We start from the raw sequence: 121,896 nt of genomic DNA on the forward strand, positions 1-121,896 counted from the left end.
AAATAAAATACGAAAAATAAAAGGTCCGAGAAAGAAAGTGTTAGAGTGCTTGCCTAGCATTTCAAGAGGCTTTACATCCAATCCCAGTACTACAAAGGGGAGAAGGGCTGAAGAGAGGGGGCTGAGCGGCGAAGAGTTTTTACTGTTCGTTCAGGGCACTGGAGATCAGACTCCAGCATCCTGTAGGGCAGCTCACAACTTCCTGTAACTCCAGCTCCAGAGGATCGGATACCCTCTTCTGGCCTCCACTGCCACCTGGGCACACGTAGTCACACTCACATGTATACATAAATACAAACAAAACTGCATCTTTTTTTTTAATTTTAGATAAGGAAGTAAGGGAAGGAGGTAGCATGAGATGTGGGAGGAAGGGAAATTAAGCTACAGGGAGGGAGGAGAAACTGTTCATATATCACACCAGGTGGTGTGAGAAGCCACCTGGGACAGCCTGTGCCTGCACACCCGGGGCCACCGTGATTCTGCTTATGAGCCTGTCCCTTTCCACAGGGTGGGGAAGGCGTCTTTCTATTTCTTTATTGTGAAGGTCTACCCTGCTCTACCCTGCTCCTATCCTGGTGCCTGACGTATACTGGTTGATGGAGGTTTGCTGAATGAAGGAGACAACTTCCATAGTATTGAAGACAATTCTCTCCCACAATCCTCTGGGTCAGCAGCACCTCCGTCTTCCTGGTGACCACGCCCACCCCCTCTGCAGAGGACCCCCTCCTACACCTTGCCCGGACTGCTGTAGAGCTCCCTAACTTGGCTCCCGGGCAGAATATTTACATCATAGATCCGTCTGTCACACCTGCTCCGCTATTCAAATGTCCTTGAGAACAGAGGCCACATCCTGTCTGGATTGCTTGCTGTTGTTTAAATTGCATGAGCAAGGACATGGCTTTTCCTTTTATTGGTGTACGTTCATTGAGCACGGTGCTGGGAGCACGGTGTTGCGGTTGTATAGGAGCTTTCTTTCCAGCGTGGCGTGTACTCAGACCATCTCACCCCTCCTGTTCCCTTCTCTTGTTGTCTCTTCCCTCTCTGTCTTGCTTGTCTACCTTCCCCTAGTCTCCTTCCTGATTTCCTGTCATATATATGTGTGGATGTCTATATATTTATAAACAGATGTATAGATACAGTTTTACACATCTGTAAAGAATTCTGGGGCTCACAAACGAGAAAAATATAGTATTTGTGTAAATCTGGATTATTTCATTTAATGTGATGATCTCCAGCTCCTTTACTTTCTTTTATTTTCTTTCTTTTTTCTTTTTTGTTGTTTTTTTTTTTTTCACACAAGGTTTCCCTGTGTAACCCTGGCTGTCCACTCATTCTGTAGACCAGGCTGGCCTCAAATTCATATATATATGCACCTCTGACTCCCAAGTGCTTGGATTAAAGGTGTGTGCCACCACTGCATGGCTCATTTCATTCTTTTTTTTTTAATGCTTATTTTTATTTATGTGTTTGTGTACCACATGCATGCAGTTGCCCATGGAGGCCACAAGAGGGCACCAGGTCCCCTGGAGTTGGAGTCACAGGTGATTGCTGGGAACCAAAGTTTCTCTCTTCAAGAGCATAGAGCACTGAGCCATCTTTCCAGCCTTATCAATGCATTCTCATTCTCTGTAGACGAATAAAATTCCATTGTGCAAATAATGGTTATATCGTTTGTTACTTGACAGGGTCTAGAATCACCTAGAAAACAAATCTCTGACTGTGCCCATGAGGGAATTGCTGGATGAGGCTAATCAGAGTGGGGACCCACCCTACCCGTGGGCTGAGAATAAACAGGAGAAAGGTGGATGAGCAGGAGTCGAGCACCATGTGAAAAGCCAGGTGTAGTGGAGCCCATTTACAACCCCATCACTGGGAAGGGAGGCAGGAAGATCTCCAGAGTTCACTGGGCAGCCAGCCCAGCTGAGCCAGTGAGCTCCAGGCTCAGGGAGAGAGCTTGGCTCACAAAATAAGGTGGTGAGAGATAGAGACACCCATCTTTTACTTTCAGCATCCACATGCACATATGTGAGCACACAGGAATACATATGTATGCAAACCACACACACAGCAAGCATGCACGCGCACACATACACACTCACACGCACGCACGGTAGAAAGTCAACTGAGAACCAGCTTTCTTCTTTCTCAACTTCCTACCTGGGATCGGAATCACGCAACGCCTTTTTCTATTCTCGCTATGCCTTTTCCTACCAGAATGAGCTGAAATCAGCCATTTGTCGAGGATTCGAACACCGCGATGAGAAAAGTCACTAACACAGCGCGTGTGTGCCCTGTCTTCTTCACTCACTCGGGCGTTCCTCGTCTGTTGTTCCGCTCCCAGGCTTATTTATGACTTGGACACCGCATTGTGATAAACATGTGCCCCGCGCTACCGTCTCGCCAGCAAGAACGACGCAGGGCACTTAGGATACTTCTGCAGAAAAGCTTTAATGCCCCTTGGGAGAGCGAGCATCAGCCAACATGGCGGAGACCCAGAATGAGGGGAACCCAGCCCTTATAAAGGAAACAGTCCTCGCTTCTGACGTGTCACTCTTGGATTGGTCCACTGCCCATTATCCCAGATGATGCCTCGGGAGTAGGCAGGGACGCAGCGGTAGAGAGTTAACAAGCACGTGCGCTGGGATTAAAGGCGTGTGCTACATCACCTTGAACTCACAGAGATCTGCCTGTCTCTGCTTCCCAGGCATTGGGACCAAAGGCGTGTACTACCACGCCTTGAGGTCACAGAGGTCAATCTGCCTCTGTCTCCCAGGCATTGGGACTAAAGGCGTGTACCACCACACCTTGGGATCACAGAGGTCAATCTCTACCTTTGTTCCTAGAAGCAATGGAGAATGTGGTCCAGCCCTCCACAAACATGGATATTCGGGGGTCTCCAAAGTGAGCGGTCTTAGGATCCGTCGGGTACACACTCAGGAGCAGGATAGCTGGGTAGTTCTGGTTTCAGAATTTTTAAAATGTTATTTATTTATCGTGTGTGGTGTGTGTGCGGTGTGTGTGGTGTGTGTGTGTGTGTGTGTGTGGTGTGCGGTGTGTGTGTGTTGGTCAGAGGACAATCTGCGGGAGTTGGTTCTTTGGACCATGCAAATCCCAAGGATCCAACCTGGGTCATTAGGCTTCCTGGTTACCTCAGTTTGACACAAGCTGGAGTCACCTGGGAGGTGGGAGCCTCCGCTGAGGAATTGCCTCCCTCGTCAGACTGGCCCGTGGGCGTGCCTATGGTCCAGTGCCTCCGTAGGCAATCGATGCGGGAGGGCCAAAGCCCACTGTGGGCCTGGGCTGTGTGAGAACGAGCTGTAAGCTGTTCCTCCTCCATTTCTGTCTCAGTTTTTCCTAGAGAGGCTCCTGACTCCCCTCTGATTGGATGCGACCCAGGACCGGAACCCTTTCCTTTCCGAGCTGCTTTTAGTCCGACCGTCTTACCACAGCAACACAATGAAACCAAGACGCCCCTTCATCCACTGAGCCACCTCGGCAGCCCGATTTTTAATTTGCTTTCGATAGTGTCTGGACCAACTTACCTTTCTGGTTTTTTTATCCATAGCGCCATTCTCACGGCGGGTTCTCCGTCATAGGGTCATGTGATAATACGCCCAGTGTGTCAGCCTAACTCATGAAGGGCCCTAGGAGAAAGCAAGGCCTATGGCAATAAATTCATTGGTTTCAGTGTCTTTTATGTACTTGGTTTTTATATGTGCTTTCCGTGCTTAGTTGTGTATTTGTGTGTGTCTATGAACGCGGTGTAAGGTGTACGCATGTGTGAATCGGGTGTCTTTCTCCATGGCTCTCCACCTTATGTTTGAGACAAGGTCTGTCATTGACCCCGAAGCCCAATTAGCTAGACTGACTGGATGGCCCGAGCTCCAGGAATTCTGTTTTAACCTCCCCAGTCCCGGAACTGCTTGTATGTAACCACCACACCTGACTTTCCACATGGGTGACAGGAATGTGAACTCAGGTCCTTCGGCCTGCGCAGCACTTTACCAACTGAGCTGTCTTCCCCAGTCCCTCCGTGTCTTGTTTTATAGGACAACAGCCCTATTCTTGGCGGTTTTCGGCCCCTTGTAGCCACTGCAGGACCCCGCACGTCCTGCCCCTTCGATTAACGGTGCTAAGTGGCTCCGTGAGCCTGCAAGGAGCATTATACCAGCCAATATAGAATTTCAAAACCTGCTTGATGTGCAGCAGCCTTACAAATCATCTTGCTACCAGCCTGAAGCCACTGACGGCAGTGAAAAAAAAAATCCAGAGCACAATGTGGCATTCACATGTGGGCTGCCTTGGAGGCCCCGGAGGCTGTGGGCGGGGTCCTGGGTAAACACAGGCTGCACTGAAGAGCCATTGTGGACACTGGGGTTTTCAAGTTGCTCCGGGGTCTGAAGCCGATTCGCAGCTGGACGCAAGTCATTGCCAGAACCGCTCCCTACCTCCCAACCCTCAACTTACCTTCCCTGCCTCTTTTAAAAATTAGCTAAAAGAAACTATCCCGGGAGAAGCCGGTTAGCCGCAGAATGCCAACGGCAGGAAACTTGTTTACCACGGGGTTAGCGCCTAATCTGCAGCGAAGAAATGAGTCCCCAGTGAGAGATGCTGAAGCCGGGACCCCAAAGGAAGCCCCCCTACATTCGGAAGGAAGGCAGTTTAGCCAAGGAGAGAGACCCTGGTGCACTCAGGAGTGTTGTCTCTGGCTGCTTCTGCTGGCATCTCAGGGACCCTGGGAAGCCCCCAGTCTCCCAGGAAGCCCCAGCAGGCTCCATATGGCACCCCTGCTGCTTTCCTCCTTTCTCCTTGAAATGCAGATGGTCCAGAGAGGGACAGTTCTGGTAAAATAGCATATTTAAAGCTTGCGGTTAATTCCGGCTCTTGCGATTCCATCAGCAGAAGCCTTGGCGCCTCATTTTACATTTCCGAACCTCAGTTGCTTTTCTCTAGAACGCACAATATTGTCACCTATATACGGTTTTTTTTTTTTTTTTTTTTTTTTTTTTTGGTCTAAAAGCAGGATCTTGCAGCCTGGAGACGTGGCTCAGCTTTTGCAGAGGTCCAGAGCCCAGTTCCCACCTATAACTCTAGCTCCTCTGGCTCCCGTGGGCAGCTACACTCATGTGCACCCCTACCCCCACACATACACATAATTGAAAAATAAGAAGAGGATCCTAAAGATCACAAACTAACCAGGGAAACACATCCTTGATTTGAGAAACAATTGCCTTCTCCATTGCCTCTTCCGTTGTCCTCTGGGCCAGTCACAGCGACAGCCCTTCTAGGGACTGTCCATCCCTGATTGTCTTATTGCACCCATCGGTATACACGTGCTTGTCAGTCTGCATGCCCAAATCTTTGTTTCTAGGTATGGCTGCCATTGTATGGGACACAGCAAATCCTGCTCTAAAGCTCCTCTGAGATGGTGTGCTGATTCAGGCTTTATATCGTAGCTTTAGCAAAGGTATTTTGATGTGGGATTCCCCTCTGTATGCTGTGAATGTGTTTTATTACCATTGACTAATAAAGAAGCTGCTTTGGGCCCATGGCAGTGCAGAATAGAGCAAGGCGGGAATTCCAAGCATAGATAGGGGAGAAAAGGTGGAGTCAAAGAGACACCATGTAGCTGCCCAAAGAAACAGACAGATGACCCGGAACTCTACCGGCAAACCACAAGCCTCATGATAAAATACAAAATAATAGGAATGGGTTAATTTAAGATGTAAGAGTTAGTTCACAAGAAGTCTGAGCTAATAGACCACACAGTGTTGTAATTAATACAGTTTCTGTGTGATTATTTCTGGTCTGGGCAGCCAGGAAACGAACAAGCAGTAGCTATCTACAGAATGGTGCCCAACATGGGGCCACATAAGACCTAATAAAAACAAAAACAAAACAAAAACAAAGAAACAAAAGCTTTTTAAAAAGAGAACTTCTAGGCTTCTTTAGGGGAGGGCTTACTGGCCCATGCTAGTTGCTCTGGCTCTTTCAGGAGGAGGTCAACCCCTTAAATTGTGTCTGTGTGCAGACAAATTGCTTACCGGTGACATAGACCCGCTGTGACCCTGGGAGCTGGGGTGGTATGCATGGCTCTTAGAAGAACTCAACACCTGCAGTCATTGGAACAGGCAAAGACCCTTCATCAGGAAGAGGTCTAAGGCTTCTCTCAGCTGTCCAAGGTCAAGAAATGCAAGGGAATCAGGAAGAGGGGCAAGGCCAGCCAGAGCCATGTTTGCCATGCTCAGACTGGCTAGAGTCCCTTCACTGAGGGTACCTCAACACTTTCTCTCTCTCTCATACACACACACACACTCACAATAATAATAATAATAATAATAATAATAATTTTTGAATAAAAAAGAATTGTGCAAGTTTTCTAGGCCATTGTTGTGTGGCAGATTTTCCTGGGGAGATGCAGCATATACCTCTATTTACCCCAGAAAGGGAACCATGACAGATCGAGGTTAGGATGACACCAATGTCCCATTTGGTGATTCACTGAGTTATTATAGGGGTCACTAATGGGAATAGGGGTGAAGGGTTTTTGTTCTTTCGTTTGTTTTTTTTGTTTATTTGTTTGTTTTTTACAAGGACAGGGATGACTCTAAAGTAGGTGCATCACCAAGAAGCCCACGCCAGCACAGTGGCGGATGACAACCTATGGCAGCCAATCCCGCGTTCTTTGCACAACTGCAGGCAGGTGGGCAGTCCAGAGGTCTGCTCTCTCCCCGCTACAGTTCCGCTGGTCAGAAGCTCCTTCCCAGGTTGCTTACTCCTTTATTATAGTGCTGGGCAGGGATCTTCCATATCTTACAAGTCTTGCCAGGGGGTGTGGGGCACATCCTTGATCCCAGCACTCAGAAGTCAGAGACAGGAGGATCTCTGAGCTCCAGGCCAGCCTGATCTACAGAGTAAGACCTGGGACAGCCAGGGCTACACAGAGGAATCCTATTTTTCTGTTTTGTTTTTGTTTTTTTTTTATTTTTGTTTTTGTTTTTCGAGGCTGGGTTTCTCTGTGTAGCCCTGGCTGTCCTTGAACTCACTTTGTAGACCAGGCTGGCCTTGAACTCAGAGATTCACCTGCCTCTGCCTCCTTCAGGAATTAAAGGTGTATAACACCACCACTTTAAACAAACAAGAGACCCCTTGAAAAACAACAACAACAACAACAAAAAGAATTCAAGTTTTTGTTCTCCCAGATTTGAGCTCTGTTTATTCCCAAGACTGATGAGCTTCCTTCTCCCTCCTGGAACTTTTTCAACTCGAAGGAAAAGGCCACACAACAGTGATGTGGAACTGACTCCAGCCGGTCAGGCCCTCAGGAAGCAAGAGAAATCATTTTTTGTTCTCCATTTACAGCAGGCAGTACAAAGCTGATAGGTCACCTTTACAGAGGGCTCCTCTAAAGGGGCTGATAGGGCATGCAAAAAAACCTGGAGACTGGGAAGGCCTCTGGCCGGAAACAAGTTGCCCGGCACTCATTCATGAATACATGCAATACACAGGTACTGGACGACGAGGAGTTGGCATGGGGCAAACTGGAGAAGACTATCTGGTTTGACGGCCCAACTCTGGGACCTAGTCGGCTGGAATCCAGAGGCGGCAGCAGAGCACTGGGTCATTCCACAGGCATAAGCTGCCGTGTACCCCACCAGGCGCCTGACCGGGCCCTGCCGAGGGTACCTCAGACTGCTCGGCTTGTCGTCTGTTACCCCACTCCCTGTTCACTACTACGCTGCCCGTGAAAAAGGCGGCCAGGCTGGTGTTTGTTTTTTGGAAGAGGTAGGAAGAGCTGAGGCAGAAGGACCCAAAGCCCAGTTTCATCTCGCTGTGTTCCAGCGCTCCATCTTTTCCTGTCTATTGACTTTTAGGAAGCCCTGCCAGACTCTGCCAGAGCAAAGGAGCAAATAAAAGGGTTGCGTTGTAGCTGCTTGGAGAGCTTTGCAATTTTATCTTCATTTGCACGAAAAAAAAAAAAACCCAAACAAACAAAAAAAGAACTAAACCAAACCAAACCAAAACATTTCAGGAGAATGTACAGCGGGTGCCTACAGGAGCAGAACGGAAAGGGTGAAAAGAACGACCCCTTTACCAGCAGAAAAGCTGCTCGTGCCAGTACATGGGAGGCCCCAGGACGGACTGCTTAGGTGGCGCTGAGGATCAGACACTGCCGGAAGTGGAGGGGCAGGCAGTAGGGCGTTTTCAGTGCTCTGTGGGGAAAGAGTATAAAGAGAGAAGCTAAACTAATTCCCAGAGGTGGGGAGACGGTTTAGTTAGCAAAGTGTTTGCTGGACAAGCATGAGGTCCTAAACTCAGTCCCAAGCATCCAAATAAAAACTCAGGCCTGGGGCCAGAGAGATGGCCCAGAAGGTGAGTGCACTGCCGTTCCAGAGGACATAAGTGTGGGTCCCAGCACCTATGTCAGGCGCTCACAGTCTCCTGTAACTCCAACTCCAGGAAATCTGACACCTCTGACCCCAACGACAACTGCAGTTACTTCACACACACACACACACACACACACACACACACACACACTAACTTTAAAGAAGCTGGGTCTAGTAGCATATACTTGTAAGCCCAGTGCTAGAGAAATTGAGACAGGTAGATTCTTGGGGCTCACTGACCAGCCAGGCCAGTGAGAAGTGACTTGGTAACTTCTAGGCCATTGAGAGACCTATCTCAAAATGTACCCAAGGAATGACATCCAAGGCTGACCTTTGGCCTTTACTCAAGGGCATCACATGAGCGCACACACACATGTAGACCTCCCCCCAATATGAACATGCATGCACATGAATAATTCCCATCTGGAAGCATATTGTAGAAACATAGGACCTAGGAAGTGGCTTAAGGCCAAGACAAGAGGATGACAAACTACAGGCTTGAAGGGATGATGTTTGAGACCCTGTCCCGAAAGATCAAATATCAAACAAAAACAAACAAAGACTAACATCAAGTACACGCACACAAAACAAACAAAACAAAAACAAAACCCTCCAAATATTAGAAGATGGCAAAAAGATGTTCTCTGCACTCAAGGTCTTCTGCTCTAATCCCAAAATGTCTTTTAGACACTTAGAACTCTGACTTTTTCAAATTCTCAATTATGTAAGTTACAATTAATTCATTTATCTTGTAAAAAAAAATTAAAATGTTATGAGAAAGCCCAAACACCAGAAGTCTGTATCATTATGAGCTGGTGTGCATAACCACTCGTTTGAGACCATTGACTTTTTAAACCTCAGAGGCCACCTCCAGTGACACACCTCCAACAAAGCCACGCCTCTGAATCCTTCCCAAGCAGCTCCATCAACTGGGGAACAAGTGTTGAAACATAGGAATCTATGGGGCCATTATTATTGAAACTACTGTGGTGAACACGGAGAGCAAGGAAGTAAACGTTAGTTCTGTTTATAATTTGCCATCTATATCATGGGCTACTTTAGAATAACTTATTGGTTCAGTAGCGAAGACGGTGATTCCTTGAGGCAGTGCAAGACTAGCCACCAAGTTCGCTCTCTGAAGCTCATGTGACAGTGGAAGGAGAGGATCAACTCCACAACGTTGTCCTCTTGTACCACGAATTCTAATTGATCTTAATAATAAAAACCAGAGTCAGATATTGGTGGGTGAAAACTGAGAGATCAGAGGAGGAATGCAGCCAGCCACTAGAGAGACCATTTATCTCCACTGATCCTTAGACTGAAGAGGAGATCCTGTCTCTATGAATACTCAGACTGCATGTTCAGGTTGAATCCTCAGACTGAATCATTAGACTACATCTGTCTCCACCAAAACCTCCGGCTACAACTGAGCTCCTGTCTCTTCCTGCCTTATATTCCTCTCTCGGCCCAGTCATATTCCTTTCTGTCTCCACCTCCTTAGTGCTGGGATTAAAGGCATGTGACTCCCAGGTACTGTACTGGGAGTAAAGGGGTGAGCCACCACCACCTGGCTCTGTTTCTCTTTTAAACTGAATCAATTTTGTGTAGCTCAGGGTGTTCTTGAACTCACAGAGATCTCCCGAGTGCTGGGGTTAAAGGTGTGTACCGCCGCTGCCTGACTCCTATGGCTAACTAGTGGCTAGCTCTGCACTCTGATCTTCAGGCCAGCACACAAAATACTATATCCTCTGACCTCCACATAAGCACTATGGCATGCATACCCACAGACACATCATTTGTGCACACACACACACACACACACGCACAGTTAATTAAAATAAAAAAGAAATAGAGACATTCTCCTCCCCAGTCGCCATCTTTTCCTGCTTCCACGGTTTTGAATGGAACCTGGAGCTTGGCCCAGTCAACCACGCCCTCTGCTCTCCCTCTCTGTGCCACCACGACTTGCCCACTGCAGCCACAACCACATCTGCCTCGGAGGTGTGTCAGACTACCACCAGGACCCGAATGCTGTCATCAACTTACAGATCATTCCGGATCTCTGTCCCCCGTATCTCTGTCTGTGTCTTACTACTTTAGCCGTGGTGATGTGGCTTTGAGGAGTCTGGCTTAGATACTTTCCTCAGCAACCTCCAGACAAGATGGGAAATGCCGAGAAGCTGAGGATGCTGCAGAAGGACGAAGTGGCTGAACCTGCCTGCAAGATAGCAAGAAACCAACTTCCCAGCTGGAGATGGCTCCCTGGGCGAGAGCACTGGCTGTTCTTCCAGAGGACCCAGGTTTTTCTAGCACCTACATGGTGGCTCACAACCATCTGTGACTCCAGTTCTGGGGGATCTGATGCTCTCTCTGGTCTCTGCAGGCACTCTCACACGTGTCACATGTGGCACACATGTGGACACACATGCACACACTCATACACATAAAATGCAATCATTTAAAAAAGAAATCTAGCACTTGATTAATATACAGCTTGGGCCAGGCACGTTGAAGCACACCTATAATCTTAGCTGAGGCAGAACCGTCATGAGTTCTCAGACAGCCTGTGCTCAGTAGCAAGATCCCGATTAAAAAACAAAACAAGATGAAAACAATTGCCAGTATACCCCAAAACAGCACTGATAAATTAGAGAAGTCTCTAACCTATGCCCAGTCCTCCAGTTACTAAAAGCCTTGATTCTGTGTATACTCTGAAAAAGAAATAATATTGACTAGAAATAATCTCACCAGGGTTGGCAAAATGGCTCTGCCCTTGCTGTCCATGCCTGATGACTTGAGAATGGGCCCTGGAAGCCACACAGGGAAAGATACAGGGTCTGTGTCTGTAATGTCAGCACTCCTGTGGAGAGATGGAAGCTGAAGACAGAATGTCCAGAATCTTTTGGGCTAGTGTGGTAGTTTGAATAAGAATGGCTCCCATAGTCTTATTTTTTTTTCCTGAATGCTTACTCATTGAGAAGTAGGACTATTTGAGAAGAATTAGGAGCTGTGACCTTGTTGGAGGAAGTGTGTCACTGGGGGAGGGCTTTGAGTTTTCAAAACCTCAAGTGAGGCCCAGTGACTCTCTCTTCCTGTTGCCTGCAGATCCAGATGTAGACCTCTCAGCTCCTTCTCCAGCACCATGTCTGCCTGCCTCCCACCATATTCCCCTCCATGATAATAATGGACTAAACCCAGCCCCAGTTAAATGCTTTCTCTCCTAAGGGTTGCCAGTTGCACTGAACATGGAGTCTCATCACAGCGATGGATCCCGGAGTATGAAGTGGGCCAGAGACACACAGAACATCAGAAAGAAGAGAGAGCCAACTTCAGCCAAGGAGGACGGAGAGAACTGCTTCCCACACGCTGTCCTCTGGCCTCCACCTGTGCCCGCGGCACTCACACCCCCCCCAATAAATAAATAAATGTTTAAAAACATACTACATATAGAATTTAGTATTTCCCATGAAACCTCTGTGAGAATGTTTCCTAGCACACAGAGAAGGCGCATAACAACTTCAATAAGACACAAAGATTGACAAAGGATAGAAAAGAAATTGACAATTGTTGAGGACTTTAACTATATAGAGGTGTGTTTCATTTTTTTATGCTGCATTTGTTTAATTATGTAAAGATGTGTTGTTTTAACTTGCCTGCTTAAGACACCTGATTGGCCTAATGAGAAGCTCAACAGCCAATAGGTAGGCAGTGATAGGCAGTGTTAGGCAGGGCTGGCGGGCAGAGAGAATAAGTAGGAAGAGAAATCTAGGCTCAGGAAAGAAGAGAGAAGGCAACGAGGGAGGAAGAGGGAGAGACCCTGGGGCCAACCAGCAAGCCATGGAAGAAGCAGGAAAAATAGGACATACAGAATGAAAGAAAAGTAAGAAGCCCGAGGCCGACGCAGATGAAGGGAAATAGATTATGTTAATTTATAAGAACAAGCAAGAAACAAGCCTAAGCTAAGGATGACCATTTGTAACTAATAAAAAGTCTCCGTGTCATGATTTGAGAGCTGGCTGTTGACCCAAAAGAAAAAGCCTGCTACAGACCATCTATAGTAATTTTACAAAACACCCTTTTCATGTGTCAGTAATAGTAAATTTATAAGATTGAACTTGCTGAGTGTCCTGAGCTCATAAATCAGTAACTGTAGTAAATACTATGTGTTTCACTGAGGCCCACATTTTTTTTTCAAGCAGGGTTTCTCTGTATAGTTTGGAGCCTGTCCTGGAACTAGCTCTATAGATCAGTCTGACCTCAAACTCACAGAGATCCTCCTGTTTCTACCTCCCGAGTGCTGGGATTAAAGGCATGTGTCACCACCAACTGGCCTAGGCCCACATTTTTTTAAGCACACAAAAATATCCCTTCAGATCAGGAAGGACCAGGATAAACATCCACAAAGGCCGCAGACTGTACAACCATCAGGGCCTTCAACCATGTATGCTAAGATGTAAATAGTGAGCCAGGCATAGTGGGAGGCTGAGGTGGAAGGCATTCCATGAGTTCAAGGCCAGCCTGGACTACACAGCCAGAGCCTGTCTAAGGCAGAGAAGGAAGCAGAGGCTGGTCACTGACCTTCAGCAGGTTTGAGGGGTCTTGGGAAATAAAGTGAGCTAGTGTGGCGGAGTTAATGAAGTTCTGTGCCAGAGGTCTGACTCTGGGAGGACCCCCCAAAATCAGGTAGATCCCTATACTCACCCCTGCAAAGCAAACAGAAAAGGTGATGTTGACATCTTCAGCACTATCCTTGGCAGGTTGCAAAAATCTTGTTCAAGATTCTATAGTCGAGGAAGCAAAAGCCATACATGGTTAGAGAGTGTTTATATCAGGGGTCAGTGGGTCTCATCTCGGGGTCAGATGTCCCTGTCTAAGGGATATCTCCACGCCCTTATGAGATGGTTAGCTACCAGACCTGTTGTTCCTGCAGCCTGAGATGACCGTGGGAATACAGACACAGTGGAGACAGGCACTGGCCCCGCTTTTATACTGTGTTAACGCTCCGGTCCCTGTCTAGTGACATCTGCAGCTCAGTCGGGTGAATTTTTTCCTTTAGCACAGCAGCCACCAAGTCTTTGTCACAGGGTGTGGAAACAGCAGTTGCAAACAGTTCGTGGGATGTACCCATCCCCCAACCTGTAGGGATGTACTGACGTTAAAGGTTAATACTGGCCGTCCATTTGAGAACGTCCATTTGAGAGTCACCTGGGAGTCAAGCCTCTGGGCATGTCTGTGAGGGGTTTCTGCATTAGGTCTCTAGAAGTGAGAAGTTGGTTGTTTTTACTCTTTGCTCTTTGGAGAGTCTACCACCCAGCTCCCAAATAAACACACATGCAGTCTTATGATTACTTATGAATGCCTGGCCTTGGCTTGGCTTGCTTCTAATCAGTGTTTTTTAAATTACCCCATCTGTCTTCTGCCTCTGGGCTTTTATTTTTCTGTGTTCTGTATACCTTTCTTTACTTCTTACTCTGTGGCTTGCTGTGTAGCGTGGCTGACCCCTGATGGCCTCCTTCTATTTATTCCCTCTGCCTGCCAGCCCCGCCTATCCTGTCTCCTGTCTAGCTATTGGCCATTCAGCTCTTTGTTAGATCAATCAGGTGTTTTAGGCAGGCAAAGTAACACAGCTTCCCAGAGTTAAACAAATGTAACATAAAAAATGCCACACACCTTTGCATCGTTAAACAAGTGTTCCACAGCATAAACAAATGTAACACATCTTAAAATAATTTTCCACAACAAAAGCCCATCCTAAATTGAAGTGATCTGTAAGCTGAGGTCCCTGCCTGAATAAAGAGAGAAAGCAAGGTGAGCACCGGCCTGCCCCACTGCTTCCTGACTGAGGATGCTGTGACACAATGTGACCAGCTACCTCATGTTTCTGCCACCATGCCTTCCTGTCATAATGAATGATAACCTTAAGCTTTGAGCTCAAAACAAAAACAAAACCAAAAAACCTTTCCTTCCCAAAGTTGCCTTCATTGGGGAATTTCATCACAGCCAGATGTGAGAAACTGACCATCGATCATTAGAAAAGTCTGCATATTTTCTTTTGTCCTCCATGCTAGAGAAACCATTGAATCCCTACCATCATGTAGATCATGGGAGCGAAGACACGAGGCACAATGTGTTAGTGTGATTGCGCTGCTGTGACAAAATGCCACAGCTGTGTCTATTTTTCTCTTTTTTTAAAATATTTATTTATTATGTATACAATATTCTGTCTGCGTGTCTGCCTGAAGGCCAGAAGAGGGCACCAGACCTCATTACAGATGGTTGTGAGCCACCATGTGGTTGCTGGGAATTGAACTCAGGACCTTAGGAAGAGCAGGCAATGCTCTTAACCTCTGAGCCATCTCTCCAGCCCCCACAGCTGTGTCTTTTGTAAGAAGTAGAAATTTGTATCTTATGGTTCTGGAAGTTCCAGTCCTGTTTGGGCTGAGTCACTCGTTCCCAGAATGGACTAATTCACGAGTCTCTGCATCAGCTGTTTCCCATTGCAAAATGAAGCCCCTTTAGGCCGTTGTCTTTTCATGCAGGTAAGCAGATTAAGTCTGAACATGAGTTTTGGACACAGTTGTTCAAACTATAGCACAAAGAAACAAATTTGGGTAAGGGTACTGGTAAGAAAATAAGTCTGAGAAAGTAGATTTTCAAGATACAGATAATATACATATTTATCTATATAATATATATATACATACTATATCTATATCTATAGTTGTATCTATAGTGGGTATATGTGCCTGTTTGTGTGGTAACATGTGAGTGTATTTGCACACAAGTGTGCGTACGTACATGCATGTGGAAGCAAGAGGACATCCTTAGGTGTTCCTTAGGCACTGCTCACCTTGTTTGCAAAACAGGGTCTCACATGGTGACTCACCAAGCAGCGAGCAAGCTCTGGAGACCTTTTGTCTGTTTTCACATCACTGGGATTACAGACACAGGCCACTATGACCGACTTTTGTCTCTCTTAAACATGTGTCCTAGGGATCAAACTCAGGTTTTCACGCTTGCACAGCAAGCGCTTGACTGCCCGAGACATCTTTCCAGCCCTTGAGGACGTGGTGTTTTTGTTGTTGTTTTGTCTTTTGAGACAGGGTTTCTCTTTGTAGCCCTAGCTGTTCCGGAACTATCTGTAGACAGGCTGACCTTGAACTCATAGAAACCCACCTGTCTGTGTTGGGATTAAAGGCGTGAATTACCAGGTCACATGTTTTTTTAAGGTAGACTTGAGAATGTTTGTTAATGGCTGGGAAGTGAGGTCAAAAAAAAAAAAAAAAAAAAAAAGGAAAAGACACCAAGGACAAGCACAATTGTTTCAGAACACTCAGGGGACAGTAGGAACGTCTGATGGGATTGGGAAGATGGGAAACCTTGGTTAGAGCTGAAAAGATGGTTTAAAAGCACTAGCTACTCTCCCAGAGGACCCAGGTTCAATTCCTGGCATCCATATGGCAGCTCACAACTGTCTGCAACTCCAGTTCCAGGGAATCTGACACCTTCATACCAAGTTAAATAAATATTATTTTAAAAAAGAACCTTAGGCCCTGTAAACCTTGGGACTCTGTCAGACATTCCAGGGGAGATGTCAGGTTCATTGTTAATTTTTGTTTTATCTATCTATTTATTTATTTTTGAGATGGGGGGGGTCTCATGAAGCCCACACTGGCTTCAGACTTACTCCACAGCAACAGGGATGACCTTGCACTTCTGACTCTTCCGTCTAGTGTGCATGAGTACCACAAAAAGCTTATGCAGCATTGTGAGTCGAAACCGGGTTTCCTGCATGTTGGGCAGGCACTCTACCAGCTGAGCCACAATCCCAGACCAAAGGTTTTCCCCATCAGGTTCATGGGCGGCATCGGGGGATATCTACACTTTATTCAACCACATTAAAGAGCTGGAGAGACGGCTCAGCCATTAAAGGCTAGGCTCACAATCAACCACATTAAAAACATCCTACAAATTGCTGTCTCATTTACTAACTTAGGAGCTATGCATATTAAGCATCATCAGTAATGGGGACCTGCAAAGATTACACACATTCATGTGTTTGTGTATTTGAGATGGGAGGTGCCTCTCTATATTGCTCAGTCTTCCTTTGAACTCTGGACTCAAGGGGATCCTTCTGCCCCAGTCTCCCAAGTATTTCTTACTCCACCCACCTTAGTCACTGCACACCAGTTTAAGGAGAGTTTTTTTTTTCTCTGAGACAGGGTTTCTCTGTTTAACAGCTTCTGGCTGTCCTAGAGCACACTCTGTAGACCAGGCTGGCCTCAAACTCATAGAGTTCTGCCTGCCTCTGCCTTCTGAGTGCTGGGATTAGAGGGGTGAACACCACTGCCTGGCAGGTAGTCATCTTTAATAGAAAAAAGTAGTTTATAGAACAAATGCATGCTTCACTATGTATTTGAATGGAAGCATGCAAGCCAACAGATTAGAATACCAGTTGAAGAGCCCAAGAGTAAGGGTATAAAAATGTAGATTCCAGAAATAAGAATGTAGAAATAAAGAAATGTAAACATGTAAGCCTAGGAGAAGGAGAGCAGGCTATCAGCAGCTTTCTCAGCAGCTTAAGGATTAACTATTAACACTGGGCTACTCTGCTTTACAGCCCATAGCTCTGTCTGCAAGACTGAAGCAGCCCTCTGCAAACTGAGGGTCAGCTTTTAGAAAACCCCCTGGCGACTCGTGATCAGCAACTGATGTGAGCTGAGCTAACTTTTAAATGACAGGATGTACCTGACTTTTTGGTTGTGCATTTTTCCATACCCTTCCCTGCTACACAAAATTAGCAGTCTCTGGGGAGTGTAGAACTTTGGTAAATACAATCAGAAAGTGCCAGAAAAAGACAATGGGCAAAATGCATACACTAGTTTAACTAAAAAAGACCCTGTTAATGGAAATTGTAAAAAAAAAAAAGCAATTTGTATCTGAGTTTTACCTTGAGCTTGTAAAAATTCTTTTGTTCATGCCTAATGCTTGCTTTTTGCTATAAAAGGGGACTTGGGAAACAGCCCATTGCCACAGCCTTAGAAGTCCATCCCTGGTTGTGGTCTCAGCTGATAAGCTTTTTGTGCCCCATAAAGATTTATTTTTTTTAAATTTTTTCCTGGAATAAAGTTTGCTTCTGGTCTAATAGACTTTGGTGGTCAGTCTTCCATCTTTGCCTCGTGGACCCAACACCAGTCATGACATTTTCAGTTATTGGGATTACTGTGGTCTTAGTCACTGGTCTTTTTGTTGTTGTTGCTGTTTTGTTTCGTTTGTTTGGGGAAACAAGGTTCCTCTGTGCAGCTTTATAACTTGTTCTGGCACTCACTTTGTAGACCAAGCTGGCCTCAAACTCACAGAGATCTGCCTGTCTCTGCCTCCCGAATGCTGGGATTAAAGTTTTGCTTGTACCTCAGACTGAGCTCGAACTCTCTGTGGCTGGGGATGACCTTGGATTTCTGGCCCTCCAGCCTCCACCTCCCTGGTGCTGGAAGAACAGGTGTACACCCCCAGGCTGGGTTTATGTGGTGTTGGGAGTGGAAGTCAGGGCTTCATGTACTCCAACTAAGTCGCATCCCCAGTTCCAACAGTTTGGGTTTTTTGTTGTAGTTTGGTTTTTTTATTTTCGATGAAGAGAATCCACAAAGGTATCTTGCTCTGGACAGTGCATGGCTGGGTCACCTGTCGGTTGGGAGGGCGTCAAGGTGATGCTGTGATGATGGGACCTATCAGGTGTGGAGCCCCAAGACACCCAGGCCCCGCCTCAAAGCTGCGTGGGCCAAAAGAAGTGGGCGGACCGACGGGCGCGCCTACAGATCACGTGGCGGATGCGGGCCAATGGCCGTCTCCGAGCCCACCTTGAGGCCGGGGCGGGGCGCCGGGCTGGCGTCACCAGGACAACGGGCGTCGCCGGCGCCGTGTGACTCCGGGCTGTGGGCGCGCTCGCGGCCATGGTGAGTCTGGGGCCCGCGCCTGCGGGGCAGCGGAGATGCTGGGCACCTAGGGGAGGGTGCGGAGAAGAGCCACAGCCTGCTGGGCGGGACAGGGCCTGGCCGGGCAGGGTCGGGTCGGGACGGGTGAGGCCGGGCAGGGCAGGGCAGGGCAGGGCAGGGCAGGGCAGGGCAGGGCAGGGCAGGGCAGGGCAGGCTCTTCGGACTGGTGCTGAAGATGGAAAGCCCAGGTTTCCCGGTCCTGGATGCCGGGTGCACCGGGACGTCGTGCTCTCTGATGCTCCGTGTCTGGATCACACACCCGGGACCTCTGCTCGGTTGGCCACCCGACGCCGTGACGCTGCTCGGCCCGAGCGTGCCCGGGAAGCCACCAGAGGGTGTGGTTGCATAGATGCCCACAGCCACACTCTTCAGTCTGCGTACTTGAGGCTGCTTTTATGCAATAATGTCAATACCGTACCACTCATTTATTTCAAGTTCAGCGTCCTGTCGGGGCTCCTAGCACGAGGGGATGATTTAACGGGTGGTGTTTGTAAAACTGGGGGGCATTGAACTGGACTTTTTTTTTTTTTTTCCCATTCTGAGTGCTGCACCTTCCTTGAGGGATTGAATGACTGTCATTAGTACGTTGTAAACACCTTAAGCCGTTAGTTTTGCTCGATAAACTTGGAAGGCCGTGGGCATGTTTCCTGGCCTCCATTAGCTTGTTTAAAGCCTTAATTGACTTGGCCTGCGTGCTGGTTCGAATGGGCAAGGTTCAGGTGTGGTTTCTTGAGAGGCCTCCAAAGATATAAAAGAAGTGGACTCCCTGGTTCGTGACGCACCCTGGGAATAGAATGTTTGAGGGTTAGCTAATAGAGACGTGCCTAATTTTAATAAACACATATCTAGGGGGCTGGTGAGGTGGCTCAGTGGGTAAAGGCACTTGTTGCCAATACTGACAACCCGCGTTCCGTACCCCTGACCCACGTGGTGGGAACAGAGAGTCCTCTATACAGGGCATGCCCTCCACATAAGTAATAAAATGTAAAAAAAAAGTTAAATGTTTACCATGAATAATTAGATGGATATTTGTTTGGCGTGTGTATATGTGTATGCACACCCAAATGTGTGTGTGTAGGTGCAGATGTGAAGTCCAGAGGTCAGTGATTGGGTGGATGTCTTCCTCCATCCCTGTCCACTTTACTTTTGACAGGGTCTCACTGACCTGGAGCTCTGGGGATCTTTTCTCTCCTACCCATGGGCTCCTCGTAGCTGAGGTGACAGACACCATACACAAGTGGGTGGACTGCAGAGCGTCCTCTGTCCCTCTGAGATGCTGTGGAGTGGGAAGTGAGGGGCTTTTCTTGTTTACTTCTTTCTGAGCTGTCTGGAGTGATTGGCATCTTGTTCCAGCCTTGGGGTAGGTGCCGAAGAACAGTGGGCAGGCCTCACACTCGGGGCTCTGCATTCTTCCCTGTGGCAAAGCTGAATGAGAAGGGATTAGCCGGCGCAGGCGCGTGGATGTGTCCACACTTCCGCCTCGGACAGCTCTGAGCTTTGTCCCGTCACCTCAGTTTGTGTTCAGGACTTGGCGTCTGCTCTCTGTGGCTCACAGACCGGATGATTTACACGACGACTTTTACTGCTCAGGGAGAAGCAGCAGTATTTTATAAAAGTTGGTTTCTTCTCTTTGCTCGCCATTCTTCACCGCCCTTTTTTTTTTTTTTTTTTTTTTAAATCTCTTTGGGCTCCTTCCTTCTCGCCTCCTTTTCCTCTTCTCCCTATTTTTCTTCTGTGGCTGCTGTGGAAGACTTCCGGTGGTGGTTTTTAACTTTAGCTGGTCTGGATCACACTGGATGTTGGAGTGTCTTCCCTTGGTGCCCGTTTTGTTGTTGTTTAATTCAGCTTATAAAATACATTCATTTTTTGAATTGTATGTCACATCAACATGTTTTTCCATTTTAATTCATTCTGCTGGCCGTTTCCTCGTATTCTACACCCCACTTTCTGTTTTTGTCTGTGAGCGGGCCTTTTAGAGGTTTAGGAAACGTGAATTTGGGGAAACTTTAAACTCAAATATTTAATAGTTTTTCCACTTTAAAGTTTCTTTTCTACCTTTTCTAACTTTTCTGGATATGCATGTGCAGGTGCATGTGTGTGGAGGTCAGAGGTCAACCTTGAGTGTTGTTCCTCAGGTGCCAGCTACCTTGTTTTTTATTATTTTATTTTTATTAGTCTAGACTGGCTGGCCAGTAAGCCCCAGAGATCACCTGTTTCCCCTGATGGGATTGAAGCACATGCCACAGGACAGCTGGGGTTTTTTGTTGTTGGTGGTTTATTGTGTGTTCTCGGGATCAAACCCAGGCCCTCATTCCTATGTGACAAGCACTTTATCAATTGTGTATGTATATGTGTGTGTGTGTGTATGCGTGTCTGTGTATAGATTTTTTTATAGCCCTAGCTATTCTAGAACTTACTATGTAGACTAGGCTTGCTTTGAATTTGTGGTGATTCTCCTGCCTCAGCCTCCTGGGTGCTGGGATTGCTGGCACCCATGCTCCTAACACAGCCTATGATAGAAAAATCTTAACTTCAAGGCCAGCTTGAATAATTTAGAGAGATCTTGTCTGTCTGAAAATGAAAGGGGCTCATTGGTAGAGCACTTGCCTGGCATACGCAAGACCTGCAATCCCCATAGCACGACTGAGACCCACAGTCCCCTGTGAGGGGAGGTGCAGACTGAGACCCACAGTCCACTGCGAGGGGAGGTGCAGATTAATTGGAACCCACAATCCACTGCGGGAGAAGATACTAATTGAGACAGAGACTCTTACACAATGAGACCTCTGTGCTCACTGACCATAAAAAAGTAGGTTGTCTGGATTCCTGCTCCTGATGTCGAGGTAGAGAATGATTTCAGTAACTCTCACACCTTTCTTCCATAGAGCCGAGTTCTAGGCCAATCACATTGAATTCCCACACCCCTCCACCGTCCCTGTGAGATTGACTTTACATACTTAGTAGAGCTACATTAAGTGCCTTGCCTAGTCCCACAGTAGTTGGTCAGTGGCCAAGTAAGGATTTAACATCACTCAGTTGTTCTCCAAAGCCTACGACCTAAACCTTCACACCAAGGCCTTCAAACTGAAGTAGGTGCCGCACTAAGATTAAGAATCTCAGAGGGGAGTTGGAGAGATGCCTCAGTGGTTGGGGCACTAACTGCTCCTCCAAAGGACCCAGGTTCTTTTCCTAGCACCCATGTGACTGCTGACAGGTGTCTGTAACTCTGGTCCTTGGGGGTCTGATGCCCTCTTCCAGTTTCTGCAGCCACCAGGCATGCATGTGGTACACACACATACATGCTGGCAAAACACCACGTATGCAGAATTGGGGGCTGGAGAGATGGCTCAGTGGTTAAAAGCATTGCCTGCTCTTCCAAAAGTCCTGAGTTCAATTCCTGGCAACCACATGGTGGCTCACAACCATCTGTAATGAGGTCTGGTGCCTTCTTCTGGCCTGCAGACATACACACAGACAGAATATTGTATACATAATAAATAAATAAATATTTTTTTAAAAAAACACCCACATATGCAGAATAAAAAAGGAAAAGAAAAAAAATTGTGAAGGACCTGGGTTTGGTTCCCAGGACCTACGTGGCAGCTCACAACTGCCTATTACTCCAGGTCCAGAGAATCTGTTGTTTTTTCTGGTCTCCTGGGGCGCTGCACACATGTGCCTGATGTTCATACAAATGTATGCACATACACATAACATAAATAAAAGTAAATCATAAAGAATTTCAGTGTTTAGGGACTGGAGAGATGGCTCAGTGGTTAGGAGCACTTGCCCTTGCAGAGGACCTGAGTTTGCTTCCCAGCACCCACATGGTGACCCACAGTCATCCTCTGACCTCTGCAGGCACCAGGCATGCATGTGGCGCACATACATACGTGCAGGGAAAGTGCTCAGATAAAATAAGTCTAAAGATGAAAAGAAGAATCTCAGTGTCTTATCATCTGAACAGCGGAAGGCTGACCTCCCCCTCTTTGCTCTCTCTGACAAACTGTCTATTAATATTGTCTGATGACAGCTTGTAGGATTAGTTCTGGTTTTGTTTACACGTCTTTGTGTACTCGGTTTGCTCCCGGCTCTACGATGGTGTGTTGATGGTCTGTCTTCTGTAGGATGTGTCCAGAGTGCACCGTCCCTCTCCTGTTCAGAAGACAGCATTCACAGCACAGCACCCTCCCCTCCCCCACACCCCCTTTCCTTCCACAGCCATTGTCCACCATGGAGGACTCCTTTTTAGGGCTTGACTTTCAGCAGTCGGTGTTTCTCAGCAGTCTGACCAGGTGTGAATCTGCAGTAATTGCCGCCCACTGCAAGAATGCGTCTCCGAAGCCGGCAGCAGTGCTGACCTGTAGCACAAACAAGCGTGTTTGGAAGGGAGTCTGATGGGTGCAATAGCTTCCATAGAACAGTTGTAGCGGGTCTCCACTAAGACCTGTGGTCGCCTCAGCTACATGCTACATGTTTGTTGTTTTGAAATTTATTTTGAATTTTGTGTCTGTGTATCTCTGTGTGGGTGTGTGGACGTGAGCCTGGATGCCTTAGAAAGCCAGAAGAGGGCCCTATGTCCCCTGGAACTGGAGTTAACAGGCAGTTGTAAGTTTTAAGGTTTGTTTTGTTTGTTGGGACCGGGGTCGTACTCTGTATAGCCAGGCTGACCTCAAATTCACAGAGGTCCACCAGTCTCTGCCTCCCAAGTGCTGAGATTAAAGGCATGTGCCATCACTGGGCTGTTTTCATGTATGTGTTTTGACAGTGTCTCATATATTGCAGGCTGGCCTTGAGCTTGCTGTGTAACTGAAAATAACCTTAATGTTCTGATGCCCACACCTTTACCTCCCAAATGCCAGGGTTGAGAGGCTGACCAGTTTACACCGGACTTTGGTGAAAACCAGGGCGCAGACAAGCGCTCTGTCAGCTGAGGTGCACCCCCTGTTTATTAGATGGGTTTTACTATGATGCCCAGGCTGGTCTCAGAATCATAATTTAAGTGAATCCTTCTGCCTCACCCTCCCAAGTAGCTGGGACTACAGGCATATAATATCACACCCGGCTTCTTTGCCAGTTCTTTCATTGGGCTGTTGCTTTATGTGTGAACGTGTCATGAGGTATGTACACATGAGTGTGAGCATGCACGTTTTTGTGCATGTAGAGCCCAGAGCAGGGTGTTGAGTGATTGTCACTCTCCGCCTTATTGTCTTGAGACCGGGTCTCACACTGAACCTGAAGCTCACCAGCCAGGCTAGCTGGACAGCGAGATCTTGGGGTCTGCCTGTCTCCAACACCACCCTCTCCAAAGCTGGGGTTACTGGCATGCTCATCCATGCTTGGTTTCTTACATGGGTGTTGGGGATTTGAACTAGGTCCTCATGCTTGCTGCCCAAGTGGTGCACCCACCGAGCCTCTCCCCAGCACTAGCTTGCCTTTTTATTGTTGAGAAGTCTCTGATGTGTCCTGGGATCCCCTTCATGGTGTTACAAATTTTTATGAGTATTCATTGGTTTCTGTCTCTCTCTCTCTGTCCCCCCACTCCACCCCTGCTCCCGCAGGGTCTCCCTATGTGGCCTGGAACTCCCAGGATAGGCGAGTGGGGCTTCAAATGTGTGTCAGTCTCCTGCCTCTGCCTCGGAAGCTCTGGTGCTACAGGAGGGGGCTCCACGGCGCACAGCTCCTTTTCCCTTTCTGAACGGTGCCCTTTGTATCAAGGGGGTATTCTCTCTCTCAATGATGTTCACCTCATCTACATTTATTTTGGTTGTCTGTGGTTTGGGTACCATAGTTGAAAACTGTCACAGAGCCCACAGCACAAGGGCTGCAGTTGCTGATCCTGTGTTTACGTCACACGCCTCCACTTGGAGTGAGTTCCGTGCGATGGAGGTGAAGTCCAGCCCCATGGTTCTCATGAGGACCCCATCGGCCTGGCACATTTCTTCAGAAGGCTTTTCCCCATTTAAGTCAGTGGCTCCTAGCTATAAGAGTTGGTGTATGGTGGGCGGTGGTAGTGCACGGCTTTAATCCCAACACTCGAGAGGCAGAGGCAGGTGGATCTCTGTGAGTTTGAGGCCAGCCTGGTCCACAAAAGCTGGTTCTGGGACAGGCTCCAAAGCTACAAGGGAATTCTGTCTAGAAAACCAAACCAAACCAAAAGCCAAAAATCCTGAAATCAAGTTTGTTTCTGGGCCTTCAGTCCTACTCACTTTGTCCTTAATCATGCCTCCTGGCCGCCCAGACCCAAAATAATCACACAAAAGCTGTATTAATTAAACCCCTTCTTGGTCTATTAGCTCAGGCTTCTTATTTACTAACTCTTAAATCTAAATTAACCCATTCCTATTATTTTGTACTTTACTACAAGGCTCATGGTTTACTGGTAAGGTTCCAGGGCAGGCATCTCACTCCTTCAGCAGCTACGTGGCGTTTCCTCAACTCCACCTTATTTTCTCCTCTATCTTTGCTTGGAATTCCCACCTTGCTCTATTCTGCGCTGCCACAGGCCCAAAGCAACTTCTTTATTCATTAACCAGTAAAAGCAGCACATATACAGAAGGACTTCCCACACCAGACTTCAGAATTTCAGTTACTGTAGCTTTGTAGTTAAAAACTTACATTTTTAGGACTGGAGAGATGACTCGCTGGTTAAGATTGCTTCTTTAGAGGACCTGAGTTCAGTTCCCAGCACCCATGCCCACTCACAACTCCTGTAACTCCAATTTCAAATGATCTGATGCCCTCTTCTGGCCTCTGTGCGTACTGCCCACACAATCACATACCATCGCAGTGAAGAGGCACCATGGGCACAACAACTCTTAAAAAGGAAAACATTGAATTGGGGCTGGTGGTTTAGAAGTTTAATCCATTGTCATTATGGTGGCAGGCATTCCAGACACGGTGCTGGAGAAGCAGGTGAGAGTTCTACGTCTGGATTGGCAGGCAACAGGAAAAGAGAGTAATACAGTGCCTGGCTTGGGCTTTTGAAGCTCCAAAGACCACCCTCAGTGACATGTTTCCTCCACAAGGCCACACCTCCAAATAGTGCCATTCCCTATAAGCCTGTGGGGACCATTTTCATCCAAACCACCACACACACAGATATGTAAGTTTGAATAAAGAGTTAAAAATCAAAAACATTAAAGTATTTTAGTTGCGTGTGTGTGTGTGTGTGTGTGTGTGTGTGTGTCTGGGCTCAAGCGATTGCTCCACGTCAAGCCCTGTAGCAGCTGAGATGTGTGTGCTCCTGTGCCTGACCTAGAGCAAATGTTGAGATCAGGAGGACTGAGCTCTCCAACTTTTCCAGGCCTGTGTTAGCTACTTTGGGTCCCTTGTATTTTCATGAGCTTGAGCTCCAGAACAAATGTTGGTAGGAGCTGCAGGCCTGCGCAGCAGTGTGGGGCTGCTGGCCTGTTGCTATCATGAGTGTGGAGTCTGTCAGTTCATTTCATAGAATCAGTTTCTCTCATCAATTCTGAAGTAATTTTATTTCCTTTCTCTTCCCTCCCCCACCTCATTTCTTCTTCTTGTTTGGATGTTCTGGGATAGGGCCTCGCTTTGTAGGCCAGGCTGATATCTTTTATGTCCCAGTCTTCCTGCCTCAGCCTCTAGAGGCGTGGCCACGACTCCCAGCACCCAATAAAGCAAAATTTCTTTTCTTTCTCCCTTTGTGTGTGTGCACACATACATATGGGTATGTGGTGTGATATATGTTATGGTAAAAGTAAAATGCTGCGGATCTCTGAGTGGCTGCAGCGGGCAGCTCAGGGTGGCTTGTCTCTTAAAGGGACGAGCAGACCATTGCAATACACCTCTCTCTCTCTCTCTCTCTCTCTCTCTCTCTCTCTCTCTCTGTGTGTGTGTGTGTGTGTATGCCTCTGTGTATTTATGTGTGTATGTATGTTGGTGTGTGTGATGTATGCCTGTGCACATGCAAGTAGAGGCCCGTGGAGGATGTCAGTAACCTCCTCATCACCCCTTGAGACAGGATTTTTCACTGAACTTGACGCTCACTGGTTCAGCAAGGCTGGCTAATGAGCTGAAATCCAGTATCAGCCAATGCTGGCGTTATAGCGCTCACAACCATGCCTGACTTTTTCATGTGGGTGCTGGGATTCAAACTCCAGCCTTCTGTTTGCATATCAAACCATCTGACCCATTGAGCCATCTCTCCAAACCCAGAATGCAATTTCAGCAATGGAACTCATATATATATTATATATTACATATATAATTTTTGAGTACTTTATTCATTTTAATGCCATTATAAATTTGATTCCTTTTAAAATTCATTTCCAAGTTGTCCATTTCTAATGTATAGAAATATATTTTCATGAAGCTGGAGAGATGGCTCAGCAGTTGAGAGCACCGGCTGCTCCTACAGAGAACTGGAGTTCAGTTCCCAGCGCCCACTTTGGGCAGACAGCTCACAGCTGCCTGTAGCTCCAGCTCCAGGAGATCCAATGCCCTCTTCTGGCCTCCTAGAGTGCTGCACTCAGATGCGCACACACATAACTAAAAAAAGTCTTTAAAAGTATATCATTTCTGCTTTTATAAATGTGTGACCTTATGAGCTCTTTGATGAGTTACGGTTTCTGGAATTGTCTCTACACAGTCCCATGTCATTTATGTCCTTCTGTTTCTCTTGCTGTGTTCTCCCCGGAGCCTCCAATACAATGCAGTACACGAATGGCTGTGTTGCCATTTTAAAAAGATTTATTTTATTCATTTTAATTATGTATATGTGTTTGTTGGGGTTTGGGCAGTAGATGCACTTGTGTGCTGGTGCCATGGAGGCCAGGGGTGTTTGGTCCTGTGAGCTGGATTACAGGTGTGGTGAGCCGCCTGACGTGGGTGCTGGGCACAGAACTCCAGTTGTGAAGGTTTTGTTTTTCTGTCGGACAGTAAGTAGTGCTGCTGTGACCCAATATAAAAACGTGATTTAGTTTTTTTCGTACATTAGCTGAAGAACTGTTGTACCGTTTCTCTCTGCTGCAGGTTTTCTCAAATAGTGATGATGGCCTTATCAACAAAAAGTTACCCAAGGAGCTGCTCTTAAGGTGAGTGCATGCGTGTTCGAGAGCTTGGGTTTGGCTCGGGCCTCCAGTTTCAAAATCGCTTCTGTCTTGGTGTAGTCCTGAGCCAGGGAGGGTCAGAGCCCGGCTGACGTTCTGGTGTTATTTTATGGCATGCTGTTCAGCTTGTTCCTAAGGTTTCCTTGGTCTACTCCAGAATGTATTAAGTTTGAAATCATTTTATAATGTGATACATACTGTAGCAGTCAGCAGGTGCCCATGTTGAATATAAATAGATAATTATAAATCAATTAAATCAACTCGGGGAAAGGTTATTGCTATAGTTATGGGCTCTTGGGGTCGTAGTGTTTTTGGCATTTTCTAAGAGATGAGAGATTCAGCAGTCACAAGAGATGTATGGTTACGATGTCCTAACCAAGCAGCCAGTGTGCTGTTTTCCCAGGTACTGAGGAACAAAGGGACATCTGTGTACCATGGTCATTTTAGAGTCTGCAGGTGACACTGTTGGCCACTAGGCCCTGCAATTTTTTTTTTGATTCTGCAGTTATCGAATGTTAGTTGTGGAAGCTGCCACATCTTAATTCTTTACAAACAATTGACTTATGTTCATGTGACAGTCTTTGAGTGGCATTTTCCAAACCGTTGCCAATATCCCACAAAACAGGAAGCAGGTGCTAATCTAAGGATGGCCGTTTCTTTGGTACATCTGTCTTGTCTGGAAGGCTGTTGTGCATGACTATAGCCTGGAGTGGGGCGCTGTTGACAGAAAGTTTGTGACGCTGTAGAAGATGCTTATGTCTTAGAGAGAGGTGGGGCACATGAGCCTACTCCCTGGCTATACTACTTGTTTTGTTTTATTTTGTTTGTTTGTTTGTTTTAAAGATTTATTTATTTATTTATTTATTATGTATACAGTATTCTCAGTACTCTGCCTGCATGTGTGCCTGCAGACCAGAAGAGGGCACCAGATCTCATTACAGATGGTTGTGAGCCACCATGTGGTTGCTGGAAATTGAACTCAGGACCTTTGGAAGAGCATGCAGTTTTCTTAACTGTTGAGCCATCTCTCCAGCCCCTTGTTTTTGTTTTTTTGAAACAGGGTTTCTCTGTAGCTTTGGAGCTGTCCTGGAACTCGCTCTGTAGACCAAGCTGGCCTCGAACTCACAGAGATCCGCCTGCCTCTGCCTCCTGAGTACTGGGTTAAAGGCATGCGTCACCACTGCCCAGTTTGAGACTAATTCTTTATTATAAGTTACGTTTATTTGGGATAGAAGCATGCACATGTATGATTTGGTGCACCTGTGGAGGTCAGAATCTCCTCCTATCACATGGGTCCAAGGATGGGACTCGGGTCGTCAGCCTTGGCAGGCGCCTTCACTCACCGAGCCATTGTGTCAACTTTCTCTTCTGGAGTAAATGCTGTTAGGCCGCATCTCTCCTGCCAGACCACGTTAAACTTTCTCTTGAGTCAGTGGGGGTGAGAACTTAGCTTCTTGTGTAGTAAACACATTTTATTGGCCCCGGAGTGTTGTCTCTGGGGGTTGTCTGACATTGATATCACAAGTGCTTACCACTTAGTTAATAAAAAATACTAACCAAGGCAGAACTGTATGGGAAGGGTTGTTTGTATTTTATCCCAATAAGAAGATATTTGGATAAGAGAATCATCTTTGGCATTTTGACCTTTTCCAACTCAAAACTGGTGATAGAGAAGGACTGGATAGCACAAACTGAGAAGGGCTTCAGAAAACGGAGGAGCCATTGGATCCAGGGCAGACTGTTGTCAGTGAGCAACTGCAGGGCCATGGTCCAGGCAGCGCCTCTAGCCTCAGCCCGAGGGCTCATGGAGCACAGGCTTCAGGCCGCTGTGTGAGCCCCAGCCAGCATTAGTCATTCAGCCCTGGGCTGTGATTAAACTCCACCCTCACAAGTGCTGCTGGTGTTTGTGACTCAGGGCCACTGGCTTCCTTTTCCCCTTGTGCTAGGGCTAACTTTTCTGCTCAGTCACGAAGTGGTTTCTATTTGCTGATACAAGGGAATGAAAGTCAGAGTAGGGGATTCTGCCACTCTGTGGCCATGTGGTTTCTGAACCCGGCTTAGAAGTTAGTTCTTTTGTTGTCTTTGGAACTGCCAGCCTGTGACACCCACGGCTGACCCAACTATGGGCCAAGTGTCACAGACATTCTGGAATTGTTTAGTTATTGCAGTGACAGTCTTGGTTGAGAGATGAAAAAATCTAGAAGAATAAGCATGTGGAAGACAGTGGGGAGTAGGGAGCCCAGAGCAGAAAGTGGTCTCCTGAGGAGCCTGAGACAGGTGCCAGGCGCAGGCCCAGCCGAGAGAAGACTGTAAGGACACAGGATTCCTCTCCCTTTGGTCTCCACGGTCTTTTGTTTTTTAAAGATTTGTTTATTTGTTTATTTATTTATTTTAAATCATATGTGTTTGTGCCTATGTGGGTGTGTGTCTGTGAGTGCAGTGCCTGCAGTGTCCAGAAGAGGGCGCTGGATCCATGGAGTCGGAGTTGTGGTTGTGATCAGCCTGGTGTGGGATGCCGAGAGCTGAGCTCCGGTCATCTGTGAGAGCAGTGCACCTCTTACTCACTGAGCCAGCTCTCTAGTTCAGTCTGCTGCCCATCCCCTGAATCCTTGAATGAAGAGTAACCCAGGAAGAATTGAGCTCTGGAAAAATATGATAAACTGGGTTCTGAACATTTCTTAAGCAAACATTTGGTACTCTCAACTCTGCTGATAAACCCGACTTCCTCTGTGCCCTTCATTTTTGTCAACATCCACTTAGCATTAGCTTGTCTCTGCCAATAAATAAATTAGGCCAGGCCTGGTGGTGTACCCATTTGATCCCAGCACTGGGGAGGAAGAGGCAGATGGATCTCTGTGAGTGCTAAGTCAGCTAGGGCTACACAATGAAACTTAGTTTTTTCTTTAAAAAAGGAAGCCGGAGAGTGGTGGCGCACACCTTTAATCCCAGCACTTGGGAGGCAGAGCCAGGCGGGTCTCTGTGAGTTCAGGGCCAACCTGGTCGGGCAAGTGAGTTCCACAACAGCCAAGACTGAGTCACAGAGAAACCCTGTTTAATGACCCAAAGGGGGGGACTGTGGCGGTGACGGGGGCTGGGGGGAAAGGGCTTGCTATGCAAGCATGGAGACCTGAGCTTGGACAAACATCTGGACACGGTGGTATACACCTGTAACCCAGTGCTGAGGAGCTGAGACAGGAAGACCCTGGGGCTTCACTGACTGGCCAGCCTTGCTAATATGGTGAACCTTAAGTTCAGCAAGAGACCCTGTCTCAAAAAACTAAACTAAAATAAAATAAAACAAAAACGAGGTCAAGAGGAGACTAAGGAAAGACCCCTCAATGTCAACCTCTGATCTCATGTGCCCACATGAGTGTACATGCACACACATGCACACATGCATACACAGGTGCACACATCATGCACACAGACAATAGCAATCCACGGTGTGTAAGTTGTGCACATGGAGGTTGTAGTCATTAGGTATAGCTTTCAAGTCGTGCACAAGGCTCATCTGTCAATCATTTTTTAAAATGAATTGCCACTTGAGAGCAAATGTCCAGCACATTTTCTTGAGAGTTCAGGTCTCCACACCCCTGCTCTTATTTTGGAACTAGTCAGAGCAATTGAAATTTTATTTTATTTTTAAAAATTTTTAAATTTATTTATTTATTTTGAGACAGGGCTTCTCTGTGTAGCTTTGGCTGTCCTAGAACTCACTCTGTAGACCAGGCTTCCCAGAACTCAGAGATCTGCCTGCCTCTGCCTTCCAAATGCTGGGATTAAAGGTGTGCGCCACCACCACCTGGCAGCGATTGAAGTTTTTAAATACTACTGTAAGAAGTTACTGGTCAAACTACCTCTAGACAACCGTAGAGTTTTACAGGTTTGCCAAGTGTTAAGCTATCTCTGCAGCACACTTTGCCACCTTGGCGCGTGGCTTTCCTCTCAGCTCTCCTTTCTCAGCAGAACTCTGCAGGACCCGGCTCCTTAGGCCACAAAGTCCCCATCTCCTGGGCCCTTATTTTCGTCTCAGTTCAGTGATGACTTTCTAGGCTTGCTCCTTTGACTTTGTGTTAGATCGTCCTATGATGGCGAAAGCGGCTGTACTAATCTTGTTGTATTCCTAGTCATCTTTAGTACATGGTAGGATCTTGCACTTGCTAGACAGGTGCCCTGACTAACTACTAAGCCATCATCATCTTTTTGTCTCTTAATTCCACTTCTTGGTTCTTGTTTGGAGATGCTGTGTGCACACATGTGCATGCGTGTGTAGGGCTCACTTTGTAGCCAGCCTAGTCTTGAACTCACAAGTTTCCTGCCTCTGACTCCTGAAAGTCAGGATCCACTAGAAAAAAAAAACCAGTGTTTTCCCCTCATCTAGTGATTTTTATTGATAATTTTCAGAATACTTATTATTATTTCACATATTTCTTCCATGCATTTTGTTATTAAGTTTATACAACTTGACTTTTCTTTTTTCTGATGTGGGATTCCTCTCTGTATGCTGTGAATATCATTGGTTAATAAAGAAGCTGTGTTGGGCCTGTTACAGGGCAGCATAGAGCTAGGCGAGGAAAATTAAACTGAATGCTGGGAGAAAGAAAGCAGAATAGGAGATGCCATGGAGCCGCCAGAGGAGAAAGATGCAAGCCCCAGCTAGAACCTTGCTGGTAGGCCATGAGCCTCATGGTAAAATATAAAATAATAGAAATGGGCTAATTTAAGAGATAAGGGTTAGCTAGAAATATGCGTGAGCTAATAGGCCAAGCAGTGCTGTAATTAATACAGTTTCTGTGTGGTTATTTTGAGTCTGGGCAGCTGGAAACAAACAAGCTGGCTCCTACAACAAATTGGCACTCCGACATGTACTAGCTACATCCACATAAAACCTAAAAGCTTAAAAAGTAATTTTAGACACAAAAGAACAGAGTTAAGCATAACTTTTTGGTAGCTAGCATTTTGCTGGTGGTGTGCCCAGCTCCTCTAAGAGAGGTCTTTCTGATTCAGCAGGAGCAGGAAAAAAAAAGAACTATGCTGTTTCAAAATGGCAGCACAAACCCCTCTGGCTCTTTCAGGAGACTGAGCACTTGAATGATGTTTGTGGGTCCGGGTGCTTGTATGCCCACTCGGGTCCAGGAGGAAAGCAGCTGAGACCATGCTCATGGCTCAGCGCTCCCCTCCTGGGCAGGCAGCAAAATCAGGTCTGCTAGGCATGCATAGGCAGGAGAGTGTGGCAGATTCCTGCCGCCATACACAGAGATATTTCCAGGACGTGCAGTGTGCTACATAGCAGATTTAGCTTTTACTCAGATAAAAAGGGGTTTATATGCTACACAGTGCTCCCCAGAGTTGAGGTGGCGAGGAAGGCTCCCACTGGGCAGTCTCAGAGGCAGTACACTTTTCCTCCATGTTGGACATGGCGGAGCCAACAGGCAGAGCCTTATTGGCCCTAGCCGTGCCTACTTTAAAAAAGGTGCTTCTAGTCAGAAAATAATTACAGATACACAATAAAGACAATAAAGACAGATTCAGATTTAAAAAAAAAAAAGACCTCTAAATGGATCACAGTGTTGGATAAATGTATGGAGGCTTGGGAGAGAGAAGAAAAAGAGTATAGAGAGTTATACAAAGAAGTAAATGGTTTTTAAAAAATAAAACAAAAGTCTTTAAGAGACAGAGTACAGACAGTCATAGATTAAAAGGAGTAAAGAAAAATAAGCCACGTAAAGATGGAATATATACAGAGAGTCTGTATTATGTATATTATTGTGTTTTCTTTGAATTTTTTGACTGCAGAAAGACATTTGATTCTGGGGACTGGGCAGGACAGAAACCTTTACCAATAAATGGTGCCAACATGGACAACTGAATCCACTTAAAACCTGAGAGAGTTTGGGAAGTAACTCTGGACACAAAAGAACAGAGTTAAGATGGCTTCTTGGTAGCAGCATTTTCTTGAATGGGCTCTGTTTACTAGAGGCAAATGTGTCTCATATTCCTGACTCAGCTTTAGCTGCAAAAACTTTGCAACTGTTTTAAGAGGACCCGCCAGCAAACACTTAAGTGGTGTTTATGAATAGCTGACAGCATGCTTCTTGGTGGCTGCATGGACTTTGAAACTCCATAGAGTTGTGGCAATAGACATGGCTCTGGCCAGCACCTCCGCCATGAGACTAGACTCTCAGAAAACAAAGGAATGGGGTGGATCCAGCTGTCAAAGCCACAGCTTTAATCCTAGTCATATAGCTTAGCAAATTAAAGACTCATGTGGTCAGAAAAAAGAGAGATACAGTTAAGATAGATTCAGATGATGAAAACCTTTAAATGGTTGATGGTGTATTTAAAAATATATGTAGGTTTGGGAAAGATAAGAAAAAGGATAAAGTGCTTAAAATAAAAAAAGAAAGAGAGTAGGTGGGTGTGGTGGCACACACCTTTAATCCCAGCACTTGGGAAACAGAGGCAGGAGAATCTTTGTGAGTTCAAGGACAACCTGGTCTACAAAGTGAATGCCAGGACAGCCAAAGATATAGAGAGAAACCTAGTCTCAAAAAACCAAAAATTAAAATTAAAAATAAATAGAGTTTAAAATAAAGCCATGTAAAGTTGAAAAATACATAGTTTGGATACTGTATGTTATTGTATTGTCTTTAAATTGTTTGATGGCTGAGGAAGAAGCAAAAACTGTTAAAAATATTTGATTATAAATGCTGCTGGACTAATCCAACAAATATATTTTGAAAATGCCTTGACTTCAAAATTTAAGTCAAAAGATATGTTACTTTGGAGAAGAGGTTTTGATTTTGTTTCCATAGGAAATGAGAGGCTGTGGTTTCATTCTGGGTTAAGAAAAATCAGGTTTGATCAAGGAAGATCCCCTGAGGAATCTCCAATAGGAATGGATGGCCATGTCTGAGTTCTACATCCAGAACAGTTTGAAGACTGCTGGCTGAAATGATCAAGCCTCACAGAATATTTCAGTCAGGACTTGACCAAAATTCTAAATTTTCTTTAGGTCCCCCGAAGATTATCAATGCCCCCAGTCAGCAGGAAGTAGCCTGGAAAACTATATCCCCATTCCCAAAAGATGGACCATGGATATTTTTCTTTGTTTAGAGTGTTGGCTACAAGTTGTATGGATAATGGTCTGGAGGAAAAAAAAACTAGACAAAGGAGGTTAGATTAAGAGTTCTTGTTTTGAAAACAAAAGGGGGAAGTGCTTTGGGACAATGGCCTTGTACCCTGTCACTTGTATTGTTTTAATAAAATGCTGATTCTCCAGTAACCAGACAGAAAGTAGAGGTGGGGCAACCAGAACAGGAGAATGCTGGGGAAAGGAAAAGCTCAGTCCGCTGTCGAAACCCAGACAGAGGAAGCAAAATGAGAACACCTCACTGATAAAAGGTACCGAGCCACGTGGCTGACACAGACAAGAATTATGGGTTAATTTAAGATATAAGAATAATTAATAAGAAGCCTGAGCTAGTAGGCCAACTAGTTTATGATTAATGTAGACCTCTGTGTGTTTCATTGGGACTGAAATGCTGCAGGACTTGGCAGGACAGAAACCTCTATCAACATCTTTTTTTTTTTTTCTTTTCTTTTGTCTTTTTTGTGTGTGGGGGGGCGTGTTTCAAGACAGGGTTTCTCTGTAGCTTTGAAGCTGGTCCTGGAACTAGCTCTTGTAGACCAGGCTGGTCTCGAACTCACAAAGATCTACCTGCCTCTGCTTCCCGAGTGCTGGGATTAAAGGTGTGTACCACCACCGCCAGGCTACAACCTGACTTTTTCTACACACCTTTCACTCATGCATTAAAGACTTTCTTAGGCCAGGGGAGATGGTTCAGTGGTTAAGAACTCAAACTGCTCTTGCGGGAGATTCTCAGCACTCCAATCATAACCACCTGTACCTCCAGCACCACCTTCTGGACTCCATAGGCAATGCATTCATGTACATTGACAATGTACAATGCATTCATACATAAGACACATATGCAAATGTGTGACTAAATAAAAATAAACTGTTTAAAAACAAAACTGTTTACTCTTGGCTCTCGCATAGCTTAGTAGCTCACACCTTTCCTGTCTCAGGGGGACTCTCTTTGTCACTGTGGGAGTGGTGTCATCCAGACTAGCCGAAGACGGCTTTCACAGATTTTCCACACTGTCACACTCTCTCTTGGTTTATGAGTTGGGATTTCAGCCATATCTGTCAGTGTGACACTTTACCCTCGGATTGTGTGCTCTTTCCTTCAACTGTTTCTACGTTTCCTCAGCTTCTGTGTTGTCCTTTTGTTTTTGATGCTTAGTCTCCAGAATATTCCTGAGGAAAGGTGTGGGAGAAACATTGTCCCAAGTCCCTGTATGTCCTTTTTCATTCTTACAATGATGAAATGCTGTGACCAAAATAGACTTGGGAAGTGAGTATAGGAACTCAGGCAGGGCAAGACCTGGGAGGCAAGGACCGAAGCTGAGACCATGGAGGGAGCTGCTTACTGGCTTGCACACTATGGCTTGCTCAGCCTGCTATCTCAGAGAACCCAGGACCGCCTTCACAGGGGTGCCGCTACCCACAGTGGGCTGGGTCCTCCTGTTAATCAAGAAAGTGCTTGCACACAGGACAGTCTGACAGAGGCCTTGTCTCAGCTGAGATCCCTCTTCCCCGGGTGACTCTAGCTCCTGTTAACTTGACAAAAGACCAGCCAGCATTGTCACCTTGTGTCATTTACATTGAAAAGCTAGCCCAGCGCATATTAAACTGGTTCACATTTCCTCTTCCTGGTTAATTTAGATATGTTACTCTCTCTGTTTTCTTGATATCGTCACGCTAAGGGATGAAAAACAGTCCTGGAGTTAAGGCCAACAATGACCCCAAACTTGAATCTCCACCGCTCTCTCTGTGTCTTTCTTCTGTCTGTAGTCTGGTTATTGGCCTGTCCTCAGCCTATCTCACGCATGTGCGCGTGTGTGAGTGTGTGTGTGTGTGTGTGTGTGTGTGTGAGAGAGAGAGAGAGAGAGAGAGAGACAGATGTCTTCCCATGCCATGTGTCCTTGTATGTGTGTATCACGTGTCTCGTGTGTGTGTGATCTGTCTTCCCAGGCCATGTGTCCCTGTAGTGTCCCAAAGGCCTTCACTCTTGTGTGTGCTGAGCAGCACAGGAAACATGGTGTGGGATAGGCATGAGTAGGGTACTTTACATCCTTCTCCCCTCTCTCCCCAAGATAGGTGTAGCCCTGGCTGCCCTGGAACTCACTCTGTAGACCAGGCTGGCCTCGAACTCAGAGATCCACCTACCTCTGCCTCCCGAGTGCTGGGATTAGAGGCTTGTGCCACCACCACCTGGCCTTTAACAGGGAAAGAAGTTACTCTCCTTACCTAAGCTGATGCAGAACAGCACTTGAAATGGCAAATGGATGTTATCTACCTATAATCACATGTTGCTTCCAACACTTGTGGGGTACTTGTTTTGTTTAAGATTGCGTTGAATCTGTTGGCTGTTTTCAGCAGATGATGCAGTGCACACATATGCATGTACATCCTTTATGGAAGAATACAGAGTTGAAGAGTAAAGCAGGCCAGGCAGTGGTAGCGCATGCCTTTAATTCCAGCACTTGGGAGGCAGAGGCAGGCAGATCTCTGTGAGCTTCAGCCCAACCTGGTCTACAGAGTGAGTTCTAGGACAGCCAGGCTGTTCGTTTCACAGAGAAATCCTGTCTCAACACCCCCCCCCCCAAAGATATTTTTTTATGTGTGCATGTATATGTCTGTGTGAGTGTGCACCAGAAGAGGCTGCCAGATCTCTTACAGCTGGAGTTACAAGTGTCTGTGAGCTGCCTGATGTGGGTGCTGGGACCTGAACTTGGGTCCTCTGGGAGAGCAGCCAGTTCTTTTAACCACTGAGCCATCTCTCCAGGTTCTATTTCTTTTGTATAAATGTGTGTTGGGTGGGGATGCACCACACTGTGCATGTGGTAGTCAGAGGCTGTCCTCCTTCCTTAGGTTAGTGCCGCTGTGATGACAACATGGCCAAGTGCAGCTTGGGGAGGAAAGGGTGGGTTTCACTCACAGGTCTACATCACAGTTCATCATCAAAAGCAGTAGTGCAGGAACCTGGAGGCAGGAGCCGATGCAGAGACCATGGAGGGTACTGCTTAACTGGCATGCTCATTGTGGTTTGCTCGGGCTCACTAGCCCAGGGATGGCACCACCCATGATGGGCTGGGCCTTCCCTCATCAATCACTAATTAAGGAAATGCTCTATATTGTTGCTTATAACCTAATCTTATAGAGACTTTTTTTCTTATTTACATATATGGTTATTTGATCTGCATATATGTCTGTGAATCACATGCACGCAGGGCATTAGATTCCCCTATGACTGGAGTTACAGATGGTTGTTAGCCATCATGTGGGTACTGGGAATTGAACCCAGGTCCCCTGGAAGAGCAGCGGTGCTCTTAAGCCCTGAGCTAACTCTCCCACCCCCTGGAGTCCTTTTCCTAAATAAGGTTCCTCCTCTTGGGCCTTGGTGGTTCTCACCTTTCATCCCAGCTCTCAGATGACTTTAGCTTGTGTCGAGCTGACAAACTGTCCAGCATAGAGGACAAGTGGCGGAAGCTGCTTCTTTCCGTCCACCATGGTTCTGGGGATGAAACTCGGGACTTTGAGCACGGCAGCTGAGCCACCCCAGAAGCCCACGGTGTCCTGAACAAACCTGTAACATGAGCCAGATTCCTGGAGCTAGTCCTAAGTAAGAGCAGGTCTCTGGGCAGCAGTGATAAAGGGGAGAGAGTGGATTCGTATTCCATATGTCTGAAGGAAGAGAAGCCTAGAACTGTCTTCCTGAGCTAAATTATTCCAAAATGAAGATGTAATAATGACAAGTTGTAATTCGTGTAGCCAATTGGCAATTCTTCAAAAACCAAAAACACAAAATAACCACAAAGTGGTAATTCCTGTCTTGGGCACACTGTAGCCCTGTGTGTCACCGTAGCCCGGGTGACCTGGCAGTGGGCGCTCGTCCTCCCTGCACTGGGTTTCCTGTGCACTCAGGTAAGGCTGGATCTCCAGATGAGCAGAGTGAATAGCAATAGCTAATAGTAAGGCAGCTAACAGTTCACTAATAGAAGTTACGTTAACTCATGTTCGTCCCAGCACTTCCAAGGCAGAGGCAGAGGCAGAGGCAGGTGGCTGTCTCCCAGCTTTATGGCCAGCTTAGTCTATGTAGTGTGACCTTGTCTCAAAAGAAAACAAAAAATTACACAAACTTAAAATTGCTTATTTCTGGATTATTTTTCATTTAATATTTTGAGATCACAGTTTGCCGTGCCAAAATTGATGCTGCAAAAAAGTCAAAGTACACAATCAAAACATTTAAAAATGCCAACAATTACATGTACATGAATAGTCACAGCAGAATTGTTCACAAGAGCCAAAATAAGGAACAGCAGATGCCCATCAACAGATGACTGAGCAAACAAATCGTGATATAAACACACAAAGAGGCATTCAGCCAGGAGAAGTACCTGTAAATGCCAGTGTGGGTGAGTGTGAACATGCCAGTGCGAGTGTGAATATGCTAGTGTGGGTGAGTGAACATGCCGGTGTAGGTGAGTGTGAATATAGGTGAGTGTGAACATGCCAGTATAGGTGAGTGTGAATATGCCAGTACGGGTGAGTGTGAACATGCTGATGTGAATGAGCGTGAGGAGCACACTAAGGAAAGAAGCCACGCCCCAAAGGTCTGATCAGTTTGTTTACTAGGGAAGCATCCTTGCAGCTGGTCACATTGGTGTCAGCCAGGGGCTCAGGGGCATGGCTGACTACCGTGTGTGCATTTCACTTGGGGGATGAACCTGCTTCCAAACTTGACTCCAGCACTGACTGTACTACCAGTAGCTGCTGGATTTTGCGGTTTAAAGTGGTTGATTTGATGTCTCGTGGTTTCACCTCGTCCACTTAAAGCATCTCTTGTGAGTGTCAGGGCTAATATTTCTGCAGGAAATGTTAAAGATGGACTTTACTGTATCTGCCCTCAGAGCACTAACCAGAAAATAAGAAATGGGACAAATCCTCTGCAAACATTGTTTAGTAGTCATAGTATTTTATTCTTATTTCGTTATTATTGCTTTGTTTTGAGGCAGGGTCTTAACTATGTAGCCCTGCCTGTCCTATGGAGACTAGCCTGGCCTCGAACTCACAGAGTTCATCCACTCTGCCTCTCCCAAGTTCTGGGATCAAAGGTGTGCACCACCATACTTAGCTCAGTATTGCTTTTAGGAGAAAGAAAGTGTTGCTAATGACTGCCCCGTGGAGGAATTAGTGGCAGCGTGGCTGGGTGCTGGGGAGAGGGTGAGCAGTAGGGCTGAAGGTGCTGCATGAGCTGCTACTGAACTTGTGGACTGCAGGGATGGGTAACACAAGGTAGAACAGGCCTGGAGCTTAGAAGCATCCTTAGATACTGGGGTAGTGGCTCACACCTGTAAGCCAGTACTCGGTAGCCTGAGACAGGAGAATTGCTGCAAGCTGTAGGCCAGCCTGAGCTAGAGTGAAAACCAGTCACAACACTTTTTTTTAAAAAGGAAGAAAGAAAGGGGTTTGTTTGTTGTTGTTGCTTTTCTGTTTCTGAATAGGAAGGCCATGAAGACTTTGCTTCTTTGAGGACCAAAAGACTAATTGCAGACAAATTCCTTCTTTGTTTGGAGGAAGTGAGCAGCGGTGGACATAGGAGGTCTGAGAACGGGTTGATTTTCATGAGGGCTGTGGAAAGTGACCAGGGAGGTATAGCAGCTCTGTACCTGGGTTCCGTGCCTAGCCTAGGCATAGATGTATCTGCTCAACGTGGTATTGTTATTTTTGACATGTATGTATTCTATCCATGTGTGTGTGTGTGTGTGTGCACATGCCCAGTACACATTTGGAGACCAGAGGACAACTTAAAGGGGTCAGTTCTCTCCTGCCTTGCAGGCTCCAAGAAGCAAACTGAGGTCTCCAGGCTCAGTGAGCGCCTTTCCCCCACACAGTCCCTGAGCCCTACTGCGTTTCATAAACTGAACTGAACCAGCTGTGTCTCAGAGGCCCAAATGTAAGATTCTTTGTCCTAAAATTTCTCCCCATTCATTCTCCTCAAACACTGAGGGGAGGGGCAGGAGCTGTTGGCAGTGCTTGGGCCTTTGGGTTCTTGCAATCATGCAATGCAGAGGAGTTTATAGGCTTACAGATGAGATGCAACTAACAGCCCTCTGTCTCACCTACAAGAGTTAAAAACCCCGGGTCGGGGCCAGCTGCTCGCAGGGGAGCTGAGTGGCTTTAGCTGCACTTGAGGACAGTGAGCACACATGCTAAACTGCCAGAGCAAAGGCCAGCGCTCTCTGGGAAACAAGACAGATAAAATGCAGCATCCTCCGCTGGACCTGCAGTGAGACAGACAACTCAGAAAACTGATGGGGAAGAGAAAACAAGTCAGCCAGACCTCTCGGTACGGAGGATCCAGGTTCAGTTCCCAGCACCCACGTTGTTGGGTCTGAGAGTCTCACAGATAATCGAGGATGAGGAACTTTATTCTATCACCATGGGGTACTAGAGAATCTAACAGAGCCACAGGCAGGTTGGGTTCTGACACCGTGACCCTGAACAGGGTCTGGACTGGTGATGTGCGCTTGCTCAGCAGGTGTCCCTGGGACCCGGGTTAAAGTTGGGAGGAGAGAACCAGCTCCACAGAGTTGCTCTCTGACCTCTTCAGGGATTCTGCAGCTCATCTCCCCCCATATATCCACACACCATACACACAGTGATACTTTTTAAAGATTAAAAACTAGCCAAAAAATTTAATAAAAGCCTGGCCTGATGAGGTGGCACAGCAGGAAAAATACTTGTGCAAGTCTGGTGACTTGAATTCAATGCCAGATGCAGAAAACCGACCCCTCCAAACTTGTCCTTTCACCTCCACGCTGTGCTGTGACTTGCTCCATCCAGTCTGCTCCCCGCCCCACACCATACAGACACAGATAATAAATTTATACAAAAATAAACCTTTTCAAGTATGTTCAGGCTGAGAAAGATTCATCACAAACACCTCCACCTCAGTGCTAAAGGAATTTCTTGTCATGAAGACATTCTTTACGTATCTAGGAGGAAACAGTGCAGGAGGTCCTTGCAGGTAAACAGCCAGTACGTGCCTTGAGACGCATTGACTGATGCTGTGTGTATGGACTTTTTCTCCCCCGGTTTCCTGCAGACTCAGTGTAATGCCGGTCAGCATGAGTCTAGAAGGCAGATGGAAACTCAGAGGGTGAGAAGAGCGAGGAATGCATGGCCTGATGAACAAGGGTCAGGAGTCTGCACAATGGAACTTCAAAACCTAGGGAGGCAGAGGCGGGCAGATCTCTGTGAGCTCGAGGCCAGCCTGGTCTACAGAGTGAGTTCCAGGACAGTCAGGACTGTTCCACAGTGAAACCCTGTCTCAACCTTCTCCCTCACCACCACTACCACCAAAACAACCTAGGGCAGAACTCTGTAGCTAACACGGATCTAAGATGTGGGACCGAGGGCCACAGCAGCTGTCATGTCTACAAGATCTGTGCTGGCTTCTGTGGCTGTGATCAAATGCTCTGACGGACGCTTCCCCCTTGGGGCGAAGGCTCTGTTCTGGTCCACAGACTGCTCTTCATCCACTGTGGACAAGGGGCAAGCTTAAGTTTGAGACACTGGTCACATGGCAGCCACAGTCACGCAGAGAGCAGTGAGTGCCACCTAGCTCCTATGCTTGTTCTTTCTGTCCAGGACTCGGTACCTGACAGTGGGCTTCTCATCTCAGTGAGGGTGTCCCCACAGGCACACCTAGGGGCCGTCTCCGGTGACCCTAGAGTCATGTGGATGACACTGGCAATCTCCACTTCTTCCCTTTGTATTCGTGTATAGTCTTGTACCCTAGGGTTGCTCTCATGGGGGAAAGCTGGGAGCCACTTTTTAGAAAGAGTCCTCAAGGGCTATGACTAGTCCCTGCTTCAGCTAGCTCTGTCTCTTCTTTGTTTTGGGGTTTTTTTGGGGGGGAGGGGGGATTGTTTTGTTCTTTTCGTTGTTGTTGGTTTTCAAGACAGGGTTTCTCTATGTAGCCCTGGTTGTCCTGGTACTTGTGTGTCACTACCACCCAGCTTCTTCTTTGTTTTTTACTTTAAAAAATTTATTTACTCTCATTCTGTGTGTGTGTGTGTGTGCGTGCATGCATGCGTGCGTGTGTGGAGGTGAGAGAGAGAGAGAGAGAGAGAGAGAGGGAGAGAGAGAGCACGCAGGTTGGAGCACATGTGTGAAGGTTAGAGGACAACTTGGGAGTCACCAAGCCTGGCGGCAGGCACCCTTGCCTGCTGTGCCCTCTCCATGGCCCCACTGTCTGTGTCTGTCACTAGTGCCCTAGGGTCTGTCTTTTACATCGATTTCGTTCATCAAACCATGAGTCAGGAATCGGCATAGGCTGTAGATAGGCAGCTGGAAATAGCACCATGCCTATTTGTGGAAATGAGATCGCGCTCAGTTTAAAGGCGTGTGTGGGGGCACGATGGAAATACTCCTGGATGCGCTTTTCCATTCAGAGTGATCAGCACAAGTTGTGTTCTGAGCCACTTGGCTCCTGTCTGTTCCAGTCCACAAAGGTCTTGTTTCGCTTAGCGAAACAAGATTTTCCTAAACACCAAAAGAAGACTTTTCCACACGGTGGCTAGTCAAGTCTCAAGAAAGAAATTGCTGTGTCAGACTTTCCCAGGCAGTCCACTGGACTACTTGGGTTCAGATTCCAGCTGCACCCTTTTCATCCCTGCGGCTTGGTCAAGTAACCTGTCTCTGAAGTGGACACGCCCATAGTCCTCTCCTCACCCTGTGGCTATGACAAGTGACTTCACCTGTAGCTTGTAGGTGGCACATGGTGCACAGCAGTCCTTGAGCCAGAAGTGTGTGTTGCCGTTACTGGGGGATGGTAGATTGTGCCATTGTCACATGGATTGTCCTTGAGGTCCAAGGGGACCCTAACTAGTTCCCTTTCATCTCTATCATACACTTTTGCATTGGACCCCAGCATGATGTGTGCATGGGTGGTTTGTGGGGCCACTTGTGGGCTACCAAGATGGCTATTGGGCAGGAGGACCTGTGGTGTGAACAAGATGAATTCCCTTAGAGGTTACATTGGTGTGCAGAGACCCTGGTGAAGGGTGTGGGTTTATATGTAAGCACACATGTCAGCCGCTAGCATATTCTGTACTGAGATCTGTTACGGTCAGTGCAGCCTTTGGTCTTCTGTCCCTTGTGTTCACGGAGCCTCTGTTGGAGAGCGATAGCTGCCATCCCCAGTCCCATGGTTGTGTGCAGCACTGTGGCACGCTAGGGCTCTGTCAATCACCCTTGAGCCCACAAAATTTTAAATCAACACTGGCTTTGACTTTGAAGACTTTTGGGGACCATTACTGATGTGCATTTGCCATCTTATCCTGTCCCCTTGCTCACACTTGCATATCGTCTCCTTTCTACCCGCACAGCATCGTGCCCGCCCTCAGCGCGTCTTCTCCTTTTTACCCACACTGCATTGTGCACGCCCTCAGCGCATCTTCTCCTTTTTACCCACACTGCATCGTGCCCGCCCTCAGCGCATCTTCTCTTTCTACCCGCACAGGATCGTGCCCGCCCTCAGCGCGCCTTCTCCTTTTTACTCACACAACATTGTGCCCGCCCTCGGTGCATCTCTCCTTTATACCTGCACAGCATCGTGTCCGCCCTCAGCGGGTCCCCCCTTCTCGCAGTGTCTCTCCCCAGCACTGCAGCGCACACAGTGCACCCACTCTGCTGCCATCAGCACCTCCGGTGTCAGAGGAACCCCCAGGCCCTGCCACACCCATGACCACCTTCCTCTAAAACCGTTATTGTTACCGGAAAGGAGGGGGGAGGGCGCTAGTCAAAGAATCCCATGCTAACTTCAAAAGATTCCAATTATATTTCTTTATTATAAGGGGCAAACTCACGGAACAGGAATTGTAGTAAGAAGGCCGCTTGTTCATTTCCCAGCTGCCCAGACTCCTGAAATAACCACACAGAAACTGTATTAATTAAATCACTGCTTGGTCAATTACTTAAGCGTATTGCTAGCTAACTCTTACATCTAGATTTAGCCAATCTCCATTATTTTATGTTTTACCATGAGATTCATGGCCTACAGGCAAGGTTTCAACATGTCTATCTCTGGCAGCAGCTCCATGACTTCTCTCAACTCCACCTCCTTTCTCCCAGCATTCAGTTTAGTTTTCCCCGCCTAGCTCTACTCTACTCCATCACAGGCCTAAGCCAGTTTCTTTATTAACCAATGGTATTCACGGCATACAGAGGGGAATCCCACATCAAGGAATGAGAAGTCCAACATCAGGTGTGTAATGCGAGAACCAGAAAGAGAGCGAGCCCTGGGCAGGCTGGTGGGTTTTCTCTAGGTACCCAAAAGGTCACACCCTAAGTGGTCCAGCCTCTCAAAGGTTATTGGCTGAAGGAGTTCCCCATCACTTCCCCATTTTGTCTGAATAAGAGAGTTTCAAACCCAATACAAAACTATATACACTAGGAACAGATATCAAGTATAAAATTAGGATTACAACCAGCATAAACAATATTAAGCAAGGAACATATGCTAAAAGTTTTAATAAACATTCTATGCTAAGGAGTCTAAGTGTTGCATTGGAAATGGCTTGACTAAATCATAAGAGGAAGATAACTACAACTATTCAATCTTCAGCCCCATTGAAGGCCTGAGAAGGGAGATAATATTACTTGAGTAGGCAGGAAGTATGACCAAGCAGCTCCAAAATGTGCAGTATATGACAGAGACAACTGGCTACCTGAGCAATCACCCAAATTCTCATTTGCAATGTTGAAGCAACCAATTTTGACTCAGGCCTAGAGTAACTGACACACCATTTTCAGAGGCAGGAAAAATTTCAGAACCATCTTACCCTGTCTTGGCAAGGTTTGGCAGTCCTTTTCCTTATCTCCTACTTATCCAGTCCGGACACCATGTACTTTGTTAGTGGTCAAGGCATGGGCAGTTCCAAAGGCCAATTGTGCCAAGAAGAAAACAAACCCTCAGTGGAGTGTCTTCAGTGTTCCACATTCTCTCTGGAATAGATTGGTGCTGTTAGGAGCAATTGTGTCTCACATCAACAGAACCCTAAGTTATTTAAATGCCATGTTCTACAGATCCTTGAAGTGGTTGAAGATTACCTGTCTATGCAGAATACAATCTTTATGTATCTAAAGAACCTAATTAATCTGACTATATGTATAACAAACATGAATGACTATTGACTTACAATACTAAATACCTGAATAACTTAAAGACTAAGACTTTATATCAGAATATTAAATAATCTGAGTCAGTAGAGCATGAGACTATTAATCTCAGGGTGGTGGGTTCAGGCCGTATGTTGGGCGTCAGATGTTACTGGAAAGGGGGGTGAGGGCGTGAGACAAAGAATCCCAAGCTAACTCCAAAAGATTCCAATTTTATTTCTTTGTTATAAGGAGCAAACTCATGAAACAGGAATGAGAAGTCCCACATCAGGTGTGTAAAGCAGGAACCAGAGAGAGAACAAGCTCTGGGCGGATTGGCAGTTTTTCTCTGGGTACCCAGAAGGTCACACCCTCACCTGGCCCAGCCTCTTAAAGGTTACTGGCTGAAGGAGGTTCCCCATCACGTTACAGACGTCCCAGGCTTCCATCTGTCTGTCCTTTTGCTCCTCCTCCCTGCCTTTCTCATTTCCTGTGGCTCCTGGGCTTTTGCCTGGGAAAAGGTGCTTAAAGATTGTGACCTCTTTGCCAGGTGAACAAAGGGGTTTTCTCATCAGACCTTTTGAACCGCATTATTTGAGCCTCCAGTATCTGAGCCAGGAGTTGGTGCTGCATGTTAGGAGCATTAGGAGGACGGGGAATTAGAGGACGGATTAAAGCAGAAGAGGAGCAGGCGGACAGTGAGTGGGAAATTAGTGTGTGCTGGTGTGTTACCAGCTGAGGGTGTGAGCCAAGGGCGCTTGAAAATTCCGTGTGTCCAGGTGATGCCTTAGATTTTATCTTCCAAAGTCTAACTGTCCTAAGATGCTGACACCATCTCATCTTTTTCTGTCTCTCTAGAATTTTCTCCTTCTTGGACATAGTAACTCTTTGTCGATGTGCACAGATTTCCAAGGTAGAGTATTGTCTGGCTGCTAGTGTCAATGAGAGGGATGAGCTTGGGTCAAACAACATTACAACTAAACGTTTGGGAAGACAAAACATTACCTGTTCTCAGTGGATGTGTCCTTCTCACCCCACCTCCTCTCTTACCTCCACTTCCCAGGCATGGAACATCTTAGCCCTGGACGGAAGCAACTGGCAGAGAATAGACCTTTTTAACTTCCAAACAGATGTAGAGGTAGGTTAGTTCACTTAAGTTATTTTGTTTGTATTTATTGTGTGTGTATGTGTGGACATGCGTTTGCTGAGGGTATAAGTGGAGGTCAGAGGACAACCTGCAGGAGTTGGCTCTCAGGCCTTCAGGCTTGGTAACAGGCACCTTTACCTACTCAGACATCACACTGGTCCCACTTGTGGTAATGGTTTTTGAGCAGGGTCCCTCCATATTCCAAGCATCTCCAGCGAGTGGGCAGAACACTTCTCTCTCACTATTCACTTTGGAGCCCCTCGTTCCTCCTGCTTTGGTGTGTGAGTACAGAGAATGCAAGGACCAAGGGATCCACCTGTCCTCTGGAAAGGGATGCCTTAGTCCCTGCAGATAGCACCCAGCAGTAATTCCTGATCACTCACACCATTCTGAGCATGCCTTGTGTGCTAATGTGTTGGTCCTCTCAATATCAGACTTCAGAGGGGCTGCAGAGACAACTTGGTGGTTAAGAGCACTTGCTGCTCCTGCAAAGGGTCTGGGTTTGATTCCCAGTACCACATGGTGGCTTACAACCACCTGTAACTCCAGTTCTAGGTGATCAGATGTCTCTTGTGACCGCTAAGGGCTCCCCCACCCACATTGTGCACATAAACTCACACAGATAAACACACAAATTGATTAAAAAAAATTAAAAAAAAACAAACTGAAGAAACTGAGGAACAAATAGGTTGAGTCTGAGTACTTGCCTAGGGAAGTGGGCTATGCACCTGCGGGTTGACAGAAAAGGCAGAATGAAGTGTTCAAGTGTCAGGAGCTTCCTTCCAGTGCCCCTCTTTCTGAGTGTATGTGCGTCTCTGAGGTGAGGAATTTCCACACCCTTGGAGACTGGACATGTGAGACCAGGAGATGGCTCAGTGGGTAAAGGCACTTGCTACCAAGCCTGACTATCTGAGATTAGTTCTGGGGCCCCACATAGTAGAAGGAGAAAACAAACTCTTGCAAATTGACCTCTGATCTTCACACATATGCCATGGTACTTTTACATGCATACATGCATAAATAAATAAAACTTTAAAAGAAAAAAGCAATTGGACATTCCGCATCAATATTTGTAGTTATGAAAAACGCTATCCACCCATAGCTGAGGAACTGTTGACGACCGGTAGCTGTTGAGAGAGGGAGGAGTCAGTTTTCTTTAAGGATGTAACCCCTGAGCCGGGCAGTGATGGCGCACACCTTTAATTCCAGTACTCAGGAGGCAGAGGCAGGTGGATCTCTGTGAGTTCAAGGCCAGCCTGGTCTACAGAGTGAGTTCCAGGACAGGCAGGACTACACAGAGAAACCCTGTCTCAAAAAGCAAAAAAACAAAACAAGAATATGGCCCCTGGTATCATGGGGAGGGAGCTTCCTAATCCTTGGACAGGCAGTGAGGCTGTCAGAATCCTGACTGTGCTGGTGGCAGACAGGTGAGGACCGACTCAGCATCGGGTGCGGCTCTAGCTGCATCTGGAAATCTTCATTTACAGCTTATTCTGTTATGAAATAAAGAGCATGAAAAAGTGACCATCTCCCACCTTTCTCCATTTAAGGGCCGAGTTGTGGAAAACATCTCCAAGAGGTGCGGTGGCTTCCTCAGGAAACTCAGCTTGCGGGGCTGCATCGGCGTTGGGGACTCCTCCTTGAAGTGAGTGACAGCCACCACAGCTGGTGGGTGACATCAGCAAAAGCAAAGCAGCCATTCTGTCCTTTTCTCCCACTGAGTCCTTTCTGTGGTAATTTGCATCATGGGAGCTATGGCTTTGGAGCCACTGCCACCCCACTGTCCTGAAGGGAACAGCCTGGCGACAAATGGCTTCAGCTGCCCAGTATGAGCTCACGCTCCTGGACACCAGTGGGGCAGTTACAGAACGTGTGTGGAAGTGCCAGGAGTGTCCACCAAATAGCTGGCAGCAGAGGGCCGTGCCCGGGCCCTGAGTATTTTCTCTCTCCTCCGCCCCTCTACCCTCTCCTCTAGTTTCCTCCGCCCCTCTACCCTCTCCTCTAGTTTCTTCCAAGACTTTACTCACACACAAAGTAACTCAGAAGTGCCTGTACTGTAAGGAGGAATTCTGCTTACTCGTGATGGGACAGGTTTATTATGTTACTTTCATTATGGTGATCAATAGCACCTGTGCACCTGCATGCATGTCCCCTTCCTCCTAGGTAGCCATGGTTCATTGGAGGAGAAACAGGTTTGTTTGGCTTACAGGTTATAGCCCATCATTGAGGGAAGCCAAGGTGAGAACTCTAGGCAAGAGCTTGAAGCAGAGACCATGGAGGAACACTGGTTACTGGCTTGCCCGGCTTCCTTTTTTTGAGTGTATCCCTGGCCCACCTGCTTAGGAACCATGTCACCTGTAGTTGACACATGAAGCTAACTACAACATCAGGCTCAGTAGCAAGTGGCCCCAGGCTTGGTAGCAAGCATTTTCACCTGCTGGATCATCTCTCCAGCCCATGAAGGACTTTTTTTTTTTTTTTTAAGACAAGGCCTCCTGATTATGTAGCTTTAGCTGCCCTGGAACTTGCTACCAGGATGGCCTTGAACTCACAGAGACCCACACCCTGCCTTCAGGAGGGTCTTTTAAATAGAATGTAGTAGAAAGTAGGGAAGGCTAAAGGAAGGGAGGGCCAATACAGGTTGTGTGGCTTGACCCCGGTCAACACCCATGAGCTACCACAGTGAACAATGCCATTTTGAAACAATCACTGTACACTGTAGATATACTGATACATTAAAGACTAGTTCAGGTTGGGTGTGGTGGTGTTTGCCTCTAACCCCAGCCCTCAGAAGCAGAGGCAGGCAGATCTCCTGAGTTCAAGACCAGCTTGAACTGTCCTTGGCTGTTCTGGAACTTGCTCTGTAGACCAGGTTGTCCTGGAGTTCACAGAAATCCTCCTGCCTCTGCCTCCTGAGTGCTGGGTTAAAGGTGTGCACCACCACGCCTGGTAGGAAACACTGTTGAGAGGTCAAGAATGTTTGGTGATTTGTCCTGAGTTTGAAACCAAACATCTTAATTGATTATTTAGATATCTGTGCGTCGGAGGGAGACGCTGGTCCTGTGTGTGGCTCTTGACGCTCAGCACAGTTGCCCTGGATTCAGTCATTCATCTGGCTGTAGCTACCATTTGTTCCCTTTTCCTGCGGAGCAGTAACATCCTATAGATGTGCAGGTGCTATCGAGGTGTCAGGCTAACCATCTCATACACTTGTCCTAAGGGGTTGGGGACAATGGCTCAGGACTTAAGAGCACTTGCTGCTCTTGCCGGGTTCCCAGCACTCATGTCCAGGAGCTCAGAACCTGCTGGCTATAACTCCTGCCTCGGGATCCAGCGCCCTCCTCTGGCCTCCTTGGGCACCTGCACTCACATGGTACACATGGACAAATACATATTCATAAAATAAAAGTAACCTCAAACAGTTGCATTTAATACAGTAACCTTGCTGAACTTCAGAGCTTAGCCAAGTGTTGGGTGTGTTTGGAACACGCTATGACCACAGAACTGAGCAGAAGCCTCCAATACACAGCCTGTCCCATAGCACAGATGTGAGTGTCTTATATACTTTTTCAAACATCTGCATCTAAACACAGCACAGCCTCTAGAATAGCCTCACTGTTCATTCTGGTTATCATGCGGCCAGCTGGGAGCTGTGCCTCCCACCCAGTGTCTGACTGCAGGGGTTAGTGAGCTCTACTCCCCACCCCAGTGTCTGACTGCAGGGGTTAGTGAGCTCTACCTCCCCCCACCCCCCACGTCTGACTGCAGGGGTTAGTGAGCTCTACTCCCCACCCCAATGTCTGACTGCAGGGGTTAGTGAGCTCTACCCCCCCCCCCACGTCTGACTGCAGGGGTTAGTGAGCTCTACCTCCCCCCACCCCCCACGTCTGACTGCCGGTGTTAGTGAGCTATGGTCATTGTGGCCTGAATGCCTGACAGGAGCGACTTAAAGGAAGTTTCTTTTAGCTCCCTGTTTCAGTTAGTCTGTGCTGTCCACCCCGCACACATTGACAGTATGTGGCAGACACTGCTTGGTGACCAGGAAGCAGAAAGCAAGGCATCAGTGAACCATGAGAGAGAGCTCCAGGAACCCACCCCAGTGACCTGCTTCCTCTGACTAGGTGCCTCTCCTCAAACTCCACAGCTTCCTCAGCTTTACCAGCAAGGGCCCGTGCTCCACACAGGAGCCTGTGGGAACAGGGCAGATTTAGGCCTTAGCAGTGCATAGCAGCAAGGGAGGAGCTGAAACTCACAGTGTGAGTTCTCCTAACTGCTTGTCATTGTCAGACAACCATTCAAAGTACCAAATCTAACCACTTGCCACCCAGGGACTCTGCTGCAGCGGGAAGTCCTGTGCAACGGGCAGTCCTGTGCAGCTGCTGTCAATCAGGGGCTCTGCTGCAGCGGGCAGTCCTGTGCGGCCACTGTCAGTCAGGGGATCTGCTGCAGCGGGCAGTCCTGTGCAGCTGCCGTCAGTCAGGACCTGCTGCAGCGGGCAGTCCTGTGCAGCAGGACTGTCCACTATCAGGGATCTACTGCTTGTGTTCATTTATGTTGATGGACAGCTGGTGGCGTTCCCGTTTGCGTGGGTGTTAATTTCTCCTGCAGTGGGTCCCATAAGCAATGCTTGCTGATGTTTGCATGCTTGCACGATGATCCATTTCAGTGTGCCCCAGCCTCCAGCTTAAACATTTAAGAAGCTTCCAATCTATTTTAGAAGCAGAATGTTCTATTTTAGGTTCCCATGGTGGTCTGTGACTCTCCAGGTCTTCCATGTTCCTGCCAAAGTTTCGTGTGGCATAATTTCGCTGTGGCCCTAGTAGTGCACAGTGGCATCTTGTGGTTCTGCATTTTCTGATGGTCCTGATGCCCCTAGGTGTCTTCTTATGCTCTGACTCACTGCCATAGATCTTGGGGAGATGTCTGTCTAGGTCATGTGCCCATGTTTTTTTCATAGGTTGTTTTCATTCATTTTTTGAGAGTCTTTTTTTTTCTTTTTTGTTTTTCGAGACAGTTTCTCTGTGTAAGTCTTGGCTTTCCTGGAACTTGTTCTGTAGACCAGGCTGTTCTTGAACTCACAGAGATCCCCCTGCCTCCGCCTCCCAAGTGCTGGGATTAAAGGCATGCACCACCATTGCCTGGCTATTTTGAGAGTTCTTATTACATTTTTGGGTTCCAGTGCTTGGCGCAATACCTTTGCAAATGCGCTCTCCCAGTCTCTTAGCTGCCTGTCTGAAGGGAAGTTTCTGTGCATATTTATTTTATTTAGTTTTTAAATTTTGTGTTTGTGTGTGTGGGGGCCTTCATGGATCAATGTGCATCACATGTGCACAGGTGTCTGCAGAGGCCAGGGGAGGGTGTGGGTTCCCCTGGAACTGGAGATATGGACAGGTGAGCGTCATGTGGGTGCTGGGAACCGAACTTGGATCCTTTGGAAAAACAATAAGTGCTGCCGACTCACTGCGTGGCCTCCTTCCAGCCCCAAAGCAAAGTTCTTAATGAAAGACATTTTCCGGACTTTTTCCTTATGGAACATAAGAACTTATGCCTAACCCAAGGTCACAAACACCCTGTCCTGTGTTTTCCTTGTAAATGTCTTTAAAATTTTGTTCGTTTTTGTTTTCTGTGTATGTGCGAATGCCTTCATGAGTGTGCATCATGTGTGCCCGGTGCCCATGGAGGCCAGGAGAGGAACTGGAGTTATCGGCTGCCATGTGGGTGTGGGGACCGGAATGCAGGTCCTCTGCAGAAGCAGCCAGTGTTCCTGAATGCTGCACCCCTCTCTGGCTCCACTGCCCTCAGAAGTTTTGTGATTTAAACTCAGATCTATTTTGAATATTTGAGGGCAGTTGTTAGTGACTGAACCCAGGGTCCCACTCAGCCATGCCCCTGACCAGAGCTGGTTTTTCTATGTAACATGGGGTCATATTCGGGGTTGGGTTTTGCCTATAAACCTCTTACTATTCTAACAGTCTATGTCTTATTGTCAGTCACACTCTGTTTAGCAACGCTGTCACGCCTTGAAGTGAGACAGCTGCTCTCCCAGCCCTGCTCCTCTAGGATGCTGTGTTAGCTGCTCCGGTGGCCGCCTTCTCCTGGGCATCCTGGTGGGGTCTCAGGGCAGACTTGATACTACAGATCCATCTGACGAGAAGTGGCACCCTGAAAACACAGATCTGTCACATGCCTGTCACAGTGCCTGTGTATATACCTGTTCAGGTCTCAGCTGGCGCTGGGTGGTGTGAAAGCTGTATACATATTTTGTCAAACTTAGTTCTAAATATTCTTTTCTTCTAAATATTTTTTCAAAAATATTTACTTTAACTTACATTGGGCATGTTTATCTGTTGCCGAGTGGGGTATGTGTATCTGAGTGCAGTGTTCACGGAGGCCAGAAGAGGATATCAGATCCCCTGGAGTTGGAGTTATAGGTGCTGGGAACTGAACTCGGGTCCTTTCCAAGAGCAGTATGTACTCTTAACCACTGGGCCATCTCTCCAGCCCCTGCCTCTACATATTCGGAAGTGCTGTTGCAAGTCGTACACTTTATTCCAACCTCACTGTGCATTGCTAGAAATAGAGAAATGATTAATTTTTATACGTTGTTTTTCTTGCCCCCTGCAGTGCTGGAGATGGAACCTCATATATATGCACCATGTATGCAGTTTGCCACTGAGCTGCATCTCACACCAGCTCCTGTGTGTTTGTGTGTGAGCACATGTGTTACTGCAGATTGTCCCCAGAGCCTTGTGCACACCAGGCAAATCCTCTGCCATTGGTGCACGCCCTGCCCTGCGGACTCACTGATCTTTTTCCCGCCTACCGTATCTAATTTGTTGTTAATCCATCCACACATTTCATCACAGCCATGTTTAGCATGTCATCTTCTCAAATGCACAAAATCCTCTCATGTCTGCACGAAATGGCTCACACTGCATTCTGGGTAAAGCAGACAGTACTTCCAGTGCCCTTGCCTGCTGTCTTTGCTGACAGTTTTGAGTAGACTTGGATAGGACAGAGAAGTTCTCTGTTCCTTGCAGATTTAGTTTCCTCTGCTGTTGAAAACGCGCAGGGTTTTGCTGGGTGTTGGGCAGGCATCATGGGTTCCACCTCCTTGGGTATGGAGCAGTTCTCGTCCCCATCAGTGCTCTGTTGAGTTTAGGTCTGGGGTGCAGCTGCTCTATTTAACGATTCTTTGTTTCGGTCCTATCCTTTGTTGGCCTGGGGCACACAGTGTGCAGAATGGTAGATTGCTTGCATAGCCTGTGAGAGGCCCATGATCCCCAGCACCACACACACACAAAAAATCATTCGGTCCATTAATTAATTAATTCATTAAAGACGTGTTTGTTTGCACATATGTGTGTGCACCACATGTACATACACCATAGAGGCCACAAGAGGATCCTGGATTCCTTGTAACTGGAGTTATAGATGGTCTTGCACAGCCTTGTGGGTGTGGGGAACCAAACTCAGGTTCTCTGCAAGAGCAGTAAGAGCTCTTAACCACCGCCTCATCTCTTCAGCACCCCCCCCCCCCCGCCAGTAATTAATTAAAGTAAAAGACAGGTTGAGCCGAGTGGCATTTCAGTGAGGCTACTTCTGCATCCCTGAAGCTCGGCTTTTCTCACTACCCAATCCCAGAAACCGACATATTTTTAAGTTTTGCAGGTAGAAGTAGCTGCCGAACCCCACCAAGGGGCCTCGGCAATCTTCAGTCTCATCCTTCTAGCTAGTTCTCTCCCCAGCCTCACACGCAGACCGCAGGGTCACACATGGCAGCTGCTGGCATCTGTTCCACTTACACTGTTTGAGCATCATGGACCTTGGAGCTTATCCAGTTTGGTCCTCCACCCTATACATTGGCAGGACAGGGTGAGCTCCGTGGCCATGAAACAACTGGGGCTCCATTCTTCGAGACTCGCTGACGTCATATCCGAGGAAGACGCAGATTGCCTGAGAACATCCTGGCGAGTAGTGGCAGTGGTGTGGTTATCTGCCTCTGCCCTTCCTCTCACCTACAGTCGAGGTTCTTCATGCGTTGGGGTCCTTGTCAGTAAACTTGGGTCTTGAAACTAGTGATACTGACAGTGATCAGAATGCCCCCGGGGCACAGTACAGGAAGGATTTCACCCCTGCTCCAAACTGATGTTTTCAGTGCGCAGGCCTCCCATCTCAGTTGATCCCCAAGGGTGGTGGCGGGGGTGGCGCCAGGCTAGCAACAGGCACTGCCTGAGAGCCTCCTAGGTTCCTGAACCCAAGGAGTTGAGGCTCTCCGCCAAAGAGTCTGTGGCCTTTGCTGCTACAGGGAGGATTTGGAAAGTGCTGTTCTAAGTGGATGGTTGTGCTGCCCTCTAGTGGCCACTCTGCAGCTTGCAGCCACCCCGTAACCATGGGTCTCTGGCAGCAAATCTTTGCCTTAAAGCTTTTTGTGCTACTTTGAGTAAAAACCCCACACAACTTTCGCCCCCTATCCCCTTTTAGGACCTTTGCACAGAACTGCCGAAACATTGAACATTTAAACCTCAATGGCTGCACAAAAATCACTGACAGGTAAGGAATAAAGAAGGGTCTGGGGACAGAGTGGCCACGGGGAAACCGGGTGAGAAACAAGGTTGAAAATATCTTTAGTGTGCCTGCCTTTTTCCAGCACGTGTTACAGCCTTAGCAGATTCTGTTCCAAGCTGAAACACCTGGATCTCACGTCCTGTGTGTCTGTCACCAACAGCTCCTTAAAGGGAATCAGGTGAGAGTGCTTGGCATTTGGGGTCAAGAACACACAGTGTGGGCTGAGGAGGTAGTGCAGTCTGTAAGTTTCCATCTCCGGAATCCATGTAAACAGGACCCTAGCCCTGGGGAGGTGGAGACAGGAGGATCCCTGGGGCCCACTGTGATGAGGAGGGAGAGCATGCAGAAAAAAGGACCCAGGAACCATGAAAGAGCATAGAAAGCTAGGGACTGGGGAGGGGGCTCAGTGGTCAAGAGCACATAATTGCTCTTGCAGGGGAACCAAGTTCCCAGCACCCATGTTGGGCAGCTCACAGTTAACTTAACTCCAGGTCCCTAGGTATGGTGCCCTCTTCTGGCCCCTTGGGCAACTGAACTGCACTCATAGGCACATTCTCTCTCTCTCTCTCTCTCTCTCTCTCTCTCTCTCTCTCTCTCTCACACACACACACACACACACACACAATTTAAGATTAAAAAGAGGATTTAAATCTAATTGTTTTCTATTTTCAATTCTTTTTGTAGTGGATGAGTACATAAAATTGTAATTGATACAGAATGTGTGACATCTTAAGAGAAACTCCTTGGCTTTTAGTGCCCTTTCTAATTATAAAGTTCTCTGAGATGTATAGAGTTTGAGGCTGGTCAGTGTTTGATTCAAGTAATCTAGCTGTGTCCTGTTTGTGAGTTCATTACAATCAACTGATCTTTTACAAATTAGTAACAAAAGGTGGTGAGGAATTAAGGAAGACACCCAAAGTCCACTTCTGGCCACACACACAACATGCACCCACACATATGTGCACTTACACAGAGAAACCCAAAACCCAACACTAGCATGGCTAGCGTCTCAGTCCAAGATATTCCCAGGGACTCCACTGGGTGAGGAAGAGGCGGCTCAGCTGGGTCCTGGGCTCATCTCCCCTCCAGGCTGTCTGTGGTGTGCTGAGTTTGGCACTGTCTGCAGGAGGCTGCACAGGGCGCTGTTGTTCTTTGTTCTCTCAGCGATGGTTGCCGGAACCTGGAGTATCTGAACCTCTCCTGGTGCGACCAGATCACGAAGGAAGGCATCGAGGCGCTGGTGCGGGGGTGCCGGGGCCTGAAAGCCCTTCTTCTGAGGGGTTGCACTCAGGTACAAAGGCCCGCATCTGGTCAGCCTGTTCCTCTTGCTGTGGCAGTCATCTTGGTACCCGACATGTTCTCTCACCTGGGTTCCATCCCGCTTTCATTTCCTCCATCCACTCAGTTAGAGGACGAAGCTCTGAAACACATTCAGCACCACTGCCACGAGCTCGTCAGTCTCAACCTGCAGTCCTGCTCAGTAAGTATGGACCCGGGCGCCTGTGCGCAACCGCACTGCCCATCATGCCCGCGTCCCACTGCCTGCCGCACCGGTGCTCCCGCTGCACCTGTGCCCCCACTGCCCGCCACACCTGCGTGCAGCCCCATTGTCTGGCCGCACATGCCCAAAGTGGCTGGCAAATAACCCCATGCGCATACCCTGACTCCTCTCTCCATCTTCATTGGAGCTACGAGTCTTTGTAAGGTTAGAGAACAATAATAAGGCAGCATGGTCAGCACAAGTCATCAGTCAGTCTTGAGAGTTAGTTTCTACACCTGCATTCATATTTAGAAACATATTTATATGAATCTGTATATCGCACATACGTATCCCGCCGCATAGCCCAGACAAGCTTGAAACTCACAGTTCTCATGCCTTAGCATATTGCAAGCTGGAGTTAGAGGTGCGGGCCAGTTTGCCTGGCTGACTCTTTCAAAACAACAACAACAATCAGAAATGCTGTAACTAGCCCACTGTTGAACCTAAACAGCTTGTTAATATCTTAATGTCATCTCTTTTTTGGATGAATACCCCTATAATTCCTTGGCAAGAATAACAGCTGTGGGCTGCAGAGATAGTCCAGTGAATTAAGTGCTGACTTTGCAAGCACAAGGACCTGAGTTTGATCCCTAGAACTCACATGAAGAAGCTGAGCATGGCAGCATGTCCTTAAAACCCAGCACTGGGAAAGCAGAGGCAGTAGGATTCCTCCAGCTTGCTGAGCAGCCAACCTCCTTTTACTTGGTGAATTCCGAGCCAGTAACAGAGTATGTCTCAAAAAAAGGTGGCCCGCACCTGAAGAATGACACTTGAGATTGTGCGTGCATGCACATGCATACACATGCACTCATGCAGCAGTGCAGCAAACAGCGTGTGCAAGAGAAAGTCAGCAGTCTTCTCTAGGCATTAGCCTACAAGTCTCCCTCACTGCTGCTGTGTGGTCATGCGCAATCATGGGCTGCATGGCCCAAGGGGGACCTAGATTTTTGAGAAATGTAAGAGAAAGGCCTTGCATTCAGCTTTGAATAAATGAATCCCGGTCTTCAGAATGCCTGGTGGTGGAGGGAAAAGCAGATGATCTTCATTACAGATCTGCCTGGACTGTCCAAAGGAAGATCCTAGTTACACAGGATTAGCACTGGCCAGCGGCAAACCTAGAGTACAGGCACATGCTTATGCCTGTGTGAATTAGTCTATTTGAACACAAAGACTGTTCCTGGTATTTACAGACAAATGAAATAGAACTCCAAGGAATATATCAGTAACTAGTTTTCCTTTTCTCTAAAGTATTTGTTGAGGCATTATATACATGTAAACACCACACAATTTCTATGACGAATACACAGAGAATCCCTGTCTACACACCCAGCCACATACTAATGTGCCTTTTAACTAGGATGTCCCGAGTTCTTTGTTTTATCACGAGTTTATGAATTTCTTCCGAGAACAGTCTCTTTTGGTGGAATCTTAGCCTTCCAGTGTCTGTTGCTATTTTAAGCTGTGCAAAAGCCACTTTCAACCCGTTTTTGAGTACTGGGATTGAACTTAGGGGGAGAGAGCCTCTTGCATGCCAAGCAGGCACCTGCCAACTTGGTGATAGCTGGGACTTATTTACTCTTATTTTGGTTTTGGACAGTTTTGTTTGTTTGAGACAGGGTCTCACTATATAGTCTTGGCTAACCTGGAACTCACTCTGTAGACGAGGCTGACTCCAGACTCACAGAGATCCACAGTCTTTGCCTCCTAAGTGCTGGGATCAAAGGTGTGCACCGCTACACCTGGGTACTGTTTTGTTTTGTTTTTGGTTTTAGTTTCACTTATGTCGTTCAGGATATGCTAAAACTGGCAATCCTTCTGCCTCAGCCTTCTAAGTGACAGGACTATAGGCAAGTGCTGCCACACCAGCCTGCTTCTGTTTTGTTTGGGTGTCAGGGTGGAGTACGGTGGGCCGCAGTAGGCTCATTCTCCTGGCCCCAAGTCAGTGCGGGCCGCTGTCCTCTTCTCCCCAGCGCATCACTGATGAGGGCGTGGTGCAGATCTGCAGGGGCTGCCACCGGCTGCAGGCCTTGTGCCTCTCGGGTTGTAGTAATCTCACGGATGCATCTCTCACAGCCCTGGGCCTGAACTGCCCCAGACTGCAGTGAGTATGACCCACTTTTGCTTCTACGATTGTGAGGACTAGGCTGCAAGAGGGGAGAGGGGTGACGGAGCTAGGAGCTGTCGGGTGGACTGGAGGAAGACAGCGCCTGACCCCGTCGGGTGGTGTGAGCACGATGACTCTTCCTATGTTTCTTGATCTGGTTCATGCATTTGCCCGTGGTTTGACTCATTCCATTAGGCTCTGGCCCTCAGAGTGGTCTGGCGGCGAACAGACTTGTGGTGGGTCTCTAGGGCACCTGTCAGTGGATGGGCAAACCCGGGAAAGGTGGGTCTCTAGGGCACCTGTCACTGGATGGGCAAACTCAGGAAAGGTAGCTGCTTGCGTCTTTCTGAATATTTGGAGGAAGGGCTGGCTCCCAAGGCAGAGTGTTACTGTCCACCGCCCCAAGCACTAACCCTGCACATGCAGAAGCTTGTTGCCTCAAGAGTAGCTGCTCCCTGTAGGCCTGTGCCATCCTGATCTAACTCAACACATCCACCTGTGTGGACACTCACTCCACACTGACCTAACTCAACACAGCCACATGAGTGGACACTCACTTTCGGCAGAAACTGAGGCCCAGAGGAAAGTCAGTTTGTCCTGCACCTCATGATGAATAAGGAGAGAAGCTAAACCTGTAGATTTCTATCTCAAGACCAGCAGGTTTTTGTTTTGTTTTGATTTGCTTTTTGAGACAGAGTTGTTCAGTGTAACAGCCCTTGCTGTCCTGGAACTCTCTGTGGACCAGGCTGGCCTCAAACTCACAGATTCCACCTGCCTCTACCTCCCAAGAGCTGGGATTAAAGGTGTGGGCCATCACTGACCAGCAAAACCAGCAGTTTTGGTTTTTTGAGACAAGGTTTCTCTGTAGCTTTGGAACCTGTCCTGGAACTAGCTCTTGTAGACCAGGTTGGCTTCGAACTCACAGAGATCTGCCTGCCTCTGCCTCCCAAATGCTAGGTGGGATTAAAGGAGTGCACCACCACCACCACCCAGTTTTTTTTTTAATCCAGCAGTCTTAATCCAAACAACTATACAAGAAGTAGTGGGAAAGTTTTATTTAATCATTTATTTTCATATTCCAGTGAAACTGTTTCTTTTTTTTTCTTCTTGTGAGACAGTGTTTCTCTGTGCAGCCTTGGCTGTCCTGGAATTCACTCTGTAGACCAGACTGTTCTCAAACTCACAAAAATTCACCACTGTCTGCCTCCCAAGTGCTGGGATTAAAGGTGTGCACCACCGTCACCCAGCTCCTGTTTGTTCTTATGAGAATTAACTCATGTTTTCTTATTGCACAGTTTACATTTTCCTAGAGGGCAACTAGAAATTTCACTGTCTAGGGGCTGAAGATGTAACTTGGTGGGAGAGCGCTTGCCTGCATGCATGAGGGCCTTAGCTCAATCCCCAGCACCAAAGAATGAATAAGTGTCATGGATGTAAAGATGATTTTGTTTAGCAAAAGTCCGTTTTAATTGTGTTTTTAAAAACAGTGCTGGGCAGGCTCCTTGGTCACTGTCTATGTCTCTGATGAGACATTAGAACTCTGCTCTGGTCCACGTACCCTGGTGCTGCTATCTGTCCTGAGGCTGTGGTTGTGTGTCCCTGAAGGACATGGGGAGGAAGCTCAGTGTGCTGCATCATGCTGTGCTTCTGTTGTTAAGTAGGCTCTGCTTCTGCTCTCCCCTCCCCAGGATTTTGGAGGCTGCTCGATGCTCCCATTTGACTGATGCAGGCTTTACACTCCTAGCTCGGGTAAGGCACTGAGTTTGAAACAAAACTGCGATGTAACTCAACCTGCTAATTCAGAGTAGCTCAGGTAGTTTTGGGGAGCACAAACAAATCAAATTTTAACTTCAGAAGAGATGAACATGAGGTAGGATGGAGCCCTTTCGGTGGGTTGTGCACCTTTTTCAGCAGGCCAGGACACTAGGGAGATCCTGGCAGGCGTGTCCCACCTTCCGCATAGTGCTGTCAATTCCAAGGTTCATTTTATGAGCTGTGCGCTCAGACGGACACGCCTTTAATCCCAGTGAGTTCAATGCCAGCCTGGTCTACAAGAGCTACTTCTAGGACAGGCTCCAAAGCTACAGAGAAACTGTCTCGAGAAAAAACAAAAGAACTGTGCACTTTAGAAGAAATGCTGGCCAGCCAGAGCTCTCGCTGGGCAGGTGCAGCCCACAGGCTGCAGTTCAGACATGCCCTCAGAGCATTCTGCAGGGAGTTCAGGCCTCATTGTTGACACCTTGAACAGAACCTTCTCTCTGGTGGCAGGTGCCCTTTCTGTATGGACCCAGCTGGCGTCTGCACAGCTTTCCCTACCACGGCCGTGCTCCCCATCTTGTGTGCTGCCCGTGGTACCCGGTCTGTCTTCCTGTCCTCTCCTCCCATTTTCAGGCCCTCTGCAGTGTAGGAGGGTGACAGCCCTCTCTGGGTTGAGAGGATGGTGTGGCCCGCAGTAGCCACAGTCATTGTCTGAAGTGAGTTCAGACTCGGAGGGCGGCCACTCTGAATTGCTGGTTTGTGATGGCTATAAGTAGGGCTCACTCCTACAGGGCCAGTCCTCACGTGGCCCATGTAGCCGAGTGTTTTGTGGCCTCTTTCAGAACTGTCATGAGCTGGAGAAGATGGACCTTGAAGAATGTGTCCTGGTGAGTGTACTTCTGGCAGCCACTTGGGCTGCACTGTCACTGCTGAGGGCCTGGTGTAGTAGCAAGAACAGGCGCTGCCATTTCCTCAGCATGGTGGTGGGTATTGGGCCCCATTAGGCCATTTGTAATGGGACTTGTGTTTGGCTGCGCCAGAACTTCAGATAGACTTTAGCAGAGACATGCAAAAGAGCACCATCCATTTCCAAGCATAAGCAGAACTTCCTTTTATTTTACATAGTCTGTGAGAGGAAGGAACCTGTATGTCAGGTGATAGGGTAACTACAGAGAAGGGTGTCCTGGGTAACCCCTTGTCTGCCTGCTTTTGTGTCCCGACTTTAGGCTCCCTGAGGCACCAGAAGCAAACAACAGTGTGCCTCCCCAGGTGTTGACAGTTTAGTTTTCTTTTGTGTTCTCTGATCCCCATGTTTAAGAGAAGTCAGGATTATTAGGAGGCGTTAGGGCCTGGCATGGAAGCCACATTGACAGCCTGTTTCTCTCTAGATCACCGACAGCACCCTCATCCAGCTCTCCATCCACTGTCCCAAGCTGCAAGCCCTGGTGAGTGAGTTACTGGTGACAGCAATGACTTACGCATCCCTCTCATACGGGTCCCCTTCCTGTAGAGTACCGTCACTCTTGGTCTCAAAGAGCTCCTTGTTGGGCTAACCTGGGCTGTGAGGTATATGGATGTTACTGTTTCCACTGTAGGAAGTGAAGCTGATAGGGACCCACAGCCCCATCACTTCACTGAACCCCAAGTCCATCTTGTCAGGGAGAGCAAAGTTGGCATGTGAAATGTTACATGGACCAAAGATAGGGGCCATCCTCCTGATAGACTTGCCTTTTATATGTACTCAGCTGGAGCGGTAAAGAGGTCTGAGCATGTTTGGAAAGATCTAACAGCAGTCATCGTAGGGGCTCCTGGAAGAGCAGGGCCCAATGCCCTTCTTTGGAATGACTCCCAAAATCAGAGTTCTCCCCAGAGGGTTGAGCACCAAAAGCCCCTCTCAATGTGCCCTCCCCCATTTTTATATGTGCTGCTTCTAGAATCAGGGCATAGGAGCAGAGCTGAACTGTGACATCACCACGAGTCAGGTGGTCTGAGGCGTGCAGCTGTGATATTTAGCTCCTGGGAACCCCACATAGAAGACTTCAGGTGTGAGCCTAGGCTGACTGGCATGCAGAGACCATATTTCGAAGAAGAGAAGGGAGAAGAAAAAAGCTTACTCCAGAAACCAAAGTAAGAAGCGCCAAGGATAGCTAGCAGACAGTCAGGCCTGGGAGGCTCCTCTTCAGAACTGAGATTCTTAGAAGGAGCACCTGTAGGCTGCAGACTGTCCTGAGGGCTCCTCTGGCCGGAGATGGTTCTCACTGGAGAAGACAGGAAACTCAAGCAGCAGACTTTGCTCTGAAATTTGAATCTCTGCATAAGGGATGTGCGTGCCCCTGACTTCTTCAGAGCTTGTAGGTATCTCAGGATGTTAAGATTTACAAGATAAGGCTCTCCCATGGGCCCACAGTTTCTCTCCAGAAGCCCACACCACCTCTAGCACAGACCCCCCTACCACAGCCTAGCTTTCCTTATTGGATGAGAATGCACCCAAACCCATGGTTGTTTTGAGTCCACCTCAGCATCATATAAAATGCTTTATGGGATGTGCTCAGCTGTTGATACTGTGAATGGCGTGTGGTAGATAGCCTTGCACATCCAAATTCAAAGTGTTGATCCACGACAGCCAAGGTGAAACAACCCAAATGTTCGTCAACAGGTAAATGCAGTGTGCTGCATACACACATAATGTTCTGATGGGAGAAATCCTGGCACCTGCCTCAACATGGATGAGCTTTGAGGACATGATACTAACTGAAGTAGCCACTCTCCCAAAGACAGTGTTGTCTTTTGTAGGCATTGCCACTTCACTGAGATAGCCAGTCAGTCACATGGATAGAAGGCAGCTCGGCAGAGGGAAGGAGATATGCCCTGTAGTGAGAGCACCGAGAAAAGTTCCTGGAGCCCCACTGAGTAACAACCCAAACTATAGAATCACAGGCTCTCAGCTCAAGGGCAACAGAAAAGGTTACACACAACACAGAAGGGCAGGCTTCTAGACAAGTGCAGTCACTGAGGAACTCGAGGGAGTCAAAGGGGAGGTTAAGGGATGAAGATCAAAATGCAGCACATCAAGATGTGGGGGTACAGCCAAGACAGCACTGCAGACCCCACACCAGTGCCTGCACTTGAGAGAGGTCTCAACTCCATGAGCCAGAACAGAGTAAAATAAATAAGCCCAAATTAAAAGGACATAACATGGTAGAGATCAGTGAAGCTGAAACCAAAACCGCAGCAGTATCTTAGCCACATTGCAGCTTTGGAAATAAGCCCCCAGGCCATGCTACCATCACAGCTGTCCAGGCTGAGCATCCCTTATCCAAAAGGTTTGGGACAGAGGTGCTTGGGCTGTTTCATTACACACGTATCATATGCAATATACAAATGAAGTGCTTGGGATTAGTGCCAAAGTCTAAACACAAATTCATATCTGTCTTGTTCAACTGTGGCCTGCTTCACAAGGTCAGCTGTGGATTTCCTGTTTATGTGTTGATATTCCCTGTTTGTGGTACTGTGTCAAACATTTTTAGATTTTGGAGATTTTCCAATTTTCACAGTTATGGATTTGACAACATAGGTGAAATGGACAAATAAATCACTTGATGTAAAACAACCCCAATCTCTTAAGGAAATTCACTTATCTTTAAATTCTTCCAAACATTCACGTACAAATAGATTTGCTTAAAATTCTTCCTAACATTTAAAGAATTAACAGATTCTATACTGATGAGCTCTCTGAGAAGTGTAACATATTCTCAGTGACTCTGGGATCAAAAACCCGTGGGCAGACTTGGTGGAGAGGGTGTTTGCTGCCAAGCCTGATCCAAACGGTAGTAGGAAAGAGCCATCTCCCACAAGTTATTCAGACCTCCACTTCTGCCATGCATTGGCTTGCGTGGCCTGCACGCCCCATGCTCTAGCTCCTGTTTCTCTCCATCCAAGGACATCCTCTATTTCCTGCTAAACTCTAAGCCTGACATTCTCCTCCACCATCTGGGACCTTGCAGCACTCTGCCCTTTCCTACTCAGCCCCAGTACCTCAGACATTATCTCATAGTCTCTTCCCCAGGGTAAACACATCAGTCACTCACAGGCACGGTCCCCCACCCCCACGACCTTTTATGTTGGTGTGGATTTTCTACTTTCACAGTGGAGAAACTGTCCAGTCTGAAGTTACTAAGTAAACTTGGCTATGTAACCTTTATTATCACTCCCAAGAGGTTAATGCTTATGCAAGGGTCAAGGTCTCAGACGCCTACACTTTAATGTACGTGTTTGTCTGTGCTAGGGTGATTGCACGTGACTACAGGTGCTCACGGAAGCCAGTGGCACTGGATCCTCCTGTAGCCAGAGTCACAAGCAGTGGTGAGCCACCATCTGAGTTCTGAAAACCAAACTTTGGTCCTCTGGAAGAACAGTGTGTGCTTTTAACTACTGAGTCCCTGTACATTTTAAAGGAACAAGGGCACCAAAACGGCTCGCTTTACTGGTGAAGCCTCTACTCAGATGGTGAACTGGGCCATAAAATTGCTCAAGGGGGAAACTTTGAACTACCCCCCTGAAACATGTATTTCCTTATTTCTGGTTAAAGTTAGCTGCCTGGGCGCAAAAAAACCCAGGGCCTTGTCAGCTCCTCTCCAGACAAGGAAACGGTGTCACAGCCATTTTATGCAGGTCTTACAGAAAACCCCAAGCAAGTGTTTCCTGCAGTACTGGATGTCGATCTGATGAGGTTTTGTAGAATCCAGCCTTTCCATTTTCCATTCATTCACAAAGGGGGCCCTCCCCAACACATGGCACCCAATTCCCAGCATGTGCTTTTCAGAGGACAAATCACACCACAGCCAGCAGTTACTCAGGGGCACTTGAGGGACCGACTCCCCAGCTCTTACCTCTGAAGGAACATATTTCTTCCCTCCCCAGAGTTTGTCCCACTGTGAGCTCATCACAGATGAAGGGATCCTACACCTGAGCAGCAGCACATGTGGGCATGAGAGACTGCGGGTCCTGGAGCTGGACAACTGCCTCCTTGTCACGGATGCTGCACTGGAGCACCTGGAGAACTGCCGTGGCTTAGAGCGGCTGGAGCTGTACGACTGCCAGCAGGTCACTCGTGCAGGCATCAAGCGCATGCGGGTAGGTGCGAGTCCCTCCTTGGCTCTCCCTCAGCAACTGAGGAATACCCAGAAATCAACATCCAGGATGTTAAGAGAGCTCAGCAGGTAAAGGTGCTTGTTTCCTGTCTCCCTGAGTTCAAGAACATACAAAATAGACTAGAACCAATTCCCAAATGTTTTCTCACCACCACATACATAATGTGGCATGCACTTGCACTAGTGCATACAATGTACTTAAAAAAAAGTCAACATCCACTTGTCTAGTCTGTTGTGTTTATGCAAGCTGGTCTGATTCCATACACAGTACTACCTTAGGCTTCTTCAAACATCTACCCTTGGAGGTGTAGGTTCCATGTAGTCTGGTGACAGGCACTTTCACAAGCTTCCAAGGCAAGCAACTAAAGGTCACTGTTTTAAGTGTAGGGGCTGTTTACAAATAGGTAATCACTGTCACTGGACAAATGTTTCCATTTGTCTTTAGAAGGGATGAACAGGAGCAGTTCTAGCTTAGAGCATTCTACCTTCCTAATGTTAAGGTAGAGTCAATTTTAAATGGACTTCAAGTTTTCTAAGGTTATACAAGAATGCTAATGCCAGGGCAGACTATTCCCCCTTTTCCATCTCCTTCCAGGCTCAGCTTCCTCATGTCAAAGTCCATGCCTACTTTGCTCCAGTCACCCCTCCACCAGCAGTGGCAGGAAGTGGACATCGACTGTGCAGGTGCTGTGTCATACTCTGACAGCAGCTCCTTAGGCCAAGGGCCCCATCCTCCAGGTTAGACCAGTCTCCTGACTGCGCCACCATCACCCTATCTCGACTCTCCATTGGGAAACATTACAGAAAAGACTTCAGCACAGATTGCAGTAACTGGTGATTCCATTCACCTTAACCTTGTTGGGATGCAAGCAAATCAAAGCCTGTGTCAGTTACCATATGGCAAGAGTGGTGTGGTGCAGCCAAGACCACACAAGTAACCCGGAGCCCTTCAGCGGTGGATACCCACCTAGGCACACAGCCCTACCTGGCTTTGTCAGCATCCAACACATAGACCCTTCAGTGTTAGCACAACCAGAGCAAAGAGCCTGTGGTTTTCTACCTGGTCCTTAAGCCAGTGGCCTACTTTAATTCATAACGATTCCTACTGATTTGCAGAACTTCCATTTTGAAGACTAAATAGCACCTTTATCAATGTGACTGTACTGCAAACTCAGAATGGCTGGTAGTTTTGTATGTAGAAACGTGTGTGAAAGGCATGTTAATACATTTCCAGAGAACACCAAAGAATGAAGACTCTAAGCTGGGTGGGGCATGATCTTCACCCTTCTGTGTCAACCTGTCATATCCAATTATAGGAACTAAAACCTAAACAAAAGCAACCTACTCCGCAGTGCCCCACTGGAAATGATAAGCTCTGCCATGTGCTACAGTAGCAGCAATGCATTTCTGTTAAAGGAAAAAAGCCAATTATGTCCACACTTCTCAAAAAATTTGGGGGAACCTTGAAGAAACTCAGAATTAAGGCTTACGTTATCTATAATATAATCAAGTGAAAACAGTGAATGGGTGCATGAGAATGGATTTTTTTTCAAATTTACTCTGAATTTTTAGATATCATACCAGAACTACATTAAAGCTTCACACATGGAAAAACTCAAACGAGTAAAGTGTTGGCACCTTTTAAACTCCTAACAAGCCCTTCCAGTGCTCACTAGACTTGGTCAGAGCCTCTACTGCTGTGATGCTCAAGCTGGTAAATCTGAGCAAAGCAAGTCTCCAAACACAGGTGTTTTTGCATCACCTGAACTAGGGTAGGACACCCAGGCTTTTACTGTGGCTGCTGCCTGCTCTGTGCCGTTGACAGTTACCACCGCCTTCAATGTGACCTTAGGGGCTAATGGCAACTGAACCTTTCTAGCAACCACTCCCCAGCCAAAACTGCAAAACTGAGCTGTTTTTCTGTGTCTCTGTGGACAGTGTTACAGCATCTGTACACAGTGCCTCAGCTGCATTCTGAGTGGAAAGCAGATACACACATATACCCTGGAAATTCATCAGGAGAATCCTTGTAAGCATCAGCTTACTGTAAGTTCGACTACCTTGTTATGACATGTTGCAGTACTGCCAGGCTTGGACTATATATCACATCAGCTATTAACTGTATGGGGGGGGGGGGTGAAGTATGTACTAGACTTACTTCAGTGCTTCATGAACTCATTCTGTTAAATACCAGAGACAACCATACATTTTTCTGAGCTAGCCTATCATAGTGTTGGACTTGATTCACAACAACCATAACTTCACTCACAGACTAGAAGAACCTCTTGTCAGAGAGCCTGATTTGTCTTCTGTAAATAGAGAACAGTTCCTATAATTACCTGTCTTGAGTTGCATCACCTTTGTGGAAATCAGCAGAAAAGGAAAAAAGGGCAGGGACAGCCCACAGGGGTGAACCTCTTACAGTGAGGCCACTAAGGTGTGTGTAGGACACACCCAGGAAAGTCCTTCATTCCATGTGACCTGAGATGACAGTAGCACAACTTAAAGACTTTAAATGAGTGACACATTTACGAAAAAATCAGAAAACATTTATTACACTGAACTGTACATCCTATTAACCAAAGTAGCAAATTGCTGGTGCTGTGGGTTCTGTACAGTTTCACTGAGACAGACTAGCACTTTTTGCAGCTCAGCACAATTTCAAGTCTGAGGAGCCTGTAAGTACTTTTACCCCACTTCTAAAACCTGATAAGGAATTCAAAATAGCACACAGCATTAAAAGACATTTATTGTTCCATAAATCATGAGATCCAAAAAAGAAAGCTAACAGACAAGCAAAACTCTAGAAACAATCAGGAGATAAATTCACTTCTTTCCCAAATAAGTGACTGGTACAGAAAGCATGTGGTCACACAAAAGCAAAGGGAAGGACAGATAGGAACACTCCCCTCCTCAAGGGCCTGCAGAGCTATAGCACTGCCAAGCCCAAGATGAAAATATGGAGACCGAGTTTAGAGTTTGTGGCAAATAATTAACCCCCACTATGAATACAATGCAAGACGTTTAAAGCCTTTACCCACTGAAGTAGTCATTCCTACCCACCTGAACAAGGGTCAGACAGACATTCACAGCCAGCAACTGAGCAAATGGGCAGAGATACTACATAATTAAAACAGAAAAAGGTTTTTAAAAACTCGGACCTGCTAAAATGTTTGCTGATGAATTCTGGGGAGGAAGGGAAAAGCCGAAGAATCCCTTTGAGAGTGGTGTGCGAGCACATGTGATCCTATAAAGAGGCACACCTGTTACAGACACAGCAGCAAAGATGTAAAACACCTTAATAGCTCTGAACTAATCACCAGCATGTATATCCATGATTGTACTGAAACTCAGCATCTGAGGGGTGAAGTGGGGGTTATGGTACATTTTAGTGTCTTGTTATGACATCTAGTGTTTCCATGGGTACTTTCGTCTCATTCAAAACAAAGATCCCTTTAACACCAAGTCAGAGGCTACCAACAATAATACTTTGTTTCCCCTATTACATCATCTAGTTCTAATGTCTGGGGAAGGGCTTTAAATACATTTAAGAACAGAGCCAAGCACAAAACAAGTGAATTGTGCACCTGGAGTCCCAGCTACTCGGGAGGCTTAAGTGTGGGGGGAATGGAGAACAGGGGAGACGAGAGAAGGAAACCACATGAGTTTAAAAAGCAAGGAGGTTTCAAAAGGTGAAATCCAGAACTAAAATGCTAAAAATGGAAGCAAAAGCCAAACACCCCACGTCTTTGTGCCTATCAGGGCTTACACTGACCTCACACCAAGGTACTGCTGAAAGTTTTGCTCATCTTCTCTGCTTGGCTTTTCCCTGGTCTGGCATGATGTCCTCAGACGTATACCTTCAGACATGATGGATCGCTTCTGACAAGGTGCTCAGCCTCTTACCTGACCAATGTTGCTGTGTCAGCACTGCATAACTCCCCAAAGAGAGCACACCTATCTCCTCCCCAGGTCAGCATAAAGGTCAGGCAACAGAAGCCAAACTGGCATAGAAAGGTAAATGCCCACGGTTGAGTTTTTACATTCATTTTCAAACCGCATACAGTGTCAAAGCCAGCAGAGACTGCTTCTGGGAACTCTGTCCACTGGCCCCTGTGCCCACACCATGGGCCGGGAGCTAGTTGCACGTCGACTGATGTGCTCGCTCTCGTGAGGGTGCTGGGCTGTGGCAGTGACAATGAGGAGACTTGTCTCTCCTACAGCTCATTAGGAAGGTCATCTTGTGTTTTCAATATGAAACATTTCACAGTAAAATCCAATCCCAAGACTTCTTGGATTCAGTCTTCACACACTTTAAGCATGACTTTATTTGGTACTGAATAGAGTTCAGTCTGTATAAGGTATCACTTCAAAATTATGTGAATACCATCATTATTTTCAGCTGCCAAGAAAAGGAAAAAGTTAAAAAAAAAAAACACCCTAAACTTAGAAAAGAAACATTATTAAAGATGGAAATGTACAATCTGCTTCAGAGGTTACAGTTAATTGCTTTGCTCTAGTTCTGCTTCCTTAGACAACTCTATACCTATTCCCTGGAACACTGCTCTGGGACTCCAGCCCCTGCACCTCTTGCTGGCCCTAGAGGGAAGGGTTTGTAAGAACAGCACCAGGAATTCTTGTATGCTAGAGGTAAAATAGGCCACAGCACTGTGTGAGGGCAGAGCTGAGAAAGCCCTGCACAAAATGTGCAGGCAGCCTGAAGGTTCTGCTGTAGGCATCCATCTTTCTCTCCTGGAAAGCTGAACCCGCAGAGGCAGATACATAACAAGACTCTGCCTAATGGCCTCAGGAAATCGTGAGAGGCAGTGGAGGCATTCATAAAAACAGAAAGAAGGCTTTCATGGGTTCCAAGTCTCACAAATGGTAAACTAAGAACAGAGAAGTCCGTGAGGACTAATTCTGCAAACAACCACTGGTTTCACAAGCTACAAGTATATGATTAAGCATGGGTTTCTGGAATTTTGCAAGGTAAAAGTTATATGGTTTTAAAATTAAAGGTGTTTGTTTCTGCACATGACTAAGAAGTGAGCCAGTTCACTGCTGCCTTGGGTCTTGAGGTAGCTCGATGGCCAGCGGCACATGAGCAACATTTTGTAATTTCAACCCTTTGGGGCTGCTACTTTGCAGAGTGACTACCAGGAGAGGGGGACTTGAGAGGGACCAGAGAGGACTTGTCCTCTTCTGGGTGGGGGTCCTGTGCTGAGACTAGTATAACTGATCTTAGCCCATGTTCCGCCTTCATGAAGCCCTCCCCTCTCTAACTTTGTGGTTTTGAGCTCACTTGACCTGGCCTGGACCTCTTCCCACACTACTCCCTAATTAGCTCTGTACAGTCTGCCCAGCTCTTATTCACTACTGACATATGAAAATTTCTAAATTAGTACCTCAAGCCTAAGGAACCTCAGAATGGTACAATTAGCTGCCTGCTTGACATGCCAAGTTGTTCTGCATCAACCTTACTTACCATTACCTCAACTCTTTGATGAGGCAGCCACCTGTCCTGGCAGCCACAACTACTCCCCCATCAAACAGGGAGCCAAATGGGCCCTGTCCACATGTCCTGACACTCCTATCACCTCTTGCCTAGATCGACTGCCTACTCCAGTTTTGCCATCTTGTTATCTCCACAGTTGTAGTAGAAGAAAAACTCAATCCCATTATTCCTTTGTTTAAACCACTTCCCTGACTTCCCAACCCATCTGAAATAAGATCCAGTGACCAACGTCAGCAGCCATCACTGCATGCCAGGAGCTGCCTCTCTCCCTGACCCCACTCTGCTCTGCTCACCCTCACCCTACATGGCATCTGCATGGCCGCCTTCCAGCCCTCACAAACGCCAAGTGCATTCTTCTGCACAGTTTCATGCTGCCCTTGGGCTAGTCCTGTGGCCAGCTCATTTTTCAAATCACCTCAGAAAAGCCTTCTGTTAACAGCTTGATGATTCCCCTCCCCCATGTTCCCCACAACACCCAATACTGGTCAATTTCTGTGCCTGGGACCAATTCTGACTTTTCCCACTACCCTTGTTCCATCCAAGCACTAACACAGTCTTGGATACATCGTTCAGCAAATACTGGCAGAATGGCCAGTCATCTAGAAAACCTAAGTCTTTCTGTATTTGCTAGATAATTTCTATTAGAGACACTAAAAATACTGTTCATTCATATTCCAACCTCTTAAAATTAGCAAAAACATCAAAACATCTTTTTCAAGAATATTCATGCACAGCTAGGCAGTAGTGCCTATAATTGTAAGACTCGGGAGGCAGAGGAGGCCAGCCTGGTCGCCAGAGCTACACAGAGAAACGCTGACTGGAATAAACAAAAACAAACAAACAAACAAAAACAGAATATGCACACACAAGAGAGCTGCTATCAGGGGCACACTGCCCTTCATGATCACAACATGCTGAGGCACACACACATGAAAAGTACCTTTCACTGTGGAGAATAAAAAACAACTCTCGTCTTGAAAGTTCTGAACCATCTAGAAGGATAAAGCAGATGTGTAAGTGTATAAGACCCATCAGTCCTTAACTATAAATGGTTAAATTTTTGGTAAAAGTAGTACAGCATAATCCTTACATCTTTCTTACACAAATACAGGATCCAAATAATTCATGACAGTAGTATGAGATGGTAAAGGATTACACCTGTCACCGGTGAGCCACTGAGAAGCATGCTGTGCCAGGTCCTATGGATACTGACTTTCTCTATTATTACTGCTTGTCAGTGAGCATAGCTTGAGCAAGGGGCATGCTGTACTTGTGATATTACATGTTTTTAAAATACTGCTCTTCCAATAATGTCTAAAAGGAGAACATATTTAATGCCTTACCTCACAGGAAGGACCAAAGACTGCCACTAACCTTAGAGCCCCAGAAAATATCTAAGTTCTCTACTTAGATGCTTTTATTCCTGGTTACACATTTTGATCCCACATCTTTAAAAACGACTATCAGTACTTGCAAAAGAAGTCAGCAGCATTTCTTACAGCTCCAGCACTGTGTGAGCACCACTGGGAAAGGAAGAGTGATTACTGCCTGTTTGATTTACCTGGTCACTAACAAGAATGTGGATACCAGTAGGGCCCTGTCTGTAAACCTGGTTAATTTGGTGAAAAGGAATATTAAACACCGAGGCAAGTTTTCGAGCAACTTCTGAGGCAACCATTTCTTCCAAGTAGATTGCATGATAAACTGGAAAAAAAAAAAAAGAAAAATAGCACTTTTACAATAATGTTTGGTCTGATCTATACTTGATCCATAGAGGCCACCTTTTCAGAGTACCAAAGAAATAAAATTCAAACTTAGAAATGGGGACAAGGTAATGTTTCTTTGCCCTCTTAAGATCTCTACCCACTTATTTGAAGTAAAGAACACATTATTTATGATCATGTATAATAAATACTAATTTTGTATAAAATGATGTGATTTTATATTTTTCTGCAACAAAGTCTCATATAATTGAGGGTTTAAAAAAAAGAGCATCAGCTGGGCGTGGTGGTGCACCCCTTTAATACCAGGCAGGTGGATCTCTGAGTTCAAGGCCAGACTGGTCTACTGAGTGAATTCCAGATAGCCAGGGCTACACAGAGAACCCTTTCTGGGCGGGGGGGGGGGGGGATTAGGGATCAGGGTTATGAAACAATAGATTAGGGCAAAGGACAAAGGATGAAAAAAATATTTGCTCTGCTGTATAAATTACATCATAAGCAAGCTGGGTGTGTTTTTTTGTTTTAAATGTTTCTAATAATGCATAAAAAGAACTGTAAAAGGAATCTGAACCAGTAATTCTCCAAATGAGGTCTTAAGAGTAAAAATTATCTGTGTCATCTATTATAGACACACCAAATCAAAAGAAATGAAGACAATACCATATGAAAAGTAAGGATAAACAATGAAGTCTGGTTCTTCTTTAGGAAAAACCCCAGCCTCAGTTCAACATCTGCTGCTCCGTTATTTCTGTCCATACTTAAAGTCACAGCACTGTGAATCTGTGAGAGTGTCACCCAAGGGGATTGCTCAACCACTGACTCTAGCCAGACACAGATCTGCAATAGGGAAACTGAAAAGTCGTCTTCCCAAATAATAGCTAAGTGTATAAGAATGTTGACTAATTACACACTTGGAAGAGTTTTGAATTAAAACTCAAAACTGAAGGTAACTCTGAAGGACTACCATACCGAAGTCTGGAGACCAGTTGCTGCCCTCTGGCTCCTGTAATAAAGTGGAAGCAACTCTCTGTTTATGGGAACAGGGTCAAAGCTGTTATCCACGTGCTGTGATGGCAGAGGTCAGTGCAGAAACGCCCCTGTGGCTGACGGTTTCCTATCTGGTCTTAAGTTCACTAAATGTGAATGGTCAAGGATAAAAATTTTCCACCTATTCCTACCACACCCCCAACACTAATCACTGAGGACATGTAATACAATAATACTATATTCCTGGCAAAATTGGGAATCATGTATATGATGGAGTGATACAGAAGGCTCCTTTAAGAATTTGTATCCTCAAACTTAAAAGTCACAGCTCATGCCTGGGGCTAAATGACACGAATGGAAAGGCCCACAACTGTGATTTACAGCTCTTCCAATTACAGAAATCTAAGCCATGAAGTATTTTTTAGAGCTCCACCCACTGTCAGGGTAAGTAATTGCCTCTCTGATTTCCATGGTACATGATTCCCTAAAACAGTGTTTCAGAATGTGAGAATAGGGACATTACTACCACCATACAAGCAAGAGGAAGGTACAGTGATGCATATCTGTAACCCAAGTATTCTGGAGGATGAGACAAGGAAATGGCAGCTCTGAGATCAGCTTAGACTACTTGGTGAGACTTTGTCTAGCCTCTCTCCCTTTCCCAAAATGTTTACATTCAAAGGAGGGAGGGAAGAGATGGGAGAGGCCAGACTTTGTCATACTGTCCAGCTGAGCTACATCTGCAGAAAGAAGCCCTCTATTCACAAATTAAGCTATGCAGCAGTGCTAACACTGACTAAAGAGACAACACTCACTTTCCTGCCTTCATGGAACACAATGGATGCTCACCTCAGCTGGGTCTACACTGGGTGAAGACTGCTACATAGACTCACCTTTGCTCATGTGTGATGAGGCCCTCTCCTTCCATCTAGTCAGTGAAATGGGGGAAGAAAGAGAAACCTACTTGTTTCCCCAGCAAGCTGACAATGTTACATTCACTCAGGTCTCAACATGTTCGAGTCCTGGGTATCTCATGCATAAAGCCATATAAAAAGACTTACAGCATGCATCATTGAGAACTAAGAAATGTTCTAGTTTCCTTCTTTCCCCAGGACTAGGCCCTACAGCTGCTGCTGTCAACCCTGTAGCAGGAACTCCACAATCCTCCACCAGCTCATATCTGGCAACCTCAGGGAAGACAGGAGACCTGAAGTGCCCTCAATACTCACCGCAGGGTGTCCCACTGCCATTCTCGTCTCCACTGCCTGCAGCTTGTGGCTGCCCTTGCAGCACAGTGCTATTCGGCTGCTCCTGGCAGACATAGATGGTTAATCGGGGCCTAACCGACCTGTAATTAGAATATGCCATCAATGAGACTGAGAGCAAGTGGCCTCAGCACCTGTACAGTCAACAACTACAGGAATCTAAGATCTATTTTTTCCTTATGAGAACTTTACAATGTTATTTCATTATGCAAAATAATTTTCTAATAAAAATATAAAAACCACACACCTCACACCAACTACCACAGGTCCAGACTCTAAACCATTGAGATGGTCTGTCAGATGCTAGTAAATTTAAGTTTCAAGATTGATTAAGCAATTTGGAATCAGTAAGGCTCAAGTTTACTGAACTCTCAGCACAAGTCTGGAGACAGTAATAGCAGGCAGCAGGTCTCAAAGCCAGCACAGTCACAGTTCTAGCGTTCTAATTGACAGTTACAAGTTCACATTTAATAACTGCTTAACAATAATCATGACCTTGAAAACCATAGATTCTGTAGAGCTCACCTAAATTAGAAGTTTTGTTTTCTTGGCAACAAACCCAGTCGTCTTCAAGAAATCAGTCCTGCCCATGTGCATTGCTACCAGTCTTAGTCTACCTCTGCCCTCATCAGTGCCTGCCCTGAAGGTGTACACAAAACAGTCTTCTTGTGAGCACGATGCTGCCGATACTCGGTGGCGCACACAGGCACACGCCAACCTAGCGTGGAAACACATTCTGCCCACCAAATCCCCCACGCAGAGAAAGGTCCATTCTCATTTCTCACAGAAAAGTCTATAGTATTTTACCTTGACTTCAGGGAATTATAGAGCCGAATTCCATCGGCTGCACCACAAATCTGAACTAAATCCTCCTTTGTCAGCTTTAATAAGTCGGCACCTAGAAAACAGCAGAAATCCTCAGATAAGCCTGGGAAGGTTAGAACAGGTGCTTCATGGGGTTCTGTCTTCACATGGCTCTGTCCTTCTAGGCAGTAACGAGTGTCCTGAATTACACATACCCACGATAACACAGAAGCACTCATCTGTCTCTCAGAGAAACAATGTGCTATGGTAACAAGGAGCCAAAAAGGTTGTGTGTTCACAATACAAGACTCCCATACTGCCTTTCTTTCCTTGTTTCTGATCCAATCCCTATGTGTGAAACACACCCCCACCCCACTACCTTTCTCTTTTTTAAAAAACACAATGGAATTGCAGCATCTGGGGAACTTGGTCAAAGCCACCAGTGAGTGGGAAGCAAACAGAGAGAGACTGGGTTTCATTACACCACTCAAGTTAAGACACTCAGTTACAGTGTCATGCCCACAGCCAGTTCTAATAGAAAGCAAGCATAAGAGAGAATCATGCTGTTACTTAAGATCTCTTCCATAAGTACTTGGCCTTAAAAGCAACAAAAAGTTCCCATGTATGTAAGGGAGAGGTGGATACAGGACTGAACAAGCACTGGGCAACAGCTAAGATGGAGTGGTCATAGAAGTCCTTTGTGTACTCCATAATTTTATTATGTTAGGATATGTCCACAAAATCTGGTTTTTAACTCTTTTAGTATCAGTCATACTTCCAGAGTGAAGCTATGACTTCATATAATAAATATCTACTCCCATCTGTAGCAAGATAATGGGGTTTCATAGGCTCAAAAGGGTGAGCTTGACAGAATCCTAGTCTATAAAAAGAATCAAGACCAGAGAAGTCTAACTCATGATGTGACATTGTGGAGTCACTCTTAGGATGAACTACCAGAGACAGGTCTCTCATCTACTGGGGTCATTATACACAGCTCTGAAGCAGAGTTCCCTGTTGTGACAACTGTAACCAGGAAGAGAAAGGGGCAGATGGTGTCAGCTCTTTCTGACATGTGGCTGGCTGTAAGAGACCTCACTGTCCTCTCCATTCTCCAAGTGCTGTGCCTCAGGTGATATGCCAAAGAGAGCTCTGCATGAACCAAAGAAAGCCTTAGGTTAAGCAAAAACCAGAACGCCAAGCCATGTGATCACTGCACACAAGGATAAAGATCTTGTAACTCAACAGAACACACATGGATCTGCACAACATGCAGGGCTCCAGCTGTCAGAAGGTTTTCTATGGGCTGTGTTTTTTAATCCACTTGTCCTGTAAGGATTCATGAGATCCCTCTCCCCTCATCTTGAATTCTGTGATTTCCAGTTTTCCACACTTTATTTAATCACATAAATATGTGGATCACAGCTAGCAAATTACTTCCATGTGGTATTATAGACTCCAAAAGCTATGTGAGGAGAAACTACCCAATGCACAAACAATACAATAAGCAACATAATAGAAACCCCACTGTTTGTAAAACTAGGTTTTCCTTCAGCTGGGTATGTGTCTGTCCTCCTAAAACTGTTTCAGTAGCCCCCACACGCACATGAAAATGCTAACTGCCGCATCTCTGTGGCCCAGCATTTCTCAGAATGTTTATTCAGGACATATTAGCAATATACAATGGGGAGAGGTACAAGGGCCACACACATTTTGAAGACTGTCCCTGCCTCCTGCATGCTCTCCAAACAACCATACTACTCGGGGCAGTGCTGCTTTGACACCTGAAGTCCCACCAGAGCATTCCCTTAGTATTCTGTGCAGAAAAAGAGCAAGGTGTTCCTGACACCAATATGAGCAAAGCCACATAAATGAAATACTGCTCTATGTGGAAAGGCTAAAACCACAGGACACAGGGCAGCCTTATGGGACCTGAGATCATAGGTTAAGGCCAAGGAAGAAAAGGCCAAGGAAGAAAAGGCCAGATTCAAAAGGCCATATACTGTAGCGCTTCATTTGTTTAACATTCTCAGAATGATCAAATCATAGGCAGGACAGTTCAATGTGTGTGAGGAAAATGTGTCTGTGGATAGGGGGAAGAATGATCTTGCAAAGGGGCAGCAGGACAGAGAAAGCACCCGTCAGACAGACACCTCACACCTGTATCTTCTCTGCAATGGTGGCTGTAGAGATGTACACTCACAGAAAATAGGTCTATACACCCTTAACAGTGTTTTAACAGCCTTCAGAGTGTTGGCTTTTGGTTGCAATACAATAATTTTGTGAGACAATGAGTGACCGTGTGCTGGATCATCTCCAAACTGTCTTTACAGTTTATCATAAAGCAAATACTATCTCAAAGTAAGTTAGAATTGGGGCTGGAGAGATGGCTTACCAGTTAAGAGCACTTGCTGCTCTTGTAGAAAACCAGAGTTTGGGTTCTAGCACCCATGTTAGGGAACTCACAACCACTAATTCCAGCTTCAGGGGTTCTGTTCTGATACTCCTGACTTCTGTAGGCACCTACACTCACATGCATATACCCAGATATGGGTTCACACATACACACATAATTTTAAAGTAATAAAAATAAACAGGATGAAAATATCACCTAGAACTAAATACTCTTGCAAGGAGTGAACTGGAGCAATGTTCATTTCTTGTTTGGAAGGAATTTAATAGGGAGTCACAACTGAGGAAAACTGGGAGATAAATTCTTAGTTAATAAAAACACAAAAACATACAAATAAAATATTCTCATGCATGCACACACACACATATACATACATACAAACATACATACATACCTGAAAAATTAGAGAACAGTCTTGTATAGGAAGAAAACCTGTTTTTAAGCAGCCACTGCTGTGTTTCCTGGGTTGTAGCTGAAGGTTGAATTTGCTATTAATGAAGAAAAAAAAGTAAGCATAGGTAAAACCATTCAAGCTTAAAAACAAAACAAAAACCCAAGTCACTGGTAGGCCATGAAGAATGTTTAACAGAAAACCTCAAAAGGCCTCATAATCTGAAGTCAGAACACAGCTTATGACTGAGCACCCACACAGCTTGGCTAGAATGTTTAGAATGCAGGCCCTTAAGAGTATTTGACATTTTCAAGGAAAGATACTTACTTCCCCAGACGCCTGTGCAACTCCATCTCCTTGGTGATTTGGGGATGAAGAATTGCTGGAGAAAGGAAAAGGAACAGTTTTTAACTTCTTTTTTTTTAAAGTCAAGCAATGAAAGGTTATTGCATAGTAATTTGAAATAGGACAACACTGTGCAAAGAGCTGTGAAAATTTGCAATAAGAATGCAACACAGTAGGGTACAGAGATGGGACGAAGACAATGACAGCACCACCATGTGTGAGGTAGTCACTCAGTGAAAAGTGTCCCCTTGAGTCTATACAGATGCCAGGAAAATAGGGAAGATATGCACTTATTTAGGAAAATATGTGAAATTAAAAAGATAAATAGCTAAACATAACTATAAAACCCTCTAATAAAAATAGGCTATAAGAAAGTGACCCTAACTAAACATACAAATCTCCCTCTTTAATGTATCTATTTGGATGGAGGCACAGGAACTTTTCAATATCCACCCATTAGAAATGAGGAAATGAAACAAACATGTGCCACCATCCTTGTGAGTCTAAGGTATAAAGAGTCTAAGGCATAAAGAAAACTGCAGATAATTTCAGAGAACAGGCACCTTCCCATTCCTGAGCAGGGTTCCTCTCTCAGGACCAGCTTTCCACCACCTCGACCTTACATTATTCTCCATTCACCAGAACCTAAGCCACTTCCAACAGGAATTTGTCTGGCCATATAAATCTTAGCACCTAGGACCATGCTGGGAATACAGTGGGCTCTCAGGAAACATACAGACATCTAAAATATACAATTCAAAGCTCATCTCTAAGATCACAGCCATTTGCTAATACACCCAGACAGGTAACATAAGAGATTTCTTGTATGCTACACATTGACTCTCTGGTACCCCAGTCTATGATATTTTTTCTACTTGGATTTTTTGTTGTTTGTTTGGTTTGACAGACAAGGTTTCTTGGTATAGCCCTAGCTGTCCTGGAACTCACTCTGTAGAATAGGTTGGCCTTTAACTCAGAGATCTGCCTGTCTTTGCCTCCTGAGTGCATGAATTTTTCTACTTGTAGACAAAACCATTACATGAAAACAGGCTCCTGGCTAGTTATTCCATCTCCAAAGAGAGAAAACAGATTTTGTAGTATTTCCTACCAGACTCTGTCAACAAGACTAGACTATATAAAGAGAACTTTCCCCTGCCATCTAAAGCTTTTATAATTTTTCTGCATCATAAGAAACTTCCTAAAGGCAGGAAGTTCTGAACTACTGTCCTCCAGCAAGGCAGCAGAAGCTGAAGGCTGATAGCAGCCTCAGGCCTATGCAGCTCCCACTCTGAGCTCCCTGGACTATCAGCTGTGAAAGCCCTAATAGATAGCACATTCAACAAAATCCAGAGGTCTTGATGCGAAAGCCACCGTAGTGTCTTACGAAAACCAAAGATCCTTTCTTTAATCTTAAATACCTAACTGAAACTATAGTGCAAAACAAACAAACAACAAAGCCTATGTCGTGTGGTAAACTTTGTGCTTTGTCATCAATGCAATCTTAACATTTCCATATCAGCACTTCACATCAATTGCTCACCCTATGTCCATAACTGTGTACCCTGTTGGTGCTTTCTTACATCTCAACGACAGCTTCTTGGCTCTACCTTAAGAACTCTTCTTCCTCTTTGTTCAGATAGGGTCTTGTTATATATCCCCCAATCTGGCCTCAAACCCACAATCTTCCTGTTTCAGTCCCTGGAGAAAACACTACCCCCCTCCCCTTTCTGCAGTTACTGTGTTGTCAGAGTGCATGTGACACATGCACAAAGATGCACAAAGGTGAAGACTCATATGACCTAAGTACGGCTGCTTCCCATCACCTGACATAGACACACATAAATGAGGCCGCATGGATGGGGACTTGCAGGAGCAACGGTTAGGTGCAAGCACACGGCCACACAAACCAGATACCTGTCTGGGATACTGCACGTGCTCTGCTGTGAGGAGGTGAAAGTGGGCGCTGGGGAAGGGCTGTTATTCACATAGGCTGTGGGGGTGTCGGGCCACGGAGAACACTAAGGATAGAAACAGAAATGAGTTAACACTATGCTTCTTAAATATGTGGAAGAAGCACTTGTGTAATCTGGTCTCTAACTGACCCAATGCGAACTATAAACCACAAGATACCCGGTGCCTAGTAGACATGTATCAAATTCACCCTGTGCAGCAAAAGACATTTAGCTTGAAGATAACCTGAGTGATGATAGCAGCAAAATTTATCAAGACACTTTAAATTTGCTATATAAAAGCCCCCCCACACACACTTCTTCCTGCATCTTATGTCAGGTGCTCCAACAGACACATCTCAAGGTTTAAAAACAGCAGACAAGGGATTCACAAGCAACATCTGACATCACACAGTGACTTAGGTGTGGCTAGATCCTGTTTATTGCTCATATGCCTGCCCAGGAAGCAACCTCATCAGTACCTGCTTATTACCTTGAATATGAATAAGATTTATTGAACAGGCTAGCACACAAGCACACCAACTGTGCATGTATGCTGTCAGGGTGTGTGTGTGTTTTCTGAAAGGGATATGTTGGACTGAGTATCTCTCAACATTAGGAAATATTTTGACAAGAGACAGAGCAAGATACAGAAACACACTATTACAGTTAGCAAAACTAAATAAGCCAAGGTCCAAACCATGCTGAGCAGGCTACAATTGTCAAGTAGAAACCTTCCCTTCTGAGCTTCACAGATACCTACCTAACACCAGGTATTTCTTTCTACAACTCTTCTGTTGAGAATGTCGGTTTCAAAGGTTCCCCTTTATAATCAGCCGGCTCTCATTTGAGATAAAGAAAGGCATGACATCTGACCTCAGCACTGGGGTTTAAGACTCTTCAAAGCCAAGCAAACGACAGGAGAATAGCAACTCCTGAAATATGTGATTCTAATGACTAAGTTTTTCTCCAAGTGATGTGGCTTTGAATTCTTGCTTTAACTACTATGATCCCCTGGCAGATACTAAATCATCTACAAAGATCACTGTCTAGCTGTAGAGAATTCAAAAGGAATGTCAAATCTTGAATGATACCGACAAATGTTATCTAAACAAAATTTCTCATACCTATTTTAAAAAATCTAAGCTGGGCATGGTGGCACACACTTATAATCTTAGCACCTGGGGGGATGTTCCAGGCCGCCTAGTCTCAAAAAAAATCCAAAAAATTATGTCTATTTTTTCTCTCTACTTATTTGTTTAGTATGCAGTATTCTGCAGCCTAGAAAAGAGCACTAACTAGATCTCATTACAGATGCTTGTGAGCCACCATGTGGTTGCTGGGAATTGAACTCAGGACCTCTAGAAGAGCAACCAGTGCTCTTAACCACTGAGCCATTTCTCCAGCCCCCTCTATCTGTTCTCTTTATTCAAGATGCATTTACAAAGATTTTTTTTTTGTTTGTTTGTTTTGAGATAGGATTTCTCTGTGTAGCTTTAGAGTCTATCCTGGAACTCACTCTGTAGACCAGGCTGGCCTCAACTCACAGAAATCCACCTGCCTCTGCTTCCTGAGTGCTGGATTAAAGGCATGCGCTACCACTACCACCCAGCTGAAATTCTGTATTTATTAACTGTACTTCAAAATTTGTATAATTGACTGCCAGGTGGTAGCAGTGCATGCCTTTAATCCCAGCACTCGGGAGGCAGAGGCAGGCTGATCTGAGTTTGAGGCCTAAGAGAGTTCCAGAATAGCTAGGGCTATACAGAGAAACCTGTAGTAAAAAATCCAAAACAATCAATAAAAAAAGTATAACTTTTAATAAAGTGGCCCTAATGAGTTTTTAATTACAGTACATATGTATGTGTGTATGTATGTATGTATGTATGTATGTATGTATGTATGTATGTGTTATGTGTGTGTCTATGTGCATGCACATCTGCCATGCCATGTACATAGGTCAGAGGACATTTGGGAAAGTCTGTTCTCTCTTTCCACCACTTTAGTCTTGGAGATCAAACTTACTTTGCTGGGCCTGACACCATATACACCAATTTTTAATTTCCTACTTAAGCTTAATCTATAGTCATAAGAAATTTTAAAGATTAAATTCAAGTCAGGCATGGTAGCACATGTCTACAACCAGGCTCAGGAGGTGGTGGCAAGGAGATCAAGTTTAAGGCCAATATCAGCTACATGAGACCCTAACTCAAAAACAAAATTAACAATAACAAAACCTTTTCTTTCCCATTTATAAAAATCTGCTGTAGTCAGGAGTGGCTCCTGCTTGTATCCCAGAATTTAGGAGGCTGAATGAGGAAGATGGCCATGAGTTCAAGACTAGTAAGACTCAGAAACCCAGAAACTATAGTGTAAAGAGCTGGGGTTACTGGGTTGGAGCGATGGCTCAGCAGTTAAAAGAACTTGTTTTTCCAGGATTCAGATTTGGTTCTCAGCACCCACGGCGCAGCTTACAACCACCTGTAACTCCACTTCCAGAGGATCAGACACCCTCTTCTGACTTCCTGGGCACTGTACACATGTAATTCACAGACATTCATGCAGGCAAAATGCTCATACACATAAAATAAAAATAAATAAATCTTAGCCAGGTGGTGGTGGCACCCGCCTTTAATGTCTGTGAGTTCAAGGCCAGCCTGGTGTACAAGAGCTAGTTCTAGAACAATCACCAAAGCTACACAGAGAAACTCTGTCTCAAAAAACCTAAATAAATAAATAAATAATAAAAATAAATCTTTTAAAAATTGAAGTTATCATGAAAAGACTTCCAGGCAAAAGGGTATAATCACATTTCAGATAACATTTAAAAGGAACAGAATACAAAGGTGAGAGCAATAGATGAGAGGAGTAAAATTCAGTACTAAACAAAAGAAATTTGAAATGTCCGTGATACCTCGATTTTGTGGGCTACTTCCTCCAGACTAAAAATAGTTTTAATATTTTTTTGTTTTTTTTTTGTTTTTGGTTTTTCAAGAAAGGACTTTTCTGTGTAACCCTATCCTCAAATTAGCAAAGATAGATAAGTTTTAGTAGTTTTAGTTTAAGAATTATAAATTCAGATATTCATCATGCCATAAAATGCTTCCTTTGCAACTGTTCAAATTATAATGAAACTTTGGATGCCAGTTTGAAAACAATCAATGGAAAAAATCATCTTGCTCAAAGTTTTCTTAGCCAAGTGTTAAGAGCCCTAACATGAAGCCGAGAGCCTAAACTGAGGCCTCTCCAAGCAGAGCCCACCCATGTCTTAACAGCTGCCCAGCATGGGCATAGATAAAGAAAGAAAATAAATCCCCAGTATTCCTCACATCTGACCAACTATGAACCGCTCAAAAGAGAGTAAAGTCACTGCAGAGACTGTTCCAAGACCACCACCTTTCAAAGCAGAAAATAGCATGATTGGTCAACTCTAGCAGTGGCCTTACTACAGATTACATTTATTCTATATGAAAATACCTGTTGTTTAAAGAGTAGAGCCCTTTTGGTCTTACTGAGTATCACTTTCTCCTCAGTTCACACAGTGTGAAGTGCCCATGCCTGTAACAGCACACCTAACCAAGGGAGCATGGACTGTCATTTTACTCCATGCAAGAGATTCCTGTTAGACCACCTTTCTTCTAATAAAAATATTACAACCAAACATACATATCTACATAACTTTTACTATCAAAGCAACATCTCCCCAAATATACCTTGGGAATTACTGCCAGCTCTTTGAGAAAATAGAACTATCTCCAAACAAGTTGGTGTGGCACAGTGGAGACAGCACGCTTACTCACCGTACACTCATCTAGTTCACCTTTACAAATTTAGATGCTTTTACTAACCCAAGAGGAGTTTTTAATCTGGGGTTTTGTTTGCATTGTGGGACTGAAGAGCAAACTCAGGATCATATGTGAGCTGGGCAAGCACTGAACCACACTAATGGGTACCCACAGCCCATGGTGCTGTTAACAGCAAGCTGTAGTACAGTGCTGATGTTCCTGAAGGCCTTGCCAATGGTCTGGACCTGTGCAGTTCCAGTTTCAGTGTACTGCAAATGTAGTATTTTCCCGCTGAGATTAAAGACTGAGGACACACTGTCAGCTTCACACTGTAGCAGCCCAGGAATAAGCCAAACATCAACAAACACACAAGGGTTTGTTAGACATCATCTTCTGGGAACTGGCGGGGGGGGGGGGGGGGGGGGGAATTCAGTTTGGGACCCTGTCATTCAGCATTTTTTAGTATTTTATCAAGACTTCTGGATATACATCTTTATAACTCAAAGTTCAAAACTTGCAAGAAAGGTTGCTCCCAGCCCCTTTCCAGACATTTAAAGAGACACACGAAGTGCTGCAGCTGTGTTCTTGGTTAAGGGATTCATGATCTGGACCCTGCATTTTGAAAACAGGTTTCCAGACTATAGTCTAACCAACTCGAGAAGCATCATACCCAACCAAATACAGCCAGGGGGCAGGCCACAAACTTAAGAAGATGTGAAATCCCAGGCGTGAACTGCTGACGTTTTGCATATTTTAGACTTAAGAAGCAGTAAGAATTTACTACTGACTTCCTCAATTTTGGACTGGCTCTAGAATAAAGCAGATTTACCTATCAATCACACCAGAACCAACTTCTTTAAATTAGACAAATTGTCTATAAGGCAAGTGACTTAAGCTCCCAAGATCCCCTCAAAAAATGTACTAATATATAGGTTTTCAGAAGAATTACGAGTTAAAAAAACATAAAACTCGAGAGCAGACATTTGGGGAAGGGAGCATTTAGAGGCTCTGACTATCTCCGATTTAAACTAAAACAGCCCAGTTAAAGAAAATGCAAAGGATCAGGCGTGGTGGTTCACACCTGCAATCCTAGTACTCGGCAGGCTGAGGCAGAAGGACATGCCAACCTGAGCAGCATAGTGAGTTCTAGGCCATGCTGAGCTAGTGTCTAAAAAAAGAATAAAAAGATAAATGAATGAATAAATGAAAGAAAATGCAGCATGTGTTCCCAGTGCCCTGGGATTCAAGCATGCATAAAGAATCATTTCAACATTGCTTTAAAATGGCAATGATGTCCCTGTGATAGTCCTTGTGACACTGACCTTCAAAGTCCACAATTAATCATAGAGAATTATAAAAGTAAAAATCTATTTTTGGGACCCTAATAATACAAACAGTGCAATAATGAACAGAGTACTCAAAACAGTTATTTTAAGAAATTCTTTACCATTTCTACTCATATTTAATAAGGGTATATAAGCTGATTTAAATCTGAAATCAGAACAATCCTCTGTGGACTGTAGGACAGAGTTGTGTTATAAAGACTTGCTATATTTAACCTGACAAAGCTCAATCAAAACCTTCACTATTTGTTCCAGAGGGTTCTGGGGTTAAGTGCAGCAAGGTCACCACTGTGGTCTGAAGCGTTACATCACAATGCAGGTGCCAAGAGGAAACACTACACAAAGATGGTTACCAGTGCTGCCAAAGAGGCTTTTAAAGCACAGACAGACACACATTCTTATAGTGCATGCAGGGGATGTGACACAGAGTACTGCACATGCTAAAGTCAAGCTTGCTGCCATCATTTAACTATCTACAAAATCTTCTTATTAGGTATACACGTGAAAAAAAGCAAAATTTTTCTTAACTACATAAAAATGATTTAAAATTAGTCAAGTAATTTCAATTATCCTGAAGGAGTTGTGTGTGTGAAGGGAAAGAAGGGAGGGGGGAGGGGAAGGGAACAAGAGAACAAGTTGGAAAACATATCTCTGAGTGTCGTTCCCTCCAAAACCACCCAATATGGTCAACATCGTTTATGCTTTGTTTTAAAGTGTTAGATTTAGGAAATTTTCCTCGATGAGGAACAAACAGAAAGCAGAAAGTCTAAACAAAAGCAAATTAAATCAAGACATGGACATAAAAACAATTTCGGCTTTACTTTTCCATGAAGTTGGTCCTATATCTAACACTGCACAAGGGTTCTTGCACAATGAAAAGAGAAGCAGAAGTCCCTTACACTGCCTCGCTTTGCCAGAGAATCACCGTAGTCTGCTGGCAAAGTCCGCTTGCTGGACTTTTTCTGCTCATGTTCAACTGCATCTTCAATTATAGGCTCAAGCCTCATCTGGACAAACACCAAAGATTGGGGTCAATGTCTTTTCATTATACAAAGAAAGACCTAATACCCTGTTTCATGTCTTTGTGCTCAATTAAACAAATGTATGACTAACAGGATTCAAAGTTAAAGAAAATGCAAAACCCCAGCAGTGACAAAAATTGGACATTCTAGGCCCCCACTTAAATCTCTTGTCAATTGCAAGGTTTTAAGGTCTGAGACCTCATTGGGATTTCAGCATCTTCATTCAAGATCCCACCCAGGCAAATTAACTCATAAAATCCCCAAACTTAGGTAAGACATGTGCCCACAAAATCCTCAATCCACCACCCAGCCTTCCCAATCCTTATATTGCAACACTTCTGCAAGGTCCTGCTAACACGCAAACCTCCTTGTTTCCAAAGCCAAATGCTGAGCTGCATTACCTCTGTGAGGATGGTGGTGTCATAAGATGGCTGATACTTTTCTTTTTCATGAGCTGTTCTCTTTTCCATCTTTTCTCGGTCAGTTTTTTGTTTCCTATCTGCACCTTTAGGCTTGAAAACAAAGTAGATGACATCATTCATCTGGCTGTACACAACTTAACAAGGAAAACTGAGAATCCCTCCTGGTTTTCATTGCTTACCTTAAAGACTTTAATTTGGCAGCTAGCTGAGTGAAGATGATCTGTGTATTCTCCATTTTCATTCTGTTTAAAGGTGTCAACCTGGATCCTAAAAGGCACTCCCTTTTCACCTCCATGCTTACGTGGGGTGAATTCTGTGCTGATGCAGTGTACCTACAAAAAAAAGCCGAACTACATTCAAAAACTTTCCATTGAGGCTCGATTTTATTCCCTCATGGATGTACATTCAAGATCCCTTAAAATACGAAACAGTCAAATTTATCTCATGGATTTCCTGAGTTATTCTGAATACAAGCCTCTTTTCAGAACTCCTGCATCTCTGGACTCACTGACCTCTGACAACCCCCGTTTCAGTGCCTCTCCCCCCTCACGGTGAGGAAAGCACAGAAGCAACTCTCTCAGACCCAGGATCCTCCACCCCTGCCAGACAGCCAAGCTTGCTACTGTTTCTCCAAACACACCAAATGTGATGCTTTGCCAGGCAATTTGCAGTCCCTAAAGCCTCATTACTTATCCAATTTGTATCCATTTAAACTCTCCAGCTCAACCTTTCCAAGTTCTAGAAGATCTTGGGTCAAAATTCATTTTCACCACCCCCTGTCCCCCACACCACTTCAGAAAACAGCCTAAGGATACAACATGAAGTTAGCAAGCAGCAAGACCATGATCATTTCTGACTGTCACAAAGGCATGCCCTCTTCAAGTGATATACAATGTGAAAGCTCACCTCTAAATATGATTTGCACAGTCTGAGATAAGGCCAGGCCTTATCACTCTTATTTACTACAAAACTCATTATTCTATTGAACAAACACTAATAGCATGTGACAACATTCAACCTATATGAATCATGTCATCATCATGATGGGAATATTTCATAGACAACCCAAATACTGAATGCTAGTGATCCTTAGAGCTGATGCAAACACAGCTTATTTAAGCTGGCCAACAATTAAATGGCTATTCCCTCCTATATGATGACTACCTACACAGTAGTTAAAATTCCACCGCTTACAAACTTGCACACACTACATATTACAGTTATTTTGGGGCTTTAAATATGTAATCACATTATATCTTGGATACACAAAAAATGTTTATGAGTAAAATACAGTGGGGTTTGCCTTAAAATATGCCAACAGTGCCTGGTGTGGTGGTGCAGAGCTTTGATTCCCAGCACTCAGGAGACAGAGGCAGGTGAATCTCTGTGACATGATGGACACATGAAAAATCCACTATCATTATCGCTTCATTTGTGGAAGCTTTAAAGTTTGATTATGAACTTTAAATAATGTTTTAAATAATGTTATAAAAAATTTTAAACCTGAAACTTTTTTTCAATAGTATCCTTTTAAATGGCAGTTTTTGTTCTCTATTATTGTGAATACCAATAAAAAATAAAATTAAAGACAGGTGGTGGTGACAAACACCTTTAATTCCAGCACTTGGAAGGCAGAGTTCAAGAACAATCTGGTCTACAGAGTGAGTTCCAGGACAGCCAGAGCTACACAGAGAAACCCTGTCTTGAAAAACAAAACAAAAATTAAAAGTCCAAAGGTGTGGTGGTACACTGTATGTATATGGCGAGCTCCAGATCATCCAAAGCTACAAAGTGAGATCCTGTCTCCAAAATAAACAAAAAACAAAAAAGAAAATAATAATATTGCCAAGCCTGGTGGTGCACCTTTAATCTCAGAACTTGGCAGATCTCTGTGAATTGAAGGCCAGCCTGGGCTACATAGTGAGTTCCAGGACAGCTAGGGCAATGTAGGGAGACCCTGTCTCAAAAAGCAAAACAAAACAAAATATAACAAAAAAATTTATTACTATTATCCAATGTCTTTTGTCTATGACTAATTTAATAAACCCATTTTCACTCTATGTATTTTTTTAAAATAATGTATTTTTATTTTTTGTGCATTGGTGATTTGCCCACAGGTATGTCTATGTGAGGGTGTCAGATCTTAAAGAGTTACAGGCAGCTGCTTGCTGCCATGTGGGTGCTGGGAATTGAATTCGGGTCCTCTGGAAGTGGAAGTCCTACTGCTTGCTGAGCCATCTCTCCAGTCCCTTAACTGTTCATATTTTTGTTTTAAAAAGCATTACATTATAATTTACAAATAAGAAGTACTTTCATGAGACAAGAATTCAACCTTCTAAATGACTTGGGTAGTATGCTTCTAACAACATAAAAAGGCAAACCTGAATGAAGGCAGATGTGCGCTTTGCAGGGTCCCACAGAAATTCAACTGCATTTAACTGGCTTGGATTTGTCCTTGTGTCAATTATTCCCACAGACATTGGAATATCTGTATGTTCAAACACAAGTTACAAAAAAATGTATCCATTTTAAGTAATTAAAAGTCTTACAATCTGAGCCTGGTGTGGTAGCACACTCAAGTACATTCCCAGCTATTTGGGAGGCTGAGGTATGGGGGATGGCTTGAGCCTAGAGGTTCAAGCACAGCCTGGGCAGCATAATGAAACCCCATCTCAAAACAAAATAAAACAAAAAAAAAATCAAAACAAACAGAAACAAAAACAAACTTAAAACTTACTATATTATGTTCTATGGAAATAATTAATCCATGTTGAACTTCCCTTCAACGTTCTCCGTAGTCAACCTTGTCTTCAATATCAAATCCACCTAACAAAAATCACAGTTTCTCCTACCACGGCTTGTATTTCATTTCATTAAGAATATGATGGACGGTGCCAACTGAGGTTTAAGATAGCTTCAAAATCATACAGTTCCTGGTGGAGGTTACTGTAGCACCACAAAACTACTGCACTCTTCAAGCATAAAACAATTCTTAAGACACAGATCTACTAACACAAAAGCTGCATCCACACGATGAATTTTTACATGGTGCCAACATGTTAATGGATATAGCTACACAGCACCTTCATCTCCATGGTCTTTGACAGCCACCTGTACCTAAATCAAGAAGTCTGTCTCCTGGGCGGTTCCACTTCCAGCCTTCAAGCTGCTGATGCTCTGTATACTGTAGCCGTCTGTCATGGAACACCACCCTTATGATGCTCTGTGAAACAAGGGAGGAAAGTGAGCATTTCAACCACTCCAGCTAAAAGGCAGAGCATTTAAAAAACAAAAACAAACATCTTAACCAGTAATAGATGAACATTCAAAACTGGTTCTGCTTTAAATGCTTCTCTGTGTAGGTGGACATCATGACTCACACCTAAATGCCAGCACTTGGGAGGCTGAGGCAGGAGGACTACTCATCCTGGGTCACATAAACAGTTTCAAAGCCAACATAGGCTATATAGTGACATCTTTGTTCCAAAATAAGAGAAACTCTACCTTTCTACTCTTGGATTCCTGGTTTATGATACACCTACTTAGTTACCAGGAATTATAGCTAAATATTTTGTACAAAATTAAATCTCCCCCCCCCCCCGAAACAAGGCTTCTCTATGCAACAGCCCTGGCTGTCCTGGAACTCCCTTTGTAGACCAGGCTGGCCTTGAACTCATGGAGATTCAGCTGAACACTGGGATTAAAGGTGTGTGCCACCACTGCCTAGTTAAAAAAAAATTTCAATATTGTAATTCAAAAATCAATGTACAAGACCATGAAATTAGTTAGTAGGAATTAGATTTCTATGAGAAAATACCAGCTGCCCAAAAGAATCACAACAGATGAAAATATATCATAGATATAGATTGATAACCTCTGACACAACAGTAAAATGTATTAACACCAGCAGTAATGACTCATGCCTGCAATCCCAAAAGTTTAGAGGCTGAGGCAGGAGATTTTAAGATTGAGGCCAACTGGGCTACATAGGCAACTGTCTCAAAAACAATAATTGCTAAAAATTTCTCTTAAAAGACAAGCTGGTGAGGTGGCTTAGGGGACATGGGGCTTGCAGGTCACCTAAATCCTGGGAACCCACATAAAAGTGGGAAGAGAGAATTGACTCCATAAAATTTTCTTCTAATTTACACACACACACACACACACACACACACACACACACACACACACACACGAAATTAAATAAATAAAAAAAACTACAAAAATAATCATTCTAGCTGGGCCTAATGATTCATGCCAATAACTGTAACTACTTGGGAGGCTGGAGGGTTAGAATATGAGGCTAGCCTAGGCTCTAGAGTGAGTGCAAGGTCATCCTTTACAACTCAGTGAGTCCCTATCTCAAATTTTTTTTTAAATTTTTAATATTTATTTATTTATTATGTATATAATATTCTGTATATTTGTGGATTCTGCAGGCCAGAAGAGGGCACCAGACCCCATTACAGATGGTTGTGAGCCACCATGTGGTTGCCGGGAACCGAACTCAGGACCTTCGGAAGAGCAGGCAATGCTCTCAACCACTGAGCCATCTCCAGCCCCCCTATCTCAAATTTTAAACATATAAAAAAAGTAGAGCAAAGCCTGATAGCTCACACCCGTAGCCCAGCACTGCAATGTCACAGTATGTCTAAGGCTTGAGCTACATGACAAATGTCAAGCCACACAAGTCCACCAAAAAGTCAAAGGGTGGTCATGATGGGAGTGGCTTGGGGTAGAATATACAAAACACTGGAAGGGAACTAAATATTCTGAGTAAAAGGAGACTTTACCTATAGAATTAACACTAGATAAAGGGGCCAACTACCAAGTCAAGGTGGCACAGGCCTGGAATCCCACCATTTCAGATGCTGAGGCAGCAGGATCAGGAAATCTAAGTTGGTCTAGGCTGTGTTACTGAGTTCAAAGCCATCCTGGGCTATATAAGGAATCTTAGGTCAGACTAGGATCCATAGTTAGACCCCATCATTCATAAATAAAAAGCAAACATATAGCACATCAAATATGTTCAACTCAACTTCTACACCACCTCTGGCAATATACCATTTAAATCCCAGGTGCCTCCAAATTTAAGTTGTACAAAGATCACAGGGCCAATAAATCTTAAGAAATGTGATTTTTTTTTCAATAAATTCACAGGCATCCATGTTCTCTTTTGTTATTTTGTCCCATCGCAACCTGTCTCCCCTACCAGGAGTAAACCCAGGGCCACTGAGCTAAATCCCCAAACCCCCTCAGGATATAATTGGGTATATTCTAACATATTTAATAGAAAAAAACCAATCATACAAGTGGCTTATCAACTGAATGGTGAGCTAGAAGTAAATCTATTAAAATGAACTCTTTCTCAATCAATGTACTCAGTATTCATATAAACTAGTGTGATGTCAACAGGACAGACCCATCTGGTTGATTTTGGAAACAGTTCCTTCTTTTATGGACTGCCAGTGTTGCCTGTTTCTTCACTTGAGTCTGACATATTGTTTATGTTTTAATTTAGAAGTAAACACAAGCTAGATCAACAAATTAAATGATTAACCTTTCATACCAAATTAATCTGACAGGCATTTTAACTAGCTCTAGAAAATCATTTTAAACACATCTCACCTATCTAACTAGCTATTTTTTCAGTCAGGGAACTGCCTTAAAAAGCCAGTTTTCAGTGATAAATAGAAAGTATTTCAGAATTGACTTTTCTTGTGCTTTGATAGAAATTCAATTTGGTATTTGGTGTGGATGTCAAACTGCTATATTTTCCTCAGAACACCAGCAGTCTTGGTTGATGACCTAAGCAAACATGAATTAGTAAACTGTATGACCAAGCATATACACAAGGAACTCAAGGGTATGAAGACAAGAGGTACAGAACAGCGGTTCTCATAGCCCAGGGCTTGCTCTTGTGCAAGACCCAAGTTCCATTTCCAACACACACACATGCAGGCTCACAACCACCTGTAACTCCAGCTACCAGGGATCTTCTGGCCTTACAGGATTCTTGCACATGTGAACATGTGCATGCATGCGAGCACGCACACACACAAACAAGTTTAAAATAAAATCTTTGCCAAATAGAGGACAAAGGGGAAATAAGTGAAACAAGACTAGAAAGTTGTTGGTAACTATTTATGCTGACAAGAGACACACCATTTTTCACATAACAAGTCTATGTGAATTCACAGTACCTCCTTTCTAGTTCTGGGTGTGTTCAAAGTTTAAAAAGTTAAAAAGCCAGGCCTGACAGCACAAGCCAGCAACTCTGCTCTTAGGAACTCTGAGGCATGAGCACTGCAAGTGCAAGGTCTGTATGGTCTACACAGGGAGCTCAAGGAGGCTTATTCAAACTGTTACAAGATTAAACGTCCAATGGAGTTGCAAGGCTCACTGAGTACTTGCTAAGCATGCATGAGGCCCTAGGTTCAATTATCAATACCAAGAGGGAAAACAAAAGCCAAACAAAAAAGGTTTTTAACAGCTGGAGACATGGCTCATCGATTAAGAACACTGGCCATTCTTCCAGAGGACCCAGGTTCAACTCCCAGCACCCACATGGCAGCTTGCAACTGTCTGTAACTCCAGTTCCAGGGAATTCAACTCTGTCATACAGACATGCATGCAGGCAAAACATCAATGTACATAAATATAAAAATAAATTTTAAAAGTTTTTAAGATGTTCTAACAATTTTAGGGATTAGAGATATAGTTCATTTGGTAGTATTTCCTTAGTATGCATGAGCTGTGGATTCAATCCCCAGCACCTATACACAACCAGTACAGTGTTACTCACCAACCATCCCAGCACTCACAGTGGGGGCAGAAAGACCAGAAACTCAAGGCCATCCTCAGGCTACATGAGACCCTGTGACACAGGCATGCTTGCATGCAGGCACACATACAGATAAGCTTCCCTTTTGGAGCCAGTTTTAAAGGACTCAACACAAGACACATCAAATACACTGTCAATTTTATTATAGAATCTATAATAACCAATTTTCAACCTTTTTACTTGCATATTTTTGGTAAAAGCAGTATGCTAGTTATCAACTTTTGGTGCGGGAGAATTATCTGTATTCTGTCAATCATATTTTAATAAAACGCTGATTGGCCAGGCAGGCAGTATAGGCGGGAAAGCCAGACAGGAAGTAGGGGTGGAGCAAAGAGACTGGGAGTATTCTGGAAGCAGAAGCTCTCTCTCAGCCACTCCTGCACAGACCACCGAAGAGGCAACATGTAAGCTGTCACACTGAGAAAGGTACTGAGCCCATGTGGCTAAAATAGATAAGGATAATGGGGTAATATATGTTATAAGAGCTAATAAGTAGCCTGACCAAATGGGCCAATCAGTTTATAACCTTATGGAGTCCTGTGTGTGATTTCTCTTTGGGATTTGCCGGCTGTTGGGGTACCGGGCGGGATGGAAACCCCAACAAGCCGGCCCTCATGTTACATATGGCACCCAGACGTGGATAGGTGAGTCCACGGAAGGCCTGGGAGAGTTTGGGAAAGAGTAGAGTGGGGTATGTTTTCTTGGTGGCAGCAGTTTTTCGGTTCTGCTCTGCTTGCTAGAGGCGGGCAAGTGCTCTCATCTAGGAGAGGCTTCTTGACTCAGCCTTGGCTGCAAAACCTTGCAGCTCATTGGGAGGTCCTGCCACGGAACACTTGGATGCTGTTGGTGGAGAGCTGAGCGCATGCTTTTCGGTCGTAGCAGGAAAAAAGCTGTGCTGTTTTGAAGTGCCGGCTTTCTGGGCTGTCCTGCCAGGACAAACTCTGACTCTTGCAGGCAGGCAGTCCGACTGAGTGTGGTCTGTGAGCAGAATGATGCAGCTTGCTTGCTAGCAAGGACCTTGAAACACGACAAGTTGTGGCAGTGAACACAGCTGTGGCTGGTATCTCAGCTATGAGTCTGGAAAGCTAAGGAATGAGCTGGATCTAGCTGTCAAAGCCACGGCTTCCCATATTGCTTTGTAAATTAAAGGCTCATGTGGTCAGAAAAAGAGAGATAAACAGTAAAGAGAGATTCAAAGATGAAGAAAACCTCTAAATGGTTTACAGTGTGTATATGCAGGCTAAAAGTTAAAGTTCTTAAAGTTAAAAGGAAAGAAAGAGAGTAGTTGGGTGTGGTGGTACACACCTTTAATCCCAATGCCTGGGAGGCAGAGGCATATTGACCTCTGTGACTTCAAGGGGTAGAGGTAGATTGACCTCTGTGACCTCAAGGTGTGGTAGTACACGCCTTTAATCCCAATGCCTGGGAGGCAAAGACAGATCTCTGTGAGTTCAAGGTGTGGTAGCATACACCTTTAATCCCAGCACTGGGGAGGCAGAGACAGGAGGATCTCTGTGAGTTCAAAGACAGCCTGGTCTACAGAGTTATTCCAGGACAAAGATATACAGAGAACCTGTCTCAAAAAGTAAAAGTAAAAATAAAAGAAATAGAAGTTAAAATAAAGATGGAAAATACACAGAGAATCTTGATACCGTATGTTATTATGCTCTCTTTGAATTGTTTGAATGCTGAGGAAGGAGCAACAGCTGCTAAAAGACTTTTGTTTATAAATGCTGCTGAATTAATCCAATATAGATATTTTGAAAATACCTTGGCTTCAAAACTGAAGTCAAAAGGTATGTTACTTTGGAGAAGAGATTTTGTTTTTGTTTCCACAGAAAACGAGAGGCTTTGGATTTATTCTGAGTTAAGAAAAATCCAGTATGATCAAGGAAGGCCACCTGAGAAATCTCCGACAGGAACAGATGGCCCAGATGTCTGAGTTCTTCATCCAGAACAGGTTCAAGACTGCTGCCTGAGATGATCAAGACTCACAGGATACTCCAGTCAGGACTTGATGATAATTCTAAATTTTCTTTAGGTCCCCTTAAGACTATCAGCGCCCCCAACCAGCAGGAAGTAGCCTGAAATACTACGCCCACATTCCCAACAAATGGATTATGGGTATTTTCCTTTGTTTTAAAAAAAAAAAGAGGGAAATGGTGCGGGAGAATTATCTGTATTCTGTCAATCATATTTTAATAAAACGCTGATTGGCCAGGCAGGCAGTATAGGCGGGAAAGCCAGACAGGAAGTAGGGGTGGAGCAAAGAGACTGGGAGTATTCTGGAAGCAGAAGCTCTCTCTCAGCCACTCCTGCACAGACCACCGAAGAGGCAACATGTAAGCTGTCACACTGAGAAAGGTACTGAGCCCATGTGGCTAAAATAGATAAGGATAATAGATAAAGGATATAGCTCTATAAGTTATAAGAGCTAATAAGTAGCCTGACCAAATGGGCCAATCAGTTTATAACCTTATGGAGTCCTGTGTGTGATTTCTCTTTGGGATTTGCCGGCTGTTGGGGTACCGGGCGGGATGGAAACCCCAACAAGCCGGCCCTCATGTTATAAACTTTCACAGTGACAGGAAAATGCAGTCTTATCTCCCCTTTTAAAAATTATTACTGGTGCCGGACAGTGGTGGTGCACACCTCTAATTCCAGCACTTGGGAGGCAAAGGCAGGCAGATATCTGTAACTTTGAGGCCAGCCTATCTATAGAGTAAGCTCCAGGACAGTCAGGTCCATGCAGTGAAACCCTGTCTCAAACAAACAAACAAAACAACAATGAAAAAAAAATCAACAAAAAGCCAGGCAGTGGTGGCACATACCTTTAATCCCAGCACTGGGGAGGCAGAGACAGGTGGATCTCTGTGAGTTCGAGGCCAGTTTGGTCTACAAGGACTAGATTCAGGACAGGCACCAAAGCTACAGAGAAACTCTGTCTCGAAAAAAAAAAAAAATCAACAACAACAACAAAAAAATTTAACAAAAAAAATTATTACTGGGAGTATCAGCAAACATTTATCTAGCCTGTGTGAGATCCCAATTTGGTCCCCAACACTGCAACCAAACATCAGGGGAGCTGAACTCCACAGCCTCCTGCTGACAGTACAACTTGTACTTTTCCAAAAAGCATATTCCCAAAACGTACTGCCTCTAATGCTGTGGTATCTCTAACAAGCCCTGGTACACAGGCAGACAGGAGCTAGAAGGACTCACCCTATGTGGCCCATGTGTGACAGTGTGTGTATTCCTTATCTGAAGATCAGCTTCAAGGCTGACTAGATAAGAGCTATGTCTCTTATATGTAGGATGACTGACATCCTCATTTAGATATGTCAGTATGTAAACTGAAATTTCAAGTTATACTGAAGAAAAATTTAAAAAGTGAAACGAAAGGATCTTAAAAGTTTTAAATTAACATATCCAAATTAAAGGTTTGGCTGGTCAGATGGCTCAGCTGGTAAAAGTGCTTGCAGGACAAGCCTGATAACTTAGGTTCAATCCCCAGTACCCAAATCAAGTTGAAAGGGAAGAACAAAAGTTACCCTCCGGCCTCCACATATGGTACGTGCATACCTGTGCAGGAGCTGTCTCTCTCATAATAATAAATAAACAAAACTGAAAAGAGTTAGTTGTGGTAATGGGTTTTGCTATGCATAAGTAAACTAACTTTTCTACTGTTTTCTGGTTCCCAATAACTGTAATTTCCATGTTGCACACAAGTAAGCAAAATATAGCTTAAAAAGCCCAAACTTCTAAAATAGTAATTTTTCTAAAGAGATATTTAAAATTTTTTTATAAAGCTTGCATCAATGGCTCAACGGGGTTAAGGTGCAATTTCCAGATCCCCTGTGGTGGAAGCAGAGAACCAGCTCCCTCCATCCTCAGGGTGCTGTGGTGGTTGCACATGCACAAATAAACACATATTAAAAAACAAGCAAAAAACCTCTTGCATGACAACAGTCACTTTTATTCAATCACCACAGAATCCATTATAAATTAAAACAGTCTGTCCTTACCTTTACTAATTTTCCACTGATCTCAGGCATATCTCCCATTTTGCGATTATCCAGCATCCGAATTTCATAAGATTGGCCTAATTTAAAGGAATTATGTATCAAAAACAATCCATATAAAGAACATCACTCTATTCTACATAACTTAATGGTCCCTCAAGATATATAACTACATGACATTAATTAGTGTATCAGAAAAAGCATAAGTTAATCTTTCTTTTTTTCTTCCCTGAGAAATAACACCATTCTATCCCTCTAATCACACATGAGATTGTCAGTTCGTTTTCATTGGCCATCCCCTGGACAATTTTACTGCATATGTATCCAAGATTAACTTTCTGCTTTTCTGAAATATTAATTTATACCATAAAATTTATTTTATTTTATTTTTTTTCCGAGACAGGGTTTCTTTTTTTCTTTTTCAGTTTTCTGAAGACAGGGTTTCTCTGTAGCTTTGGTGCCTGTCCTGGAACTAGCTCTTGTAGCCCAGGCTGTCCTTGAACTCACAGAGATCTGACTGCCTCTGCCTCCCAAGTGCTAGAATTAAAGGCATGTGCCACCACTGCCTGACTAGAGACAGGGTTTCTATGTCTAGCCCTGGCTGTCCTGGAACTAGCTCTTGTAGCCCAGGCTGGCCTCAAACTCACAGAGATGCACCTGCCTCTGCCTCAAAAGTGCTGGGATTAAAGGTGTGTGTCACCACCACCAGGCATGAAATCCACTTTTTAAGCTGTAATTCATGGGGTTTCAAACATGTTCAGAGCTGCACAACTATCACTACTACCAATTTTAGAGCACTTAATTATCTTAAACAGAAGCCCAAACCCAGTGCAATCAATTCCTATGCTTCCCTGTCTATCCCCCTAAACCTCCAGACAATTACTAATCTACCTTCTATTTCTAGGGACTTGCATATTACAGATATTTCAAATAAGCAAAAACATAATATGTGGGGTTTTGGAGGTTGCCTTTTTTCAATTAATGTAATGTTTTTCCTTTCTATGGCCAGATAGTATTCTACTGCAAGAGCAGACCAAATTATTTCATCCGCTCATCAAGTGATGTATATTTTGTGTTGTTTTCCAATTTTAGGGTGACAATAAATGGTATTGTGAACATGGACAAAGTATTTTTTTTTTCAGGAGTGATCAAAACACTTTATTAACAAACAATTAAAAAGTGCAGCATGGGAAAATGGAATCTTCCTCTCTGGGGCATCAAGCACACACTCTGGGTTGGTGGGTGGGTAGCAGGGCCTTAAAAGCTGGCCATTGAAGATGAGTCTCAAAGGTAGCCATCAGACAAAAGTGATCCTTGTCCGAGAAGTATTGACTTGCCAGACATTTAGCTCCTCATATTCATCCAGAGCTGCCTGGAATTGGGCTGGTGTGAAACCACGTGATATGCAGCGCTGCTCAGCCTCAGAAAACCGGACACTTCGTCCCCCTGAGACCAATTCACGGACTGTGGCAAATATCACATCTGCTGGCCTCTGGGTCCTAGCTGTTTGTCCCTTTTCACCCAGAAGGGAGTCCTTTGACATTTCCATCAACCTTATGGCTTCATTTACATCTTCCTTTTCCACTATGTCCACCATCCGGAGGCGAGCCAGAGCAGTAGAAAGTCGGAGAATGGCCAGCAGGGTCCGGGCAGAAGTATAGGTGGCATCCTTACTGGCCCGGGCCTCTCGCCTCATCTCCACATATGCTGCTGTGATGTAGTCGGCCAGAGATTCAGGCACTGTGGGCTGCCTCTCATGGCACATGGCTATGTAGCGTCTCTAAAAATGTGTAGCCCAGGCTGGCCTCGAACTCGTGATCCTCCTGCCTCTGCCTCCTTCAGCAAATCCTACCAGCGTGCGCCACCACTACCGGCAACAAAGTATTTTTGTATGGACCAAAACTAATTTTAATCTGGGAGTCTCTCTGTGTTACTAAATCTAAGTCACATTTGCCTACTATGTCATTTGTATACACACACACACACACACACACACACAATTTCTACAGACTAATCTAGAGCACTTAGAAAATTAGGGATAAGCTGCTACAAAAAAATTAACCCTGAGGAGCTGGAGAGACAGATGGCTCGGTGTTTAAGAACACTTATTGTTTTACCAAAGTGTCTGAGTTTGGTTCCCTGTACCCATGTCAGTTGCTTACAACTTGTTGTTCTAGATCCAGGGGCAACAGCACTCACATCCACATTACCTACAAAGACACACATATACATGCACACAGAGTTAAATGTACCCAAATTAAAAAAAAAAAATACCACTTCTGGTTTGTTATTAATAACAATGATGGTATAATTTGGTATAAACTGCCAGCAGAATTGTAGATTTTAACTACCAACACCTTATCAATCCTGTGGGCCTATAGAAAAATATGCAAAGGAGACACTAGACCAGCAGTTCTGAATGTGTGGGTCATGACCTTCTCAGAGGTCGAATATTAGATATTCTGCATATCAGATATTTATGTTACAACTCATAATAGTAGCAAAATTAGTTATTATATAGCAATGAAACAATTTTATGGTTGTGGGTCACTGCAACATGAGAAATTTAAAGGGTCGTAGTATTAGGAAGGTTGAGAATCACTGCTCTGGATCAGAGAATTATCAACAAAAGGTTACCAATATAGTCAGATCACTTGAAAACTGGTGAGGAAAAAAACAGTTGTGCATAGTGAATTACTGAAATATTCCCTAATTTTTAGACTATTCCTTAAATTTGTCCATCATACTGAAAGACTAATAAAAGTATTTATGACAAGAAGTTTTAAATTTTCAAACTAAGACACAGATTGCAATATATTTAACAATGAGTCTTGATTTTGAAAACAGTAACAATTTTTTAAAAAAACATAGATGCAGTTTTGAAAAAAAATAAATCATTACACACATAAAATCACACTGAGCCTCACAAGAACTTAGGGAATAAAAGTTTTGTTTTAGTTATCTGATTACTCAAAAATGTTGAATAGGAGAGGGAGTGGGAACTTGGATTGGTATGTATAATGCAAAAAAGATAGTTTGTTTTCTTTTTTAAAAAAATAAATAAATTTTTTAAAAAGGGAAAAAATGTTGAATAAAAAGTCAACACTGGCAGGGTGAAGCAAGACTGAGAGCTTCAGGCCAGCCTGAGCTACATAATGAAACACTGACTTGAAAAAGTCAAGTGGGCAGGCCAGGTGGAGGTGGCACTAGCCTTTAATTCCAGCACTTGGAATGCAGAGGCAGGCGGATCTCTAAGTTTGAGGCCAGCCTGGTCTATAAAGTGAGTTCCAGGATAGCCAGGATTGTTACACAGAGAAACCCTATCTCAAAAATCAAACAAACAAACAATAACAACAACAAAAAGTCAAGTGGGCACAGAATGATTTCATACAAAGACTAAATAGTACAAGAGAGAGACTATTTTAACTTGTGTTACCCTCAAAGGGCTGCCTGCCCAATACTCAAGTACTCACAAAACCACCAACAAATGCCTGGCATTCCCCATGGTAAACACCAACAAATCAAAAGGACATGTGAATTTATAAAAAAAAAAAAAAGAGGGAGAGGGGGAGGGGGAGGGGGGAGGGGAGGGGAGGGGAGGGGAGGGGAGGGGAGGGGAGGGGAGGGGAGGAGAGGAGAGGAGAGGAGAGGAGAGGAGAGGAGAGGAGGAGAGGAGAGGAGAGGAGGGAGAGAAAAGGGGGTGGGGAATGCCAACTGAAGACCAAGAGAAGTCAGTCAGCACCCATGAGAGAAATAGAGTGCTGCCAGTCGCTCCATCATGTGTTCATAACCACTGAGCCATCTCTCCAGCCCCTACCTTCTGAATTTGCCTTCCACATTGTGGTATTTTTCTTCTTTTGGGGTTTAGTAACGCAAAAGAACTGCCATGGTTGAGAACTGCTACTCAGGCGTGGTGACGCACACCTTTAATCCCAGCACCAGGGAAGAAGAGGCAGGCTGATTTGAGTTCAAGGCCAGCCTGGTCTATAGAGCCAAGTTCCAGGATGGACAGCCAAGGCTACTCAGAGAAACCCTGTCTTGAAAAACAAAACAAAACAAAACAAAAAGCAACAACAACAACAAAAACCCGAAAGAAAACATAACTGCTAAGTGCTAGGAGTCCATCTCCTTACCTACCTATTGTTTTGAGTATTCAGACTCTAAACTGACCTTTCTCACATGGATTCCAAAGATGTGACAATGTCCATGTGATGTGGGGACTCCTTCAGGCAATAGCCTTTAAGGTACTAGCCCACTTTGGGGATGGTCTCATGTACTGTAAGTGCAGATAAAAAGCGTGAGCAGCCCTCTTTTCTGCTGGATTTGGTTCCAGTTCTCAGTGCACAAAGGACAGCAGATCGCTACCCTTACTGTGAGTTTATCCCCAAATAAATAAACCTTTGTTATATTCCATTCTGGGCTATTATGGATCTCTTTGGTACATACATGTGGCTGAGTTTAAGCATATAAACAAATTAATTTATTTTTCTTTAATGCGCACAAAGTGTTCTGTTTACTCGTTTGCTGGTGTTCAAAGAGCAGAAAGACTACAACAGGTCCCTGGAACTGGAATTATGAATGGTTGTAGCAAGTGTGTGGATATTGGGAAGTAAACTCAGGCCCTTCCTCTGCAAGAGTATCAAGTGTTTTTAAGGCTGGAAAGTCAAGCATGTGGGAGACAGGGTCAGGCAGATTTCTGTGAACTTTGGGCCAGCCTGATCTATACAGTGAGTTCTAGGTGAATCAGGACCACAAGTGAGACCCTATGTCAGAAAAAGAGCAGCAAATATTCTTAGCGGCAGGATTACCTATGTTCTATCCTCTTATTTCTACAGTCCTGACTTTTAGTAACCAAAATTAAACAAAAGGAAATACAGTTTGAAATAAAATGAAAGTAACTAAAAACATTTTTTCTAGAGTGTACAATATTTTAATATAATTTTAAGTCAATAAATGTGCTATTATTTCCTAGAGCCTAAAACCTATTTTCAAAGTAGCTAATATTGGTTAATTAGCATTCATAGCAGAATATTCTCCAAACAGAATTCAGCTCCAAATGAAGAGTATTTGAGTGGACAACCAAGGAGAAAGGTTCTTTTTGCTTGCAGAATGAGATGATCCTCCAGTGGCTACAAGGAACTAACCCAGAATGCAGCAAGGCAGATCAGGTCTCACGGATCCTCTTTCCAAAGACTAAGCTCCCTGGCAAAAGGTGATTGAGCCTAGTCAGACCCAGCTCAAAGGAGAACCGGTTACTCTAGGCTGGACTAGTATCTACTCCAAGGTCAAAATCAGGGACCTAACTCTTCTTATAGACAGCTACTCAGACATACCTGGCCAAACACAAAGTTGTAGTTTTTAAACTCTGTACTCCAATAGTTTGAAAACACACCCTCTCCCACCCAGCTAAGAATTCTTGTTCCAATTTCTGCTACCTAAGTTACCTAAAGTTTCCTCTTTCTTTTGTTTTCTTCTCATTACCCAATTGTGCAGGCCTAAGGAATAGCTCCAAAAGGCAGGTGAGCATGAGCCTAAGGGGAGCTACCAGTAAATAACCCATCACAGCATTAGCTCCTGAATACCTGCTAACTCTCCTCTGAATGCTATACTTCAACAGGTGGTAATGGGGAGCTCAGCAGTGGAACACCTGCCCTGCATGCATGAAGCCAGCATTTGATCCCCAGCAATGCAGAAATAGAAAGTCAGATAAACAGGAGTCAGGGAAAGTCCACTTATTTCCCCAAATATTTAAAGTTTAAAAAAAAAAATAGTGAACTGTGAGGGGCATGGTGGCACAGTTTTAATCCCAGCAACTGAGGCAGAGGCAAGCAGAGCTCTGTGAGTTCAATGCCAGCCAGGTCTACACAGTAAGTTCCAAGGAATATACAGTGAAACCCTGTCTCAAAAGAGAGGGGCACCTGTGGTCCCCAAGCTAGTAGCAGCTTCACCTCAATTTACCAGGAATACAAGTTCCTGGTAGTGTAGTAGCACACACCTCTAATCTCAGTACTTGGCGGCAGGTAGACTCTCTGAGTTCCAGGCCAGTCAGAGATCTTGTCTCAAAAGGGAAAAGAGGAGAGGAGGGAAGGGAAGACAAGGAGGGCATGAGAAAGAGAAAAGCAAAGTTCTTGGGTTCTGCCCCAAATGTGCCTCACTCTCAATCTCCCTGCAACTCTGAAACCATTCCCTTTTATGTAAGTCAAGTACTGGTCAGGACTCTTCCCGATGCATTCAGAACTTTCCCATGGAGCAAGGTCCTGTTCTAGGTGGGCACGGGCTGTAGAGTGTAGAACTTGTCTTACACCTACAGCTTTAGGCTGGATCTCAAGCACTCCAACAACAAACAAAGTACCTCTTACTAAAATAGTCAAGAAATAATCATGTTTTTCCTCAGTGCCTAAACAAATCTCAGGGTTCCATCCCAAACACCACAATCAACTAACAGAATAAAATAAGATTAAAATGAACATCCTTGCCTTCATGCTGTTCTTTTGAAAATTTCATGTCCCAACAAATTACTAAGTAAAATTATTTGAAAGTTAAATTTCCAATAACTGAACCCCAAGTAAGTATTAAAAGCAAAGTAAGTATTAAAAGCAAAGTAAGGAGACCATACATACAACAGATAGGAAGGATTAGTAAGATTAAGAGCCTCATGATTCTAAACTCCCTAACAAGGGAAGTTATAAGCTATTCTTCCACTCTTTTTTTTAAATTTGGAAACAGGGTCTTTGATCAGAGTGGCATCAAACTCGAGATCTGCCTACCTCTGCCTCCCAAGTGACACCAGGCCCAGTTCCCGTCTACATTTTGTGATATTAGTCATAAATATAAAGCCTAAAACCTATTGTTTAATGAGGTAAAGATTCCATTTGGTGGCCAGGCAGTGGTGGAGCACACCTTTAATCCCAGCACCTGGAAGGCAGGGGAAGGTGCCTCTCAGAGTTCAAGGCCAGCCTTGAACTGTAAAAAACAGAGAAACCCTGTAAAAAACAAAACAAAACAAAACAAAAAACAAAAATACTCAGGCGGATCTCTGTGAGAGGCCAGCCTGGTCTACAGAGTGAGTTCCATGACAGCCAGGGCTATTTATACAGAGAAACCCTGTCTCAAAAAACAAAAACAAAAAATTCCACTTAGTGGCAGAAAAAGAACCACGGTGTACATGAAAGGGCTGTTCCTGTATAACACTGTTGGCTCACAGAAAATGAGGCTAAGCTTTACAATTTCAGAACCTAATTTTTACTTATTAACAGTCCTGTAAGTTACAATACCAAAACAATTCTTTAAGATTTTTTTAAATTTTTACATGCTGTATGACAAACCATACTAACCTTGGTTCAAGTAAGTGAGAGTCTCGTCATGCAGTTTCACAGCTGGTGAAGTCGCAGCACACATCACATACTGAAAGGGGGGGTGCTTGGCCTCACCATCCAAGGAAAGGCTGGAATCTTCTTGCTTGAAAATGGGCAAGGCCAACACATCACTGAAAAACAAAACATTAAAACTGACCTTTCTTTGTGTTTCAGATATCATACATAAACATAATTCAGGGGCCATTACTATTCATTCAGTGTTCAAGATGGAACCCAAAGCTTTGCATAAACTAGGCAGTCAATGAATTATTTCATCTAAAATGTAAAATAAACTGGAGGGAGGTGGTGCATGCCTTTAATCCCAGCACTTGGGAGGAAGAGACGGAGATCTCTGTGAGTTCAAGGCCATTCTGGACAGCCAGGACTGTTACATAGAGAACTACACCTCGAAAAAACCAACCCCCCCCCAAAATAAAAGTAAGGTAAGAGCCAGGGTGTGGTGCATGCCTTGAAACCATACCACAATCCCAAAATGGAAAAAAGAACAAGAAATGTTTTGTAGAATAAAACCACTATTAATGCTAATCTGTTTTATCTAAAAGATATTATAAGTCTCCCATTTTTCTAATGAGAACACATGAAGAACACTCTAAGGAAACAGTTGAAGCTCAGTGGAGGATACTTGCCAACTGCACAAGGGCCCTAGGCTTAATTCCCAACACCACCACAAACAACAAAAATCATCTGGAATTTTTCTTTTAAAAATCTGTAAACTTGCCAGGTGTGGTGGTACAGGCCTTTACTTCCAGGATCCAGGAGGCAAAGGCAGGTGGGTCTCTGTGAGTTCAAGTCCAGTCTGGTTTATGTAACAAATTCCAGGCTTGCAAGAGTTACATAGTGAGACCCTCTCAAAATTAATAAAAAGAACAGTAAACTCTGGCTAGAAATATAGCTCAGATGGTAGAGCTTGGGCCACATGACACCCTGTCCTAATCAAATAAAAAAATTAAACCCCAGATTACCTTTATTTAAAAAGGAAAAAAGCAAATCCAGAGTTCCCAACTACCTGTTTTTAAAGCAGAAGTTAAGACTGCTGCCAAAAGACAGGTCCCACAGTATCATGGAACCACAAAGAAGCATTGAATAAAATGGTGCTTAGTCAAATGCAGCCAACAGGCCTGCTACAGTTGAGAACATAAAGCCTTTCGTCTAGTCCAAAACAATGACTTCAACAGCAAACTGGCTACTTTTCTCCCAGGAGTAACCTGCGTCCAGGGTCTTCTGGGACTGTTCACTTTGTGGGCACAGCTGGTTGGCTCTGTCTGTGTTTAGCAGCATCACTGAGTAGTGATAGTCATCTTTTAACAGTGTACGATTCGATTATTTTTGGTATATACTAATAAGAGTCATGCAACCATTACCAGTACCCAATTCCAGAACATTTTCCCCCTCAAAAAGAAATCTCCTATTGAGTTAGAGAGAAGGCTCAGAGGTTAAGAAAACTGACTATTCTTCCAGAAGTCCCAAGTTCAATTCCCAGCAACCACATGGTGGCTCACAATCATCTGTAAGAGATCTGGTGCCCTCTTCTGCTGTGCAGGCATATATGCAGACAGAATAATAAATAAAAGAATCTTTTAAAAAAAGAAATCTCTTATTATTGTAATCTCAGTTCTTAAAAGAGTCAATAGTTTGAGGCCAGTCTGAATTATACAGTGAGATTTTCTTTTCTTTTTCTGAGCCAGGGTTTCTCTGTGTAATCCTGGCTGTCCTAGAACTCCCTCTGTAGACCAGGGCTTGCCTCAAACTCACAAGAGATCCTGCCACCACCAACACCACCACCACTAGGCCAGTGAGATTTTCTTTAAAAAGGGGTGGGGGTGCTAGGACTGTAACTTGATTGGTGGAATGCTTGCCTACCATGCAAGAAGCCCTGGGATCCATTCCCAGAAACACACAAACATGGTGGCTCCTGCCTGTAATCCCAGAAATTCAAGGTCAGTCTTACCACAGAGCCAGTCTGAGGTCAGCCTGAACTACATGAGACCCTGTCTCAAATGAGGGGCAGAATAGATATAGATGCCCATATCTAATAACCGTGACTCACTGTACTGACTCCTACTCCCACTGGCCTTCATTCTGTCTCTACTAACTTGCTGATTCTAGGCAGTTATTGCAAATCGTGCCGTAAGTTACTGTCTCCCGGGAAGGGCCTGCTGCACTTAGCATCCTATTGGTCTAACTGTGGTTCAGCATGCACCACGACATCTCTTTTGTACAACTGTATTATATCGACACAACACATTCTGAGTCTGTTCTGATGACATGAGGCTGCTTCTCTGTCCCAGCAATGAATCATGCTGGGAACATGCTTGTGCTTCCGTGTAGATGACTCAGCTCTGAGTATGCACCTTAGCGAAGTCCAAGACCACATGGCCAAACAGCTTTCCTGAACAGCTATAACACACGCCCGCCATTAAAACAGGGAGGATTTGCTTTTAAGATTTACTTATTCTGCTGGGTGGTCATGGTGCACGCCTTTAATCCCAGCACTTGGGAGGCAGAAGCAGGTGGATCTTTGTGAGGCCAGTCTAGTCTATGAAGCAAATTCCAGGACAATCAGAGCTGTTACACAGAGAGAACCTGTCTCAAAAAAAAACCAAAAAAACAAAAAATATTTACTTATTTTATTTGTATTAGTGGTTTTTTTGCCCATATGTACATATGTATGTGCACGGCATGCATGTTTAATGCCCATGGAAGCCAGAAGAGGGCATCATATCCCCTGGAATTGGAGTTGAGAGTCAGCATGTGTACTATGGTGGTGGGAAAAGAATCCCTGAGAGGTCTGGAGAGCAGCAGGTACACTCTCCAGCCTCTGCTGTGGTTGTTTTTTTGTTTGTTACAGACACAGGTTTTTATGTAGCCCAGACCAGCTTCAAAATCACTACATAGTGATTACCATGAACTGACTTTCCTGCCCCTACCTCCCAAGTGCTGGGATTGCAGATATGTACCACGATGACCTGAGATGACAAATCTTTCTTAAACTTGACTTAATTAAAAATAAAATGTGGGAGCTGGGCATGGTGGCACATACTTTTGATCCTAGCACTCTGGAGGATGAGGCAGGCCTAGTCTAGCAAGCTCCAGGCCAGCCAGGGTATATAATCACACTTTGTCTCAAATGGGGAGACTGTGGCTCAGTAGTAGAACACCTGCCTAGCATACACAAGGCCCTGGGTTCAATTCCTGGTAAAAGATGAGGGGAGAGCAAAACAGAGACTGCTAGTGACCCCCAGCATTGAAGCAAGATCACCCCAATTTGATGGTGGTCTCAGCAGTAAAACCATATATTCCAAAAGAAAAAGATGGGACTGGAGAGATGCTTAGTGGTTAAGAGTACTTCTTGCTCTTGCGGAGAACATGGGTTTGTTACCCAGCATCCACAGTGGCTGATTGCTGTTTATAACTCCTGTGAGACTCTCTCTCTCTCTCTCTCTCTCTCTCTCACACACACACACACACACACACACACACACACACACACACACACACACTAAATACAAATATTTTCAAATTGCTGGGCAGTGGTGGCACACACCTTTAATCCCAGCACCCAGAAGGCAGAAGCACGCGAATCTCTGTGAGTTCAATCAAGGCCAGCCTGGGCTACAGAGTGAGTTCCAGGACAGGGTACAAAGCTACAGGGAAACCCTGTCTCGAAAAACCAAAACCATAAATAAATAAATAAAATTAAAAAAAGAAAATGATGACGAAGTTCCAATCAACACAGAAAACATTAGAAATTAGATCATTTTATTCCTCTAAACCTTCCATCAGCTTGCTTTCAACCAGGGTCCTAACAAAATCACACAAAGCCCAGCCCACGGGGCTCCTCACCCTCACCAAACCTTCCCAACTAACTTCTCAACATGCCCTTTTCAGAGATATTTGCTGGCTCTGCTCTTCTACAGGATGTCCAAGCAGTTTATTTCATTTGACTACATTACAAGAGACTTGCAAGCACTCCTGCATTATTCTTGCTAAAACAGAGATCTGGTAAATTTGTGCCCTCCCTAGCAGAATCACACCCAAATTGTTTATTCATTGTCATGTAGTACAAAGGAGTCATATTTGCTGAATCAATAAAACACTTAATAATTTAAGATTTCCTATGTTAAGTCATATAGAACTGCTAATACTCAGTAATTTTTATAATCTTACAAATGGAGAGTCTTTTGAGTATTAAAGACAGACTCTTTTTAAATTTATTTGTTTTTATTTTTTATGTATGGGTGTTCTGCTTGCATGATGGCTGTGTACTGTGTGCATGTCTGGTGCCCACAGAGGCCAGAAGAGGGCATCAGATACTCTGAAACTGGAGTTACAAGTGGTTGTGAGCCACCATGTAAATTCTAGAAATGGAACTTGGGTTCTCTGAAAGAGTAGCCAGAGCTCTTAACCCCTGAGCCATCTCTTCGGCCCAGGACAGAATTATTAAATTGAACAAAAATAAGTAAATTTCATCTTTTAAAACTGACAAGTAGAACTTTTTTTGTTTTTGTTTTGTTTTTGAGACAAGGTTTCTCTGTGAAACATTCCTGAATGTCCTGGAACTCGCTCTTGTAGACCAGGCTGGCCTTGAACTCAGAGATTTGCCTGACTCTGCCTCTGCCTCCCAAGTGCTGGGATTAAAGGTGTGGGCCACCACCGCCTGGCACAAGTGGAACATTTTTTAATTGAAGATACATGGATGCTAGAACAGATTCAATCCTACAATGTATCTACTGAATAGCCACAAAAATGCACAAAACCAGATAAAACTCTTGATAAGAAAAGCTGACAATCTATACATTTAGCACTGAAAATTTGACTTTAAAACCTTAACAAAGCTGGGCACGGTGTGCATACCTGCCATCCCTACAGAGGCAGGGTCAGGAGTTCAAAGTTATCCTTAGTTACACGTGGAAATGAAAACCAGCTTGGCTACAGGAGACTGCCTTACAAAATAAAGAAATATACTGAGTGTGGTGGTTATACACCTGTAACCCCCAGCACTAGAGGCATCAAAAATTCAAGGCCAGACTTGGTGACTACATAGTGAGTTTGAGTTTGGCCTGAGCTGTATAAAACCGTATATCAAGGAAGGGGAGGGGATGGGAGAAGAAGAAAAGATAAGCACTAGAAACTTGATAAAATGACCTTTTGAAGAACTGTCAGGCTCCCTAAATATCTAGCAGTGCATGCTGCTTTCCAGGAGGATGGCTGGACCCAGCATGTGCTGAGTGTTGTATCCGCATTCATAGCTTTGAATACAACTATAGTGACAGGGTAGTTTTTCAAATACAAGTTAAAATTTGATGACTTCTTATGAGGAAGTAGTAAGTAAGTAATGAAGGCATATTTGAGATGAAATTCTGAAGAACTCAAAAGACAAAGGGCTGGCTAAATGACTCATCCAGGAAAGGCCCTTGTCACATAAGCCTGGTGACCAGTTCAGTCCCCAGGACCCACATAACCAACCCCAACAAGCTGTGCTTTGACTTTCATGTGTGTATGGAATGCATATGTAGATGTGCACTCACACACAATAATAAAATGTAATAAATTTTTCAAAATTCAAAAGACAAGAATAAAACCAAGATGAAAACAACAACATTGAGGCCTGAATTAACAGAACAGTCTATATGTCAGCTCTGCCCCACTCAAACAAGAAATCAAACACATGAAGCGCATGTTCAAGTCCAAGACTACTGAGAGTTCCAGGCCAGCAAAGCAGGGAAGGCTCTAATATCACATATATAGTCAGGAAGTCGTGGCGCACACTCTATAACATCACATATACAGTCAGGAAGTTGTGGCGCAAACCTCTAATTCCAGCACTTGGGTGGCAAAGACAGGTAAAATTTTAAGCTTGAGGACAGCCTGGTCCAGGGAAGCCAGGGCTGCACAGAGAAAAGCTCATATATTCTTTTTTTAAAAAAATTAATATTTAATGTACATGTACATATGCACATACATGAATTTTATGTGCCCCACATGGACGCAGGAGCCCAAGGAAGCCAGAAGAAAGTACTAGATCCTCTAAATCTCAGTAGGTGGTTGTAAGTCACAATGCAGGTGCTGGGGGAACTGAACCTTGGTTGTTGTCTGCAAAAGCAGTAAGAGCTGAGCTTTCGAAATCTCCAGCCCCAAAACCCCAACATACATTCTTCTTTCTAACAAGTACTTATGAGCTAACTATCAGTTGGGCTGTGGTGGCACACACCTTTAATTCCAGCACTTAGATCTAGGCAGAGACAGGCAGAGCTCTTAGAGTCCTGCCTGATCTAGAGAGCAAGTTCCAGGACAGGTTTTAAAGCTACAGAGAAACCCTGTCTCAAAAAACAAAACACAACAACAACAATAGAGAGAGAGAGAGAGAGAGAGAGAGAGAGAGAGAGAGAGAGAGAGAATTATTTTGTACAGAAATAGGCTGGAATATAAGCAAAGTTCAAAAACAGAGCAAACCTGGAATACAAAACAGTTTTTACCAAAAGATGTCTTTCCAGTTTGAAGATAGAATCACAGAGCTGTCATTATTTTGGCTACATTATGGGTCTAGAATACCCCCCCTACCCCCAAATGAACTGGACAGGAAAGAGTTCCAAGAGCATGGATGAAGTAGAACAAGCTTCTGCAAGGATGCCTGCCACATTCATTTCTCCAGATGATCCAGGAAACAGCTAAATGTGGACTTAAGGTGCCCCTAGCCAGGTTAGGAAGGCTTCCCAGAGTTTGACAAGTTAGTGAAAAGCCACAGGCATCAAATTGTTCCACGTAATTCCACAATGCCAAGACTCAAAAATAACCAAGCACAGAAGGACAAACAAGACTCTAGGAATAAAAACCCAAAGCAAAAACAACAGATGGCTTAATACCCAGTCCCAGACTGCTGTTTGCAGTACCCAGCTCTTCTGTCTCTGCTGCAGAGGACAGAGCCCTCACAACCCTCAGAGGAGACTTCTAGCTAACTGGAATCTTGTTAGTTTGAGCCAAAGAGAAGCACTTGTGGAGTTTCAAAGTGGGGCAGGGAAAGGCATGTACAAGTAGTCAACATCTGAGAGCAAGGTGCCGAGCCAGGAGAAGCTAAGGGTGCCAGAGCCCCCTTCCCCAGACCTCTCAGCACCTCTGCTGTGGAAGGTTTCACTAAGCTCTCCACCAGAAACAACTCAGTAGTTTCTATTTTCCTGACTGGATACAGAAATGATTTAGACTTCAAACACTAGAATTATCAGACCCAAATTTGGAAATCATGCTTACCTAGTTTGAAGAAATAAAATTCAGGGAACAGAGACTTTCAAGGACAACAAACACATAGAATTCCCAGAACAGGAAATTAAGATGAGGCAAATTAAGAACTGTGGTTGAACAGCAGCTCTGACTGTGACTGGAAAGTTAGGGGAATGGAATGGGAGGAAGAAGTTATCCAGAAGACGGCAGAAAGGGGGAAGTAGAAATGGAGAGAGAAAAAAGACTGCAAAGGCTTCTTCTTCTTCTTGTTGGGGGAACACTGAGACAGGGTCTCACCATGTAGCTCTGACTATCCTGGAACTTACTATGTAGATCAGGCTGGCCTCTCAGAGATCTGCCTGCCTCAGTCTCCTGAGTGCTTGTAATTAAAGGCGTGCACCCCACCTGGTAAAGACTGCAGATTACCACATAGTTTATAGAAGTAGCATCTGAGAGCAACATCTGAAGACACAAAGGCTGAGCAAATTCCAGTTCACTGTCTCAAGAAGTCCAAGTGACCAAACCAAGAGAAAGACAATCACCCATGCCCAAGCACACTAAGACAACCCAGAAGTCTTGCATGTGTGCAGATGTGCTTTGATCTCCCAATACCAAGTAAGGGAGCCAGACAGACACAGAAGAAGCATTCTGAGGCTGGGAAGTCATCTAGGAAAGTGTGGGGGTGTTGAGCAGGAGCAGGGGTAAGAGGTCACTAACTACTAAGTAGCATGAAGTTAAGACTCAGCTAGGATCATGAGTTAAACACAACTAAAATAATCTCAATATTCCCATATGTCTGAAAAAATTACATGTGCAAACAATTTTGCAAATGTTCTCATTGAAAAAGAGCTAAAACTGCAAATCTAGAATTCATTCTAGGTGAATTTTACAAAAACATTTTTGTCTTTTTAAAAAAATAATTTGAGGGCTGGAGAGATGGCTCAGCAGTTAAGAGCACTGGTTGCTCTTCCAGAGGTCCTGAGTTCAATTCCTAGCAACCACATGGTAGCTCACAACCATCCGTAATTAGCTTCTGCCCTGCAGTGTACATGCAGGTAGAATATTGTGTACATAATAAATAAATAAATCTTTAAAAAGTAATTTGTTTAATTTTATGTGCATTAGTGTTTGACTGCATATCTGTGTTAGGGTGTTGGATCCCCTGGAACTGGACTTATAGACAGTTGTAAAGTTGCCATGTGGGTACTGGGAATTGAACCTAGATCTTCTGGAATTAGCAGCCAGTGCTCTTAACCACTAAGCCATCTCTCCAACACCCATTTTTTTTCTGATTGACAGTCTCATGTAACTCAGGATAGCTTTAAATTCACTAAAAAGTAGCCAAGGATGGTCCTGAACAACCAATCCTCCTGTCTCCACTTCTCAATACTAGGACTTCAGGTGTGTGCCATCACGACTGGCTTCAACTTTTGAGTAGTTATTTCTACATCAGCCCTGGCTGTCCTGGAACTCGTTATGTAGACCAGGCTAGTCTCAAACTCATAGAGATCTGCCTGTCTCTGCCTTCTGTGTGCTGGGATTAAAGGTGTGCGCCACTACTGTCTAGCAAAATCTAAGATCTGAAGATCAATTCTCCAATTCTTTCCAGCTACTGTTCACAAGAGCTGTGGAAACAATCCCCTAAAACACATTTTAAGAAAAAATTGCAAAAAGAAGGGAAAAAAATTTAAAAAAAGGAAAAAGAAAAAAGAAAAGAATAAAATTGCAATCAGATGTGGTGGCACATTCCTTTAATCCCAGAGGCAGTCTGAACTCTGTGAGTTTGAGGCCAGCCTGGTCTACAAAGAGAATTCTAAGACAGCCAGGGCTACACAGAGAAACTCTGTCTCGAAAGAGAAAGAAAGAAATAAAGAGAGAGAGAGAGAGAGAGAGAGAGAGAGAGAGAGAGAGAGAGAGAGAGAAAGTATACCATAGCTACTCAGTTCAAGGCCATTCTGGGATAAATGAGAATTTCCCAAAATGAATGAATGAATGAATGTGGAGGAGAAACAAAAAGTTTTAATACTTTGCCTAAACTAGTTACAGTGACTTATTCCTATAATCCCAGCATTAAGGAGTCTATTGAAAGCAAACCTAGGGAACATAGTGAGCTTCATAGTGAGATTTTGTCTCAAAAAGAAAAAAATTTGAAGAAAAAAAGAAATTTACCTAGTAAATTCAAGGCCTTTGGTTCAATTCCCAGAGCCCTGAAGTTAAGAGACAGAATGAATTTAAGACATCCACAAATACAGTTTGAACAAAATAAAAATGACTTACACTTTAAAAAAAAAGAGCACAAGGAAACTTTCACAAATCTGTTTTTTCCTTCTATCATGTGTATTCTAGGGCTAGAATGCATGTTCACAAGCTTGGCAGCAAATGCTGAGCCATCTCTGCAGCTCAAACAAAATTTTTATCAAAGAGTTTTCCAGTAAATTCAGATATATTTCTTAAGCTATGTGTGTATGTGTGGGGTGTGTGTGCTGTGTGGGGTGTATGCTGGTGTGTGAGTGAGTGAGTGAGTGAGTGAGTGAGTGTGTGTGTGTGTGTGTGTGTGTGTGTGTGTGAGAGAGAGAGAGAGAGAGAGAGAGAGAGAGAGAGAGAGAGAGAGAGAGAATGTACCCAGGCAGAACTCAAACTCAGATGATCTTCCTGCCTCAACATCCCAAGTGCTGGAATTACAAACGTGAGCCACCACCTGAGGCTTACTTTTTGAGCTAAACAGGTGTGAACAAGTAACGGAAAGGTAAGGCTTGCTTCCTATCAGATTCCTATGCAGAACAAGCAGGCTGCTCCAAGATTCAGGGAAGATGGGGAAAGAAAGCAAACCACGGGGAGGCCTATGGAAAACAAGTGTCCCTCAGACTTTCTCCTTCTCTGCTCAATTTCACAATGTCTTACATGAGAACATTCTAAACCAAAGGTCTTGAAGGCACAAGATGTAAACTCTTCCTGATTTCGCAGAACCCAATTGAATGTGAATAAATAAACAAGACCCCCTCAGAAACTGCTATTACTGTCAGAGACACTGGAAACTTTAGATTTAATGACACTGAAGGGAAAGGTTTTCCCGAAGAGTAGTGTTATTACTGAGAACCACAAAGACGTCGGCATAATTTCAAGAGTAAGGCCATGGGAAGGATATCACTAAGAAATTAATTTTTTTTCAGAGAAATAACTCTAAACAGAATTACCAAAAACAAAACAAACAAACAAAAAAACACTAGTACAGTTCACAGAAGACCCTAGGAAAAAGTCAAGCTCTAGAAACTGCCAAAAAGCAAGCTTTGCAGCTGGGTTCCTTTCATAAGCTCTCAAGTGGACAAGGGCACTCACTCGAGGAGGGTTTCCAGAGGGAAGCCTCCTCTACAGCGGGGTGAGCCCGCGACTTTCAGTAGCTCAATTTCCTCAACAACCAAGACAGCTGTTCTAGAAAACAGTCCACCTCATCTAAAGCCTTCAAGTTACACAACTGGAGAGAAAGGAGGTGCCAAGATTAGCAGAGACCAAATCAGGGTCAGATGCGAGCGAGCGACTTAGCTCTCAGTTTAGCACGCCTTCCTCCGCTGCTTTCCAAGGGCCAAGAACCCTCCCCGCTGTTCTGAGAGTTCTCTCTGCGTGGGGCAGAGCCAACCCGGACTACTTCAGGGATGAGCCGGGACTTCTCCAGTCCAGTTCCGACCCAGGTCATTTCTCCTGGGGTATTAATGTTCCCGTCCTCCTCTGGGCGGCAGCGTAGCTGAGCTGCCCTGCCCTGCACACAGCAGGCATTTGCTGAAAACAGCTACGCTTCCTTCACATCACTTTCAAAGACCACTCCGTTTTTTCCTTCACTGGCTAAACCATACCCTACACAAATCATACTCCCATGTCAAAACAAAGGGCTTCCACTCTTTCTGGATAAGGGGTAGACATACTTTGCTCCTCTCTGCATGCTTCAGCTTCTCCCGATTATACAAATTGGAACAGCTGCTGGAGCAGGCAGCAGGGCCTAAACTATTGTTTGGGGCACAACCTTAAAGCCCTCGACAAGTGCTAACAGCCTGAGGGGAGTCACTCTGAGAAGGAAGAAACTGAGAGTCGAGGGCCCAGCTTCGCTGCCACATAATCAGGAGACTAGACGGCGAGAGAGCGCGCTCGCCAGCCCTCGGGGCTACTTTCACCCGCGACGTAACTCCCTCTTAGAACGGCTAGTGCCTGAAACGCCAAGGCCACCCCAGCAAGAATGGCTGCCGCGTTTCCCCGTCCCAAGCGCTGCCTTTTGTACAGCCGATCGCAGCTAAAAAGACTCGTAAATCAACTAGAGAGGAAGCCCCTTTCCCCTCTCCCCCAGGCTGGTGCGCCGGGTCTCCTCCAGCCGCTCGTCGGCAGCGAAAGCACGCGGCGGGACCCCGAGCCCGCGGCGCAGGCCCCGGCAGGCGGAGGCAGCAGCGCCCCTTACCTCATGCTGTAGGCGCCGGCGCCCAGCTCCTGCCCGATGCCCGACAGGCTGGAGTCGAAGTCTTGCACCAGCCCGGACTCGATCACCTCGTCCATCCTGAGCACCCAGGCCATCTTCCGGCCTCGCCGCCGGCCCGCGCAGCGCGGCCTCCGGGTCCGGGGCTAAGGCCCCCGAGCTCCGCGGGCGCGTCCTGAGGGAGGGCGCGGGTGAAGCCTCCGGCGGCGCGGCGAGTGGTCACCAGCGGCGGCCCGGGACGCGGCCGAAACGAGAGAGGCCGAGGCCCAGCTGTCAGGGCACAGCGCGCCGGCCAGCAGCTGCAGCGGGAGCGACCGGGCCGCCGGCCGCGCCGCCCTCCCGCGGCCGCCGGCCCCGCGCCTCATGCGGCCGCCCGCCCCCGGCGCTGCTCCCGCGGCCGCCGCCCGCCCCGCCCCGCTGCCCCGGCTCGCATACCTTCCCCCCCCACCTCCGGCACGCCCGGCACCCACACCCGGGCCGCGCCCCCACCCCCACCCCCCGGCCCTCTGCCCGCCCGCCCAGGCTCCAGCGACCCTTCGCCCCGGCCAACCCCGCCGCCGCCGCTCCGCCGGCCCGGACGCAGCTTCGATGCAACTCCGGCTCCAGCTCGCTAGCAGCTTCCGCCTCCTCCTCCGGCCCCGCCCCGGCCCCGCCCCCGCGGCCGCTCCCCTCCCAGGCCCGCCCCGCGCGGCCCCGCGCCTCGCAGCCGCGCGAGCCTGAGCCTGAGCCTGGAAAAGGCGTGACCAGAGGAGGGGCTCGGAGGACTGACAGGTCTTCTGGGCAGTCACGGCGAAGTGGCGGGACTTGACTCCCGTGAGCCTCTGCGCACCCGACTGAGCCACCAATCAAAATGTTCTTCCCTTTGGCCGGACTCCCGGACTAAATCGGCTGCCATAAGAAAGCGCTGATTGGTCCGCACTGGGAGAAGTGGTTCCGGGTCGTACTTCCGCCGTTGCGGGGAAATATTTCGCCTTCTCTTCTTCCTCTTGCAGAGAAAAGCGGCGACGTCTCGGCTGAGGAATTAAATTAGATCTGTTGTGTGGAAAATCTTGCTTGCCAAGAGAATAAATGAGTCAGCCCTCCCTAAAAGGCTGCCCGAAACCACCCCCCTCCGCAACTCGAGAAGGGTGGAAAGGCAACTTTAATCCCCGTGCTTGGGAGGCAGAAGCAGGCTGATCTGAGTACTAGGTCAGCTTGGTCTACTAAGCGAGCCCCTGTCTCAAAACAAACAAAAAATTGAAACCTACAGAACCCAGAACATCTGGTGACTTTGAGATAGTCTTTTTTAAAATTTATTTATTATGTATGTAATGTTCTGGACACCAGATCTTATTATAGATGGGTGTGAGCCATCATGTGGTTGCTGGGAATTGAACGCAGGACCTCCGGAAGAGCAGTCAGTGCTCCTAACCTCTGAACCATCACTCCAGTCCTGAGATAGTCTTGTGCAATAACACAGAGCATGTAAATTGCTGTGAAGGTTAACTTGAAGAAAACGAATGTTTTTGTTTTGGGGTGTGTGTGTTTTGTTTTGTTTTGTTTTGTTTTTAGAAGTCAGGAGGCCGGTGCTGGAGAGATGGCTCAGCGGTTAAGATAGATCACTGGCTATCTGGCTATTCTTCCAGAGGACCTGGGTTCAATTCCCAGTACCCACATGGCAACTTACAATTGTCTGTAACTCCAGTTCTAGAAGATATGACACTCTCACATCAATGCACATTAAAATAAAAATTAAACAACAACAAAAAGAGAATAGGCCATGGCTCAGGTAACATGCACACGAAGAAACGGAGATAACCATAACAAAAAATGAAGGCTACACTCAGCATGGAGGCCTCTTACTCATTGCCAGGTGCCTCCTTGTGTGTTTCCTACCAAAGGTCTTCTGTGTCTGATTATCCATAACTGTGAAGATTTGTGGAGAATCCCCCCAACACATACTTACCAGGGCTGACCCTTGGATGACTATTTCTTTTCCACGAAATATTGGCTCCAAAGTATTGGATTTGAGTAGTGAGCAGATGGATGTGGGTCCAGCAACATGGATTAGCTAGGTCTATTATTAACTGTTGGAGAATACAGAGGAAAATAAGGGGAAGGGCAGTTCTCTGACTCTTGGGGTGAGTATAATTGTGCAAACTATTATTCTGTCTCTTTAACCAATCTTATCTGTGTACTAAAGAAGTACTCAAACATAGGTAGAAGCAAAGCCTCCGCAATCTAAAAAAAAACAGTTGCCAACATCTAAGGTTAGGGCCGAGGGTGGTGGTGCATGCTTTTCATTCCTACACTTAGGAGGCCGAGGCAGGTGGATCTCTATGAGTTCATGGCCAGTCTGATCTACACAGTGAGTTCCAGGCCAGCCAAGGCTACATCGTGAGACCTGTCTCAAAACAGCAGTGACTCTTAGGTCAGTTCAGCTCATAACTCTACTGACAAGGAGAGGAAGATAAGGAGACAGAAATTAGTGGAACAAATTCAACTTATTCAAGACCATACCCAAGGAAAATGAGAGACTTTTCTCTGTCAAGTATTTGTCTTTGGAAGCAGGGAGTGATGGTTCATGCATGTAATCGTGACACTAGGGAGGTCACAGAGGAGAATCACAGTTAGTTTGAGGACAACCTGGGCTACAGACTGAGTAATAAGTTCATACCTGGCTGAAAAAAAAGGGGGGGGGATGTGTGGGGGGGATGGCTGGAGAAATGGCTCAATGGTTAAAAGCTGCTCTCCCATAGAACCTGAGTTTGGTTTCTGAAGCATAATGTGTCAGATGAGGGGGAACGCGAATCAAATAATCCCACACTAGCTTTAAACGGGGTATACTAAGGTTTTTCATTATTAAAAGGGAGCACACGGATCACAGCAAGGAAACAGAAATGGAGTCCAACATCCAGGTGTGGCGTGTGAAAAAAAAAGAGGGACAATTGGGCGAGATCGCGGCTTTTTGGTACCCAAAGCCACGCCCTGACCTGGTTCAGCCTCTCAAACTCCATTGGCTAAAGGAGGTTTCCCATCAGGTTCCCAGTACCCACACTGTAGAGTTCATAACTGTAACTCAACTCCAGAGGATCCAGCACCCTCCTCTGACCTCTATAGGCAGCCACACTCACATGTACACATACAATCAAAATCTTTAAATCTTTTTAAAGAAAAATATTCAATGCTATTCTTGTCCATCTCAAAAATAAAAATCTGCCTTGGGGTGGGGATTAGGAGTCTGTGGGCTTTGAGAGGACACTGTGGGTGCTGTGACGTGGGAAATCCCAGACCAGATGGAGTCTTTGCTACAATACTGTCTCTCTCCTTTAAAAATCTGGACCTGAGACTTAGGCCTCCTAGGGCGGCACCTGTATTGTCTCTTCAAACACATTACTTTTCTGTAAGTCAGTTCTTATGAGCAGAGGAGTGGAGGATGCTTATAGAGGCCTCTCTTGAGAATGTAGGAAGCTGTGTGAAAAGCGTAGCCATTATAAGATTAGGGAAAGGGGTAGAGAAGGAGGCAGTCACAGAACCAAGTCTTGTCGACCCCAAAAGCTGGGAAAACAACATTGGTTATTCTACCTTGATTTCAACTTTAGAGACAGCTACTGGACTGACAGTGCAACAGATACTTAGAAAATATTTTTTGCTGAAGAACATGGAAGAGAGAGAGAAAGAGAGAGAGAGGAGAGAGAGAGAATATTCATGTCTGTCTCTCTGTCTTCCAGGAGAGATTGGAGTTGAGATAATGATAGGTCAGTGATGTGTGGGAGCACACCATGACTGGACTGATCAGATGTACATAGCTCTTGTTCTCTATTATACCTAAACCTCTGCCATTGCCCTTGAAGATGGAGTGGGTTGGGTTCACTAGAACACGTCATTTGGGTCCTCTTCCTAATGGGGTCACATTGAATATATCTCTGCCTCTATCACTTGTCTATTTTTTAAACCAACATCTGGCTTATTCTTTTATTTTGAGATTATAATTATATCATTTATATTTATATATCAATTATATTAT

The 121,896-nt window shown here is 45.2% G+C and overlaps 2 protein-coding genes across 9 annotated transcripts; one reads left to right on the top strand and one right to left on the bottom strand.

Moving 5' to 3' along the window:
- Window positions 1–18,266: 18,266 nt before the first annotated feature.
- On the top strand, window positions 18,267–67,638 carry Fbxl2 (F-box and leucine rich repeat protein 2). Of its 7 annotated transcripts, XM_048424071.3 has the most exons (15): window positions 18,267–18,343; window positions 27,380–27,441; window positions 46,610–46,664; window positions 46,815–46,889; window positions 48,449–48,543; window positions 55,383–55,451; window positions 55,549–55,644; window positions 56,631–56,757; window positions 56,872–56,946; window positions 58,977–59,107; window positions 60,799–60,859; window positions 61,711–61,755; window positions 62,257–62,313; window positions 65,789–66,001; window positions 66,614–67,638. In XM_048424071.3, the coding sequence occupies exons 1-15, from the start codon at window positions 18,341–18,343 to the stop codon at window positions 66,719–66,721; spliced, it is 1,272 nt and encodes a 423-aa protein (XP_048280028.1). In that variant the 5' UTR covers window positions 18,267–18,340; the 3' UTR covers window positions 66,722–67,638. The 7 variants fall into 7 exon arrangements, 5 of the variants coding, with proteins under 5 accessions (XP_048280028.1, XP_048280026.1, XP_087761315.1 ...); XM_048424069.3 differs by having other exon boundaries at window positions 56,631–56,946; XM_087905189.1 differs by lacking the exon at window positions 66,614–67,638 and having other exon boundaries at window positions 56,631–56,946; window positions 65,789–66,237.
- Window positions 67,639–68,749: 1,111 nt separating this feature from the next.
- Ubp1 (upstream binding protein 1) lies at window positions 68,750–118,207 on the bottom strand. 2 transcript variants are annotated; one of them, XM_087905188.1, is made up of 16 exons: window positions 117,876–118,207; window positions 106,178–106,329; window positions 98,847–98,923; window positions 91,095–91,200; window positions 90,359–90,465; window positions 88,157–88,309; window positions 87,957–88,067; window positions 87,433–87,540; window positions 81,371–81,474; window positions 79,439–79,493; window positions 79,115–79,208; window positions 76,314–76,404; window positions 75,471–75,589; window positions 73,095–73,237; window positions 72,474–72,525; window positions 68,750–70,420 (listed from the first exon to the last, which is right to left on the bottom strand). In XM_087905188.1, the coding sequence occupies exons 1-16, from the start codon at window positions 117,986–117,988 to the stop codon at window positions 70,383–70,385; spliced, it is 1,623 nt and encodes a 540-aa protein (XP_087761314.1). In that variant the 5' UTR covers window positions 117,989–118,207; the 3' UTR covers window positions 68,750–70,382. The 2 variants fall into 2 exon arrangements, with proteins under 2 accessions (XP_087761314.1, XP_087761313.1); XM_087905187.1 differs by lacking the exon at window positions 87,433–87,540 and having other exon boundaries at window positions 117,876–118,034.
- Window positions 118,208–121,896: the final 3,689 nt, after the last annotated feature.

Source organism: Myodes glareolus, chromosome 4 (genome assembly GCF_982192425.1).
Source record: "Myodes glareolus chromosome 4, mMyoGla1.1, whole genome shotgun sequence".
Classification (NCBI taxonomy): Eukaryota; Metazoa; Chordata; class Mammalia; order Rodentia; family Cricetidae; genus Myodes; species Myodes glareolus.

Excerpts from the sequence above, each read along its gene's own strand:
- Fbxl2 (XM_048424069.3), top strand. Across the intron at positions 55,645-56,630 it reads AGCTCCTTAAAGGGAATCAG|CGATGGTTGCCGGAACCTGG; the intron begins GTGAGAGTGCTT and ends TTGTTCTCTCAG. Across the intron at positions 56,947-58,976 it reads TCAACCTGCAGTCCTGCTCA|CGCATCACTGATGAGGGCGT; the intron begins GTAAGTATGGAC and ends TCTTCTCCCCAG.
- Ubp1 (XM_087905188.1), bottom strand. The coding sequence starts at position 117,988 with ATGGCCTGGGTGCTCAGGATGGACGAGGTGATCGAGTCCGGGCTGGTG. Across the intron at positions 88,310-90,358 it reads GCACATCTGCCTTCATTCAG|GTACACTGCATCAGCACAGA; the intron begins GTTTGCCTTTTT and ends TTTTTTTTGTAG. Across the intron at positions 70,421-72,473 it reads TTTATTCTCCACAGTGAAAG|CTGAAAATAATGATGGTATT; the intron begins GTACTTTTCATG and ends TTTTCTTGGCAG.